This window comes from Scatophagus argus, chromosome 4 (genome assembly GCF_020382885.2).
Source record: "Scatophagus argus isolate fScaArg1 chromosome 4, fScaArg1.pri, whole genome shotgun sequence".
Lineage (NCBI taxonomy): Eukaryota > Metazoa > Chordata > Actinopteri > Scatophagidae > Scatophagus > Scatophagus argus.
Genome location: NC_058496.1, coordinates 12,081,770 through 12,225,948, shown reverse-complemented (window position 1 = coordinate 12,225,948; position 144,179 = coordinate 12,081,770). Strand labels below are relative to the sequence as shown.

The 144,179-nt window shown below is 41.3% G+C and overlaps 1 protein-coding gene and 1 long non-coding RNA gene across 3 annotated transcripts; one reads left to right on the top strand and one right to left on the bottom strand.

Annotated features, from left to right (window-relative positions):
• Positions 1-44,929: 44,929 nt before the first annotated feature.
• On the top strand, positions 44,930-138,660 carry efna5b (ephrin-A5b). 2 transcript variants are annotated; one of them, XM_046387745.1, is made up of 5 exons: positions 44,940-46,209; positions 118,704-118,996; positions 132,206-132,271; positions 132,658-132,738; positions 134,141-138,660. In XM_046387745.1, the coding sequence occupies exons 1-5, from the start codon at positions 46,085-46,087 to the stop codon at positions 134,266-134,268; spliced, it is 693 nt and encodes a 230-aa protein (XP_046243701.1). In that variant the 5' UTR covers positions 44,940-46,084; the 3' UTR covers positions 134,269-138,660. The 2 variants fall into 2 exon arrangements, with proteins under 2 accessions (XP_046243702.1, XP_046243701.1); XM_046387746.1 differs by lacking the exon at positions 132,658-132,738 and having other exon boundaries at positions 44,930-46,209.
• LOC124058464 lies at positions 128,089-129,524 on the bottom strand. Its single transcript, XR_006843258.1, has 3 exons — positions 129,399-129,524; positions 129,120-129,156; positions 128,089-128,382 (listed from the first exon to the last, which is right to left on the bottom strand). It is a non-coding gene; the product is annotated as an uncharacterized LOC124058464 (long non-coding RNA).
• Positions 138,661-144,179: the final 5,519 nt, after the last annotated feature.

Genomic DNA, 144,179 nt, shown 5'->3' with positions numbered 1-144,179 from the left:
ACAATGAATGAGAGATATCGATCTAGGACTATACTTTATAGGACTATACACTTTCAGAAGTTGCTGCTAATCCAGGAAAGAGCTGAAGTCTTTATGTTATATTTATTTATTCACTTATTTAATATGTTTATTGGCAGCTGCCGTTGTCCAAAGGGAATAGGATGCACTGAAGTTCTACAGGAACAGGAGGAGTCAGCAACTTGAAGCTAAAATCATGTTCAGTGCCACAGTACAGGTGTCTTAAGACTGAAGCAAAACCTTGTTATATTTATTGTATACTAACTGCTCATGCTGCTCATCTCTTAAAACAAGCAAACACATTCTCCATGTTCCTTCTTTGTTTTCAATCCCAGAGCTTTTTACATCAACTATAGACACACTGTATACAAGAGCACACACACAGAGTACACTGTGGATATCTTGCATTGCACATGCAGTACTCAAATATGCATACTTGCACAAAAACACAACTTACAGACTGCAAACAGCAGTCAAATATTAGGAGTGAAGATAAGTAGCACTCATGACATGCTCAAGCGATCCTTCACGCTAGAATCAGAAAAATAAATTGTCAAAAGGCCAAACTAGTGCGATGTTATGTAGGCAGATAAATCAAGTCTCTGTTTTTCATTGTCATGCATAAAGACGACACATTACAGCTCGAATCCAGCGAGACAGCATGATGAGGCAATTAGCTATGCCTGATAAAGACTGGTCTAATTATTAAAAGTTCGGTTTGCAATGGAGCTCCTGAGAGATGTAGGTGTAGTGGTTTGAGTGTTTCCAACTTGACACACTGCTTGTTGTTTAGGTCTGCTGTTGTATGGCATCCATCCAGACAGATGTGGAAGTGCGTAGAGTGAGTACTGTCTCACTGAAACTCGACACTGAACAGTTACCTCCTGCTGTACAGCTGGTGATTGTAGGTTGGATTATAGATTACTGTTCATATTTATATAATACTTTGCTGCACTAACCCAGAAACAACATATCCTGTTATGTTAGTTTTTTCCCACCTCAGTCATTTACAGTATATGAGGTACTAACTCCTTTAGTAATTTAACACTTGTGTGCCAATTATCATCCGGTTCCAACAGCTGGTGCCCTTTAATCCCTAAAAGCTTGTGGGTGATCATTTCAGCTGAACAGAAATGCCAATACTGTCAAATTAGGTTATAGTGGTACAAACAATCCACATGTTATTGCTTGCCAAAAACAGAAATATGTTCCCAATGTACCAACCGCATAGTCGCCATACATACCTCTTCTCAAATGCCAGGATATTGTAGCATATAAGCGAGTTTGGTCAGATCTGAATATGGAAAGGTAATAGAAAAAAATCATTTACAGCTGCTATGGCTTTACAAGTGGTCACAGTGAAACTAAACAAGAACGATGTGGTGGAAATGCCCTCACCCTTTCTTTTCTCTCTTCATCTGCAGTATTTTGCTCTCCATGGGGAGGGACAGTTGTGTGATCAGAGTGGAGGAATGTGGTTATGTGCTGTGGGTATGCTGGTACGGGCTCTACTGTATGTAGCTCACACTGAGATAAAACTTTATTTTTCTCTTCTTTCTTTTTTATTTCTGGGACTAACACCAGAAACGCTTAAGGCATTTTGCAAATGACAGTAGTTCTTTTTTTTATCATTAAACTGCTGCAATTCTTTTTAAAAATTGTGTTTTACTTGATTTTATACATTCTATGTATAATTTTTTTTTTTTTACTTTATTTTAATTATTATTATTCATTTATCTTATTTTCAGTGCACCCCGACGGGCACTGAGTTGCGTGGGACCATTCAACGCTGCTTGTAGCTTTAATTCTAATTATTATTATACAACCCCACAATAACATGTTGAATTATCCTTAAACTCTAGAAAAATAATAAATAATCTAAGTAATCTACCACAGTAGCAGTAGTAATTGCTAACACTGAACTTTTATCTCTTGAACTTAATCAGCACGTGTTGTGCGTCACTGTACTGTGAGAGTGCAGATGTATGCCTGTGGAAGATAAATAAAGGTATAATGTGAATCAACATCTTTACTTTGACTCCTCAAAACCTTTTCCTGAACACGTGAAAATCATGCATAAAGAACAAGTCACATCCCTGTACGCAGTATGTGCCTGATTGTCACTCTAATAAGCTTATCTTAGTCATGTATTATGCAAACCAGGCAACATTACTTGAAAGCGGAACATTTGAATGCTTGCAAAGGAAAATTAAGCATATGAGCCTCATGTATGTCTATTGCAGGCATATAAATTATCTTATTATATTTTTCCAGTACGTGTAGCGTTCCTAAATTGTTTACTGAATATGTGATTCTCAATTGAAATTCTTGTGTGCTGCATTCAGTGTTTTCTGTCCTGGAAGAGTGATCCCTCCCTTTTTTCCCCTTCTTCCTTGTCAGGTTTTTCACATTTGTTTTCAGATAATGATTTGTTTTGTGTAGTTTATATTTAAATGTTTATAGAAAGGATGGAAATTGTTGAATCTTTATCAGTTGCAGAGATGTCTGGGTTTGATTTTTGGATTTTTGTCCATGTTTTTCATGCCTATTGCACTCACAGATAAGTGGTGACATCTTGCTTTTTTTGTTTTTTGGCTATGGAAAGGAGTCACAAGCTTGCACAAGCAGCCATGAGCTTGATTATCTTGCAGTTCCATGGCCACGCTCCATACGGAAACATCACTGTGTCTCGTCTTTGTGTGGTGCTGCGAGGCAGGCAGGATCCTGGCACAGCTTGTAGGCTCCACTGTGAGCTTTTTATGGTCAGCTTGAATGGTGCACTGATGAAAAATGGAGATCACTTCAGGCTCCACAGTTCTTGTCAGATTTTGCTCTTGGGTACCACATTTATTTAAAAAGGTTTTTTTTATCTTGTGACCCAGGCTGATCTTTGTGCCAATTTCTATACTCATCTGGGAAAATATATCCTTTCTACAAAAACATTTAAAACTGCTTGTTCCCTTTTAACTTAAATTTCAATGATGCCATGACACAAATGATTCCTGTGTCCTAGTCTATCGCAGGCCTCACACTTTCCTCAAGTCCTAACTTGAACTGTACGTTGTGACTTCATAGAGGTGATGAGCTCAGAAATGATACATGGGAGTTTTCTGTATTTTTTATCAGATTTTTGAAATGAAACATTTGCATTCCTCCCATGCCAACCTACAACTCTCAGTCCCATATTGTATTAACCCGTGTAACATTCTAGGGGTCTGTCCCTGTCCCCAGGACTTTCATCTGTGCTTGCAGAGGCTTTCTGTCTCTCCTCTGGGAGAACACGTACGCATCGATGTACATACATGCAGGCGCACACTAAAATATGGGAAAATGAAGTGTGGCCTTGCTCGGGTCAGATCATTAATGCAGCCTCACAGAACCAGGACAAATCCAATGTTCAGGACAGCACACACCTAAAATTGACTGTACATATCTGTCAGACTTTCATCACTGTACCAAGTTTGTTCTTCCACTGTTATCCTTCCCAGAAATCCTAGTCAATATGTTTGTTTTGGGAGAATGTGTGGGAGGCTGGCAGGGTAAAAAGGTGAGAAAGACTATTTGATTTAAAGGCTGTATTGACAAATTTGAGTCAACAGGAACAAATCTCTGTTGCGTGGCTCAATATAATGGTCACCAAACTCAAGTTGTAAGCATGTGTTTGTGCGTACATAAGTACATCATGTGTGTTTATGTGGGTGTGTAGTTTGATATATGTTTGTAAGTGGTGGAGTATTTCTGTCATACTGTGTGTATGCCTGCCGTGAAAGCCGATAGTGTCCTGTGGTTAAATCATTTTACTCAGTGGAGAGTATTGGAAGAAACACCAAAGCTACAGTTAAGACTTTAACTCACTGCCAAGGCCTCACAAGTGACCTCAGACTGGTCAAAAACTCAGAGGGAATACAAGTGGAAAAAGATTTCAGGAGATTTCAGGTCGTGTAAACCAAAAGCTCATGTTGTTAGCAGCCTACACAAACGTGAGGACAAAACTTTTGTCATAGTGCACACAGTACAGTACACTGTGTAGGTGTAAGCGCCTTCTAATAGGCCCTTTTGTGGATCTTTTCCAGAAAGCCAGCAATCTTCTAGGAACTCATGAACATAGTTTTTCCATCAGAGAAATTAGTTTTTAAATTTGTCTCAGGGCCACAGAAAATCTCTGCTTCAGGTGTGGTTCTTATTAAAGGAATAATTTGACTTTTTGGGAAATACACTTACCTCATATCTTACATAATTTACGTCCAATTGTTCAGTTGGGACTCATCTTCTCATGCTTATATCTGTGTTTAAAATGTACATGACACTGTCTGCATGCTTGATTAGAATGTAATATCAATGGCTGTCTCACTTGTCACTAGCTAACTTGTCTAACTAGCTTGCTATAATAGACAACAAAAACACGGGCATTCCATTTTTGCTTTGAGTCGCGGCATAACATGGACATAGCAGGTCGATCAAGTTCAAAATTTAACATCTGGACAGTTGAAATATACTATATAGACAGGAGCAGCCCATGTTCATACACAAAATATAGTCTACGTTAGTTTGGCTATAAATCAAAAAATATTCTGAGGCAGAGCTGGACTGCTTGCAGTAGTCTGATCAGGCAAGTGCAAAATAAATTTGTCCTAATTTATCACTAAAAGTGGAGCTTTTCCAGTTGAACTGTATTCAGATAAGATAAGATGAACTTTATTGATCCCACAGCGAGGAAATTCACTTGTCATGGCAGCTTACAAGAACAGAATAGAGTGTAAAAAGTAAAAAGTGTGCAACACAGTTTGATAATTAAAAAAGTTATAAATTAACAGTTTTAAAATAAACACTGCACAATATGCTGCTATACAGGCTATATACAGTACGTATCAGCATACCCTGTCTCAAAATCTGACATACTGAAGACTACTTAACTCTGAGGTTGAGAGTGTGAATGAATGTATACAACATGATGATAATATTGTTAAATACATATACTGTTAAATACTATATAGACAAAAGAATGAGGTACCTGACCATTACATTAACAGGGACTTTAATGACATCACATTCTAAATACACAGACAGCTTTGCAGCCACAACAGCTTCCACTCTTCTGGGAAGGCTTTCCACAAGATTTCTGTGGGAATTTATGCCCATTCATGCAGTAGAGCATTTGTGACGTCAGTGATGTTGGACAAAAAAGGCCTGGCTCGCAGTCTTTATTCCAGTTCATCCCTAAGGTGTTGGATGGGGTTGAGGTCAGGGTTCTGTGTGGGCCAGTCAAGTTCTTCCACACCAAACTCATCCAGCCATGTCTTTATGGATTTTGCTTTGTGCACTGCGACACAGTGATGCTGGAATAGAAAAGGACCTTCCTCAAACTGTTGCCATGAAGCTGGATGCATAGCATTGTTCAAAATGTCTTGGTATGCTGAAGCATTAAGATTTCACTTTATTGGAAGTGAGGGGCCGAGCTCAACCCCTCAAAAACAGTCCCATGAAGAGGTTTTGTTGATATAGTGTAAATTCATTAATACTTGGTCTGGAAAAGCACACATGTTTTAAGTAGCCTTTAAATCATATTATTTTGGTGTTCGTGTTGTTCCCCACCTTCAACACCATTACCATGCAGACCTGAAAACTGTGTCAGTTATTTAGAATTTAAGACAAGGTCTATGTCTTTTTATCTTAGGATTCATAACTTAGGAGCTTAGTTTGGACAGCTCTGTAATCACTTAATTCAAATGGTAAGATAGGAGGATTTCCTAAACAGGGTTAGGAAAAATGGTTCTTCAATAAGAAAAATTCTAAATGTCATCCTAAATTGAGGTAAAATCGTTTTTCAAACTTTCTGTAATGAGGCCCCTTGGTTTTTCATCTCCGTATGTGTCCTTTGTACATCAATTTAAATATCGCAGAAGCACAACCGTAAACTGCGAAGAACAGCATGAAATATCTCTTCTGTGAGTGAAAATTGCATCTCAAACAAAGTTGCTGTTTTTATTTGTTATTTGTGTAATTGGCTGCCTTAACAGTTCTTCAGATGTAGCAGAATCACATACAGGAATGTGCAAAAGGCACTTTTTCTTCTAAAATTCATGAAATTGATCTGTCCTCAGTTGTGCTGTGATTCTGGCTGCCCATGGATGAGTAACAATAGTCTTAGTTTTGTGTGGGGAGATATTTTACCACTTTAGGGATGTGATGTGTCCTTGTGTGTGTGTGTGTGTGTGTGTGTGTGTAAGGGAACAAAAGAAAGATGTGATTCAATCTTGACAAGTAACGGCAGTTATGCAGTGAGGGCACACATGAAGAGGGAGAAGGTGCCTGCCCAGGTAGGGCTATGTGAAAGTGTAGACGGAGGGAGCTGAAAATGTCACAGTGAAGAAGAAAGAATGTTTAGGCAGTGAGGGATGAGAAGAGAAATGCAATCTGGGCCCAGACAGAGGTGTAACAGTCCAATTTGTTTGTGGTGTAATGGAGAGAAGATGGGTTGGTCTGGGTGATAAGTTGGCCGAGTCTGGGCCAGGCTGGACTGGGAGGATAAGAAGAGTTGTGAGTCCGTGTGGAAAACATTCAGACAGATGAATATGTGGTGCAGCTGACAAAGAAAGGTGAAGTTAACAGGAACCAAAAGGTGATGTTGTGATATTTTAACAATACACAGTAGAGCTGGGTTAAAGTCCTTAGGGGGACATTAATATTGAATCTCAAAAAATACAAGTCTTAATCGAGTCTTACATTTTTCTAGGCAAGTCTAAAGTCAAGCTGTTAAAGGTAAGCCTAAATTTAGTAAGGCTTGGTTACATAATAACTCTGTCTGGCTAGCTGAAATGCTCCCCTAGTTTCTTTTTATTTTCTCTGTACTCCCCATTTAATGAATGGAAAAAAGCTAATTTCCTGTTAACTGAATAGGCACAGTCTTTGGGTTTGGTATTTGATTGTTAATAGAACAATACCATGTCTTCCTGAAGCAGTTTATACTCCAACAGAGAAGGTTTTAAAAGCAGATGATGCAATACAGCTAATAACAATATTTTCCCCATTTTGGACTCGCTGGCTCAACATTTTCTCAAAGATCCAAAACTTCAACATGAGTAGTATCAGTATTTGTATTAATAAATGGCAGGATTTGCCGCATTTTCCCTGTACATGGCCATCATGTAGGAAATTTTGTGCAGAGAAAATCTACATATGAGTTTTGCTGTTTTAAAACTGCACAGGTAATACGCTTCATTATTTGGTCTGAAAAGGTAGCACGATCAGAAATTATTATAATTAATTATACATTAAAATTATTAAAATTATCTTTTTACCCTGTTAATGGACTACCTAATCCTCATTGTGATTAATATGCCCCGAGGCCTACCTGCTGCTCTTATATTCAGCTTTTATCGCTTAATTATATTACTGGGTAAAAATAGCTGTTTTCGCATAAATCCAGAAACATTCAGTAGAATCTTTGCCTGAGTAGGTACTGACCTTTCAGTTTGGCATATGTCTACATTTAATGAAGCAACCCCAGTTCATACACAAAATATAGTCTTCATTAGTTTGGCTATAAATCAAAAAATGTTCTGAGGAAGGGCTCGACATTAATGCTTGCCTGCTTGCCCACTTGCAAGTGGAGCAAGTAAAGTCTGTGCTTGGGCAAGTGAAATGCCTCATGTAGTAGTCTGATCAGGCAAGTGAAAAATAAATTTGCCTTTTTCTGAATTTATCTGAAAATAAAATGGTTATTTTATCACTAAAGTGGAGCTTTTCCAGTTGAACTGTATTCGTGACTCTGTCTCAAAATCTGACATACTGAAAACTGCTAAACTCTGAAGTTGAGAATGCCGTCTACAACATGATGATAATATTGTTAAATACATATACTGTTAAATACTATATAGACAAAAGAATGAGGTACCTGACCATTACATTAACAGGGACTTCAATGACATCACATTCTTAATACACAGACAGCTTTGCAGCCACAACAGCTTCCACTCTTCTGGGAAGGCTTTCCACAAGATTTTGTTGTGTGATTTTGTTTGTTGTTGCCCATTCACACAGTAGAGCATTTGTGAGGTCAGTGATGTTGGACAGAAAGGCCTGGCTCGCAGTCCCCATTCCAGTTCATCCCTAAGGTGTTGGATGGGGTTGAGGTCAGGGTTCTGTGTGGGCCAGTCAAGTTCTTCCACACCAAACTCATCCAACCATGTCTTTATGGACTTTTGTTTTGTGCACTCGGACACAGTCATGCTGGAATAGAAAAGGGCCTTCACCAAACTGTTGCCACGAAGTTGGATGCATAGCATTGTCCAAAATGTCTTGGTATGCTGAAGCATTAAGAATTCCATTTACTGGAAGTAAGAGACTGAGCCCAACCCTTGAAAAACATCCCCATGAAGAGATGTGTCTGGATACGTTTGTCTGTATAGTGTATCTCTGGAATGCTACGTGCAATAGATTTACCTCTCCACAGAAGATAAGGGCAAGGGCTCTGGTGCGGTTGTATCCCTTTCAGAAGCTTTGTCATGCTCTCCTCAACGTTCATTATTCAACACAATGTAAGAACCGACTAAGCATGCTCAAATCAATAGCATCCACCTCAGCATTCAGGAAAGGTAGCTTCTAGCAGCTGTGGCAAAAGGACCAGACTATACTTTCAAAAGACTATTCTGACTAGTTTCACTGAAGTATGTGTAATCTTGACACAAATTCTGAATAATGAAAATGTAAAATATAATATATACAATTAAGAAAGTTTGGAATTAGGAATATGATAAAGTCATTGAAGATACAACTATCATGTAATTCAACATTTCTTGTCAGCTGTGGTGAGGAACTGCCTTCCCACACAGCACACTTGTGACTTGCTTTCATGTCGAGTCTTTAGACACTCTCAAGTCTAAAGTATGTCAAATATCCTCGCATACAAGTCAAATTTCAAGTCTTCATTTTTCTTCATTTTCAGTTTCAATCTGACTCCAAAAATTATTCAGCTGAAAATGTAGCAGTGCGGTTGTAGACTCTTGCTTGAAAGAGGTTTGAAAGCACAAATAAAAAAACCTGTATTTTTGCATGACAGATGTGTTATATTTAAATAAATAAAAATGTCTGGAATTCCAAGTGTGTAGTGTGGCACAGTTTTTGTTATATTTGGATTACAGCTATGGGCTTTTCCAGCAATACTGCTATGGGCAAACAAGACTGACAGCTGGTGTTACTGGAAAGAGCGGAGCAGGAGCAAAGAGTCAGGGCGAGAGGTCAGGAGTTGACCCACCAGGAGATGGCGAAGGGAAAAGGAAGGGAGGAGAAGAGGAAAGTGATATGGGAGGAAGGGACCTGGATCACTGACACATGGAGATGGAGGAGAGAAAGGCAAGGGAGGGAGGAGTGGACGAGGGCAGAAAGGTGACACGCTTAGACAGAGCGAGAGGGAGAGAAGGATGGAGGAAAGATGGAGAAAAGGATGAGCAGAGCAGGAGATGCTGCTGATCCACCAGTTTGACCTTGCTGACGATCTGCGGTCTCAGCTCGTGTATATGTGAAGTGCACAAGTGGAGAGAGGGATCCTGAACAGACTTTTCTGTACTTGCCCTCCAGGGAAAAGGCAACACAAAACCACAAACAAGTCCATCCGTTACACCACAGAGAAATCTCCCATCTCACCAATCTCAGCTACAGCCAACAAATCAATGACCAAAACATTCAGCTTGGATGATTGGTCAAAGTGTCTGTGAAAGGGTTCAACTACATTTCCAGTATAAACCTGCCACTTTCTTTGATAGGTTGACTTCATAACACTCAGTGTTGTTTCAACATAAAATCACAACTGTGGTCAATACTGCAATCAAGACAAATGTAAGTGATAAAAAGGAAGCTTACAGTTTACATGACTAAAAGTAAGGACCATAAACAAAATATGAATGAATATTAGTGCTATAGTTGAATTTATGTTTTTCTTAACTTAATGGTCGTGGTAATGGCAAAGGATTTTAGTTTAAGCAGTTAACTCTTCAGCTGCAAATGTTAATAAGTTGTTAATAAATGGATTTTGCACAGGATGCTCTTTTGTGCAGGTAAGTGGCCACATATCTTCATGAAAAATGAGTCAGATACCCAGGAGGACAGAGCAAGTTGTACTTGACAAAGACCATCCAAATGAACTTTTAAATTTTTTTTGGATCTATGAAGCATTAAAAAATTATTAAAGACAATAACTTCACCACATAAGCCTGTTATAAATTATGCTATTATTGTAATTCGATACCCATATGCGTTATTACTGTAAACTCCTGATCTACAAAATGTCACAGAAAAACAATCCACCAGTAAGGTTCCTTGCTGTGTCCCTTGCTGGCCTACTTGCAGAATTAAAGATTAAAAAAAAAAAGAAAAGTGTAATCCTCTGTTTTCTGCTTCATGTACAAATAGACAGTCAGGGAATTTCCCTTTAATCAAAATTTATGGCTCTATGCCTGCAGTTGACATGTCATTCAAAACTATCCTTAAAATAATAGCATAGTCTACTTTACTGTGAGACAGTCCTTCCCCCATATATCCCTAAATTCAAACTGTATGTGAAAAGTGTCAGTGATTATTGCTAACTCTCGTATCTGCGGTGTTAAGTCTCAAAATATTGCCTATGCGTCAAGGCCACTGCCACGGTGCAACATATTGACCATTGTTTGATTAATGACAATGGCTATCTCTCCTGCAATCATCTCTCATCCTCTGGTAATCACAGTCTCACTCGCCCATCTGTCTGCTCTACTTCCAAATCACACCATCTACCTGCCAACCTGTCTGCAACCAGAGCCCCAGTAATGATCCGAACTGCCCTTGTTTCTTGGTGTAAAAATAGTCAGATACATAATTAACATCATCGCTCATAACAGCTCCAATAACTGACTGTCTTGAGGGGGGGCGGGTAGGTGAAGGATGAGGGTTCAGCTCATCTGAAGGCAGAATGTTGTTAGTCCAAAAACTACTCAATCATACCGTCTTTACACTTCCTGCATGGCAATTGGACGTTCGCCAAACACTGCTGCAGTTCTTTATTTACACTCAATTTAGATGGTTTGGCTCCCAGGCTGTTGTGTGTGTGTGTGTTGTGTGTCTACTCTCTTCTGTCTCCCTTATCGCCTTCTTATTTCTGTCCAACTCTCCTTATTTCCTGTGCTTTTCTTCTGCTATTTGTCTGTCTTCTGCAATCGTTTTTTTTTCTGGTTCTCCTCCATCTGTGGTTTCATTACAGATTTCTCTTTATCCCTTCTTCTTTTGTCTTCTAAAACTCGTCTTCCAACTCCTTTTGCCTCTTCGTCACTCTCCCTCCCACTTTGTCTAGTGTCATCTCCTTCTTCTGTCTCTTGACTCATGGCTTTACTTGACAGTCTTAGCTGACCATTAGTTTGTCTAGGTTGAGGGGTTACAGAGTTCACTGTGCTTTAACAGAGCCAGCTTAGGTCCTTGGTGTAGACCCTGTCTCGTCTGGGCAAGCTGACAGCAGCTAGCTCAGGACATTCTCATTAGTACAGGAATTCATGTCTCTTTTTTAAACATGAAAAAGACATTTTGAGGTGCGTGGTCAGTTGGCTTGCTAAAGTGAATGAACAGTTAGCTATCAGTCTTTACTGTCTTCTTTTCTGGACATACTTTTGTTATCTTGCAAGTTCCATATTCCAAATTCTCAAATATAACTTACAGGTAAAGCTTTTGACTTATACCACCTTGAAACCGAGTAGTATGTCGCTGTGACATTCACTACCCTGAGTGCGCAGCCTTTGTGTACCTTTATATCCCTCGATGAGCCCCATCTCAATCCATTGTTTAAGTTCTTTGTGGACAGGGAATGAGATAAGTGGGACAGAGCTGGCAGGGGACATAGACCATATCTATGGAGCTTTTGTCCTCTACAAAATATGTTTATATACCACTGATTTGTTTTGCCAAATACATTTTGTAGGAAATGCACTTGATGACTGGATTACCTCCACTGCTAGAATTTCTTTTCCATTCAAGGAAGCGTGACATCCTTAACACAGACATCACAGGGAGAAGGTCGGGGTAAATGGTTGGGTACGATGACATTAGAGACTGGGATTTGTTTGCTGCCTCCCACTTTTTATTAGGTTTCATCTGGTTGAGATTAGGAGAAGATTATGATTGGCATTATGGTTAAATATCAAAGAAGCCAATGCATCCTGTTACATTATTCAAGTTGGTAGTACATGTTTCATTTTTCCACAAAATCCTTATACCTATAATGCTGTCACTCATGTTTTGAAAATGAGAAGTGGATAGTGGAGAGAAAACCCTATGAAATATATGACAGTGAGTGTTCCACTTAAACTTTGAGCAGGAACATTTTACTGATTCTGTTTGTGTATACCATGTTAGCAACAGAGCTGACTTCTCTGGCTGGGTGTGCGATTCCAGTAAATCAGTGATGTTGTCATTTGCTTGCTATAAGCATCTGTTGTGAGCCGTGAGACTGGCAAGAGCTGCATGGCTGAATAGTCTCCCTCTCTCTCTGTCTGCTTCTCTCCCATTATGTTCCCCTTCCATACCACCAGGGTCGACTCTGCCATCTGATAGTGGTCCATTGAGTCCAGCAGAGCCGCAGCTAGGAGAGGAACATCCCAGAACAAAGAAAGGAACAGTGACCTGGCATTCCACTGCTGAGGAGCAAGTGCCAAGCTCACTGATTGAAACTTCCCCTCAGCCAGGTCTGTCTTCCTCTATACATCTTTCCCCTGCCCTACTCTTTCACTCCTTACCACCACCCCGCCCACTCCACCTGACTGCCATAGGGACACATAGAGAGAGAGGTATGCATGCAGTGTGTGAGAAAAATAAAGTAGGTGAGCTCTCGATCAGAATGCGGGCAGTGCTTTACTCTCCCAAGCACACAAATAAACCTGTCTGCTGGAGAGTTTGGCACACACTGACCTGACCTTATGGTCCAGGGTTCATGTGCTCTTTGACAAACTGCAGCTCCAAAGTTTCTCTTCACCTCTTAAGTGCATGGCACAGAATATCAATAAGGATCAAGAGTACCATGCCATCAGAATCCCACTGAGTTTTTCTATTAAGACCTATAACGACAGAAGGGTCATAATGGAAAAAATTATGCATGCATTTCATAATGTCAGTCTGCTGTTGTCACCTCTGTAATAATGATATTGTTATTGAACTCCACTTGAAGGCCATTTTATAACATAGACAGAACTCACCCCCTTTTATATCTGGAACATATCAGCGCAGCATATGTATTCACAATAGCAGGAAGACCTTGGTCTCATTGAAGCCAGTTTGGTTTGACTATAGTTTAGACACTGCTGCTGAATCACTCTCTTTTGTTTCTTGAAACTTTGACTTTTAAGAGAACAGATTTATTCTGTCCTCTCTTAATACAGTATGTCTGCATATATGTATGCATGGAAATCATTTTCGTTGTTGTCTGTCATCTGACAAAATTTTGATATAGAGAATTATATTCAGTAATATTGATTTCTGAACATTCATCGCCCAGTGTTCCTATCAGCAGTAAAGGCTGTATTTCTTCTATATCCAAGCATAGCAGATGTATGGTTAAAAAAACCCCAAAAAACAGAAGTAGGACACAACACAAACTTTAGCCTGTGGTATAAAATCAGATGCTGCATGTCCACTGCCCTCCTAACCTCCACATCCTTACTTTCTGACTCATTAAATAAAGGACACACTCCACTGAATATTGGCATTGGATGTAAATTGCTTGCAGGAGAACAGTCCAATATGTACATTTGGATTGGACATCAAGGAGAAAGCAGACCCCAACTTCTAACTGGCAACCAGTGCAGCCACAGCCTCTCTTTTTTATCCTCCACTTTACCAATATGAGATCTCTTGAGACGTAACTCAAGTGTATAACTGTACAGCACAAATGAGACAAACTAAACCCGGCATCATATTTTATAGTTAAAATGGATGTAATTTCTTTTGTTGATGCTTGATGTGCCCATCTCTCTGTCTTGCACAGGTTACACAGACAACTGTGTCAGTTACACAGACACAGAGATCAAGTTCTTCTCCTAACAATGCGTTTTAATAACCTGGCAGTAGACCAGAACTCTCCAAACCAGACCTGAAACCTGATACATTGCTGGGACTCATCAGACATGGACTGAGTAGACGAACTCTGAGATTTATGATAACTAAGAGACTGGCAGAGCTTCTTGAAAATGTTAGGTCAATCCCGCTCATAAACCGCAGCAAAAATTCTATTGAAAGATGCTTGTCACTTATTCAGAGTCTGTCTTGAAGGTGGTCCTCCTCTCAACGTTTCCTACCTGTGATGACTGTCTCAGATTTAGCTTTTCAGCATTTCACTCAGTCCTCAGTAGTACTGGTCACAATAAGCATCAAACTTCGTTTATGGCCATCATTGGAAAAAGAAGTAGATTTGCATATTACTTTGATTTACACAAAAGACAAAACGTTGCAGGCAAAATCCCAGACTCGGTCTGTAGTTGTTCCTAGAATTGGGCTGGATTTAGCGGATAGTTTCCAACAGGTTTTTTGTTGCAGTTAGATGGAAACAGGCTCTCCCTTTAATTAGACAAACAGTCTCTTCCAGAGAGGTGATGCTGTTCTCTTTCACTGAAGAGGAAGTATGACATATGGATACTAAGTTACAGTACCTGGTGCAAATGTGTGTGGGTGTTCAGATATGTTACAGTTTGTCTGTGGGTGTTTGTCAGTCTAACAAACAAAACCGTTTAAGACCATCTGCTTTGTTAATGGGGGAGTGTGGTGCCAGTAGATGCTTTGATAGCAACCTTTGAAACCATGGACATCTGTGTGTGTGTGTGTGCGTGTGTGTGTGTTGTATTGTGTTGTGTTGTGTGTGTGCGTGTGTGTGTGTGTGTGTGGTTGGGAAAGATGGCTCCATCTGTTTGTATTGTTTCCCTCCCTGATTGCTCCGCTTCCAGCAAACTTGTGTTCTGGGACTGTTTTATTTTGGTACACACACCCACGCATGCATACCTGCAAGGGAGCACACACACAGACACACACAAGAGAACTGAGTGACATATCCTAGTGAGCGCATAAGTGCACAGATGTGAACACAAATAGAAAACTTCTGAAAGGCTAGTGACTGTTAATGTTCAGATGAGTGTCTGATGCTTCTCTGCTTAAAAGTTACGGATTGTGGAAGATTTCTTAAACCGCATAATTGCATGGGGTTGTCCAGAGGCATTAGTATTTAACACTGTACTGTAATTATTTTTTCTTCATGATAACTAAATTACTACTGAATCTCCAAGCAAGACTTAATGTTTTCTATTTACTCCTCTACTGTGTGGCTTTCTCTCGCATTTGCTATGTTTTTGCGTGCGTGCGAGTGTGTTTTTGTGTGTCTTGGGTGTTACGTCCTGTGTGAAGTGGCCCAGTGTCAGGCTCCTGGGGCCTGAGAGACGTAAGGCAGAGACAGGGTCAAAAGGTTAATAAACACACACATATGCACACTCGCGCATTCATGCTTGCACAGAAATGTGAAAACACTCACCAGACACCAGACATATGTATTCATACATCATTATTACATTTTTGTGTTTCGTTCAAACACATTAATGGAAGCACTAAATAGATGTAAGGACAACACTTAATGTGAGTCATTAACTACTGAGGATATGTCTGAGCTCAGCTGAGCAGAGGTCCATGTTAAGTGCTTCTCACTGTTGTTTTAACACGCGGAACGTATACTCACGCTGACGGAGAGCTCACGGACATGCACACAGCCTGTCTCTGTTCATATTATTCAAAAGAATAAAGCTTTTATCCAGTAAATTGAAATTCGAAACAAAATGCTGATTACGAGCTAAGAGACCTCCCTGGAGGAGAGAGCGTTTGCATTTAACATGCAGACCCAGTGTTTAGCCCCAGTTCTTACGAAAAGCAACACAGCCAAACCAATCTCCCTGAGAACGGCACAACAAATTTCTTGCGGATGAGTTTCGGCTGGAGCCCAGATATACAAAGTGAAATGAAGGCTTCATGGTTTATCAAAGCAGCCATAGAGTTTATTCTACTAGGAGCAAACACACAGGTTGCCTAATAACACAGGCGGAGGATATTTCCTCCAACGCATATACAAAAGGACCTGAAAGCTACTGTATGGCCCTCAGAGGAAATTTATAAGAACAGACTTATGTTCACAAAGAGGTGAGTGCATCTTGCACAAGATATGAGACCTTGTATGGAAACAATGATTCAAATTGCATGAAAGCAGTTTATATAATGATTCAAATTGCATGAAAGCAGTTTATATGCCCCCCCCCCCAAAATGGCAATTTTAGTGTTAACCTGCTGGTATGAAAGACGATGTCAGACTCAAGACATTTGGTAAACAGTGGGGTGTGACTGTGTCATGCAATGCAGCTATGTTAATCTTCTCAGAGGTTAGTGGTTAGCATTTTTAAAAGGCTTATTTGTGCAGGACAATGAGACAGTCATTACATTGGGATTGCCAGGAGCTGAGACACATTCGGTGATCCTGGGATCAAGTGAAAACGTGGAAAACGCATTGTAAATTGAAGGAACTCGTGAGAGCCAGCGGAAATCTTTTTCTATGGTCTGTGTAAAATTTGAGCTGGTGTTTTCTTTAAGGATTCTCTCTATGTGCATTTGTGGATAAAATACAACCATATCTCCTCCAAAACATGTACTACTAATTTGATTTGCCAAATGTAATTGCTGCTTGGATCACATTTGGAAACATTTACGGTCCAAGAAGTGTGACATCCTCACCCTAGTATGAGGAAGAGGTCGAGGTTTAAACTAACAAAGCATAGGACTTTGTTATGGGTTTAGGCACATTTAGATGGTGGACTTTGGTTAAATAATGTCCAAGTCAATGTATTCCTTCTTGTGCTTGAAATTAATGTTGATTTTCCTCCACATTTAAAACCTGAACTCTTCCCATGATGTTAGCCAAATTCTTTGAGTTGCTTAAGCATGCATTAAAATTTTTTATTTGCTTTGTCAGAAAGAAATATTTTAAGAAAAACAAACGAAACACACTGACAGGAACCTTTTGCATTTGTACTAAATAAATCTAGTATGAACTTTTTGATAGTAATTTACAGATCTGCTTGACAGTAATAAATGTTTTCTTAATATGTTAACAAAAACAAAAAAAAAAAAACAATGGTTTCTTTACGTTTTAGCAAAACTATTATGCAAATGTATATGGGTGTATCTTTTAGGGAAAAGGGTTGCATCATGCTGTGTTTTCATCTCAGGCAAAATTAGCACAACAGAGCACTAGGCTTATACAGTATTGTGATAAATACCAACTGTGAACGCACTTGCACATAGAAACATGCTCAGTAACCACCGCCTATCTAAATTCCTTTGTGCCATTGCTCCGAGAAGACTGAATTTATTCTGTGCCTATTTATTTGATGTTGATGAAAGAGTGGATCAGGTCCAGTCACATCAATCACATAAAAGACCTGCTGTGTAACGTGAGGAATGGCACACATACACACATAGGTGCACTGGTGCACAGTCTGCTAAACCTTTATGGTTTGATCAGCGTCCTGATCTTGAGAGAAACTTATGTTGCCCTTTTCATAGGAATGTGAAATATCTAATAGAGACAGTGCTCTTATCAGCAGTATTGCTAGGCTGTACTAGTGCTTCCTATGACTACACTAAAAACAGTATTCACTGAGACAGAAGCACTTTAAAGTGTTTAGCTGCCATCGTCTGTGTCTATCTGAGGGTCAAAGTCACGCTGTTGCATCTCCCTGCAGCAACGCACAGCCTTGTCTCCCTGCTTTATCTTGCTATCCTCCATCTCTCGTGCTTTCCCATGTACAACAGACAGTAATCATACTTGGAAAGAAGCCATTCAAGCCCGTCAAGCACCGTCAAACACATAGACATCGGTGTTAGAGGCAGGTCTGACTAACCAGAGAGTGCTCTTTATTTCCCACAGGTCAGCTGATGCTTTCTCTCCACTATCACGGGCACTGTCCACACCCGGCCCTCCACCTCTGAGTGGACAGATGTGTCAGTGTCTGTGTGTGTGTCTGACGCGACAGGCATGACAAACATGATACATCTCATCACATGCTTCTCCTTAGCGGATTAACAGGCAGACTTCCAACAGCATTTATGCCAATGCTCCTGTGGGGACTGGCTTTGTGCAAGCAACAGGAAAATTCAATCACTGCCTAAAGGATGGGAACGGGTAGAATGAAACGCTACTTTGGTTCCATTTCCGTGTTAACCACTGTTTTTCAAGACTGCAAATGAGGAAAGAGAGAGAGAGAGAGAGAGAGAGAGAGAGAGATGGAGTGCAGCTTCTTATTCTGACTTGCTAGTATTTCGCACTCTTTGTTGGTGGATAAAGTTGTGGCATGAGGACACAACCTGGTGTCTAACATTGAGAAAAGATCTCATGATAAACTAGTTTTTGAATCCTGCATAGATTTAAATCCACTCCTACAATGTTGCCTATAAATTTTGATACTGATATGGTAGATGTCCAAATAGCATTTCCAAATATAAAAACCATTGCAAAACAGATATCTGCACCTCCAGCCTTCTTAGATGCAGGTGTGTTGGAAAGTATAGCTTGAGTTTTGAAAAAGGAAAATCCCACACACCGCTCTTGCTCTTGTAGTTATAAAACCTCCCACGACATTTTTAAAAGTCAGCTTCATGTCAAAATAAATCCTAATGGTGAGAACATGGATAGCCAATATGCAACATTAATCAGTTCCCATTTTATGGCAACTGAAACATGACCTTGAATCGAAATATTTTTGCAAAATGAGTTATACTGACTGCCCTCAGTAATTTGCCTTTTTTGGTCACATCATAGCAAAGCAACAATAACTTATTTTCCTATGAAGCTCGAATGGATAAAATGTGAAGCAAGAAAGCTGGAGGCTCTTAAGGACCTTTTAGCATTACAGTGTCGTGCTTTTCACAAAATGGACTTTTATATAACCTGTGTTTTTGAAGCATTCCCTCCATTTTCTATTTGCCCCACTTTGAGCAAAACATCGATTACAAATGTTTTTCAGACATCATGTGGTGAAAAGAGGCCAAAGATGTGATATTATGAATGAAGCGCAAAGGTATGTTGAAAAAGTAGCATTGGAGCTATCATAAGAGCATTGAGATACTTAAGAAAGAGCTGGCTAAACACAATGAAAGTACCTTGACCTCTGCTGGTGTCACATATACTCAAGGTCTTAAGACAGGCAGAGAAAGAAATGAAAGGAATTGTATGTATGTGTCAAGCTGGACAGGATCCAGTGTTCTCCAACTCTGTATTCCCTTAATATAAGACAAGAGACACACTCAGACATTAGTCAGAAAAAAAGTGGTACTGGTGCATCCCTGCTTTTAAAAGTCTCCTAATGTGTCATATAAAGAGGACACTGAGGTGGGCCGGGCAGCATTGGATGGTAAGAATATACAGTTGCGGGAATGTGCAGGCACAGAATCCTGGGAGCGTAGATACACACCGGTGTGTGATTTCTAATTTCCAACATTATGCTTGAGCACACTATACCTTCTTGGAGTGTCTACACTATGCAAGACATCTGTTCATGCATTTATGCCTCAGAGGATATTACCACATTGATAGGTATCTCTGAGAACCATCTGCCTAGCAAAATAGCCCCAGTCCCAGGCTAAATAACACAATTGTCAAATACACTTGAGTATGGTTCACCAAGCTCGCCAAGATCCAAAGGGAAGATCCTGATGTCTTAATTTGATCACAATATTCCATACGCCAGTGCAAGCCCCATGAAAGTAACTGTGAGGAAACTTCAGTGTGTGCAGTCTTTTGAAGCCTTATCATCACAGTGTGTTCTTTACATTTGTCTTAACTCCCTGGTGGTATTTCTAAAAAACAAGCTATACACTTGTAGGAGCTGGCGATTCACTCTTGAGTGCATTTGACAGTTTTGTTATTGAGCCTGAGGTAACAGCATCTCTGAAGACAGGCATTTACTCGTGTAGATGTCAGATATAAAGGCAGTGACTGTCAAAATTTCAATTATCCTCTTCATTAAATGGACTCCAGTGAAATCTAGTGTGGCACGGGTGTCATTTACAAGTCAGGTTTTTTAAAAGTATGGTGAAGAATGTATTACGACTTCTTTGGTACTTGAAATGCAAACTTGAGCCGACACTTGAAACTGACTCATGCCTTTGCCACACCTCTGGCAGATACTCGGTGTGTGAGATACTGTCAGTCATATATCCCTGAGTGCAACTGAATGAGTAATGCATGTGCGTGTACTTGAATGTGAATATGCGCATGAATGCTCTGGTGCTTGTATACCTCTGTGTGCTGTGAGCGTTTGTGTGTCTGGCTGCTGTGGGACTCAGAGAGGAACACACGGTGAAAGAGAGAGAGAGAGAAAGAGAAAGAAAAAAGAAGAGCAGTAGGGGAGGGAGAGAGGTAAACTAAAGCTGCATGACGAGTACATCGGGGCACAGAGCCCCGGCTGGGAGCGACAGTCCGAGCACAGATACACCGTGTCCAAGCAGACAGCGAGGAGTAGAGATTTCCCTATGGAGGCAGGCCTGGGATGCTGGACACCTGAACACACATGGATACGCACACAGAGACAGCCTGCACTTACAAAGCACAATAATATGATCACACAAACACATACATTCTGTACAAAAATACATAAAGAGATGCACACTTGGGATGCATACAGACGGGGTATCAGAAGTAATGACTGTATATCTGAATCTCTGAGGGCTGAATTTTTCCCTTACATAGTGCATATGAGGTGGCTGAAGGTGAGTGTCCTGCCCCACCTTGAGACACTATGACTGTCAAATTCCTCTCACACACATCCTCTTTATTCACTAAGGCGACAGAAGAAAAAAAGAGGAGCAAATATCAGTACTGTGGCAGGAATATTGGTGCTTACAGCAGTTCCCTAAAATGGGCATGGTGAATAGAAAGTGAGATGTGTTGTGTGTTGTCTGTATGTGCATGTTTGCAGATTTTTTATTTTTTTAATTTTTGCTGTCTGAGTCATGATCTGATTGACATATTTAATACATGCCCTGTGGTGATTCAGTACACATGATGGGAAGACACAGAGACAAATAAACATCGTGGTTTCAGTGCTCACAAACAGACAGAGAGCGAATGAGTGATGAATAAAGTGCTGTGAATGAAAATTACCAAGAGAAAATCAGGGGAAATCTATTTATACGTTCTTTTCCTTTGAAGGAAAGAATACATTGTGCTGTGCTTTATACTAAATAAAAGATGTATATTGGGAATAGACAATAGTTATGATTGACAGGGAGATGAAACAGTTCATTCTAGGGCGTCAAAATGATAATATTTCATTGTGACACTCTGTCGTATACAAGACCATCATTGAAGAAGAGAGCTAACAGCTATCACTTGAAAAGACTATTGTAAAGTCAAATCTTACACTTATAATGTTCCATTGTCCACCCACAGGGGGGGGAGAGGAAGAGGAGGGGAAAAAGGTAAAGAAACATTTTTGAAGGACTGTGACCGATCTAGACTTTCTGATTGGCAAGTGTTATCCCTCAGGATTAGTTTGGGATTGTGTGGGTTGAACAAGTGCCAAGATACCTAAGTGGGTTTCCAACAGTTGATTCTCAGACAGTTCTATTACTGACATGTCATACTTTTTGAACCTGCCTGCTTCCGTAAGAGGATAACAGCGACAGAGATGAGTTTAGGTCCCAGATGGTTATCCCAACTTTTTCTTTTATGGGCCCATCCACATAAACATCTCATTGATTTTTGTCTCCTCTTGCTTTAATAAAATGTTTCACCCCCCCAATTAAAACTTAATTGCTGATTACTCGCTCTCAATGTCAGTCTAAATTCCCAATCAGTTCACCCAAAAACCAAACAAAGAGAAAATTAGCCCCTGTAGTTCAGTTTAATTGCATTGTTCTAGAAGCTCAGTTCTGCAACGTTAAGTTGGAACTCTGCATACCCCAAAATATGTACTTACTGCACACTGTCAAGACATTAACTACCGGCTTTCAATTTTACTGCCCTGCATGAGCTGCTAGGACAAATTTATGAATTTTATTTTAGAAGACATAGCTTTCCTAACTTCCAAAGTTATTAAGTACTGTGAGATGAAACTATTGGAGCTAGGATGTGACTTTTGGATGAACCTCAGATACTCAAATAATGGTCAATCTTCTATTCTTGACTGTTTCTCAACAAATTTTTCTTCCTCAGTGCACATAATCAAAATGGTCTAAATTTGTTGGCAGTACAGACTTAACCAAATGACCTGCATTTAAAATATAGACTATATGGACAAGGAATGTGAACTTTCAAACCTCTTATGGCCCCCTAGCCAAACTCTGATGACCCCTGGACTAAAAGGTTATGGCCGATAGAGTATGTCATTGTCATGAATGCTAATAAGAGGTCAATAGGTTATAATCGTTATTTTTTTTTTTGCGTCAGCTCACAGACATTCTTCCTTTCATTGTATTGTGCTCACAGGGGGGGTCGTTCAGATTTTGATACAAATAAACACAGCAAAGAGAGCAGCTGGCGTTGTAAACAGCACAAGCAGACAACCCTGAGTCCCGGCACAGGTGTGCGTGGTGGTCTAAAGAAAATCCATCTCTCTTTGTCTCATGACGTGCATCTGCGACTGACAGGACAGGACAGGAAGTAATGCCACTTATGCCAATCAATGATATTTTTATTGACCAGAGAAAATAGCCTTGTCAATGCACTCTCTCTGATTAGCTAACCTCATCACTGATGGTATGGGCTATTGACTGAGAGCATCAGAGTGCTCGTCATAAGGGCCATAAATGACAAGTGTCTCTGGTACATTGATTCCTGTCTCCTGGGCACTGGTGTGCCGTTAACAATAGGAGGGCAAAATCATTCACAAATACTACTGAACCTGAGGAAAGGAATGTTAGCTTTAAAATCTTAGTATCACAAGAAAAAAGCCTGCAGCCTGACACTCCATTCTCTGTAGTGTACAATTACTTTAATCACAAAGCTGTGTCTTATCATTATGTAGGCTGGAGGTTTTCCTGGTCAAGGATACAAATGTCACTTTACCACTGCTCAACCTCTCAGCTTTTGTTTTGCAGTCAAAGAATTTGCTACTCAAAGCTTTTAAAGCTGTTGATCTTTTCTCTCACATAATTGACCTCAGCACAGAGAGCACAAGCTTGTTGCGTCGCTGCTTTTGCTACTTGAAAGCCGAATTCCTCTGCTGTGTATCCTACTAAGGGTTTGTACAAAGGACAGCATTTGATTTTGTGCAATAACACTCCAGTCTGGTTTTGCTCGATTGCCAAAAAAGTAGAAGTCTGGGTGGACCTAACATCAGAACACACAGTAGTAGATAGTACATCTGTAAACAACTCAGAAAAACATCAAAGTGTGAGGTCTCGAACCATCCGGTCCTGAGAAATGAGTTTATTTCAACATTCTGTTCTGGCATTAATCCAAACTATTTCACGAAGGAGGATGAGAAAATGTGACTTATCAATAAAGGTTGCTTCATTTAGTGCGACTGTGGAATTTGGATTAGATTAGTTCTGCTAAAATACCTTGTGTTTTCTCCAGTCAGTGCGGTCAGATGACTTTGATTTAGAAGCATGGACAAACACAGGAATGCACAAGTTGCAATCATCATGGACAGAAAACACTCCAGAAGTACAAGCTGTGTTGTTCAGCTACAAGAGCTGATAAAGCTGTTATATGAGGACAACAAGCATTTAATTACCAGAAAGGCAACAGTGTTTGAATATTTATCTATAAAGTCATGAATACTGTCTTGGAGTCTCTGTCCAATGAGTTCGAGATCCAAGTAACATGTACAATCACAAAGTTAAACGCAGTCCTTTCATGGATGCTTTAAAGCTGGGAAAGGAAATGATGAAGTGAAGCTGAGCTTTGGCTTAAACTGATCAAGTTTGGCTGAGATACTTTGTTACCATATGCTGCTAATTTAATTGGCATCTATCTGAGCTTGATGGGATTGTTGCTCTCCTCTTGATCTACTGTACCTCTGAGTTCACAAGGAAGACCCACAGAAGCTGATGTTGCATTGCAAGTTTGACTTTGATCACAGGTAACTGTGATTTTTTTTTTACTGCTCTGTATATTCTCCTTCTGTGTAACAGCATGCTTTTAAACCAATAGAATATCAGGATACAGCTGGGATTGAATCATAGCACTCGGCAACCAGATTGCTACATCAACTTAGTTGGATTTTAACAATATTTATTGTTGTTTAGTGCACATCTGAATATGTGCTTATGATATCAACTGTAAGGCTGTGATATTTCTTCGCCTTGGCATAAAATCAATATCTTCTAAATAAATCTGGGTGGCGTCTCAGCGCAGGCGGCTATTTTTTACAATGTCGTTCAGTAGGGCCCGTGAGTGTTTAAAAGGCCTGACGAGAAGTCATTCATCCAGACATTTTAGACAGCCACCAACCACCTTACTGATATGAAATAGCATCTCAATAGCTGGTTATCGACTGGTTTGGTGTTTTAGAATTTATTTTGATAAGTGAAATCAAATTTTGGATGTCAGCCAGGCTGCTATTAAGCGCTGTGCTATGGGAAAGTAGGCCAGTGTGAGTGTATGTGCACTCTCAGGTTTGTGTGGGTGTGTCTGTGTATATGAGTGTAAAATAGAGAGGAAAAATTTGGCATTAATGTCCATTTGTTATATTGGGTGCTTGGGTGGATAAACAGACTGAGAACCTATGAGATCAGTGGTATGTAGACTTGGACAGGACACTGAGGATGAGGCAAGGCCTGACTGGATCCCTTAAAGATCTTATTAATGGCCGTGGGCACACACACACACACACACACACACACACCCTGTTTGCAATGCATAACTCAGTAGTAAGCCTCTTTCTATGTTCTGTCACAAGAGATGGGGAGCAGAAAGCAGAACAGGGTGACTTTATAATCCCTGCTGTATTTATACTCCACCCTACTGACTTCTGCACTTCCCACCCTTCTTCTTCTTTTTTTTCTACGCATTTCTTCATCATTTCATTCCACCCGTCTCCTATATTCACATATCTGATCTTATCTACCTTCAAAAAAGCTAACCCTGTCCCTTGTATTGTATTTCACAAACTTTCACAATTATTCCATCAGGATCCTTTTGACTTTCCTCATCTCTTCTTTTTCCAGTATGCTCTTCCAAGGGCTCTCTTTTTTGTTTTTCATTCCATGTCTTCTTTGTTCCTCTTTTTTGCCCTTTCTAGCTCTCAGAGTTACAGTATAGGGGAAGGAAAGAGCAGAGAGCTAAAATGCCTGACCTCTTTCCTTTCCTGAGTCTGGAAGGTTTCTCACTAACACAAGACTTCTTTTCCACTTGACCCTGCACTGCCTCCCACTGTCTCTTATTTTATTTCTTCACTTCTTTTTCTCACCTCATACTTCTTGTATGTGGCTGTTTACCAATAGCCGAAAAGACATCCATATACATGCATGTATGCATGTAGCAGTGATTAACACAGACACGAAGATGGGGAGAAAGTGTGAAAAAGAGCTCCTATTGAGCATGCAAGCAACCCCAGCAGGAGTGTATGGATGCTGACTGAAAAGGTGAAAACAGGTCTCTTCTCAGTGAAGTCTGAGCCAATTTCTACACTGCAGTCAATCCCCTAATGTTCAGGGATGAGAAAGAAGAAACACAGGGCCAACTGCCATAGAAAATATCAATATAAAGTAAAAGACACCATAATAGGCCAAAAACCAAACTGCCCAAAAACTGGTTAATGTCTCTCCTTTCAAAAAGAAAAGGTTTCTTAATTTTGCAGGCATGCAGGAGCAACCATCGTTATGTCATGGTACTCTGCCCTCTTTTGTGTTTTTCACATCACACTATGCTTGATGTTGCTCCACTCAGGACCAGTCCCAGCAGACAAGCCCAGAGTGTAAATCAATGCTTCTGAACTGATGTGCTGAGGCAGAGCAGTGTTCCTGTGTTCCCCTGACTTAGCTCACGTGTACCTTAAAATCAATGGCCAAAAAAACATGTTGACTGATACACACACACACACACACACACACACACATATAGATAGATAGATAGATAGATAGATAGATAGATAGATAGATAGATAGATAGATAGATAGAAATGCTGTTGCCTATAGGACTTTATTTTCCCCTCTTGTCAGACTGTGTCGGTCCTCAAAAGCCTTCTGTGGATCCTCAGAGTTTTTAAACATTACAACAAAGAATAGCTGCATTACATTACAGTTTGTCTGAAACAATGCTGCAAATTTGTTCAGCTCCAGCTGCGAAGAATTACCCTACACACACACACACACACACACACACACACAAATCAACAAAAACAGAAAAGGTTTGTGACAGCAAACTTATGAGACAGTAGTGCGTTAGAAAAAAAGTATCATTTGCATTGTTTTCTTTTAATTTCATTTCTTAATTTATTTGAATTTTTTCAAAAGTTTTAGCATTACATATATACACCACTGGTCAAAGGGAGAACACCCCAATATTTCACTCTCAAAAGAGTGAAAGCAAAGCAACCTGCAGGTGCCACACATTTATGGCAACTTCTGCGACAGAGTTGGGAAGAACTTTCTGAAGAATATTTGATTTCCATTGTAGAAAGAAAACCACAAGTGTGTTCAGCTGTTTGATGAGTCAAAAATTTAGAATACACTTTGGTTTATAAGATAGATAGATAGATATACTTTATTGATCCCAGGCTGGGAAATTACAGTATAATCAATATATAAATTGATTCCATGATTTTTAAATTGATTTCTTTTTTAACATCAATTGTTTATTTGTTCTATGCTTTCATTTAAGAGTACAATGAGACATTAAACTGCATAATTTTCAATAAAAAACATTTCAATAAAAATTGGGGTGTTCTAAAACTTTTGACTGATACTGTATATATATGATAACACAAGGATAACACAATATTAGACTAACGTGCTGGCTTAGCTACCATAGCCAGAAACCTCAGAACTGCTTTGTGGCACAGTATTGCTTCCCATGCTTTAGTGGCCTCAACTATAATACTAAGTACAAGTGCACATTTGTGTTTTCTATAAAGCCACTCTTAGCTGTGGTCCATTGGCACAGTTTGTCAGTCAGTCAGTTGGACAGCCTCAATTGTCTTCCATCAAACATCTCCTCAAAACCCACTGACTGTCATTATTCATCAACAAGTTAATACGCTGATATTAGTTTGAAAGAGCAATATGCATCGACGGCAAGAGACACATTACTCTTTGTCCCTTATCATTTTTTATAGTCTTATTTTCTGCCCTATTGATTTGTCTTGCTCCCTCTCTCACTGTCTCTCACACTATCTTCCTCCTCCTCCTAATACCACACAGAAGCACAGACAACGCAGACAACTTGTAAACCCAGATAAGGAGCCTGAAAGCACATCTCATTTTGACATATACAGGGCCATTTTTACGACCAGTGTATACAATCTTTGCCCTTTTACTCCTTTTCTTTATTTGATTTCCTCACAGGCTCGAAGATTAGATGGCAACTTTTACATATCGAGTTTGACAGCAAGAGGTCACAGGGCTCAATCACAGCAATTTGTCCTGCGCGTGTGAATGTGAAGTCTGAGGTGTTTAAAGCTTGACATGCTGCTGTCATAAACATAACAGAAGACATGCATGCCCTGTGGATCCCAGAACACACCAGAACAGATATTTTATTGGAGACAGTTCTGTCCTGTTTGCACCACTGAGTGTGTCCAAGGGAGAGACAGAGAGTGAGAAAGAGAGGGAGGGAGATTTACACATCTGCAGAGTAACGGGGTAACAAGCACTTAAGCTTGGGCATGGACAGTGGAAGGGGCGCGGCCCTCTCTCGTTAACTTTAATAAAACACTCCCCCAGTCAATGCCCCAGGCTGTAAAACTCCTGCTTCTCACACTCTCCAGCTCCACTCCTACTGTATATCTCCAAACACACACACTCTTCACACACAGACACACACACCCCAATAATTTATAATGTTTTCCAAACCTTCATATAGTAACCGCCAAAATATGGTCAATCTGTTTGCAGATTCAGGTAATTTAAATGTTATACATGTTGTAACTTGATGGCTGTAACTTCATTTGAAATAATGTATATGTGAAAACAAGACCTTTGCTTTGATCAACACGAAGACTTTTGAACACAGGTTGCCTTTGTGTGGTAGGCTGATGAGGGAGGGATTGGCAAAAAAGGAAAAGGCATAAGGAATGGAAAGAGGAAGTAGATAGTAAAATGTGGAGGTAGGGAATGGATTATAAAATGGATTACAAGAACTAAATAAGAAAGAAATTAAGAGCTAAACAAGGGACTGAAAAGGAGTAGTAGATGATGGTAGAGATGGATACAAGAAGTTGGGGAAGGAAAGAAATGATAATGTAGAGAAGCAGGGGAGGCCTGCCTCCTCAAAATGATTCATGTATGACCCTAACATGAAATTTCTCAGCCTGAGGTCTGAAATTTAAGTCCTATCAGCCAATATCTTCTATCATATAGATGCCAAGTGATTAATTAGAACATATAACAGTTCCAACCCTCTCCCACATGTTGAAGTATATCATCAACATATTTACACACACCCATCAACAATTCAGCGTAATTGAAACTGAAAAAATATATTTTCTTCCATCTTAATCTAAAGAGATTTACGAGATTAATCTTGTGGGAGCTGTGTTAATACATCTAAATCAGGCTGCCACCACAAACACTGCTGGTGTGGATGTTTGAAACGTGCAGCTAATCAAGGATGAAGACATTAGTGGATCTTTAGGACCGCCCTCATCACATCCTAACTACTAGTGAGTTAAGGAGATGTAAAATCAAAACTGGCGAGATGTCAAGGCTGATGTTTGGAGTAGGATCTGACTGATGTGTGCCTTTATATAATCTGTAATTACTTAATTTTGATAGAATAATGCTAAATAAATAATTACTGTAGAAAAATGGGAAGAGACAAGGCAAACACAGTGTACTATTCTCAACATGCTGTATTAATGAATGTGAACCACCTAAGGCTACTTAAGGCTTAAACAGATGTTAATCACTTAATCAGATAAGAGACTGTGCTTTATGAAGTTTAATATATAGAGACACACACGTCCACATGCAGACGTGCTGAGTGATGTAGCTGGGAAGGCTGATTAATAAGTTGGGAAGCGATGCAATCTCCATCTTTATTAAGATGTTGAAAGACACAAGACACTGAACCGCACACACACACACACACACACACACACAATCTGAGTCACATACAGTAGGGCCTGACACGGGGAATTTACTTAATGAATGACCACACACAAACGCTAGAATGTGGATATAAAATGTATAAATGTGGATAAATATGCAAACTTGTATTTAAATAAGCACTGAGAGTGAGTGCAAAAGGTGGTGTGTAAAGAGTTGTGGAGCACGAGGGAGAAGATGGAGGGAAGGATTGTTTTTGGCCTAAGAATAATGAACAAAATGAGTGCAGATGGAAGAGGCAGATGGTTTCATTTGTGATGGGCAGCCCAGGGCTGCCATGGTGCTTGATGGGTAATAGATATTGCTCCATGGAGCCCAAGGCCCTTCCTGAGGATTGTGGCACAATGTCAGTCACATGCTGATAGAGGACCAGTTTAGCATGTAATCCTTTAATTGTCCAGGTTAGGATTCAGTGAGAGTAATTTGATCCTTCTTCTTTGTAAACCTGCCCACCTGCACTGGGCAAACTGTTACTGACTTTTGTGTGGAAGAACAAGATATTCATCTTTTCATGTATTTAATTATCTAACTTGATGTCTCCATGTACAGACAACTTATATATCTGTCTAGCTTTATGTCTGGCAATGTGTGAATTTGAGCTGGCAATGTATTTCTTATTATTAACAAAACGTGGAAAAGATGTGGGTCACAATGGGTAAACCTCTGATTTTCCAGCCCTGTGTAAAAGCATTTGAATGTTATGCTGGTTAAATCTGTGTAAGAGAGATGGGAAAGCTGCAACAATAACAGGAAACATAAGGAAATAACTGTACATAACAGAACTGGCCAAGACAAACAAGCTAGATCAGCACTTCGAGATACTTGGATAAATGGACAAAATGAGCAGACAGATGTGGACAAGATAAGGTCATGCACTTTTGATTTGCACTGCATCTTGAAACTCCAGTAATGCTTGTGTGAGTGCCATATTTTAAAAAGTATAAGTGACATCAGACTACCTGAATCCCTTATTTGAAAATAAACTCTTAGATCCATTTTTCCCTTCATAAAATAAATAAATAAATAAATAACCAAGCCTATAATTAACTTTTATAAATGACACAACGGGACATTAAAACAGAGTGACAGAAACTCTCAAAAGGAGGGTGATTGTATATTCAAGGCTAGGTTAGAATTATCTTCATCCCCAAATCGCAGGATTATCAGGCCACATCTGCAGGCCATTCACTGGCTGCATATGTTCTAATCATGATATGAAGAGTAATTACCATTATGGGGCTTTGTGAATGTGTGAAGGAAAGACAGTGGGAGCACTATTTTTTTTTATAAAATGCGTCACATTCCAGAGGGGCAGTTGAAAGAGTTAGGAGTGACAGATCTTTGGAAATGTCACCCACAAAATATCTCATGATGCCCAGATAATAGGAAACAGAGGGAACGTGTGTTTCTGCCTTTGTGTGTGTGTGTGTGTGCGTGTGTGTGTGTGTGTGAGAGAGAGAGAGAGAGAGAGAGAGAGAGAGAGCTAGTGACTGTGTGGAGGGTTCTTTACAGCGTACACATTATTTTTGTTTTGCGTGTGTGTGTGTGTATGTGTGTGCGTGTGTGTGTTTGTGTGTGTGTGTGTGTGGGGGGGGTGTTTTGTGTCTCTGTGGGTGCAGGTGTGTGCACTGTGCATGAGGCTGTGCAGATGTTAGGGTAAAGGGTTAAGCATGATTAAGTCAGTGTGTTAAGGCTTGTTTTTCTCTTAAGCGTGTATGTATATGTGTGTGTGTGTGTGTGTGTGTGTGTGTGTGCGCGTGCGTTTGTTCCTCAGCTGCTGTTATTTATTGTATTCATATGGATGTGCGTTTGGCTTGAAGCCCACTTTAAGTTAGCACATCCAAAATCAAAGCTCTAAATGCTCCATTGATGCATTGCTCTGAAAGGAGTGTTCACGTTGCAGGACTCTCCTGCAGAACTTCTCTTCTCTTCTCTTCTCTTCTCTTCTCTTCTCTTCTCTTCTCTTCTCTTCTCTTCTCTTCTCTTCACGTAGACAACCCAGCAATTTGCTTTAATCCATATTGACTGCTCTTCCATGACCTCACTCCATAGGGTCCAGCACTGAGGATTTACTCTGAGACAGCCAATCTAAACAACCTGATTGAACTTTTTTCCTCTGTATGACTGTGTGTTTGTGCGCAAGAGAGAGCGACAGAGGGAGGTAGGTGTAGGTAGGCAGATGTAGGAAATGTGGCAAAGCAAGCTTTTCACTATCAGGATTTGACATGATGAATGGGACAAAGATGTAAAGTCAGAGATAAACCAAAGTCCCAGTGGGTCCCAGGGAGCCCCACAGCCAGGCCATAAAAGTCTCCTCTCTTTTCACAACCAAACGTTGGCTCCATATATGCAGGCCCGTCTATGCAACATGCCCATGCACATATATTTTAACAACAGGTTTGATTGTGGAACAGAGGAGGGGAGGAGCTGTTATGAAGTCGGCTACATGCAGCTAAAGCATACACAGTAAAACAACAGACACAGTTAGACAATGGGAAAATCATTAAGTGAAAGTGTTTTCTTGCTCACTGACAAATTGTTTCTCGCCTGCAGACAGACTCTCATCAGTGTAGATTTGGTCTGTGTATATCTGCAGAAGTGTGTATGTGCAAGCATTTGTTGTTCGCTCCTGTCGAGATTTGCGCAATTTATCAGGTGGATGAGTGGGGGGGCATATGTAAATACATGTGTATGAGTGTAAGTGCAAACTGTATGTGGGTGTGTGTGCTCTGAGTATTTCATGTGTATAGGTTGTACCACCAGCTGGGTCAATTTCTATCTCTTTGCTTAATTAATGGTTTGCCTCTGGCACCACTGTGCACAGAGCGCCAATCTGTCTGCTCATGCAGCTTTTGCACTGGCTACACGGTGTACACACAAACAGTATATTCCTCTGACATGCACACGTACCCCGACAGGTGCACTGATGCCTGTGCGGGAAGACAAGAAGAGAACAAACAGCAACACTGTTACAGCTCTCTCATAGGAGAGCATGCTCATAACAGAAGAAATAAGTAAAAATAAGGACGGACACTCGACTTGTCACGTAAACACACTTTTGCATGTATTTTCTGAAAACTAAGGAGCCTGTATGAACCAAATTGTTTGTTTGCCTGTTTCCTGTGGTTACAGAAACCTCAATAAACCTCAGTAACTCAGTGAAGGACGGGGTAGCATTGTGAAATAGGTTTATGAAAACATCTGAATTTAATGACATTTTTAAGGACTTAGATCATATCCTTTCCCTTACTTACTTGTTTTTCCTTTAATGACCCTCCCTCATTGCTATTATTTGTTGACATGCCAAACAATGACCTCTCTACCCCTCCACTCCCTCATGGCCATCAAACTCTCCTCAATCTGTCCTCTCCTATTCATGGGTAGCCCTGCGATGCGGATGCAGCCCTCGTTGGGGTATTCAGCCATTCTGCCCTTGTAGGAGGCAGGCATCTGATTCACCATGGCTGCAGAAAGCACCGGAGATCCCATTCGGGGTGTGTGTTTTTTTTTTCCCATGCAGTGTTGTTAAGATGCATATGTTTAATTTATGATAGGAGACTTTCAAAGGGGATCTGTTGTTTCAGAATCAAGCTTTGTCCATATCTTCCATATATATTGCCTCATTCGCTGTCTTTCTCCATTTTCTTATCCCCTTTATCTTGCTAGTGCTGCCATGTCTCCATGGTAGACCCTCGAAGAGAGTATACCCACATGCATGCTAACACACTCACTCACACACACACACACACCCCTGTAAGAAAGCAGTGGTGCACTGAACAGTCGCACAAGGATTGTGAGATCCTCAAAGCACCAGGAGGAAAATCCCCAGCTGATTCCAGTTAATTCCAGAAAAACAACATTAGACGTGACGTGTCTGATGTGCCATTGTTTCACAGGCACAGAGAGCCTATCTGAAATATATCCTGTGTCAAGTCTGTAATGGAACAGGCGATAAATCTCTCTCAGTTTTGTGAGGCTGTGATTGGTCTACATGGACCAGAGAGTAGTAAGAGAAGAGCTGACATTGTGTAAAAGAACCAATATCCCAATTGTAATAGATAGTGGTAATACCAGGGTTAGTGCTAAGCAATAATGAAAATGTATGTGTTTTAATAAAATGTGTCATGGCAGCAACTCCCTGAGAAAAAAAGAGTTAAAAAAGTTATTTATATATAAAATAAGTCCTTTAAATTGAATGATAAAACAGTTTTTCTCTGTGTCTTCCAAAATGACCCGTATGGGCATTTTCTGTTTCACCATAAAAACGTCAGAATGGTTTGTTAATGCCTTTCAAAATTTGGATGTTATAAAAATAATTCATATGAGTGTTTTCTGCTCTCTTTGGTTTATGTGTTGCTTACGTTGGACCACAAATGATGTTTTTGTGATTGAGCTGGGGACACTGAGCTGTGAACAACTGCAACCATTCAAGTCATGATGATGCACCTCAAATGGTGTTTCACAGGGCAGCAGGGCGCTCTTTTTGATCTGCTGACAAAACAGCTCCAAATAACTCCCTGTTGCGTTGTGTAGTTACATATTTATTGACAATTGAATTTCTGCTATCACTGTGACAAACACATTGCAATTCCTAAGTTTGCTTCATAGTAAAAGCCTCAAAGTGGAAACTTTTTAAGGCAAAGAAACCGCAAAAATGTTTGCATTAGCAGTAACTCAATACAGCTCTAATAGTGCTGCGAAGAGATTAAAAAAATATTGATCGCTGAACACTAACGCCAACATTTCTTTCACTGTAGTCACCAGCACAGTCAAACATGCGCTGAGCCAGTCAAATCAGTGAAAACGTCAGCTTTGGTTTGAGGGAAGAAACTGTGTCAGGTTCGCCAATGCAGGAATCCTCTACTGTGAGGGTTCTGTGGAAAGGCATGCAGCCCACCGTACAGATGGAAAAAGCCATAAAATGACATGATTTAAGTGATGATCTTATTTAACACTCACTCTGGTAGGGAGCAGGATACAATTTCAGATGACCTCTTCCCTTCACCTTCTCAGTGTCAGTCATTATGTGCACAGCCACAAGTAGCCGCTTGAGAAAAAAGTCATTTTAGATGATTGACTGAAGGGTGAGGATGCTCTCTTTAACTCACAAACATCATGTCAGCAACACTATAGATAATAATAATAAAAAAAAGGTTCAAAGGGGTTTTGTAATAGTAGCAATTGATATACGTGGGTATGTGAAATAACTGAAGCAAATAGTGAACCCATACTGAATCCTATATATTATTCGGCAGGTACGTCTGCCACCAGTGTCAAAAGTTAATTATTAATTGGCTTGTTTCCTGGGGTAGACAGTTGAGCTATTTCCCACTTTCTCTCTGTCTCTGTCTCTCTTTTTCTTTCTCCCTCTCCCTCCCTTCACCACAGGGCCTCTAGGCCCGCAGTAGTGTGCAAATCCATTGGAGAGCTGTCATTGCTACCTGTGTTCCTGTCTCACCAGTGGCAGGTGGTCCCATGTCCTGCCTAGGGCTAGAAAGTGGGAGAGCCAAAGACAGAGAGAGAGAGAGAGAGAGAGAGAGAGAGTGAGAGAGAGAGAGAGAGAGAGAGGCCAGTGACATATCGCCACAGGTGTGAAAATGACCACACTTCATGGGTGGCAGACAGTGAGCAAATCAGGACATGCTTGTGCTCATTTATCTTTGAAAATGATTCATTCGTTGGCTTTCATCTCCGCTTTTCTTTGACATGTGAGGGTGATTGACATGAAGGGAGACCTGTTTTGTTTTACCACTGTTCAGACATAACACATGCCAGAGAAATGGGTGATGGGAGGCTCCTTTGTTCAACATATATTTAGTGTAAAGCATGTTATATGTCTACCTTGAGGCAAACCCGGTGGGACACAAAAATGTTCGCTATTTAGTCCTGCAAGAACTTGTAAACTACGTGAAAAACTTATGTGGGGAAATGTATCATCTGGACTGTGACAGTGTTATGTTTCATGGTCATAAAATTGATTACTGTCATTTTTCTTCTGGATCACAAGAGACGAGAGTAATACAAGTAATTTAATGAGCCCATGTCCCAGTCCAAGACATTACCTTGTCATCTGGATTCTTTGATGGAAATGTTAAATATCCTGTGGCCCCTGACCTATGAAGAAGCTTCTGATGGACACCAGATGTGTTTTTATGGAAGCATGTTAGCCTTCATATGCATGCAGTATTTTGCAGGGCAAACTGTTATACATAAAGATGTCTATCTTTCTCCTCTTTCTGTGGTTTTCTTTAGTGATTCAGTGATTACCTCATACCTTTCTCCTTAGTGTCTCTGGTTGTGTGGCTAACAATATCAACATGACCGTTGGTGCATTATCAGTCACACCACTTAGCTTCTTCTTGTGCATTGCTCTCATACTGGTCCACCCATGGAGATGTTGCTGTTTGATGAGGCAGGGGAGCAAGGTAAAGATTCAAAACACACACACACAGAGAGAGAGAGAGAGAGAGAGAGAGCATTATCATCTCTGTTCCCCCGGGGGTTGATAATTAGCAGGGACTGCTGTTGATAACTGTCACTGGAATTGCCAGCTGCAGCAACACTTGAATCATCACTTTTAACTAAAGGAGTCAGAAGGGCAAAAAAAGCAAGCATACTCGTTTTGTTTTTGGTGGTGTGGGATTTAAATGAAAAAAACAGTTCTTTCTAAACTAAAACTTTTAGAAGTAAGAAGGGTGCTATATGTTGGGGGGATGGAAGGGGGCTTCCTCAGTGGCCATTTGCAAAAATATCTTAAACCCTGTAATTATAACATGAATGTGTGATTTGAAATCATTTTTGTTTCAGAACTTTTTTATTCCAGTGTTTAACTGAACAACAAATTAATTCAAAGCGCACCATGAGAGGCTGTTTATGATGCAAATGATTTGGTTGGAAAGTTGCTGATTGGCACAATGGCCCCTTAGGCAACAGAATCCATTTGAGAGGCGGGTGAAAGACCTCTCTCTATCTGATAGATCTCTCTCTCTCTCTCTCTCTCTCTCTCTCTCTCTTTCTCTTTCTCTCTTTCTCTATGCTAAAACATCTCAGTGGAGGCCAGGCCTGCTTGGCCTCTCTGTCAGCAAATGTCATTGCTAATTATGACAGGCTCCTTGTTCCCTAACAAGTCAGCGTTGGTGTTGTTAGGTCTGTTTGACTGGGCCCTACAGAAGAATTGGGCTCCAACGACGTCGGTGCACCTAGGGGGTGCTGTATGAAGGTAATTGCTCCAATATCCTGAGCTGCATGGAAACGTAGTGCTGACAAGTCTGTATTACTAAAACATGTTGGTTCAGAGGGTGGCTTTGTGTTCTACAAGCCTGCTGGCCAGCAGGTGTGAGGGTCTGGTCAGTTGATATGTAATACTGATACTGATCACACAGGAGTGGTTGGGTTTTGCCATGTGAATGTTGTTTTATGCGTCGTAATCATCCTTTGGGAGACATGGGAGTTTCTTATAGTTATATAGTAGCACTTAAAGTCATACAGACTCATACAGATAATGCAAATAACACAAATTACATTTTAATAATTCTACAGCAATGTCTCTTTGCAAACAATGTCTTGACATTTTTTCATCAGCAAAAAGAAATGAGTTAATCTTTTCAGTGCTGCAGACACTACAAACAAAACCCAAAATTAAACTGACAAAATGGTTTTTGTAATTTTGCAGACTGAGCCCAAAATGCTTCACATTTTGAACAGACGTGTGAATGAATGTAAGAGAATGTGTGAGATGCTTACTCAGACAACAAATACTGTAAATGTGTTCCACTGGTACTAATCATTATAATAAAACTGTCGCACTTCCCTAATATAAGAACTATGCTATCATTAAATCAAAATGGCAGTGAGATTGTTTTCGTGGCGCATGTGTTTGGGAGGTGCTCTGATCTGCTCTGAACACAGCCCTGCCTTGGACTCAACTTTGCTTTTCTGTAAGTCATTGTGATTGATGTTACATTTGGGGAAACTGGAGTGACCTCACATTTTCCTGGATCATATCATTGGACAGGGCGCCAAACGATGACATCATATTTCTTAAATAACTGAGGAAAAGATTGATGACATCACAGCACAGGTGTGATGGAAAACGCTCCCAAAGGAGAAAGGCACAAGTTACAGTATGAGACAGATTTGCGTTTGCATGAGCTGAATAGAGTCATATTCGCTCATAATACTGTATCTTCATTATTCCAAACAGTGTGCCAACACCACTTTATGTAGTTTCTCACTTTCCTTTCATTGTGATTACACTAAACATTTTCTCTGAGGAAAAACACATCCTGAAGATTTCCACCCCATAATTTCCAGAGGTTGTCTTTTCATGTCCCTGTGTCTGTGATTATGCATGTGGGAACGTGAGCCCTTCTACTTCCACATGTGTTTATGTGCACGAGCATTCAGACTTGAACCCCTGCCGCGTGCCATCATGATGACTTTGTGTGCTTGTGCGCGTGCACGTGTCTTTGTCCTGCCAGTTGTCTGTGCACGCATTTGCACACAACTGGCAGGAAATCAGATGCAAGTTTACCCCGAGCTCTTACGTGTCCTTCATTCCTTCCATTAATAAAGACAAATTAAGAACATGAGAAGGAAATGGCCTATCTCAGTGACTGAGTGAAATCTGGAGAGGGAGGATTACCGTGGCGTCAGGGGGATAAGAGACATTTTCACATTCAAACAGACAGTCAGGAATGTATGACTGACACAATGGGGCCAAAATTCACTTATAAACACACATGAAATTACATTTTGTTGAAGTTTTATGTTGGTAATAACACCTCTGGAAAGAAAATGCATCGTATATGAAAATGGATGGCCCATAGCTGGAGACATTCTTGCATATGCAATGCGCATAACAAATGCCCCAGGGCAAATCTCTCTCTCTCTCTCTCTCTTTTTGTCAATAGACTGACAGTGATACTCTCCGTGGCAATTGTATTTCTCATTATCAGGTATTCCTGTTGGGAGAAAATGATCTTAATTTGATCAGCGTCATAAGCCCTCTCGCAAGCTTGGATCTCAGCTTATCCTTTTATGTGCAGAATTACAAATGGCCTGATTAGAAAACTTTCCATAAAGGCAGTGAGAATTAGCAGGCTAAGCATACACTAATGCTATTGTACCCTCATCAGTGATGTATGGCTGGTGGCCTTTTCCACAGAGCAACACCCTCCAGAGATGGAAAGAGAAGGGAAGACAGAAGCAGAGGAAAGTACAGTTTGAAAAGAGAATCAACTGGTATTAATAAGAGATTAATGTTCTTTGGCTTGAACTGACACACAGCACTATTATTTTGCTCCTTTGCTTTTGAACAAGTCTGGCTATTAGCTTTGTCCTGGGCCTATGAATCTATATTTCCTTTCGACAGAAGAGTCATAAAGGGACAGTGGAACATCAATTTCTTCCTAGGACTTCAAAGAGAGACGTGAGGCCCCATAGAGCCGAATGACTGCTGTGTTGCACACTGTAGCCAGGGATATCAAAGGCTTTTTTACATTCATTGCTATAATGAAAGAGCAGAGAGAATACAAAAGAGAACTCGATATTTGCCCACCCCCTTTCCTCCCAGCTTTTTTGGTAATGATTGTACAGTATGTAAGTATTACTCAGAGTTGAGGATAGCCTCTCCGAATTGTGGCCCTTATTGCAGAAGCCAGCTGAAGCACCATTCACATTAGGGAAGGGACAATGTGCTCATAATATCTATATCAGCGGTGTCCTGTCTTAATTCACTTTTATTACAACCATTCATAATGCTCTCATAATGATGAGATGGATCCCAGCCAAGGGATTTTCACAGTGTCACCTTTATTATCGCATACTGTGATTTGTCATTTGCACCTCTACAGGTCCCTGTAATGAGGATAAGTTAGACTTCTCTGAATTAGATCTAAGGATAAAATGCCACCATGCAATGTACTCTTTATCATTAACCCTGCATTTTCCTACTGGAAGCAATACAGTTAACTGTAATAAATGGAAAGAGTTTGGTTTAAAATAACAACAAGAAAAAAATCATTTAATACCTTTCTAGTCAATATAACACACACACACACACAGAGAGAGAAGTGCTCACAAGTGCACACATAAACAGTGTGTTTGCTGCATGCAGGTGCACACACAGAATTGTATATACATATATTGCTTCTCAGTGAAACTAGGAACACACACAGCACACAGCTGGAGTTGATGCCATTAGTGTTCAGCGTGATAAAATATTGCACGATGCAATGCGTCAAACATATACATAAAGAAACAAACTGCTTTGCTGCAGGCCAAATAATCATTTGTACTGCTGGGGCAGGGGGCTGTTTGTGGTCTTTGTCTATTTGTGTGAGCAAGACTTCTTTCATTTAACTGTGGGTGGAATGTGAGGGAAAAAAAATAGACAGCATTACTGTAAGGCTGCTGAAAACTGGGTGTAGGTCAGACATAAAACAGCTGTTTTCACACCAGCGTTGGCTGATAACGTCCCGTTGAAGAATGGAGAATGTTCTTATTAATTCTTTATCTGCTGATGGTGTGCCTCAAACCCCCAGAGAAACAAGCCTGTGTGGACATTCTCATTCATCCAAGAAAGTAAAACTGCTTTTTGGAATATTTACTTTGTGATACAAGATAAGACTCAAGACTTTCTCTCTGAAACATACAGTACATGATTGATGTGTGCTTACAAAGGCTCCCACATACATTACACACATGCACCCTTGCTCTCTATACTTGTGAGGACCTTTTAACAGTAGTACAACAAAGAAATTCTGTACAACTGGGGAGACTGAAGGAGGGAATTCATTACGGTTTGCCATTTTGGGACATATTCACGTTCTTGCTGAGAGTTAGTTGAGAAAGTTAATACCACTTTCAAGCCATTATCAGTAATTATGTCAGTAGCGGGTTGGCTTAGCTTTGTGCAAAGTCTCAAAAGCTAGCCTGGCTCTTGTAATCACCTACCTGGCTCAGCCCTTCCAGTCAAGAAATAGTGTAGCACATAATCCTCTGCAAAATCATGACATGTCATTTTTACACTTTTCTGTGCGGATAAAACCAGTGAGATGTCGATTAGTGGGCCTCAGAGGTGCTGGTAGGTGTATTTTGTTACATTTGGGCAGAGCCACACTGGCAGTTTCCCTCTGTTTCCAGTCTTTGGGCTAACTAAGGTAACCAGCTGCTGTCAATAGCATAATATCTTCAGATCTGCAATCTTCTCATCTGTTACAATAAGAGTATATCCCAAAATTTTAAACTATTCCTTTTAACATTTATAATCCTAGAAATATGACAGCATTTATTGTTTGTTGTTCAACATGTGAAATTTTGTCACCAAAGTCCACAGTTTCCTCTCCTACAGGCAGTCTTCTTTTAATCACGACCACCATCTTTCCCAAACTTGATTCAAGTATATTTAGTTGTCTAAGCATAAGCAAACCTTAGGCCAAGAGGGGCTGGATAGGAAGACATAAATGATTATCTTAACAGTCACATGAGTTTTGGATGATCTATTACATTGTTCAGATTTAAGGTCTTGCCCAAATCCTCACATAGTCTTTTGAGGATTGGCAACAATTTCTTCATCTTCTTATCTCTGTGTGAACATGCGGTTCTCAGAGATATAACCACAGAAAACTCTCTGTCAAAAAACTCTTTATGTCCTGCACCTGCACAAACATTGGCCAGACATCACCATTGAAGGTTCCTGCTTTAACTCTATGAACGAAAGGACCTTGGCCGTCCACATTGAAAACCTGATTCCTCATTGAAAAAGAAGCCCTTGTCCTTACATCACTTTGTCTATTGCACTGACGGTGTACTAATGGCAACATCAGCCCCCATCTGGTGTCCGTCATTTGGATTCAGGGGAGGGCCCGTCCCAGCAGATACATCCGATTAGTCCCTCTCATCGATTTGTGCTGGCTCGTCATGACTTAGTCAACCCAAGGTGTCTCTTCTATGACATGCTGTCTCCCTGTGATTTAGTTTGCCAACGCTCTAAGTGCATTGAGTGTGACAATAAAATCTTTAATCTAATATGCATCCTAAAGAGGGAGGTGGTGGAGAATTAAGAGTGAGTGAGTGAGACAGAGAAGGGAAGTAATGTTCTCGGTGAGCTCAGATGTAATGAGAAAGGTTTGTGTCAAGTTTATGAATACACAGGATAGAGACAGCGAGGGTTTGAATGATACACTTGCTGTGTGATCAGGACTGATGAATGTGTGATTTCAGGCGTGGCATTAAACTGTTTGTCACACAGTCTTCTTAGTTATCAAGTGATGAATATACACAGGTGCTTGTTTTTTTTTTTTTTTAACTCTTTGTGGAGAGCATCTCCTTCTGAAAACAGGAGAAATGGGATTATTATCTGCAGAAATGACCAAGAAAATTGCACATCTGGGCCCTATAGAGGTGAAATCCCATCCTCTCCTCATACATAATATAGCCTAATCTGCGTGCGCAGTTTGAATCATACGATAGTGAGAATCGGGTTAAAGGACACAATGCATGCATGGTGCTCTCAGTAATTCCAACTGACAAAGATCTCATTGCCTGTGTGTGTGAGAGAGCATCATATTTATGAATGTGTGAGGTGTACATCAATGATATTTGGCGCTTCGCTGTCTGAAAAAATCATTGTGTAGATCTCCAGTATACACTACTCGATCCCAGTGCTGCTCTCAGGACAACAAACATTAGGGAAATGCTGTACCATGCAATACTTTCAGTAGTGATGTACTGTAATACTGCAGCGATACTTTACAGAAATTTAATGATAAGGGAGGATGATTTTAAAGGTGTCTTGAGAGCAGATTTAATGTTTCCTTTTTATGGTTTATGGTATTAAAAGCAAACCATTATGCCTGTGAGGTGCCACTTTGTCTGTATCCACTCAGTGGTTTAGTTTTACATCAGTTTTGATGTGAGGGCATCTCATTGACTGATTCATGAGATTAATTTCTAATGGATCCAATAGATCTAAATCCAGAAAAGTGATTCGATTGTATGCACAGTTTTAATTAATGGCGAACAGTATAACATGTGTTTTCCATGGTCACACACCTCTAATTGACATATACTTGTTCATAAAACCCAAAATGTATTCATGTCAGTAAGTACCTGTTGTCATGCCTGGCCTGTCATGCCTGTGTATGTATTCATTTTTATATATATATATATCATCTCACCCTGTTGTGACCCTGGCTGTGGGAGCATACAGATCACTGTGTGTGAGAGGAGAGGAATCTCAGGCTTGGAGCCAGACACCATCCAATGGAAGCTCTTGATGAAACCAGTTATCCTGTATCAAAAAGGCATCATGACCAAAACTGACTTGGAGGATAAAAGCTCAAAGTTAAATAGCTCTTTTGAGGGAGTTTCACCAAGGCTCAGCAGTAAAATTAAGAGACATAAGGTATGAATGTAAACAATAACAAAGGGAACTGAAAGAGAAATAAGAGACACAGAAATGGAGAGAGGAAATAGGTGTGAGTGCATGAAAGAGTCTGCCAAATTCAAATTTTAATGTGTTTGAAAAAAAAATACACACATCAGCTGATCACAGATAGTGCATATAGTGTTGCTTCCCTCCTAACTAATCAACCAAATAGAAAAATAGACCTGGCTTTTTGAAAATAGAGTTCAAGTCATGTTTGCGCCACTCTGCTGGAGCATGTGGATGTGAATGAGGGAGAAAATAGGCCCACATGAAAAGTAATCAACGTAGCCCACTGTGATAGCAGACAGCAGGTTAGGAAGGGGATGGGGAGGGAAAGCTCTGTTTCTGTGCTGGAGAAAATGAAAGCAGCGGGGGGTATATGCTTCGTGCACTACTCAGTCATATATGCTTGTTATCAAGTGTGTTTTTGTATGCGGGTGTGTGTGTGTGTGAGAGAGAGAGACAGAGGGAGAGAGAGAGAGAGAGACGGGACGCAGCAGGACAGGAATGTAGTCATGGCAGTAAAGTGGGTGTGAAAACAGCCATGTTCTCTGACCTCAGCTGACCTCCCCACCCCTACTCCCCTGGTAGCTGATAGTGTCCGCAATGTGTGTGTGTGTGTGTGTGTGTGTGTGTTTGTGTGCGTGATCGAGTGTGAGTCCATCACAAAAAATGCTTGAGAAAATTTGTGTGTATATGATAACACTTGACACTTGAGTTTGTGTGGTCGTGGTGGGGAGTGTGTGTGTCCTCTGTGCTGATAGCTGTAAGTGAATGGTCCTGAGTTTACTTTAGTCCACAGGAAGAGGTCAAGAGGATTATCTTAAAATATTAACCGCTCTCTCAGGCCCCCCCCCCCCCCCCATCTTCCCTCCTCTTTTCCTCCCTCCTCCTATCCTTAAAGGCAAACAGCAGCACCTGTTGCACACACATGAGGCATATATTTTCTTAATACTACTGATGTAACATAACAGGTCTTTCTCATCTGATTTCAGAAAATTATTGTGTATATCTTTTATATATTTATTGGCTGACAGACACCTTTCAGAAAAAAAGTAAAGACTACAAACACTAAGAAATCTTTACTTACCTTTTTAGAATCATCAGCTTTGGGTTTTTTATGCTTCTATAATTTTGAAGCTTTTATAATTTTATATTACATTTTTGTATATTTTCAGTTAAATTTGTTATTATTGTCATTATTTTTTTTGTGTATTTCAACAGTTGCTTTGTGTTTGTATGCTCTTGCAGTTTGCTGCTGCACTTCAGCGCTATAGGCAATATTTGTCATATTTCACCGCAAGTTTTAAAACACACACACCCCTAAAAAAATAACTCTGTTAAAGGTATAAATCCACCACAGACCTTCTGCACATTGTATCCTTATGAATTCATGTTACAGTGATTTGCGCTAGAGATTTCCCACCTGAATTGAGGCCTGCTGCTCATTTTCTAAAGTTTCATAAATCCTCCTTGTGAGCACATGTCTGATTTAAGGTGACGACAGACGCGGCTCCCTTGGCGCACTCGAACTTGAATGTGTCCCCGGGTTGAGTCAGCTGTCCCGCCTGCTCGCCACTGCGGGGCGTCTGGGCGCTGGAGCGGCGCCTTGAACCCTCCTCCGTCTGTTCCCCGCAACAGGCTGCCCTGTCACATCCGCCCCGAAGCCCTGCCATGGCCGTCACTTCTCAGCATTACACCATCACACAGAGGTTATGATGTACCAGCCCCTCTGCGCCTCTCTGTCTTCATAAACCAGTGGGAAACCAGTGGGTTTAATTCTTCACAGTTATAACTTGAACAAAAGTTCCTTTTGGATTCGCAATTTTGGGAGGAAAAAAGTGGACAATTTCACTGCAGGTGGAACAGCCCCGCATTATCCATCTTTATTTATTATATATTCTCTTCTGAACTAATATTTGGATTTTACCTAATCTACAATAGCTTGACACAGACCTGTGTCCTATTACTGAAAAACACATTTTAATTGAGGTGAATTAAACAGAGGGAGTGACTGGAGTCCGTGCTCGTCTTTGCTCCGCTGCGTCCGTTTGCATGTAATTAAATAGCGTCGTCGGATCTGACAGTGTGTGTGAGAGCGGTCCCTGTCCTGTGCACCTCTTCCCCCCGTCTCTTTCTACCTCTGCCTCTCCGTAATTGAATTAGCTCGGTTTTAGGCGGGGGAGGGGCATGGCTTTGTTCGAGTGACGCCCATTCAAATAATTTCAAACCAATGGGACTGTGCCCCGCTCCGGCGTAACCAAACCCACTCTCAGTCGGCGTCTGGAGCTGCCTGCCTTTGCCCTCACCTTCCTGCGCGTCCCGGCGTTTCAAACCCAAACACAAGATAGAGGAAGACTACACGGCATACACATGGGAGAACGCAAGATCTTTTTCACATCTGCGCGTCGAACGATGGCTTTTATATGAAGAGGACACTTTGGGATGCGGACATAAACAAGCGTCTCCGCGGAGAGAAGCGCATGACCAAACACAACGCTGTCCGTCCTCTCTCCCACAACGAGAAGGACTCCTCCCCACCTCGACCGTGACACCTCCGGTAAATCGCAGAGAAAGGATAACTCTTTTTTTACGCTGGAGACGAAAGTCTGACATTACCATTCATCCGCAACTGCCTTACTGACTGTATGGCTTTAAAAAGTTGCCTGGAGAACATGGACATCTGACGTGCGCCACACGGCGTCATTGGACACATAGAGCCTCTCTCTCCCTCTCTCTCTCTCTCTTTTCTCCATCACATCTTGGACAGACTAATCCCCTGCGCTCTGGGTTTGGTGTAAGAAGAAGTGTTCAGCAGTTGTCATTTGCTCTGACACAGGCTACATCCAGTAGCTCCCTGCATAAGGAGAACATTATCACACCACAGAAGACACTGCCTGTTGTGCTGCGCATTTGTGTATGTGTGTGTTGAGCTCACTGTTTGTGCATTAGTGGGATAAATATTTTTGTCAGCCCACCACGGATTTGTCCGAGCTAACATCCTACATGAAATAAAGCGCATGATTCATCTGGACGCTCGACCTGCACCCGAGAGAAAACCGCGTTGACGCGTTGGCTTTCTAACTTCAGATTTCCGTCAGCCTGAACAAGTGACATCTCCAGTGTCCCCTCGAATGGTTACATTCACGCAAACCCCTTTGTGTTTTCTATGTTGTGCGCATTTGTATCTGTTCGGCATTCACAAACTGCGCCAGAAACACACGACCACATGTGAATGAGACTCATCACCTGTCCCGGTTGAAGCGCCCAACTCGACTGACTGACCCGACGCTGAAGAGGAATACGTGCCGAAGTTTCGCTGTAGTGATGCTGCAAATGGAAATGGTCCTCTTCGTCTGCCTTTTGCTGTTGATGTGTGTATTTAGCCAGGAGCCCAGTTCCAAAGTGGTGGCCGACCGCTACGCCGTCTTCTGGAACCGGACCAACACCAAGTAAGTGCCCCCACGACGGGAAGGTTTAACGCGGAGAGTCGGCGATGTTCCGTCTCCACGCATCTGCATGGACCGCGGGGTTTGCAGGTTTGCTGGACCACAACGGTGATTATTCTCCGCAGTGAGGGCATAATGCCAGTAGCTGTAGGTACAGACTATAGCTGAGGGTGAGAACAGGAGTGTAAAAGACTACTGTGTCTTATTTCCAGTAGTACGTGGCTCTTCATTAACAGCGCGTCCTCAGAGGAAACCATAGATTAAAAACCGTGCGTAATAAGGCCTGGATTTAGCATTCATCGTCTGTGTTGCATTGGTTTACCAGTATTATACAGACGCAGAAATTCACTGTGTCAGTGTGAATTATTCAGCTGCAGGTACAGAGTCAGAGCTGGAAAAGGCTGTAAAACCTGGGGTCATTATCTTGTGTTGTTTCTCTGTCGGGCGGACTCAGGCTGGTTGTTTGCACGACCCCAGTGGACCCATTAACACCAGTGTCTGACTAGTCTCAACTAGGCTAAACACCAAAAAAATAAGCACCAATTCCATTAAATGTGCCCATTCATGTTCTCCACACTGCGTAGCTTCTTTGCCTTCTTTCGGAAAAGTTGGAGGAACACATACAGGCCAGAAAAAGCTGCGCAGTGAGAAGCACTGCTGCCGTATGTGCTTCTGACTTCAGGATATTTATCGAGTGGCTTCACATTGCGTTACTGTAGGCAGCGGGGAAGTCAGTTTTATCTGTCAATATATAACCACTCCTTCACAAAATTCAGCACTGTTGCCATAATTCAATTTATGGGCATACGACGGCCTTTGCATATCGAAAAGTACAGTTGAAGAGTGCTTGTGATAAAATATTATTATTAAAATGACAAACTCTTTTCAGAGTAGTAAAGAGGCACGGTAGGCTAAAGCACCAGTATTATGTTTGCTTTAGTTTAGGGTCTGTTAGTGTTTATCACTACTAATCTTTCTGTAAAACAATTATCCAATTACTTTTTACGCGACTAAACGTTTCCTTGAAAAGTTGGGCAAAATTTTGTTGTTTGTGCGGCATTATAATGTTGGCAAATTGGCTCTTAAATGAAGCGCACTATTGTACCGTTAAAAATAATTAAGTGAAAATTGATCATGACATTTTGTAGGATTTTAGTGAAAAACCCCCAAATAAAATTACTTGTTAAAATTAAACCAAAACAGTGCAGATAAATTCTTTAACATCAAACCCACAGTTGTATAATTCTTCTTAAACTGTGGGGTTTTTTTTATTCCACCAAATGTAGTGATGGCTATACTGAACTGAAACCACAAACTTTCCTATTCAAAACTTTTGAAAACTTTCACTCTGCCTAACAAAGTGCAGCTTTCTCATTCTAAAATGGACAAAATTTTCCTAATTGAAACTTTACATATTGTGTTCTCTCTTTATTTGCATATTGGTGAACACAAACCTCTGCTCATTCATACGTTCGGAGGCACAGATCATGTCCTGACCTCAAGTCTCTGAATAAAAATATTCAGGCACTTAATTTAGATATTATCAAGTGTGTGCTTTTCATTTTTCATTTATGTTAATGAAAGTGTGCGTTCAGCTTAAGGCGCAGCGCTGTTAGTGGAGGAGTGAGGGCTTCATGTGCTGTTGACACAGTTGGGGCAGAACGGAGAAAGACAGCAAAGTTAAAAGAAAGTTTCTCAGTCTTCGAGTCAAATCCCTCTCTGCTCGGACAGCCTCAAGTCAACCTCGGTGTTCAGTGTACATGTTTGTCGAGACAGCGTTTCCTACTGAAAGTCCCTCATGGAGTTAGACTGTGCAGCCTTGTCCAGGGCTTATTAAGTCTAAACACTGCTGGTGGAGTTTACAGAGATCTTTCACTCAACTGCCAACAGCACTTAGTATTTGTTGAATAAAATCCTCAGCTTACCCTCCAAGTGCACACAAAGCCATTAATAGCACATGCTGAATTTGTTGCACAACTATTTATATTCAGCTTGAAGTTTTGGAAAACATGATTTATTGCTTGAAGCAATTAGTGGTCAGGGGTACAAACGGAGGGCTGACTGTAAGCCCTCTCCTGAAGTCGGGGCCAGTCTAGTCGGGGTGTGTAGATTCTCGGCCTGATACACCGTAAACCATGACTGTTGTGGTCTCGGTCTCTAACCCGGCTGTTTATTTATGGACTGCTTTCTTCAACAGAGGCGAACACAGTTTTTAGTTGAATCTTGATTTCTGCCGTTGATAGAACTACTCTCATTAGACGGTACGTTTTCTTTTTCAACAAAAAAGTTTTGACTTGTCTGGCCGTTCAGATAACTTGATATCTTCCAGATGGGCTGACAAGTTTTCTCTGTTTCTGAGAAAAAGAAGAAGAAGAAGAAAAACGTAGTTAGAAAAAAATAAGAAATTAATCTCTGATCTGACAATCTAACCCTGAAAGAGAGAAGGGAGAAAACAAGAACTTTGTGATCCACTTGGCTTCATGCATGTTGCTTCTTTTGCTGTCTTTGGGTCCAAGGTAAAATCTAAAAAGTAAAGAAAGATAGCTTCCTTAGCCTAATCCTTTTCTGAAGCTCTGACTTGCCCGAGGAAAGGAAACAGGTTTTTGCAGAAACTGTAATGCCGCTAACACCAGTCACTCTGTTCTACTTACTCCAAATAGAGTTTGTTTGACTCTTACCCCTCCAGGGCTGAGGCAGGAAGCCAGAAAGGTAACGTAACTGCAGAGAGGAGACAGAGAGAGTGAGAGATAGCAAACTTGTCTTATTGATGACTCAGTTAATAAATATTGAGTCCCTTTCTTCATGCATTACTGTAGAAAGCTGGTGCTGCACTGTAACTCATCTTGCCTGCGCCTGCTTTTGTGCTGAGGCTTTACGGTCACACCAAAAGTACGGCTGCTCTGAGAATTTACTGTGTGATCGCCCCATGCACCCAAAAAGGCACATTTGAGCCAAAAGTTACAGTTACTTTAACGATGCAAATAAATTAAAACAAATGATGTAATTTGTCATGAATAATGTTAGCAGGTAACCTAAAGCATAATTTCTGTGTTTTTTCCTTTTAGCTTGACTGTGAATTTGTTGTCCGATCATAGTCGTCGAGTTCTTGTTTTACTACCTTCAGAAAAAGCCATTTTGTTGCCATTCATTATTGCACCATATGAAACTGCACCTTTGACAGACTTGAAAATTGCCTCAGCAAAATAATCCATCATACTAAAGCTGTAGTTTCAGTTTGGTTTTGTCACAAAATCTGTTTTGTTTTTAATTCACTGTGTCCTTGTTGGATCAGCATGTGCAGTACGTTATGCTCTGCTTACTTTATCACCTGAAATGCACAGAAAGAAATGAAAACCTCTACATGGAAACACGAACTGCTACTTACAATCTTCACCTTCTTCTTTTGTGGGGCTGTCTAACTACAATTAATTTGAAGTTTAACATCAAAAATTCGTATTTTAAAAGTAGCCAAGAGAAAGTCAATATTAAGTTGGACCGTGACATGTTACATTCATTGCAAAATGATTGGAGAAAGTGTGAACTAGACACAGACAAAAATAAGCAAAAGGGCTAGAAACTCAAGGAGTCACTTCCACAGTTGCTTGAGTCACTGATAGACAAAACACACTGGTGTAGACACTTTCACGGCTTGGATGTGCCAGTGGTATTGAAGGAGCAATCTGAGATAAGGACTTTTTCTGCTTGGAAGGGAACCTTTTGTTGGCAGAAATGTTTTTGTAGGTTAGAATTTCTTCTTTTACCTTCTGTTTTGTTTTGCAGTGATCAAACTTGTAAGCAACTGGTAGATTAGTGGGGAATTTTGTATTGGTCAAGTGTATCGTAATTTGCGTTGGCGGTGCCACAGTCTTTTCTGCTGGGTGTTTGTGTTGTTGGTATCTGGGGTATCTGGGCTGAGGGGATTTCCAAGCTGTTTTTTTGACTTCAGTGCGCCGTTGTGTATGACAACTCCAGCATGAGGCCAGAAACTTGCTAACTGTTTTATTCTTTCAGAATATCTTCCTTTTTCTTTGCCTTTCTGTCTCCCTCTTCACACATACACACTTTCTCTTTTACTTCTCTTGGTTTAGATTTTTATACAGCTTTACTCATGGTACCCTAATTTACATATTTATCATTTTCCCCATCAGACAGTTATTTTGAGGAAAGGTTTGGAGAAGTGTATGGTATCTTGAAGTTTTATCTGTCCTCAGAGAGTTCCTTCAGCATCAAATAGCTTAAAATACAGGGACATTTCTCTCTGTATTTCAGGTTTTTTTTCCAAGCTGAAGAAGCTCAGCTCTGTCTTTGCTTGTGAGTATTTATTCTAATGAGGTGACAGACAGTGGCTCTAATGATGTCTCTGCTGTAATGCTGAAGAGACGGCCCTTCCCTACCTATCTCCCACCCGTGGCCCTTTCTTCTTCCCCATGTCCCTCCTCGCCTTTCTCCCATGTTGCCTCTCTACGCTCTCCCTTTCTCTCTCTCTCTCTCTCTCTCTCTGTCTCTTCTCGCCAGGCACAGAAAATGAATGAATACAATTAGATATTTCGGGAGTCCCTCCACGGTTGATGGTGGGGAAAGACGCACAGAGGTCAGCCACGCTCTGAGAGGAGCTCAGGGAGAGGTCACACACAGACGGCGAAGAATAACGAAGCAGAAAGTTGGCCTTTGAATGACAAACTAGTAACTAGAACTCTCCTTGAAGTGGAGGGTGTTATTAACATAAACAGTTTGATGCGGTTGTGGTCATGCAAATTGCTCAAGGTGATTTGTATTTTGCTGCATAATTCGTAGCTGAACAATCAGCCTGGAAAGCATTTTTCCAACGTGTTTCTTCGTGTTTTTTATTCTCACAGTGTACTGTAACCGGAGGTTTACATACAGTAGATGACTCACTGATGTCAAAGACAACTATCTTTAGTTGTAGTCCCGCTCGTCTTTGAGTGTTTTTGCATTGTAGAGCGCATGTGTGTGAGAGTATATCATGCATTGTACCAAGTGAGCCATAGATTCACATAAGGCTTGTTTTTTCTGCTTCAGACTCATAGATTCCAGAATAATTGCATCTTTCTCCCTTGGACTTCTCATTACCTGTCACACAGACTGGTGGGACATGAATAAACATCTTGTCAATCTGTGCTTTATATGCATGTGATTGAGTGCAAATGCTGACTGTACACTAACAAAGGCACATATGCGTAGAGGTGCAAAGTTACATACACCCATCTGCCTCTAGCAGATGTGAGGACGATTTTTATATTACAGCACAGACTTATATTTATAATTCAAATCCTGAAAACCTGTAATTTTTAAAATCAAGCTTAAACTGCCTTTGATTTTTAAAGTAGGTATATCTGACCCCATGCCACTCTCTCCTGTCCCCCCTTATCATTTTTCCACTGAGTCGCTCGGAGCTGTGTTTTACTCCCTCCACTGCTCTGGCTCTCCTTCTCTCCCTCCGTCTCTCTCTGTCTGAGGGCTGATTAGTTCTCGTTAATGACCCTTTGCTCTGTCATTCTTTTATGCCTGTAGCATTGGCAAGCACCAACTGAACTGCAGGGACACAAAGAGAGCGAGGCAGAAGATATAGAAAAATAACCACAAGAACTGACGGAAAATCATCAAAACTGTAATGATGGTGTTGTGCAATGTAATACTTCTATTAGGTTTAAATGGCACTCTGTGTTTTCTCACCAGACCTGTAAATGCACTTTCCATTTAAATTAGATTTTTTTTTTCTATTAACTAGAAAATGAGCCCAGCAGGCAGTAGTCAATGCTTAGTCAATGTGCTTGGCAGAGCAGCTGTTCTTCAGCATGCAGTGAAAGAGGGGGAGGACTCTTGGCCGTGACCCTTGTGGACTTGCTATGCGACGGACAGAAGCAACCCTGTCGCTGGGGGTGCCCGGTGGTCAGGCCGTGGTCTTGGATATGCTAATATACTGAAATAAAGACAGTAAAAGACATCACCAACTTTTATTATTTATTTCATAATTTTTTTCATATGTATACACACACACACACACATATATCTATCTCTCTCTATTCTACACAATTTTTTTTATTATTGATTTTTATTTATTTTACTTATTTAACAATTTAAAATCCGTACACTTTCTTCTTCAAAAAGTGGTACGTTGAGTTTTGTATGCTTCAAAATTTTATGTTTTAAAAATATGACTTGCGCCTCCTTTTGAACAATTGTGTTTCGACTTTCATTTGGGAGATTTATTTTCCTGAACATAACATAAGAAATATTTATTCACAATAAGATAAATCTTATTCAGCCTGTTAACTTATCCACCAAAGAGTGGATGGGATCTCTTAATGACAGAAATGAACAATATTGAATGGCAGCGTTAGTTCAGTTGCACGTTTCCCTCCCGTGCCCAGGGAACCGGGTTTTAATGTCCAGGTTTTTGTTTTCAGAGTAATCACTCCAAGGTCAGATGGAGTGCTGAAACACTGCTATCAGCTGAGCGATCTGTCTTTTAGCCCTCATTCAACCCAAAGCTTTCGGGGGAATGCTCCCTATAGCTCTACTTGGAAACAATAAAGTATTAACCAGCTAGTGCAACACCCACATGTGAAAAGCTAGACGTGGGACTTATATTCTGCCATCAGGATGATAAAAATGTTGCCTTTTTTACAAGTTGGTTGCCTTTCTACCAGATGCATGTGTTCCGGAGCTAATTTCTTCTCTATTCCTGCTCTTGTTGTCTCAGGTTCACTCAAAATTTCAAAGTTTCAAAGTGCACCCCCCCGCCCCCCCAACCTTTATTTTTCCTTAAGTTACATTGTGCTACCTCAGGGGAACTGTGGGAACAGACCTGGCAGTCCAAAGTTGTGTTTTTACTGTGAACACCTGTGCAGATTTGTTGTTAATATGAATGTAGCAGAGAGAGAAAGAGAAGAAAAACTATTCTGTCGGGTTAATTTGGCTCCCATCTCAGAAAAGCTTATGTTTCATTTTAAGACCCCAAAAAGGAGTGATTAACAGGAATACAGGACCGCTGCAGCGCCATTAAGGGTCCAAATGCTAGTCCTGGCATCTCGCTATTGTGTACTATTAGTCCTCGTTTGTGGCTGAAAATGGCGCTACCATATCCTTCTTCTGCTCCTCTGTAAGATGGAGGCTTAGAGGCAGCTGTTACTGTAGTAACGCTTGGTTGATCTATCACCCCTGTCCAGAAAGGGGCGCTACTGAGAGAGGTCTGATAGCCTTATGTGCCCTCTTCTCTAAGCATAAAGCATTTCAAGTGTACAGTTGGAGTGAAAGCTACACAGAATTGCTTGATTTAAACCAGCTCTTTCTGCTTTGGTTGATTTGACCTCGTTAAACCCATTTACTGTCAAACTCATTGTATTTACAGGAACTACACCAGTATGTAAAGGCCAAAACAACTGATGGGCTTCATTTTTTTTTTCTTTTTTCTGTCACCATGTGTTCAACTGGAAAATGTGACGGGAACGATTGAGACTGTTCGGTTTTTTGCCAGAGACATTTTCCACAGATAATTCCTTTCATGGTAGACTGGCTTCGGACCTTACGCTGCCGTTTTCCTTATTTAACTTGGGGGGCTGCGGGGGAGTGAATGAATGTTTTTCTAGCTGGGTAGCAGTGTGGAGAATAGATCCCAGAAGAGAACACATCTCCAGCTTGTGAATAAAGACCTAATTGATGGGTTGTAGCCAGTTGTAAATGACTCATGATGTAATGCGTCTTCACAGTCAGAGTGAGAAACACACATAGGGACTGTACATTCGTGTGGTCTGCTTTTCCTTTTTTTTTTTTTTTTTTTTTTTTTCAGACAATGCACTTAATTTATTGCCAAAATTTTGTATCTCCAAATTTTACGAAGCGCAACTTTTAGCTAAAAATTATGACTAAGTATCTTCGGATTGCTTACGCGGCTTCTCATGTTTTCATGTCATTGGTGTTGTTTGCACTGGTGCAGTCATGAAAAAGTGAAGTGAATTTGGCTGAAAGGACTAATTGATCCTCTGGCCTTTTTTTTAAAAAAAAAATATGAACAACTCTTTGTAAATTCCCTACTGCTGTGACAATTTTCCACTGACATAAATATAAACAAACAAACAATTAAACAAAGTCGCTTTCACTTTGCTTAGTCTACCGTTGTGGCGAGACGTGCCAATAATAAGCTAGCTGCATTAGCCTGTTTAAATTGACAGTAGAGAAAAATACTAGCAGCCAGTCGTCCCCCTCCAATGCTGGGTTGTGAGACTGAAAGGCAGCCATTGTTCTGCTCTCTCTGTCCACTCCACATAGCCAGGGCTGAAAGTAATGCTTGCGCTTTAAATGGAGGGAGGAAAAAAGGGAGGGCAAAGGAGAGGAGTGAGGGAGAATGGTGTGAATGGCGAGGGGAAAGGGAGAGTGCACAGCTGAAGACGTAGTACGCTTTTGGACAGAAAAAAGGGAGGAGAGGAGGAGTATCATGCAAGCGCCAGACACAAGGAGAGAGGCATGTAGCAGCCAGGGGTGACACAGTGTGTAGAAAAGAAGAGGTGGCAGTTTCCCTCATTTGCAACTAGCCTTATCCATCCTCTCACTCTCTCATCTGCCTCCCTCCACACCATCCAGCTCATCAACCCCCCCTTGTCTGCCCTTGCCAGGGTTTAAAGATGCATGTGGCTTGCTGGCTCTCTGTCTGTCTCCCTGTTTGTGACCGTGGCTGGTTGGTTGCTTGGTGGTGGTTCTCTTAGGGACGGACTCTGGGTCTTCACCCTGAGGAGGTGTCGTCTTTGCGGTCCGGGTTTATTGACACTGGGGCTATTTTCTACAGAGAAAGGATTAAGCCTGCTCAGGTTTAGACCCCTGCTTTGTTTCCTCTGTCACTGAAGACTCCACCACACAGGGTTGTGTTTTTGGGATGGGGTGGGTGGGTGGAGCTGTGTTACTAAGTTGCATCTTACCCTTAACTGCTGCGACACACTGCACACTATGCCCTTGAAAGTGCATTTTCTGTTAAAATGTATGTATCACAGTCAAAATACCAGGGTGTGTGTAATGTAGTGGCTTAATGGAGGGTTTCATTCCAAAATGTTTCATATCTGCTGTGGAGGCAAATTGGTACAAGGTACAAGATGTTTTTGTCCTCAGAAGTAGATCTGCTTTGCAAGTCAAGGTCATGAAATGATGCATTCCTTCCATTGTGGCAAATAATGTGTATAATTATGCATTATTGTAATCCAAATGGTGGATATCTAATTTTGTAACAGAGCTCTTTGTATTTGTCTTTGACTCAACTTGTCTCTGTGGCTGCATCAAGTGTGAAGGCTTGGGGTCTAATAAGACTAAATGGGATTTTGACAAAAAAAAAGAAAGAAAAAGAAATTAAATCAGATCTATCATACTGTATATTAAAAAGTCTAAGTCAAAATTTAAATTCAGCTAAATTAAACGTCAGCGACTGCAACTTTGGCATGAACAGATCATTTTCACATCTACTCTTACATCTCCAGGCCTTTTATTAGGCAACAGATGCTTGTCTGATCTCTAAGAAGAGCCTGGAATCAAACAGATAATAAACCATGTTTAAAAATGTATGACACAGAACTGAATGTTGAATCGAGGGATGGTTGTTGTGTTTGTTGGTGTCCGTTTTTTGCTGGAAACTCATGCACAAACACAAGAGCATGTTTTTTTTTGCACGCAAGTGTGTGTGCGTGCATGCTTGGTTATCCTGAGCCGACCTCTGCTTCGAGACCCACTTTAATGAAGCAGCAGAAACACACACCCTTTACTATAGCAGAGCACAGCACTATTCTTGACCCAATTCTCTGAGCCTGCTCCTCTGAGAGCTGCTTGATAGTTTTCCTATTTTGTGAAGCTGTATTGTATGTTGGTGTGCGTGTGCATCTCAGTCTTTGTTTATGTGTGGTGTCTGGTATTCCTGTGTGAAACTCTACTCAGTATGTTGTTTTTTTTTCCTCCTGAAGGGGAAAAGCGATTGATCCCCGGAATGTGTGATAAATCCCATCTTCACCCTCTCCTCTCATCTGAGCCCAGCTTTGACTGGTCTGGCTTACTCCGAACATTATCCCACATAACCAGATATGACACCCCAAAGAACATTGACCGACAAACACGAGACACGCATACACAAACACACACACAGCACACACCACTCTGGTTTGGAAAGGCAGTTCATTATTTCTTTAGTGAGGTTCAAGTTGCAGGAGATGTGGTATTTATTCTGCTTGTTTATTTTCTTCCTCTAAATCAGCGAGCAGCGAGCCTTAGAGTGCAGCAGCTTTTGAACCGCGGCCTATCCCATGACTGCAGCCCTGGGTATTAACCCAGAGCCACTGAGAAGCTTAAAAAGCCATCAGCTCATTGTCCGGAGACACAAAAACCCCCTTCCTCTAAAATCCCCCCCATCCTTCTCTTCTCTTTTCCTCCTTCCCTTCTTTCTTAAGAAAGCCTCGAGCTGGCCTCTGCTGGCATTCATATTAATCAGTTTTAAGGGTCTAATGAGATAAGTGAGACTTAAGGGGAGTCCCCAAAGTGGCCTAAGCCCTCTGGATAAACAGAGGTGATGAGCACTGCCTATGGTAACATCCAAAAGAGTGTGTGTGTTTTTTCTTTCCTCAGCATAGTCATGCATACAAAAGTTTTTAATGTACTTAATCTCACTGTTGATGTTTGAAAGCCAAAACATCACCTTGAGACACTCGAGGTGATGATGATGGTTTCATGGTTTTGATGTGGTTCTTGGCTTGCTAAGGGTAGAACTTATCGCATCTGTGGAATTGACCATCATCACATCTTTTCCTCAATAACTCCCTCCTTTGTCCTAATCCCCCCACTCAGTTCATGCCCTCTGTTCCTTATCCCGCTAAGTATCCCAGGAATATAGACCAATCTGTTTCCTCTCGCTTGTTTTTTTTTTTTATTTGCTCCTGATGACATATTGTCCTTGCTTTCCTTTTTTTTTTTGCTGTCCTCCCTCACTTCTTCTATCCTGTCTTGAGGATCACCAAATCTTTAACTGTACTGGTCTTGCAGGACTCATGCTGAGGTGACCCAGCATGCCCACTGTCAGCATTAGGCTCAGTGTTGTGGCTGCAGGACTTGACTGACAGTTGCCTACGGTCTTTACCCCTGTTTTTCTGTCTGTTTTTCTTTTCTTTTAATCTTTTTTAAAAACATGGACTACCCCGGCCCCCTCCCCACTTCTACTTAAGCTCTTCCGAACCCCAACACAGAGAGACATGTGTGATTGTGTGTGTCTCTTTGTGTGTGTGTGTGTGTGTGTGTGAGTGATGAAAAATGGCGGCCCAACCAAAAAAAATGTAGCACCAGCCAGACATAAGACACAAAGATGGCTCCAATGTTCGAATTTGAAGTTCTTTATTTGAAATTCTGAAAATTGGATTAATTAGGAAACAGTGATTAAAGCTACTCAGCAAGGAAAATCGGCTAAGCAAATTAAATAATCCATAATCTGCAATACTCTGTCCATAATTCACCAGTCAGGGATCATTTAGGACAGGAACAACGAAGACAGACGCAGTTTGTTTGCAAATTACACTGGAGTTTTTTTTTTGTAATCTTAGTACAGTTTTTTTTTTCCATACCATGACTAACACATTCCTGCCTCAGAGGAAAAAACCCATAAAATAATAGCTTGCCCCTACATTTGGGCTCTTGTGTAACAGAGGGTCTGGTTGAGCTCTACATTAGAACTACTGGAGTAGCTGTGAGGCGGGACGAGTCCTCAGAGAGTTCAGTTTCACCTGCTGTTCTGTTCCTCGGGACTCGGCGACCGGAGACATTCCAGCCAGGATTAGAGCGTGCATGGCAAACGGAAGCACAAATAAAAGGGAGGGAAGGGGCTTTCTTTTCAGAAACATAGTGTTTGGCCTGGCCCCTGCTGTGTGTACATGTGCATGTGTGTGTGTGTGTGTATAGCATTTTGTTCAAAAATTCACTTTCAGAATTTGTTGTTAACATTTTGCCACTGAGGACACAATTTAAAAAAATTCTTCTGGACACATTTAAGATTAAAAATAAACTTCATATTAATTAGCAATCACAATATTATTAAAAAATGTTTAACTGTAACTTTTAACAACTAGAAAACATTAAAATAATTGTGTGCAGAGAATTTTGAAAAATTGTGTCGCTGTTCAGTTAATTGAATAAATAGTTTTGATTTTACTTTATATTTTTATATATTTTTTAGATGCAAAAGCCCTCTAATGAATTTTATACAATCCCATATTTCACCATAATTTTGTCTATTTCTTTTAACATTTAATAATTACTCTCTAATTTCAGTTCGGTTTATATTTCTTCAAATAAACATTCATTAATATCTATTTTTCCCAGATTTAGATTCAGATTTAATGGATTTGAAACTTTTCCCTGTCTAAAATCTGTCTTAGCTGTTGAAAATATAAACTTACCTCAGTGCTTGACAATTTGCACATATTCTAGTAGTATTATTTGTTTTGAGGTACAGAGATGAGGTGGACTATTAGCCTGTGGGAAAAGAGATGCATCATATTTCTCGTATTGGATGAGAGTGCGTGCTGGGCTTTGGGTGGAGTGATGAAATATTCATTACTGTTTGTGATCTTTAAGAAAAGTAGTACTTGTGAACCTTTGCAATTCATGAAAAATGAAATCAAGGTAGTCATGTTGTGAACATGAAGGTGATGGAAGGTTGTCTGCTTGTTTGGTTCATATGACCTTAACCAAAAACATTCCTGATGATGGCGGGTACTTTCTGCTTTGTGAGTTTGCTTTCTTTTTTCTTTTTCTTTTTTTTTAAAATAACTTATTTGTACCTTTATCAAGTTGTTAGATACATAAATAACATAAATATTGTAGTGAATTTGTTTGAATATTGGCCCTGGATTCCCAGTGTTTTTCTTGACTGACTGACAGGTGTCAGCCGTCAGGTCTGTGCCAGTGTCAGACTTGTCAATCTTTGAGCAACATCAGGTTCACAGCTACTTTAATAATGCAGCACAGCCGCACTTTTTATGTCCTCTCAGTGCTGCATCCTCGCCTATCTCAGGGACAGGAGGAGAGCTGTCCTTACATTAAGGCCAGGTTAGATTGTGTCTGCCGTTGTACATTAGCAGCGAAGCCATCCTGCCTGTATCACTGGTAAGAGGAACATGGCACGAAGATGGCTGAATTATTCACACTCATAATCGGCCTTTATGTCCTGCTGCCAAGCCTGGCCCCAATGTTATTCTAGTGCATAATTGATAGTGCTCAGAAGTGGAAAAGTTAGAATAGCAGAAGTAATGCGAAGCGAAAGTGTAGTCAGGCAGCACAAGGGAACAGTGGGATTGGTGGGGCAGTGAGGGGGATAGAGGGATGGAGGTGGGCCCCTATAGGAGTTTTTACACTGAGCTTGTGTTAGCCTTTACGGGGCTTAGGCCCAGCTAGCGTGAGGATCGCGTGTGTAGGCCAGCCAGACTAGTTTGAAAGGGGGAGTGGGGGGATAAGAGGGGGGATAAAAGGAGGTGGGAGGGAGAGGAGATGGGGATCCAGAGTAACAAGGCCTGACACTGAGCCGGCCCAGAATGTGGCCTGTTTCTCCCCCCAAAGTTACTCTGGGGCTTCTCTGTGGGCAAATACATTTCTGAAATCAAATCGAATTTGATTTAGGGATGAAAGAGTTTACTTTTGTCTTTTTAATAATTGGGGAGGAGTAATCACAACAGATCTGTTCTCTACACAGTTGATGGGTTTGGTCTTTCATTTGGACCTAATCCAGGAATTTTTTTTTTTTCACTAGTTGCTTGCTTAAGCAGGTAAGAGAGGCATTGACATCACATTACAACCATGCGATACAATAATCAATAAACAGCAACCTCCAGAGAGGAGCAGTGATTGGCTCTGTTCCAATAGTAAAGAGAGGCCATCTACTGAGATATTGAATAAGATGACCTTTTGAAAATAAAAATACTCCACTCTAAGAAACAGGAAAAATACTGTCTGTCTCGCATTTTATTTTCATTAACCCGTCACTGCATATCTTCATCTTTATTTAATTCCCCAAAGAATTTATTCCTACATTATTTTCTATTTCTGCTAGATATTTATAAGGTTTGATATTTCTGTCAGAAATGATTTTTGTCTGTCCCCGATCACCACCACCACCCCCACCTTTCCCATTCAGTCATCTCTGTTGAGCTACCTCAGTTGAATGGAACAACCTTCCATGGAAGTTTGAATGTCTCAGGTGAAGGTGTTAACACAGCCCCAGGTGTAGTCTATTTAACACCTCTCTGACCCTTAACAAAGCCTTACTAACTGCTGCCTAGCTCTGCCTTTTGTGTTCCATAACAAAGCCCTTTAGCTTCTAATAACACCACAGCACTGCTAGTGTCAAGAGAAACCTGAGATAAGGTCCACATCAGAGAGTTGGTGGGAACTGTTTAATCCGCCTCTCGAAACCAAAGCAACACACAACAGGCAGGGATCATGTTTGGCAAAGTGGCCGCTTTGATGGAGGGATCGGATGGTGTGAGCAGGAGGAATGGGGATGACGGAAAATAGAAAGGCGGCTGAATACTGGTAGTCTTTTACGGAGCTGTGAAAGAGAACATCTGGAGAATAATACAGGGACTTGTGCAGAGTGTGCACTAATGCTCACTCACACACACACACACACACACACACACACAGTCACACTAACATTACATGCTGCTTTTAAAATGGTCATTTCCAGATTCTGCTGATTAATTCACCATTTTCTCTCTAATCGCAACAGAAGTAGATTATTTGCTCAATTACTTCAGTTATTTACATTTATGCAAATATATTGATCACGCCTGGTCACAAATAAATGAATAAACAGCGGTCCGTTCATTTTGACTTAAACTGAATGAGGTATTTCTTCTCGGTATTATATGATCCTCTTTTTATTTCCTAAAACAAAGACTCATACACTAGAGTTGCAGTGCCAAACAAGTCGTTATCATCGAAACGAAAGCTCTACGTACAAGCTATATAAATTTTGTCAACATCACTTTTGCAATATATTAGAAAGTATCTTTCACCGGAGTCGCTACAATGTGGCCATAAAGCCGTCGAGTGGAAACATTAGCAGCAATATGTCTCAGAAACTCATAAAACCAATTTACGAGTGCACTTAAGGCCCATACACCTACTGGAGCCATTCTATAAAGATGCAGACAGAGATTGTACCAAACTCCTCCCTTATTACCCACATTTAAAAGTAATAAATGTGGATCAATAAGTGATAGAGGGCCTGTTAATCCTGATTTACCCAGTTATTTCCGATTAAGATGCTCCTTTCCAAAGTGAAACTGCAGCATTTACAAGATTACCATTGATTTGTTTTATTGTTCTCTTCCTAAAGGCTGCACTGAGCTGTTTTTTGCAGTAGTCTTCTGGAATGGATGTTCTTTTCTTTTCTAGTGTTTAAAATCTTAAGAGACTCACCTTTATCTTATTGGGAGAGAAATTACAAGTACCAGAATGCTTTTTCTTGAAATTATTCTTTTTTATATGCAAATAATTAATTTTGAGATACTCCAAGTTAAAAAGAGAGAGAGAGAGAGAAAACTTAAACAATCAACAATTAAATATTGAGTAAACAGCGTGTCCTGGTGCGCCTGGTGAAATACACTCCTGGTCATCCTGCATTAGGACATTGGCCAGCGTGCCTAGTTGAGCTCATATGCTTATTTATTTACTGCTTGGCTCAGTGTGCCAGCACTGGAATGCTATTGGCACTAGCAGGTATGGATTAGACCCCTTTCTGTCTCACTGTGAAGTTAATTGAGGGAATCCTCCTCCCACAGTGGACTGAGACTGTCTCAGATCTGCGTGCAGACTCAGCTTACAAAGCACTACAGCTTCACTTTTAATTTGAGTTGACGATTTCTGCCTCCAATGTGATGAGACTGCATCCGATAAGTCATTTCTCTGTGACCTTTTACACGCAGTCTGAAACAAGTCCTCCTCGTCGCACTCCCAGCCCCTCCATCACCATTAATGTAACACCATTAATATGATATAAGGGATTATTACAGCATCACTAATTAGATAGTACAGCAGTTATATGTGTTGCCTTACTATTCCACCATTAATTGCTTCACTAATGGTTTGCCTTTGCGTATTTACATGTAACTGTGCAATTATTCTGTATGGCTTCATCTGTTCACAGACAGCAGCAATGGCATAGAAATGTATTCCTCCCTTTGTAATGCTGTGATGATCCCTCACAATTTTCTGGACCTAATTAGTTTACTATCAAGAACTGCTAATGCCCATGACTGGTATGTATCTTAAATACCCACATGGCTGATAGAGGATGAGCTATTTTCTTTTTGATACGCATTTATTTCATGTGCAGTTTTTACGTAAACAGCCAATTAATTAAATGTCACGTTAAAGCTCAGATTAGCCGTATGCCTATTTGCCAACAGGGCATATTGTGATGTATGAGAATTTGAGAAAAGGCGACTGATTTATGATTGATGTAATATTATTTGCTTGCCATGGCTTATCGTATGGATTTATGTATAAACATTTCTATTGTTAGAATGAGCTGCTGAAATCTCAGTGGTAATTTCATTTCTGCTGTTCATGCCCTTCAAGCCCATAGAGAAAACCATTACTTTTGTTCATGCTGATCTCCCAGTGGAACTGCATGTTATTGCGTCTGTTGTGCAAATGTTTTACTTCCACATATCTGGACATGGAATAATTCCTCTCCTTCTGGCTTTGTTTTTTCTGTGTCTTCTGGTCTTTTAATTGTGAATTTTCCAGTGTTTTACAGCCTAGTAATGATTTTATAGCGGGCTGTTTTATACCAGTGTCCAAACCTGCAGCCTGGGGAAGATTTAGTGTGTTGCCGTTGTTGGATAGTGAGCTCTAATTGGAAGGTCAAGGGGACGTGTTTCAGAGTAGCAGGAGATCACATGTGAACTGCAGATTTAAAGGTTATCCAAAGCCACCCACAGACATAAAGATGTAATTTTCCTGTTATTATATTAGCCATCTGGCTAGAGAATATTGCATGTCGAACTGATTTAAAAATTGAATTTTAAAATTGGGTTGAAACTTGCTTTAAAGCATCATTTAAATTACACCATATAAAATATTTATCCTTTCAAAAAGCTCCAGAGATTAAATTGCAGATATGCTCATTTTATTCCAAGCTACTATTCAGACAAGATCACACTGTATTACCATGCACAAAAGGGATTTTAATTTAATTAGTTTGTGTGCTATTATGAACATACATATAGACATAAATAAAATAGTTCTCTCGGCTTTGACACCAGGAAGATTTTTTTTTCTCCATCCAATCATGGCGTCTCTCTTAAGAACAGCTGCCTCTGGTGCTGCATGGCATGCCAGAAGTTAACCACACTGTAGGCTTGACTGGAAGGCTGAGACGCCTGTGTGCTCGACTCTATGTGTGTCTGAGGGGCTCTGTTTCTGCATTTCGTGCCACATTTCATGTCTATCACCAGCCCTTCTCTCACGCTTGCCTAGTCCTGTGTCGTTGATGGGGTTTCGGCGGAGGGTGGAGGAGGGCGTGGGTAGTAGGAGGAGGGTGGCAGCCGGTAGATAAGTGGTCGATGTCTGGCTTACTCTGTCAGTGTAGGCTGGAGTAGGCTGGGTCACGTGCTGGGCCCACAGGAAAAAAAAAAAAAGAAATCTCTCTGGGTGATTCTTGTCACGCAAGGTTTTGAACTACACACAGCTTGTAGATATACTATACCTTCACATACACACATGTAGAAAAACATTACGCGTGGGCTGTGTTGTGCACATCGTGCACCTGTCTGTATCCACGCCTACTGCTGTGCTGTTTGTGTGTTTGTTTTAATATGTGTGTGTGTGTGTGTGCGTGCATCCAAGTCAGTGTCTTTCCACCCACCCTTGGTAGCAATACAGTTATTGACAACAGAGAGAAGGGTGAAGGTTCTGCAGACAAAGAGGCAGAATGTGCTGACCGGAGCATCCAGCGACAAAAGGAGCGTGGAGTGTGGTCTGAGGCAGGGGTGCGGAGAAAGTACATGCACTAAACTGCCTGGCTCAAATGAACCAGCTTGGCTTGCTGACCAACACTTCTTTATTTTATTTCTCCCCCCCCCCCCCCCCCCCCTTCTCTCCCTCTCCTTCCACTGTTTCTTTTTCCTCTCCACTTTTACAGAGGGCTGCCTGGCATTAAAGCAGAGAAAATTGATTTTCTCATCTTTTCTTCCCCCTTTCTTTTATTTAATACCCCTCTTCCATCGCCTGCCCCTTGCAGCCCAAATCAATACAGTATCTGCATGTACACTGGGATAAAATACAAGCACACACTATAACAGTGTCACAGCAGGGGTCTTCTGTGCTTAAGTCAGCGTCCTCTTGCTCTTCTTGTTTTATTTTTTTCTTTTCATTTACTCTGCTTGTCCCTGTGTCTTTGCTCAACCCCCTTTGTCCAGTCTGTCCACTCTCCACTCCCACCTTCTTTATCCTGTCTTGATTATTTTATTCACTTAATGTACCTCCTCTCCTTCCTTACTAGCTCTCCTCTCAGAGAAGCTAAGATATAATGCAGAAAGGTGAGAAAGTTAAGAGGCAGAGAATGCATTTACAGTGTGCCTCTTCTCATCTTTGCCTCTTCCTCCTCCTCCTCCTCTTCTTCCTCCTCCTCGTCGGGATGGCTTCTAATGAGAGTCTGAATGCATGTATGTGGGTGTGTTTTGTGTGTGTGCGCATGTGTGGGCGTCTAAGTAATGAAAGTCATATCAGTGCTTATGGGGTCAGTGAAAGCGAACATGCATTTTTAACCATTATAACCCTTTATCCCGTGTGGACAGGGTATGTGCGCATACCTGCATTTCAGTCTGCGTTTTTGCGTGTGTGTAGATTACACTATATATGCAGAGCTGACTCTGCCTGTAGTTGTCTCAGCTTTAACCTTCTCTTTGTCCCCAGTCAAGCTTTGTCTTGAGAGGAAACAGGCGAGCACATGTAAGCCCAAACACACACACACACACACACACACACACCCAGGGAGAAGGACTGACACACAGTCGGAAACACACTGACACTACTTCTCCATCCATGCCTCCCTACTTGACTGCTTGACTATGTTCAGCGATTCTGTAGAGCAGCAGTGAGAGCTGTCAGGCCCAGTGTGGAGCTCCCATGCTGCGCTCACTGTTTCCTTGAGCTCCCCTCTTTGATGACAAATGACCTGTGTCTCTAGATCAGACACTGGGAGCTGCCGTGGGGGCGGGGTGAGGGAGGGTTTAATAGTGTAAAGTGCTCGGTTATATGGACTGAATTTAAAAAAGGCACCGGTGGAAGGCAGTAAAGAAAAAAAACGAGATAGAATGACCCATATCTGTGAGAAATGGACCCTTTGAAGCGACAAGAAACTCATTCACCTTTCTGTTCATTGAGTCACCTTTACTTTGTATTACAACATGCAATGTGTGTATCTTTTTACCATGAATCATGTTGTTAAAACATCAGCTGTAAGTGACAAGCGAAAAGCTCCTGATGGATACATCTATATCTATGGTCAATACACAAAATTAAATACACACACGCCTATTGAACGCACTAAGACTCATCACAGTGCAGTGCTACATTCCCTGTAGTTTTACTGCACTATTGCAATTTCTACAGAAACCTCTGGATATTCATGACAAAGAATACAATAGGCTCCCGTTAGGCACTTGGCTCAGGGAAAAATAACTTCAAAATTGACGGGGTGATATTGCTGAGTAATTGAGGTCTATTAGAATAGCTTCTGATTGGGGATGCTATTATTTCTGTGTATTACTGAGTAAATGGCCTCTGATTCACTGCTTGTCGCAGGACGGGACAACCCAAAGGGAGCCGGTGTGACTAACAGTTCCTCTTTGTTCACGCCAAGGCTTTCATCAGGCCTTCAAGACCTCCATTTTTTAAACAGAAATGCCTAATTCATCCCACATGCCTGCCTATTCCTTCTCTCATTTTCTCCCTCCATTTTTTTTCATTCATTTTCACATTCCATGCACACATCACAGATTATAGCTGCACACTCCCACAGCCTGTGCAGTTGCATAGATGTACAAACACAGACACACATTTACATGTTTACACGAGCGCACACCTTCACCTTCGGTTCCAGCTTGGCCGTACTTTCCCCAGTCAGCCAGTCAGTGTTGGATCTTGCTGATTCAGATAGCTGTCACAGCAGCATCAGCACTGGGGGCTACACGCCAGACAGACACCAAGCCACGTAGACATTATGCTGTGTGTGTTTGGGGTGGGGTGGGGTGTACATGGCTAAGGTTAAGCCAGTTTCTGCTGTATTAAACCAAACTGTGTGCTGTAACTGCATTCTCTCAGTTATTTCATGAGGGCACACAGGGTGGCCTTGCAGTTAGAGAGATGGTGCTAAAACAGAGGAGTCGCAGATTCGACAGCCGGTGTTTAGCGCCGAGTGTTCCTCTTACCTGCTCATTCAGTGTAATTTGCCCTGAAAAAAAAAAGAAAAAACGTGACAGATTGGATACGACAGCCATTTAATCATGAAATATTTTTTAGTGATTTGATACTAAGGGAAATTCACCCCTGGAATTAACTTAGTGGGAAAGTGAATTAACCTCAAACTTAAAAGGCTCAGTTCACCCACATTTAAGAAAAGCATTTTTTTTTTCTCATTTACCTCCAGGTGTATCTAGTCATGCAGAAAGTTTTCATTTTAGATGTTGTGAGATATCCTTTTTTGAAAATTACCTTGAAAGAATTTCAACAACGCTGCTAAAGATAATCCAGATAAATCCATCAACAGTTCATAGGCACAATTTCCCCCCCAAAAATAGTTCCAATGCAAAAATGTTGACATTGAATTCTGTTAATGATCAATTATTCATTTATTATTATTCAGTTCACACTCACTGTATTTGGTTAGAGCTAGAAATATCATTGACTTATATCTAAAAACATATGCAAATAAAACCCAACCTTTGCATAGCTACATAACACAGGAAGCAAAGAAAACATGACTTTTGTATTTTTTTGGCTGATGACCCATTGTCTTGCCTATACAGTCATACTGTACATTGATGAGTGAGTGTTTAAATACATAAATCAGTGTTTTTGCATGTCTGAATGCACGGGTCATGAGTGTTTCTGTGTTTTATAGAGCAAGTCCACTGGTGGTTGATGACTCTGTGAGCACCACTTGGGGTCCTTAGCTCCCGCTGTGCCCTGTGAGGAGGGGAGGGGGGGGGTTAGACACCATCTGTTGGCTGGCACTTGACAAACACATAGCCCTCTTGTGCGCACACACACACATACAAAGCCAACATTACACACATCTTACTCATCTGTTGCAGTCTTCACCTACCCGCATTATTTACTCCTTTTCTTTCTGCAAACCTCTTGCCACCTTCACCTTTTCACTTGTTTAATCTTCAGTTTTTTTATTTTATTTTACATAATCTTGTTTATTCTCTCCTTTCATTCACCCTCCGTCTTTTTCTTTCCTCGGTTTATCCTTCTCCCTCACTCTTTCGTGCGTTTCCTCTCTCCACGTGTCCTTTATCCTCAGCTCTTGCTTTCTTTCCTCCTTAAATATCTCCCTTGTTCCCTCCCTCATGTCTAGCGGGACTTTTTTGGGTGTGAAAGACTGTCATTAAAGAGATGCCCCCCTCTCCTGCTGGGAGTAATCATCTATGAAAGAGGACACATTAATGTTACCACAGCTAACACTGTTTGTTCTGTGCACGTGAGTGTGGGTGTGTGTGTGTCACTGCCTGAGTGGCCTATGATGCCAGCATGGCCCACTTTGTTTCTCTCAGCATTCCCACCGCACACACTCACCAAATCCTCCCTCAAGGTCACTCATGCCAGACTCTCTCTCTCTCTGTGTGTGTGTGTGTGTGTGTGTGTGTGTGTGTGTGTGTGTGTGTAGATTTCAGTCTTTTGCTGATCCCATGACTCTTCCTTTCTTGTACTTTTATGAAAAGGACTCATTCTCTGCTGATTTACAGACATATTTAATTGGCATATAATTCAAGGACCAATTTGGCAGTAAGTGGTGCTGAACTTAAATGTGTGCGTACTTGTGTGTAATGGAGTGTGCTTGGGTCAGTGGTGTGTATGTATCTTTGTAAGTGTGTCACTACACAAGCTCTGTTTTTGTGACTGCATTGTTTGTGTTTGTAGAGATGTGTGTGTGGTATCTCTGTGTTTCATCCTTCCTCCTGGGGTTCGATGCTCTCTGGCTATTCTGAAGGTCAGAGATGACACCGTGGGAGAGGGGTCAGTCATCACTGCCACCCCTCCATCTCTTCTTCTCCATCTTTCCATCTCTCCATCTTTCCTTTCATGTATCCTCACCTCTCTCTTATGTGGCTCTTGGTATGTGGACTTTATTAAATTTTCCTCCGGGTGGGTGACGGAGAAGACAGGAGGGGATCAGGGGAGTCATCCCCTCTTTGCTGCTTTCATCTGTCCCTCCTCTTTCATTCCCACAAGGGGACTCTGGTCGTAGGGTCCACACGGTGAAAAGGTAGCCCAGGTATCGCTGCCCTCTTTGGGCACTGTGCTTCACAACAGCTCCCTGATTCCATCTGGAGGTCAGAGAGTAGAAAAGAGATTATAAAAGGGTGTCTCTCTCTGTCTCTCTTTGTCTCTCTACCCTATTTCACATATTCCACTGAGACCATGCTGCACTCTCTTTAAGGCCTCAAGCCTGACAGAAAGATAAAAACTTTGTTCTGCAGTTTTGCTCTTCTCGTCAATCTTCCTCAATCAATAGAAATTAAGAAATGTGCTTTGCAACAGCAAAATAAGATCCAGCCTGGAATTGCTTTGCAAATTCAGTTAGTTGGATGGTGAGCTCTTCTTTTAATGAGACGGTTGACAGATCTTGTTCTGCAAGCGTGCACACATTCTTACGCACAGCGAGGCAGGTTAGAGATGAGCACATGAGAACGTGTGTGCATAGATAGGTATCGTTACAGGGTAATTACAGCATTCCAGGTGCTTACAAACTATTAACTGCTTTTATTCACTTTATTTGCTTATCTACTGTGCATTCTTTCCCTTGTGGTCAAAACATTTCTGTTTTTGTGAGTGTAGTGTGTGTGTCTTTGTGTGTGTGATTGGTGGGGGTGCACACTTGAGAAAGTGAGAGAAAGAGATATGGGGATTTAAAAAAGGAAAAAAGTATAATAGAGAATGTATTTACATATTATGTATAGAAAACAGAATTGAAAGCCAGCGATGCTTGATGAATTTGAATATTCAGTATGGTGAGACTGGTTTCTGTGCAGTCTTGTTTATGTTTAGTTTGTTTGCATTGGTGTATGACTGTAATGAATCCAAGATAAAGGCATGCCTATAATCTCCTTTTTCATTGCGTTTTTGTTTTCTTTCATTCAGTTCTTCTGCTGTAGCTGCTCAGCACTAGTGACGTTATGCTTTTTTTTTTTTGTTAATGTACTGTTATGGACCATATTGTGGTCTGCCCTGGGGCTTCCTGGCTCACATTGTCTATCACAGCACGGGAATCAAATATGGTGATTGCTTGACATGCTTCTTTTTCCTTTTTGTTCACTGTTTACGCTGCAGCTAAAGGTAGTTAATTGTTTTGCTGCTAATCCCCATGAGGAATATGGAGATAATTAATGATAATAATTGAAAATATCACAGGTCTTTTGCCATTAAATAGGACAAAAACCATATACAATATGTCAAGAAGGTCTATTATTTTATATGTCACTCTGTTCTGCTACTAGAAAAAACTGTTTCTGTTAAAATCCTGCAGTTTTGATTGAGCAAATTCTGGAGGCATTCATTTTGAATTTGTTTAGTGTTTCCTTAAAAGAGTTAACCCTGTGATGTGCTGCTCCCTTTCTGCTTATCCCGAATGATGGCCTGCACAGCAATTCATTTGACAGGAAAATACAGTGGTTAGTCAAACAAGCAGAGGACAATTTGTCATGTGAGATGATATGAGTTCTGTCCAGTGATTTGTATAATGTGTTCTTTATGCAACTGACCATGCATTTGCTTAATGTGATCATATAGAGGTCACAGTCACAAGTACAAATATCACTCCGAGCGATATGCCGAAACTGTGCCGGAAGAGACGTTGTGATTGTGACCAAGTTGTTCTGAGATTCCCAAAAGGGATTGTGACGGAAAAATTATTGGTTTCCCTCTTGTTTTACACTAAACTGTGCAGCCAGCAGAGCGGGATTAATAATTTGTGTTAACAAGAGGGATGCCAGCCTCCTTTCATCCATCCTCAAATTGTGCCCCTCTACGCTTTCACCCCTGTCACCCTGCTGATTATAACTGACAGTTCCTCCTTCTCATCGTCAGAGATGACAAAGTGTTTCTCCCGTGCTCCCAGAGTCTCATCCCTCACCCACGGACGGCCCAGATCACAGTAGGAGCAGATATGAGACCAGGGAGGAGATCCGTCACGACTCCCCTTTCTACCTGGAACTCATTTTTCAGCTCCCCGAAAGGCGTGTGAGAGGCATCTCTTAGTGGTAAATGTGATTTATCCACTAAGCTGTTGCTTGGTGGTGGCCAACATGGCAGCCGGAGCAGCCAGACTCGCAATTAATGCTGATTTATCTGGTAGCTCAACTGTTAGACTCTGAATCAGCAGCGATGATAATGAAGAGGCTTGTGGTCGAACTCGGGTAGAGTTTTTAGGGTTAAAGTCGATTGAGGAGTACATTTGTGTGTGTGGAAAGAAAAGAAAAAAATATCATCTGCGTGTGCCATCTAAAAATGAAACACTAATGAATAGGTTTTATTGTCTCCACTTGAAAAATGTAAGCCTATGAAAGACAGAAAAACAGAAGAAAATTCAACTACCAACTTGCTCCTGTTAGTCACAAGGACACCTTATGACCATGATGGCACGATAGTATTACATGTAATCATGCTCTATTTGTTTCCACGCCACTGCATTCCTTTTCTCTGGCACCACAATGTGAGGAAAAGCTCAGCCACGTAATTTAACACAACACTAGGCTAATATAAGACACTGTCGACCGCACACACAGACATTTAGCAGTACAGTATTAAACGGGATTAGGATGATTCAGAGTAGAAAGGAGGCACGGGAGATGACAGCTTTAGCCACACGTTTCACAAGGTGTCATTTAATACAGCTTCACTGCTGAGCCAAAATTAATTCACTCATGATGACTTCTGCTCTTTTTGTTCTCTTTATTTATATATTTACCCCAGTAGCATTTGTTCCCCTGTCGCTATTTTCTTTGCATTCCTCACAGTTTTAATGGATTTATTTAATTCCACTCACTTTTTCCAATGTGGCAGCAATCCGAATACCACAAATTTGCGAGAAAATTAGTCTATTTCATCTCTGTAATTATTGACATGAGGGGAGGGTGGGGGGTGTGTTTCAAACACTCACACATGCCTATTACTGGTTTCTTTGAAGCCTGCAGAAGCTTGCTCTGTCAACAGGTTCGCCAACAAACCATGACATGATTTACTATCACCTAGACCGTTTACATCATGTCAAACAGTTTACATGTGCGGTGAAACAGCGGCCACATTGCAGAACCAGTCGGATTGTGAGGCGTGCTGAACAATTCAGCAAACACGCAGAATCAATTTAAAGCACTTCGACGTCATATCTCCAAAAATGTTGCAGCATGCCAGAATTCATTACGATCCAGATTCTCAGTTTTCAGTAGAAGTTTGGTGAGGAAAAAGATGCTGTTTTAGAGGAACCGGCAACTGAGAGGGGCAAAGGGGTTTTTGTTTTAGCCTGATCTACCTCCATTCGGGCCATGACGGGAGACGAGGTCAAGTCCCTCATGTAAACCCACAACATTCTTTGAGTCTTAATGGCGTATTACATTCGTGCCTCCTGCAGTCTTTCTGTGTGTGCGTGCGTGTGTGTGTACATTTTCACACTTCGCTCCCATGTGAAGTTATAGTTCCACTGTGTGGTGGAACATAGGGAGCAAAGGTCTCCCAGGGCTCTGGGTTTGTGCTAAGACCATTATAAAGGATCGTGATTGCAGACGATTGTGTGAGAATGTGTTTATGTGCATCAGCATGGGGCGCCGGTAGGGCTCTCTCTCTCTCTCTCTCTCTCTCTTTATCTATCTATCTCAGAGTGGGTTTTAATTCCAAATGGACGTGTGAGGACGGGCAGTGTAAAAAGTGTTTGTGTGTGGGGGTGGAGGGGCACCATACATGCAGGGTGTAAAATGGTTATTGTAGCGTAATCAGCGTGGTGACCTGAACCAGAGTTAATATTGAGGAGATTGACCTTTTCTGCTGGCGGGAGATGGGGAGTGCCCTCCAACCCCTGCGCCTTTATGCTGGCATTCTTTCAACACCACGGTGCTACACGCACACACACACACGTGCATTAAAGTATATAGGCATAGCGAGTGTTCTCGCATGTGCCAGATGTATGGAAGAGTCAGAAACGGTAATCGACCCACATACACATAAAACAGACAACTCAGAGGTGTCAGTCCTGAGCGTCCTCTGCTGTTGCTGAAACTAGAAACAGGTTGGACGGCTCTTTAAACTTCAAAAGGGAAAGAAATAAAGGAAGAAAATGCAGAAACAAACTTACTCGGTGTTCCAGGCAAGCCGTTGTTCTCTCATAGAAAGACACCTCATTCGGTCGCTCTCTGTATCTGCAGTTTGATTTGCATTTGGGAAACCTGCCCAGTCATACCTATCCATCCCCAGGGGAAATAGCTGTGTGCTTTGATCACAGAAAGTACTAGCAACTACTTCACTTATCCTTTCCTCATTCTTGCTATTGCTCCACATTTCTGACTCAGTTATTCTCTGACTTCATCTGCTTTCATAACCTCCCGTGCTCTCGCCTCTTAAATCCTCCCAGTAGTATTAAATTTGTGTTTATCCCTCCAGTCTTTCTCCCCCATGTCTCCGGGTCCCCAAGGAAGCATCCAAAGCACAGAGCCCCAGGAAGGGAGCCCTAGGCTGGGCTTGTAGCTGCCGTGGGAGGCCTCACAGGGATTTGCCAGCTCTAGAGACCCTGTAGTAACTGTGCAAGGTCTTGTGATGCACCTGAGAGAGATCAAGAAGGAAAGCGGGTAGAAATAGAGTGCAAGACAGACAGAAGAAAAAAGACTTTGGAAAGAAAATCTGGAAATAAGTGGTTTTATTTTGCACATTTAAGATAATAAACATTTGCATTTTTTGTAAGGGCACACTGCTGGAATGAAAATGTTAAGGCCCTCGGCATGTGTGCCTTAAACCCCTTCTACATATGAACCCCTGCTTCCCATTTGTCTGACAGAGAGGGTACAATTGCTCTCAGTGGTTTCATAGGCCCTGTCTCAGTGTCCGCTTTGTGTGGGGATAAGATGATGTCCCATGCTAAGAACAAAGCCGGATAATTGGCCCCCTTCAGTGGTGCTAGCTAGGCTCATGTGGCCCGTCGGACACAGGGTGCTTCCTGTGCGCACATATGTGTACACATGAATACACTGACAAGCATAATAATGGTCACACTCAGGCATTCAAACAGGCAGAAATGCAAACAAAATGTCTTGCACTGTTCGATGCTCGCTTTGCTTTGATTGAACTAGAACAGCACATGAGTAAACGTAAGCTACGTGTCATTTCTGCCTCTTTGCCTGCATGGTGACTTTTCACTGATGTGCGGAGTGCTTTTCAGTAGCCAAACATATACACCCTGTAATCTTTTCTGCTTTGTTATACAGCCTGGGTGTAAACTTACAGCTTTGATGGACAACTTAACAATAGGCAGGCTTCTCCCCTTCCTTTGTGAGTACGCTTAATGATGGACCACACTTACCTATGAGAGAACAATAAGAAATATTAAACATGCTTAGTCAGAGTTGAAATATACCTTATTGCAACTAATCTCTTCATCTTTGTCTCTTAAATCCTGTTTCTTTTTTCTCTCTGAACGTACAATATAAGTACATAATGATGTGAACACCGTGCTGGAAATCTGAAGCTTTTCCCCTCCAGTCACCAATTCAAGCCTAAACAGAAGGGAAGAAAAAAAAAATTACTTCACTGTCAAAAAAATCTCATTTAGTATTCAATACGGCGTTAAAATTACTCATGAGAGCTTTCAACCTTTCATCTCACAAATTGAATTGATTTGTTTGTGAGAGAATAACAGAACAAAAAAAAGTTTCCAACATAATGTGCTTGAATCTGTGGCCCACACTCTCTTTCTCCCACTCTGTGTGTGTGTGCGTCTCTCACTGTATTATTGAGCTTGTGCTTAGTGCGGGTCAGTCACATCAGTCATTCTCAGATGGCCAGAATAGCAATATACTGTATGCTAATTGTTTGCTGCTTAATATGCTACATCAATCAGGACTAATTATGACATTGTTTCAGCACTCAGCGTTGTTTCAGCAAATGTCTGTGTGTGTGTGTGTGTGTGAAAGAGAGATGGGAAACAAAGACAGAGAGACACACCATGAATAGAGCAGAACACAAGTACAAATGCATGTGCTGTCTATTAAAAACAGTGTACATCTACTGGCTGTGTACTTCTTTAAGCCTTGGGGGAATTCCCGCGTTATGATCAGTCTGCTGTTATTTGAACTAAACTTTCTGTTTTAATGTGAATTTACTTCCCAGCACGTTCTCTCTAGGATGAAATTGGCATTAAATGTGGTTCTTTCAACTGAACAGGAGCTGCAATTACATGCAGACCAACAAAATGCACAGTGGAAATATTAAAATGTAGCTTAACAAGCGCTTTCTGTGATTTTTTTTTCTTCAAATATGGTAGATCATTTCAGTGGCTACCACATTAATCGATTGATTACCTCAGGAGTTCCTTTTAATGTGCTCCCATCACACAGTGGAAGCACCTCTTGTTACACTGAATTATTGTCAGATGTTGTGATGTGCCAGGCTATTAAAATATGATTTCTCTGAATAGAGAAACTTGAAAGTTCATGCACATGTATGCCCTGCTGCGTACTCTCTCTCTCTCACACACACACACACATACACACACACCTACTAAAACTTTTTGACTGCAGTGTGTGACCTCTCGGTTGTTGCCAAGTGCCTGGGATGGGAGCCCTCTGGCTTGTGGGGCTTTTTAATGGACTCCTAGACAGTCCATTTCTATTGTATGTGGAGAACAACCCTGGTGAATGCAGCAAATTAATCACATTTGGACCCGAACTGGCTGCCACTTCTCACTGTGAGCCCCCTTGCTAAGGTGCAACTAGAAGGACTAGAGGGGTCAGACAAGCACAAAATGGAGGGCTGAGGGAAGAACAGGGGGGAACTCTTTAGTAAGGCCCCCAGCTGAATGAGGAACAAGGCTGTCATTTTGTGTTCTAGCACAGCCTCTTTCGTGCTCCTGCTAGCATTCCTGCTGCATTTGTAGTAGTAGGTTCACATGTCTTTGTGTGTTTGTGTGAGTGTGTGTTTGCGTGCGCGTAGGCAGAGACAGAGAGTGTTCTAACTGTTTTGCTGTGGCAAAGGTCAGCTTGTAGTGCCAGCTGGAGAGAGGCCTGTGGGGTGCGCTGGATAGGCAGACTTGGGGAAAAAAACGAACGAGAGAATGAATGAATGAATGAAAGGCAGGGGGAGGTGGTGACGGTGGATTGTAGGAAATGATGCACAGTCAGGTAGCTTTACTAAGTGATCTTGTAATGTTTATTTCATTAGAACACACAAAAAGCAGGTGGTGCTTTCAGAGAAGAAAAACAACATTGGTTAGTTTGTTTCAGAATGTAACAAGCGCGGGCAGAACGAGGGATATCGTGGGAAGAAGGAAGAGGAGGAGGAGGCGAGTTTAAATGGGCAAGGGGACGTGAAAGCATGGACAAGAGGAGAAAATAGGCTAAGCGGCGAGAGGAACCCCTTGGCTCACTGTGGCCCCTGTTCAGTATGCATCCCCACTGTTGGGATGATAGTGGGGGCAGAAGAAGGCCATTGTTCCTCTTGAATCTTCCTCTCCATTGAAAAGAGAGATGGATGGAAGAAAGGAAGAGAAGAAGGCAAGAGACAGAAAGAGGGTTAGGGTGTGGGGATGACCCGTGACCCACCCCGACCCGGAGACACCCGCCACAACCAGGGCTTTTGTCTGAGGATTGACCTCCCCCATGTAAAATCGAAACCCTTAGAATCCCCCCCCCTCACTTTGCGCTCAGACCCACTCGAATGTGACAAGGTCAGGGTTCAAACACTGTCAGGGGCGCGGTGCAGTCAAATAGAACTGGGAAACGACATAGTGCATGTGTTTTTGTGTGTGAACTTGCGTGTGTGTGTGTCTGCATGCATGTCTGGATGTGTGGATATGTGTTTATATACTTGTGTGTGCAGTTGTTAAAAACCTGTGGTCATGTAATGTAATAAGGGGGCGAAGAAGGGCTCTCCCAGGGTTTTAGAGTGGTTATACTAATGTCGGCTTTATGTTCTTTCAACACTCTTTCAGTCCTTTTCTACCTGTGTGTGTGTGTGTGTGGTTATTAGAATTCCAGATTGCTGCCGGGACACGTTATCATTTGTCCTTTGGATTCAGCTCATGGACACAGACAAACTATCTAAAATGTGTTTACCATTCATGAGGAAGAAAAACTTTGAATTGGAGAGACAATAGAAACAGACAATGTGTTGTATTTTCATAACCCCAGTGATTGGTGAAAGCAAGTGTTCCTGTATCCAAGATAATCAGACACACACATTCACACAATATTTCTCCTTCTTGCTTTATTTATCCCTCTACACCCCACTTTATTCTCTGTTTAGTCTTTCATCATTGGTATATCATAGTTTATATTCATTGGAGAGCCCATATACTACTCCGAAATCACAGGAGCCTGACTGTTTCCATGTGTTGGGTTTTATTGCCGGTTTCCTGCCTCACTAATGTGGATTTTATCAACTCAGCATGTGGATTTTGATGTTTGAGAGAAAAGTAACATTTCCCTTTTTGAAACTTTCCAACCAAACCCTCCATGGCACAGTTGGTGCTCGAGCTTTAGGAGTATGCTCTTGGACACACGTAGACTGAAGACCTGTGTAATATAAACACATAAACATCTCTTTCTCTCTCTCCCTTGCTCTTTCAGGCACACACACACACACACACACACACCAACCAGATTCACACTTCAGAATAATATGCTTTTGGGATAAAATAAATCACCACAAGATCACACACACAAACCCACCGTCAACTCCTTGGCACAGCATTCACCAATATAAATGAATTTCATAGACCTGGCCAGTGACTAGAAAACATATATTAACATTTTCCTCTATATTTCAAGCTTGTCAAATGAAGGAGGTACAGGCGGCACATACAGCTGGTAAAACCTTTTGACTGATGCTGGTTGACTGGAGTGGAGCATTTAAAGCCATAGCGAGCGGGAGGGTGAGTGGGAAAAAGAGAGAGCTAAATGTGGAAAACATGAGGATGCTGGCAGAAAAGCAGGCAGTCAAGCAGTGGGGGATCAACAAAGAGATGGTTTGACATGGCTCTGTCAAACCAGTGTAATTACTAAACACCCCAAATTACATACCCTCATTTAGTTGTAACCTATCATTTGCCACTATCCACATAGCGCTCCTTTTACTCCTCCCCTCTGTCCGGCTCATTTGTGCTCCCTTTTCGTCCCTTTTTCCCCCCACTTCTCTGCTTTCTTTCTCATTTCTGCTCATTTACGTCTCTCCGTTTCTCCACCTGTGGTTCTTCTGAGGTTTTCAGGGTTATGTTGCATCCTTGCGGGGATTCTGGGTGTTATAGAAGTCAAAATTCCAAGTAGGCCACATTCTTGTGAAAATAACAAACAAATCACACGAAGAAACATGTTTGCCTGCCTTCGTGTTCATTTAACAGTGACAAATAGACGTATGGCCGTGATCTTTGGCACTAATAGCAGCACGAACTCACTGTTTCTGAGGAATTTGGTAAACAACGATTGGAGCGAAGGCCTTGACAAGCGATGCTTCCTCTATGTTAAATTCAAACCCACTGTGGGTGTGAGGCCTTGTTGTGAGAGCATTTATTTACATTAGTCCTCTGACAGTGAGTGAAACATCATTTCCATAAGCTCAGCCTCTCTCATTTCCACAGCCATTATGGAGACAACCATATGTTTAGAAATCAGCAGCTAGACTCAAGGTCAGAGTGCCCACAGAGTACAGCTGTGGGCTCCTTTTGTGTGTACGCCCAAGTGTGTGTATACACATGCTTGCATATGTTTTTAAGTATCTTAATGCGCATATGTGGTGAAGGATGTACACTCGTATTAATTCCCTGTGATTGTCCTGTTCTGATTGCAGCCTTGCAACCTGCTTTGCTTGGATTGGCACCAAAAGTGGCACCAGCAGACACCAGATGAATAGCAAAGCCCCTACCACAGATTAAATACCAAGCTAAAAAGCCTATAACCAGCGTGCCTCTGTCGCACCCACAACACACTCATAGGGTTTCCTGTTTGGATTTCAGTGTGTACTTTTTTGATTTTTAGTTCAAACCACTTTCTATGCTGCCTCGCTATCTGAAGTGTCTCCCTTGGAGAAAGAATGAAGCACTCAGGAACAAGTCCTGTTCCAACATTTTGTGACTGTTTGCACGACTTGAGACCTTGTGGACAGATCAGACTGTCGGGGCTCTCGGTGCCATATCTCTGCTGTGGCAGCACACTGATGATGTCATAAACCTGCTCCAGCCCCTCTACATCATGGCTGACATTTTCATGGTTGACGGGACTTCGAATGGGCCAAGAGTCTCACATCAAGGAAGGGATTCCATTACTGCTCTCGTAACTCATAACTCTCCCTCTCTCTCTCTCTCTCACACACACACAGACACACATTACTACCACCTATTTACAAAAAGGTAGACTAGAGCTACACCCATTGGACACCCATTGTGCATATCTGAGGAGGACATTTGGGGTTTTCAGGGTCGAGAAGTGTGTGCTCAGTTGGTCTCTGTGGTGATAATCGCTAGGCGCGGCCTCTGATTTATCGTCCCATCAACCACCACGGAAACCATCAGTGGAGCGATGCAGATGAGCAGAGAGGTAACGAGATGAAAAACGACAAGAGCAACGGAGAAGTGAAAGAGAAGGGGCTGTGATCAATAGAAGAGAGTGGTGTCCATTTGGGTAATGGACAGAGGATCATAAGTGAACAGGGTCAGAAGCAGTTTCATTATCCACTCCATCCTGATCTCCGTCTTGTGGCTGCGTGTGTCCATCAGTGCGTACGCAGGTGTATACATGAGTGTGTGTGTCTTTGAATGAATGTGCATGCTCGTGTGTGTGTGTGCGCCTCATGTACACACTGGTAAATAGACAAGTTGAAAGTCAGCTCCATTATCTTGGCCATCAGCTCTTTTTTTCCCCTCATCTTGGCCACGTTAAGTGAATTAGAACCGAAAGAGAAGAGGCCGATTAGACAGGCAGCAGGAGAAGCTGACACAACTTTAAAGAGAGCATTAAGACGGTGTTTATCAAACGTCCACAAATAATAACAGTATCACTCTTGAACCGTGTGTCCGATTCGATTACATTGCATGAACCCTCACAACTTTATCATACACACACAGCATGTGCACACTTGATCTCCTTCTCCTTCCAGAATCCAATTCCTTTTCTCTTGTCTTCTGCTGGATGTGTGCTTGTTCAGGTGCGCAGGAGCATTTGCATGTATTTTGAAGATGCAGGTTAAGTTTCCAAGCTACCTCCTGGGACCTTATCTCTCTGCAGCATTCACTAACTGATCCCACCTTTTGCAGCGATGCTTTGAAGTGTATTTGCATTGTGACTGGCTGCCAGGTGCTCTCTTTTTCTCTTCTCTGTCTCTCTCGCTTCCTCTCTTCTTCTTTCTCTCTCACCTTTGTTCCCTTATTTCCCTTTTTTGAATCTTCCTCCTTGTGTTTCTCTGACTCTCCTCGCCTTTTCTCTGTCTCAATATTTGTCTCCATACTTTTTTCTTAATTTCTTTCCCAATTCCTCTATTCACTCCTTTCTTTCTTTTTTTTTGCCTCTGAGCTGAAAATTGACCTAAATGGATGAGGTCATGGAGATCTGTCAACACTGTGATCATATAGCTGCTACTGGCTCACAGCTGAAGATGCTTTTTTGTAATCTCAGGAGAAAATTAGAGAGATTAATTTGCTGGAAATAAGAACAGGCTGACAGAAGGACAGGGGGTGAGACATACTGATATCAGCCATTTTGTATCAGGACTATGAATATTACAATATAAATAAAACATTTAAAAGAATAAACACTGAACTGATCTTAGGTTAAGCACCCCCCTTTATCCTGCTCTCAGATGACTGGTGTGTCTTGTTATGTGTGTGGCCACAGTTTGTCTGACTGGGGTGGCGTACCTTTTCAGCACATGCCAAGACATCAGAGACATCAGCCCGTGAGAAGGTGTTGAATTTGATCCCACACCCACAAACCTGATACACACACACACACTCAGACATATGCAGTCTTTATCTGCTGTAGGAGTTCCCTTTCAGCCCAGGAGGAATGTAGTTAATGATTTTTAGACACAGATAGAATCTCACTTGTGTCACATTCACCATGCAGGTAAGGTGTTAACACAGAGCTTGGTTTTTGTGTGTTTGTCTTTGTATGCATGGGTTAGGGTTATATTTGTTCATTTCATTGCTTATTCTGAAGTTAACAAACGGTGACATGTTCAACTGTTGCATATTTCTCGTGCTTTAAAAAAGGCATCCATCACAGGCATTCACAAACATTTATAAAGCCAAATCAGTGCATATTGGGTGGTCCAAACTCCAATGGCGTTTTGTTTCATTCACAAACATCTTTTTCCTGAAATTAACCTCAACAGCAGGTTTACGGCTGTTTCACATTGTGTAAATTTAGAGTTATGCACACTTATCAGCTGATGGTCAAAAAAAAAAACACCACTTAAAGTCAGGTGGTCCATTTGAGTCTCTCAGGTCCTCATTCATCCCAGTGGTTCTCACTTTACATACTTTGCTGTTGTTTTTGATATGCCGATGACTGCCTCCACTTCTTGAGCTTCCTTGAGTCCGTTTCCCGATGAAGCACTATACTTGGCATTACACGGCTTGTCTGTAGAAGTTATATAATCCATATGTCAATAACAAGTGTTTGGTGTGTTGTCTTCTTTTATCCCTGGGCGATGAGTTAAATCTTTAGCGTGCTCCTTGATTAATGCGTTTCCTACCCTAGACAGCAGAGCCTGTATCGTCAAATGCAACCAATATAAACTGTGGATTTGCATGGACAGTGAAAGTGGGAGCTGGTTCACACCTCTTGCTTAATCGCACAGGTCAACATTTATTCTAACAACCCGTAGTGAAAATCTGACAGCTTGGTGCCAAGTTGTGGGTTTGTTTGCACCTCTGTGTGAGTTGTCTGTGGAGAAAAAAAGCAAGATAGAGCCAGATTGTGAATGACAGGGAAAAATAGCCTGCAGGTATTTAGACAAAACTAGCCTTTTCTAATGGCACAACATGTGGCTAGAACGACTCCTAGTAAGACGCTAAAACTATTTGTGTCACCTCCAGGTTCATGAATAGCCGCCTCGGGCTACTGTTGTTTAAACAGTCTGATGGCAAACAGCATGTGTGTGTTGCAGATGAGATGCATCTGCTTTTTAATGTCCCCTCGTCTTCTAAACACTCCACACACACACACACACACACACACCCAGTCTTTCTGTCTAGATGGTTATAAATGGCCGGGTGTGTGGTGCCTGCAAGCTGTCATTAGAAAGCCATTAGGAGCATGCAGGGGAAGGACAGAACGAGACTGAACAGAACAGGAGGAAACGTGCAACTGAGATCATCTTGGATCAGCCACACTACATCCTCCTCCTCTTCCTCTTTTCCTCCTTCATCCTCTCACCCTGTGGCACTCTGGAGGTGCTTGGCTAATGGCTGCCACACCTCCTTTCAATTGCCCCAGGACCCCGGTGCTGCTGTCAGACAAAAAAATATATACATGTGGGAGGGGCTGTAGGCAACTGGAAGGGAGGGGAGAAAGATGCAGGTAGAAATCTGGCAGTGCGAAGGAGTTCTGATACTTTAAAGTTGGGAGAAAGAGAAAAAAGAATATCAGAAGAACATGGGAGTTTGGTGAAGAGAAAAAGAAGTAAGAGTGAAAAGTAAGAAAAAAAAATTGTCAGAGGCAGAAATTCTTCAATTCCACAATTGTCCCCTTGTGTGTGTGTGTGTTACAAAAAGCAAGAGATGGGAGGAGAAGAGAGAAAAATCAATAGTCTGACTTTTTTTCCCCTCTTCAAATTTTTCTTCATCTTTCTGCAACATACAAGAAAGATCTTTCCTGTTTACTGGATCTTTTTCATCTCTCGTCTTCTTTTTGGCCCACTGTTTGTCAGATAGTGACAGGTTAAGTAAAAGGACAGTTAACTTATGGTGAATCAGAGTAAAACAGAGAGAGGGAGAAAAAAGGATGAGGGAGTGAGAGGGGAGATTTTGCGCCTCAACATATATAGAATATACATATATATATATATATATGTATGTATATATATATGTATGTATATATATGTATAGATGTAGTCATGTTGTGGTGTCGAATAATGGCCAGAAAAGTTTGTCACAGTGAAGATGACCTTTGACTTTTTTATATATATAGATAGATATAGATATATTTTATTCTATTATTTACATATACATTTGTGTGAAATTTAATTTTAAAACATATTTTGTGAGTTCACAGTGACCTAAATCTAAAACTAATCAGTTTAATCAATTCATCCTCGAGTCCAAGTGGACGTTCAAATGTAATGAAATTCCCTCCAGGCGTTTCTGAGATATTGTATTCACAAGAATGGGACGGATGGATGGAAGGATGGACGAACAACCTGAAAACATAATGTCTCTGGCCATGGCTGTTGCTGGTGCGGAGGTATAATAAAAGCTTGTGAATAGCTGCTTGAAGTGTGGACACATCGTCTCCTAGCAACTGGGACCAGCTTTAAAAGACTGAAAGGATAAAATACACTTTGATTAAGAGAAGGGCTTGTTCTCTGTGGACCAGCAATAGGACAACAAGGATTTGGTACTTCTTAGAAGGCTGGGCTGTAGGGAAAATAAAGGTGGAAGATTGATGAAAAGAGTTGGTCCAAGACAAGGACATGAGGACACACCCTGTTATGAGAAAGGAGTTGGACCTGTCTGCTGATGCTGTGAGGAATGAGGGAGAGCAAAGGAATGTGGGCCAGACAGTAAACCAAAACAGACGCTTTAGAAGGAAGGAGCGATGAGAAAAAGGTGGAGGTGAGGATGGAGGAAGGAGAGCAAGAAATGTCAGCTGATGATTTTAGCACAATCTGGTAGGGCTCAACACTACATCAAGAAAATCGCAGCAGAAAAGCGAAACAAGGGGGGAAAAGAGCTGGAGGGGTCAGAGTGGAAAGAAGTTACAAAAGAGGAAGGAAAAAGGAAGAAGGGACCATGGTGGTGAGAGTGCGTGAATGATGAGATGAAGGGGGAATGAGGCAAGAAGAGGGAAGAAAGAAAAATGGGAATAAATTCAGAGACAATGAAACAATGGCAGCCTGCTCTGAAGGCTCTATCCAGTTTCACAAGTTTCTCCTACCTGTGCTTTTTCCCATACGCATCACACACAGACAGTGACAGTGAAGACCGGCCATTATGCTGCTGTGGCATCAATCCAATACAACCACAATCAGACACCGTTTCTATCGATTTGCCATGTTGACAAAACCAAAGTGTGTCCAGCAAGGAAAAATGAGGATAAATGGCTGTGCGTGCATGTGCATAAGTCTGCAGTTTTGTTTTAGTTGCACAATATGCAATGTGTACGTGCAATCATGTAAGTTTTGGCTTTTGTTACAATAGCAGTTTCTGTAATACAAACTGCGAGTGAGAGAAGTCAGCTGGGACATCACGAACTCCCAGACTGGAGGAAAACCATCTGTATATATGAGTAAGCTTATGTGTAATCACTTTGTGTGTTTAAGTATTCATCTCATCTAGCATGAGGGAACAGTGCAGATGAGTGGAGGACTGTTTCCTGGAAGAACAATAGATAATAGGATCAGAAATATACAGTAAACAGAAGTTAATAAACACAGAGGATGGTTTTTGAAAGAATTACAGAGTCAAAAATTACATGGCAAATACAGCTCACTATAAATAACACTTTATATCAATGACGCCTGAAGTCATTGTTTAAAAACAGTATGTCATGTGAAGATGAAGATGGCGAGTTGCAGTTGGGGTGGGACACAAGTAGACAGGAAGAGAAGGAGGGAGATCAAAGAAGGAGAGATTAGATCATATCTCCAAATTGACTTGGTGGTGCCACCCTTGACTTAAGATAATTAACACCCCTACCTACAGACAGATGGAGAGAAAAAAGTCGCTTGGCAGACAGATTTTGTGGGAGCCGAATGAAAGGCAGTCACTGCGTGCATGCGTGTGCGTGCATGTGAACGCACACCTGAATGTCAAATGTGTCTGTGAATTTGTTTGAATGAGAGCCACTTGTCAAAGAAGAGGAGATGATGATTGCAATTGACGCCGGTGCAACCTGTTTGTCAGTCGTAGAAAAAGGCAAGAGGTATCAGGAAGATATTTATTAGTACCAGTCATACACCGTGTTCCCGGCGTAATTTATGGAAATATAGATCACCTGCTGAAACACATATGCAGAGAAAGTCGCAGGGGTTCTATACATTCTCAAGATTTTTGGTTTGGTTGCGCTTTCTAATTTGGACCCAAGTCATTTGACATAAAACACACAAACTGTTTCCAAATCATTGTATTTAAATTTTTGTTGCCATAGGCCGATAGATAAGGACAGATAACCTTACTTAACTAACTCTTCTCTTCCACTAATTAAACACATAAAACTGTATAAACACTCAACACACACACTGTTGCGGTCAGCCTCGCCATGTGTAGACGCCAAGTACATAATTCACACATACGTCAAAGTGACAACATGCTGCTGTGTTGGTGTTTTGGGGGTGGATAGCAAAAAAGATAGAAAAAAGGAGGATGAGAGCAGGGTGCATTCCTGTGTAATAGCCAGCTCGCCTGCCAGCTCTTGTTCTTGTTTACCATAAACACCCTCATGCCAATCACTCTGTCTCCCTTTTTCCTCTTGGTGCTGTGAAATCAAGCCAGCATGTTGCCCTGGGCAAGTTTCACACTTTGCGGTGAAGCTTGCACTCACATGCAGGAACATTTGTCGATGCATGCAGGCAGGTTTCAATTGTGTACTCACACACGTGCACACCCGCAAAGACAATTATTTTCTTTTTACCCCCATGTAAATCATGCTCTTTCTTGTACTTACATTATGGTGAGATGTTTTTGAAGTCTGGGCAACAACAAGGATGAAGTTATGATGGGAAGATACAGAACATGATCTGATACATACATGCCGCAAACCTTGCCAACAGTAAGTCAACTAATCAGTGGCCTGGAGACATAATCATCTGTCTGCCTGTCCCGCCATGTTCCAAAGTATCAACTTGTCTTCCAGCTGGTCTGCTTGTTCCATTGTGTGGATTTGGATGTTTTCAAGGTACCAGTGGGCTGTCTTGGAAGTGTGAGACACTTTCCTGACAGGCAGACCAAGCATGCTGGAGGGCATGGCAAAGATGGGATGCATTTTTTTGACCAGGTGTGTATAGGAGTTTGTTTGTGTGTGTGTTTGAAGGAGAAAAGGAAGGAAGGAGACAGGAAGAGAGAGAGAAGATGGTGAGAGGAGTAGAAAGATGAGTGTGACAGATTTCTCCATGAGGCATGCAGCTCTTCAGGCATCGGGATGGTGGTTGATCCAGCATGATGATGAACCATGATGGATCAACACAGGGCCCAGTAGCCGCTTGGGGCTGCTCTCACCAGAGCTGAGTGAAGGGAGGGGAAACAGCCCCCGGCTGTGAGTCGACACAGAGCCAAGATGGAGAGAGGACACTTGGGGCATTTGTTTATTTATTTCCTCCCATATGCTGTATCCTCTGCAATGCTACAGTGAGTCAGCTCAATGAGGCATAAGGTGAATGCTCCATCAACTCTCTGAGAATGGACGGGCGTTTCTGCCTCAAGAGCGGCTTTCTCAAACCTCCAGCATAGAAAGTGGTCCTTTGGAAGGTTTTGGATGGGAACAAAGCTTTTTTGGCATTTCCCTTCACCAGTGAACTTGTGTTGCTCTTTTTCAACTGCTGTCCGGTGCAGAGGACCAGACTGCTCTCCACAATGCAGAGATTGAATAAACACGAAAACAGAAGCCACAAGGTGCCACGTTGCTTGAATTTGACACAATTTCAACATAACAGGTAATGAATCTGGCAACAGACATGAACCAAAGCTTGTGAAGCAAGGCTACATTGTGGTATACAGCACAGTATACACAAACGTCGGTGTCCTCAGGCTGCCTGTGTGACAGTTTTTTTTCTCATACACACATTCACACATATATGTAATGTATAATCTATTATGTTAGCCTGTGTGTGGCCCTGAAAGAGAAAGAGAGAGAGAGAGTGAGTCCTCAAACGCCCACAACTTGAGAAACTGTAACAATGCAGTCTCATTAACAAATGTCCTTCTTTGTGTTGTTTACACCATATGGAGAGTTTGGAGCCAGAAGGCAAATGAAGGCTTTGACTCATTTTACATCCCAAATAGTTTTGACCTTCTCATTTCAATTTAATTTCAAATTTTATCTCTTACTTGTTCTAGTAAATTCACTGGTTCACACCAGTATGTACAGCAAAGGCCAGGGGAGGGGTTGCACAGGGAGAAAGGATTAAAAACACATATACTCACACCTGGAAGCTACCCATGATGAATATTTTCCTAAGCATCAAGCTCAAAGAAAAGGGACAGGCCCCTCCTGGCAGATTTTTATAAAACAAAACATTTATCTACTCAAATGTCATTAATTGCTCATGGCCTGTATCACATCAAATGCTTGCACCAGTTCTTTTGCATAATGCATAGTTCTCAATACTGCCAGAAAATTTAAAAGCCAACTAAGTTTTTAGACAGATTTCTTTTACTAATAGACTACATAATATTCGGACAGTACAGTTGCAAGTCAGGATGGCTTTGAAAACCGTGTAGATTTACTAAGCTGGAAAGTGACATCCAAGATTATAGTGCTAAACAGCAATCTTTTCTATGCAAGAAATGACTAAATTCTCATTATCTTTTTCTCATCATGCAGAATTAATTTTCCTACAGCACGGCTCGTGAATGTAGTGCCTTTTGGCAGCTGACTCTTGAATCTTGGAAGTTTGCTTCAAGCAAGAGAACGCACCTAATCCATCCAATAACCAACGTGCTGTGCTTATTGGATGGCTCTTTAAGAGCTGTAATTTGACAATGAAGAAACTTGGATGCTTCTCCAAGATTTTTTTTTTTTAATTTCATCTTCCCCTCTACAGGTTCTGACTATCCTTGTCACTGCTAAACACAGGCCTAGACTTTGGTATAATCCCTTAAGACGACACACATCATTTCAAATCCAGCAAGGATTAACAATTTAACTATCAACTGTGACAGTTATGTTTCATATGTTGCCTAGTGCACTATATTATACACACTGCCCTCATTCCATCTACCGTTCCCTACTGAAATTAAGACAATAATAATGCCCATCTTCTTTTCTTCAAGAAGATGTGTCATTCCCTTGAGAGATTTAGGCTATCCCTGCTCATAATGATAAAAACCCCACACGTAGTCGGTGTCTTGGAGGCAAGAGACTCTCAGTTCATGACCCAGGAAACTACAAACTGCACACAGCCTCTTTAGAAACACTTCTAACAAGAGTTGTGGCAAGACAAAATGAATTCCCAGCGACTAAATCAAATTACTCTGCGTCCAATCACAATCTGATATGGAAATACACGCCAATTTGAAGAGAAAGCCATAAGGAACTAAGAAATAGACAATCTTGTCAGTGTTATACAGTGGAGTCAGGAGCAGAACTGCTTTGCGATGGGAAATAATTACAAGGTAAAATAGCACTTTGCTAATTTTGTCTTTGCATATACTGTATGTGTGTGTGTGTGTGCATCTGAGAAGGAGGCAGTGCTTATGAGCATGAGCATTTACATATGTGTATCTAATGAACAGTAATTTCATTTAGAAAGCAGTTAGATGGGCGGTGCAACTGGGCATCCCATTTCAGAGCCCTATCCCCCCAGGTCTCTCTCTCTCTGCCACACACAAACAGGCACCCAGACACCCACGCACCCACGCACACACACACACACACACACACACACACAGTAACTCCGTAACTCTAAACGCATACAGAATAAATGTCTCCTGGCTGTTATCTAGCTATCTAATTATTCCTTTTTTTCATTAAATGGGTAAATCAGATTCTAATTAGCTGGGCTGTCATTCAGTGGAAAGGGAGCTAGAGATGGTGAGCGCGTATTGGACAGTATTACTCTGGGCGTGTGTGTGTGTGTGTGTGTGTGTGTGTGTGGGACAGCATATGCTCTCCTCTCTGTCCCTAGGGCGAGGTAGAGGTCTCTGGTAATTACTTTTGTTGCACCAGGAAAGAATGTCGGTAGAGAGGAGGAAGGAAGCCAGAGAGAACCAATCATGTGTTAGACCTCTGATTAAAGCTTCTCCAGACGTATCAATATGCACAGTTTGGAAGACAGACATAAGTATTCCTTGAATGCATGTTGATACAAGCATATTTTTATTCAGAAAAATAACATACATTTGCATAATAACCACAGAACAACATCTGAATCCAGATCAGGTTTTAAGAATTGCTGCACACTTCACCGTGTGTGAAATTCTAAAATTTCTGAATGACTGTCTTCCCCAATTTGCTCTGCTTTGTTGTACATGTTTTAGGAGTGGGTAAAGGAGCCATCAAAGGAAATAAAGCAAGGAGGAGGGTTGTGTAACATTAACCATGGCTCCTCTGACTAATTGGCCCTCAAGAGACTCACAAGGAGGACATTTTTTCCTCATTCCTGTCCTGCTGCAGGACCACTGCTCTCGCTCTGCAACTTACTCGGAGCAGGAACACAGTTTGAGAGACTTTGGCCATTAAGGGCATGTGCTTACGTGCATGTGTAAGTGCATTTGGAAGGCTGCTTTGGGGGATTTATGTGTGACAGCATTCCCTGTGTGATTGGATGCAGCATTGCTGCTTGTCCAAACCCCATTTGAATTAGTTGAATTGATATAAAACACTTCAGATATTACTATCTCACCAAGATAAGATAAACATCAACTCATCAGGAATTCCAGCCTGGCACAACGGAACAAGCCTGCCAAAGTTTCCCATCATCAAACCTTGTGTAGAATGTCAATGTCCCTGACTACTGATTCTGATTCTAATCCTAACGCAGGCTCCTTCGGTCAGGGGACCTACTAAAGATTTGGGAGGCTTTTGAAATTTGCAGGGTCTTTGCATTCGTGCCCCTTGTTTTGTGTGTTCTGGTGTTCTGAGTTTTAATTGCAATGGGGAAAGACAGAGAGAGACCTGTGCTGTGTTAATATGTGCATATGCGTGTGTCCTATGTGTTCAAATGTCCGTGTGTGACAGCGTGTGTAAGTACTGGTGGGAATTTGGATTGGGTCTAATTGAGAACAAAAACATTCCTGCATAATGTTCACTTCTGAGCATCACCACTCAACGCTCTCTTTGACACGCACACACACACACACACTTCAAGAGGCAAATGAAGCAAGAGGTGGGGGAAAGTTTGCAAGGGTTCATGGCCTGTCTTTATAAGTTTGTTTCTTGAGTTTTGCCATTTCTAATCCAAAGACATATTGCAATATGCACTAAATTAATACAACTGGATGGTAATAATTTTAAATCCTGAAAACCTCTTGTTCACATTGTCCAGGCAAAAAACTTCTTGTGGTGGTGCAATGTATGCTGTTGAGGCGAAGATGTCAGTGACTTGATGTTGTTTGAGCTCTGCAACAAAGTGAAGTCTGAGGTAAACGGACTGCATTTTCTCAGTCTGGGGAGGCTTGAGTCGGCTAATAGGGCCACTAGGTAATTGCAGCTGGTAGCTACAGCCTTGAATAGCTACAGCAAAATATAGTATAATATAGTGAGCAGCAGTTAGTGATAACTCTGCAGATATTCTGCCTCCTCTTTGTTGAAGTGACCTTTGATAGGAGGCCAATTCGTACATATTACACCTCTAACGGACAAAACGCTTTACGGGTTGTCCTGCATTTCACCCATGCGCATGCTGATGAACGGAGCTGCCATGCCAAATGGTAGAAACACAGGATTCAAGTGTCTTTCCCAAGGACACTTTGACACATGGACAGGACAAACTGGGGATGCCAGTGACAGCCCTGGGAATAACGGATGACCTGCTCTGCCTCCTGAGCCACAGCAGCTTCTTGGGCCTGTGGATGGTTGGGTGCACAGTGTCGCATTATGACACCTAGTTTGTTAAGACAGTTAATGTCTGTTTCTTTTAGTTATGACCAAAAGCATTAGCTCAACTTAATCAAGCAGTTTTAACACTTCCACTGGAGCATATCAGAAGACAGTCGCATGAATCATTTTTGTAATTAGTTATTTTAGAATGTGAATATATGAGATCTTGTTGGTTTCTCAACATGAAACATCAACAACAGGAGCAACAATGACAATGTGCAAAAAGAGCAAATTAAACTTGAGCGTTGTTGCTCTAAGGCGTGTTTCTCTTTTAGAGAGATCCTTATGCTGGCACTGCTATTTTCTTTCACACTTTAAGAAATGACAACTGCTGGCACTGTGCTCGCCTCTCACATACCTTCTTCAGGCACTGATATTTTTTGTGTGTGTGTGTTCCTGAAATTTAAAAATTGTACTGTACAGACACAGAATCCTTCTGTGACCCAGACAGATTGTGTTCAGATAGCAACACCTACACCCAGCACACCACTGTATATACTGTGGCTGTGTGTGTTTGAATAGAGGACACTGTATCTGTGTAGCTCCGTGGTTGACCACAATCCAGCAGAAAGTCTGCTTATGATTCAAAGCCTCCAGGGAAAAGAGAAATTAGCAAGAAATACAAAGTGCTGCAGAAAACCGCAATGGTGATTTTGAAAAGTGCTCATTGAATGAGTCATTATGTAAATAGTTACATTTAAAGATATTTGTTCAATTGTTCAAACTGCTTTTTTTTTTTTTTTTGCTACAAAGCAGAATCCTTTTAGCATATTTAATGATGATCTTTTCTTTTATAAACACTCATTGTTTACAGTGATTCATCTGGATAGCTCTCAAATTAAAAAGAAACTTTTGTCTGCAGTTCTTGTTGCTCACTTGACACACAGATGACGTCAGTGTTTAAGGGGTCCTATGTTACGCATGTAAAGGTTGTGTATGTGTGTGGCATGTATGAAATTGTACCTCACAAATCGTTTTATAAAGGATAAGACTTTGAGGATATGACAAAAGAGGGAAGAGATGAGGTTGATGTACTTTCATCTTTGGTTTACCATCTTTCTTTATCCATTTTTGGTGATTATTCTCTGAGAACTACTGATGGAAGAGAGGAAAATTCACTTTCTCTCTTTCCTCCCCTGTTTATTTCTCTGTCTGTCTCTCCACTTCTCTCCCTCAGTTCTGTGTGGGTGTTCTGATAGTCAAGCCAGCTCACCACATCTGGGCGATGTTTGAAAGTATACTGTTATTTCGGCAATTAGGCTTAAAAACAAATAGAATACCTTCGGTTTACGCTTCCAAGTCTCCATATATAAATGCCAATGCACACACGCACAAACCCTCTGCCTCGTCACACAGGTCTCTCTCCCTCTCTCTCTCACTCACTCACACACACACACACACACGCACACAAAGAACAGTCACTGTTTATGTTTGCCATCCATTTTTCATGGCCAATTAGGTGAAATGGAGAGCATGTCTTGCTGAAACCTCAGCTATGGCAGGAAATCTCAAGCTTTGCAGGATGCAGACAGAGGCTTAGAGATGAGCTTGGAGTGCAGTAGATTGGAGTGCAGCAAGATTATCATGTGTGCATGATTTTGTGCATCCCTCTGGAACAATCATTGACCGTTTACATTGTGTGTGTATGTGTGTGTGTGTCAAATTCCACATAGACCTTTGCAGTGTACAGTAAAGTTTCATCAGTTTTGGACTTGCACATCAATCACAACAGATTAGCTGACACCTCTACTACCCACACTGCTCTGCTCCCTGCCTGCAGACCCTGACTGATAGGTGAGCGCTAGAAAAACAAGATACTCTCTCTTCCGATAGCAAATAGAAATACAAGGTCTCTCTCTCTCTCTCTCACACACACACACACACACACACACACAAACACCCAGATGCACACGCTTGTCCTAGTCCCCTGCTTATTTTCTTTTTCTCTGTCTTTGTTTTTCTCCCACTAACTCAATATTTTATCTGCCCACTCACTGGATCAGTCTATTTTCATGTATACGATTTCTTGTGGCTTGCGTGTGTGTGTGTGTGTAAAATTTCACTGATTGTCGTGTTTCTTCGTAGTGGCTCGTTGCCCACTGGGCTCAGTATCGGGCTGATCAAATGCTCAGCACTCTGTCTGCCTGATCACACAGGCAGACGAGCGGATCCCCGATGATAGGAGCTCCAGATTACAGTCTGCTCTGGACCACCGCCCAATTCAGCCCTGAGGCTCTGCCCAGCTGGGACTAATGGATAGATCGACAGGTTAAGAATGTGGGCGGTATCACTGGCTTGAAAAATAGTCCAACAGAAATTTCAACCATGATAAGGATATTAAACCTCAGTGTTCACTTAACCTGCTAAACAAGGTTGTCCCATTTTGCATGGGTAAAGGATTAGTCATTGGCCTGTGCTATAGAATCAACCACTGCACTGGTTTTGTTGGGGTTTTTTTAGATGTTGTAGCATGCATGTTGTAGCGTGCATGAAATGGTGTCAGAAAGGCGTGACATAATGCCACCTAGAAATAATTCTTATGTCTGTATCCATGTGTCTTGGCGTTTGCTTCACGCCTATAGAAAGTGTTTAAGAGTGTCATGGATCATTTGAAAAGCACCATCACAAAGCCAAAATCATGACTGTTTTTCTTCGTTGCTGAAAAGTTCACATTTTTGAGAAACACGGTTTTCTCCAGACAGCAGCTGGCGCATGCACATGCTTGAGCAATTGCAGTATTTGAACTGAAATAGGCACAGTGAGGAGTGATATGGATGACAGGTTCTAAGAGGGAACTGTCACTGTGAACATGACGGGTCCTCTTCGCAGCAACTGTATGGACAAGAGTGCCAGTGCTTATGTTTATCGGATGTTTACAGCGCATGATCAAAAATCACATTTCCTCATTAAAGGCTGAAGCACAAGCGGACTAATCATCTCTGCATGAAAGAAGATGAAAAGAGAATCACAGAAGAGAAATGCTGAGAGAGAGAGATCGAATATTACAATAATGAGAACCACCTGCTAAGCTCTGCAAGGCCCTGTGGTGAAAACAAGGCCAATCATACTGTAATATCACTGCATGGTATCTCGTCCTCTACAACTTGAATTGTATTCTTTAAAATAATAATAACAATACATATCTATATGGACTTACACACACCTATGTACACACCTGTAGATTGTGCATGCTATTGTTGTCTATTGTGTGTGACTTGGTTCACTAGACCAGTAATATCAGCCCATGCGGCCAGCTAAACCTGGCAGACCACACAGGGTGAGGATATGTTTCAGCACTGTATTTCTGTGTGTGTGTGTGTGTTTGTGCATTTTTGTGAGACTACACCCGGCCTTTTCTTGATTAATGGAGTGTGAAGGGATTATGCTGATTCAGTTCATAACTGGGGCACGTTGACACAGTCATTACACAGGTGAGTGTGTGTTCTCCTGTGTGTGCGTCCTTGCATGTCTGTTTTCTACACACAGGCAGGTGAATGAAAATGGCGGAGAAGTGAAAACGTCCCAGTCCTTTTGTCCTCTGTGCCAAAGGCAAACATGGCAGAGAGCTCACTAATCCCCTCCTCTAGTCTTATCTAAACTACACCTGTGAATCACGGAGAGGGGAGAAGAAAGGGAGGTGAGGAGAAGGCAGAAAGAGGTGTGAACAGAGTGAGAAAGACAAGAGTTATGTGGGAAAGTAAAATAGGATAGATGAAGAATGAGTACAGGAAAGACGAAAGGAAGAGTGGAATGACATGCTGATAGGAAATGACAAGAGGTGTGAAGACGAGAAAGAGACAAAGAAGAGAGCGAGTGAAAGAAACGGGCTGAAATAACAGAAGAATATACGGTGTAAGGAGAATAATTGAAAGCTTAGTAATTGTTATACTGGGTCTTATCAGGTATGAGAATCTGTGAGTAATATAATATCTACCAAGAGATTTTCTTACTGTCATGACGAGTCCCAAGAGGAACTGTATTACACATTATCGCTTTGGCAGTCTTGTAAGTAAAACCAGGCCAAAAACAAAATTCTGACTGGTGTCTGTATCTGCAAACCAAAACACTGAAAATGAACATCATTTCCATACTCTGGCTAACTTCAGTCATTTTACAAAGATATGTTATATCCACCAACATGTGCAAAACGCTACAGCTACCAATGATATCACAATGTTGTCCGCATATTTATTGAAATTATACAAATGAGACCTTTTTTTTTTTAACCAAAGATGATTGTCCACCCCAACCCTCATCAAAGTGAATCAAAAGCAATACAGTATCTCATTGACTATAACGTTCTAGCAGTCAAGTAGTAAGTCAAAGGGCATGGCAGCTAGCTTTGCTGTCCCAAGTTCAAATGAGCTTGTGTTGATATAAAAACTCACTAGTCCAACTGAAAGCAAACAGCTCAGCAACTGTCACTGGATGCTGATTGGTTTTTACACAGAGCATCATATTTCCCTAACCAACCCCACCCACCTCAAACCAGCGAGAAGTCAGTCAGACACACAAATACAGAAATCTGTGCCGTGAAATGACTATTCTGTTTTTTCCAAAACCTGAATGAGCTGAAGAAGCTGAAAAGAGACTCGTATAGCATTAATGTGCTAAAATAAACCAATCATTTAAATAAATGATCATTCTGAATACACTAATACACTGCTGCAAAGCATAAGAATGATAACACAGGATACAACAGATTTTACTCTTATGAATCAACACAAGAGTACAAAAATGCGAGTCAGCATTTAGATCAAGAGCAACAAAGCAAGCTGGGTAAATATCGCTAGATTTCTTGCCAATTTCTCGAACCACTTAAGTGTAACATCTCCTTTTGTTTGAGAGATGCTATGATATGGGATTTGCTCAGCTGCTGTGGTAAGGCTTTCAGTCAAATGCTAAAGCAGTCATGTTAGCTTCAACAGAGGGTTCAGTGTGGACGGCATTACTGATGTTCTCAGCCTGATCTAAATCACTACGCAAGGCTGTGTTGGAGTTTTGTCTTGGATTATTTTTTCCCATTTAAAGTGGTAACCTGCTCCCTCCTGTCTCTCTCTCTCACACACACACACACACACAGTGAGCTAATAGATTATCACAGTGTGTTCCTGGAGGCTGCTTATCCCAAAGACGAGCAAAGGAGGGACAGAATGGCAGAAAAAAGGCAAGATTAGATGGATGATGTAGTTGTAATTTGTCTCCCTTTCTCTCCTTTCCCCACTTCTAATGTTCTCACGTTCTTCCACTCACCCCTGTGTGTGTGTGTGTGTGTGTGTGTGTGTGTGTGTGTGTGTGTGTGTGTGTGCGCTTGCTCACTGAGAGCTGAATGCCAGTTGCAAGTGTGGAAAACAGGAGCTGCGTCATGAGCATTTTACACAGATCAGCACCTGCACACACCCCACAAAGCAGGCATGTGGAAGACAGACAGACACCCGCTCTCACAAACACTTAGAGTGTTTATGTGGAATCCAATAAAGATGGTCCCAGCTGTCTGTCTGTCTGTCTGTCCTCTCTCTGAGTCCCCACACCAACAATTCTTTTTGCTTCCACCGAAAGAGTTTTAAATCTATGGTAAAAATGCAGGCATGAGTTATGTGTGTGTCTGTATGTAACAGTATGCATACATTTTTTTCCTCTCTCGGGCCTTAGACCCATGTGACAATATAAAAAAACAGGATATGCTTTTGTTTTCTCTTTAATTGGCATTCAAATCCATAGTTTCAGCTTGGTAGCAAAATGAGGAAAAGCCTGATTTATGTGTTGCGTGAGGAAAGACATTGAGAAATATCATGTCCTAACCAAAAAAAATACAAGCTTTGTTAACAAGAATGTGAACCCACAAACTGCATGTTTTCATGTGCCAGCCTGTGTCTTTAACTAATCTTCTGGTGCACCTACCGTTCTGCTGTCACAGTTTAAATTATGTTCGACAAACAGGACCTGGCTTCACACAAAACATGTCAGAGGAGGCGTTCAGCCCAAAGGCATTTTGATATTTTGTCATCTGTATGTTGTGCTTGTGCATGCACTTTGTGTCTATTTTTTTTTTGTTTTTCTTTGTGTCTGTCACTGTGTGTGTGTCTGTGCATGTCGGTGTGTGTCTACATGATGAAGTGCCAGGCAATGAGTTGATTGGCCATATGTCTGCACAAATGAGCTCTTTATTTAATAAGGCCGGTGAACTAAATTGTCATTACTGTCAACATTTAACTGTGGCCCTCCCTGCCAGATGGTATTTGGTAATATATCACAAAGATGAGCTCTTTCAGATTACTCTTTTCCCATTACATGATGAATCCATCCCAGATTAGAAAGTGGTCCAATTTTCACATGGATTATCTTTTTCACGAGTTTACACTTAGTTTTCCCCTTAAAGCGACTCTTGAATTCTTATTCAGATATTAGTAGTGATTTTACAGTTTCTCAGAATGCAATCAATAGCAAACAAATTGTGTTTACCAAGCCAATGTAGTGATATCCTTCATATACGAAAGTGGTGAACTACACCTGATCCTTGCTTGTGAACTACTGAACTAAACCTGTTGCTGACATCAAGTTGAGAAAAGCATATATTTACCAAAATCGATGAGGTTCATGAGGTTACTTCACAATTTTGAACCTTACTAAGCATTTCTAGATCATGTCATTTTAAACTGATTTGTTTTTGTGTCTACTCAGTCACAAGTCACATACTCTATCTGGTCAGGACTTGTGCTGGTACTTGCAGAGTGGCTTGTAATGTAATGTTGTGTAAACTGTAATAGCGCAGTATGGCCTTTTGAATTAAGTATTAGCAAATAAGCAGTCATCGTTCTTGGAAGCAGAGTTTGATTAAATGTGGTTACATGTACTTAAACGTCTTTATCAAGGCATTCACTGTTTTGTTTCAACTCACATCACATCACCTGGGACAAGTGACGACGCAAATCATTCTACTGCTGAAAATAAAAGACTGCTGATGAAAATGTCAGGCAAGTTTGTTAATGATTGCGATGTCCCAGACAAGGTCAGGAGGATGAGAAGGCAGTTAAAAATGGGTGTGTCTGTCCTGTCGCAGCACTGTGTACCAGTTAAATAAGCACTTAAACAAGAGGATAGAAATTTAGGTGACGGAAATAATCTGTCTCGATGTTTTTGAGCTAAAGGGGCATTGCTACAGCTAGAATGGCTAAGTGTGTGTGTGTGAGAGTGTTGCCTTAGCATTATGAGAGGCAGGAGGATGGGTAAGTATGGTATAATGACAGGGAGAATATGATAGAGTGGCAAGGCGGAGTGTGAAGTGGAGATAGACATTCAGACAGACAAAGGTAATAGACGGACAAGTATGTAGAGAGTTTCAAGGCTGGATAGAAAGTCTGTCTGTAAGGAACTGAGTGGGATGAACAGACAGATGGGCGCAGAATAATGTGTGTTTGTATGGCTCAGGTCTATCTCAATATCTTGCTCTCAGCACTGTTCATGTCACTTCTGCAGGGTGTGTGAGTGTGTATGCATGCTTGTCATCTGCAGTGCATGAACTACAGTGTCAGTCTTTGTTGTCTCAAATCTCCTGACATCAGACATTTAACTCAACAGTCTGTTTATCACTTCTTATCAGCGTACTCTCCTTCACCATGCATTTTGGCACTACTTTTAGCCAATGGTCATGTCATTAAAGCTTCACTCACTGGAAATGTGCAAGGAAACAAAAGAGAGAGATTCAAAACTCAGCTTCCTTTCTTGCTGTCAAGGCGACGCTTCAGCTGACTATCGTTCTGCCAGAGGAATTTATACTCCGATGTTTGCCTTGGATCAGTGTAAGGATTTATGAAGGTATCACTTGATAAAAGTAAAAGAAAAATTTTCTCAGTGAAAGAGGAAATGAAAAGAAGACATCGAATGAACCACACCAGAGTCATAACAGATTTAACCACAGTGAAGAAATCAGTGGTGTCTGAAGTGGAGACGTGCTGTGGCCTTGGCAGTTTGGTATCATGTGCTTTTAATGCAGCATGTTGAGAAACACACTCAAGGGACAAGCCAAAAGTGCTCGCTTGCTGTGGATACAGTCTGTGTAATTTTGTCATTCAGTTCTATCTTCTTTTCATTTGACGGTCCATGTCTGCTCTTTCTTTCTTTGATGGCAAAGCTGTGGTAAGTCTGTACAAAGTTTTCATTCATTCTATGCCATCTAAGAAAATAGGGAACCTTTTTTACTTTTTCTCAATTTTTGACTGTCTCTGTCTCTATCGCTCTGAGCCTGGTTCAAACCTAATGTTAACATCTGTCCTGAGTGATCCAATCACCACTGAACTACTGTAGTAACAGCAATATCCCCGGACTCCTTTAAAATACTGTGCAATTTTGAGAGATGCTGAACCAGGAGAAACTCACTACCCTTTGCAAAAGGCTATAGCAAATTCTAAAGCATGCATGTCTTCTTGTAAATTCAGAATTAAATGGAACAAATTCAATTGTTTCTTTCCTTCTAAAAAGTGTTCAAATTGGTCTACTTTGTGGATCTTAGCTGCTATCATTTAGCAGCTGTTTGTTCATACTGTTTCAAATGAGTTCACCATTCATGCTAAATCAAAAACCTCACTGTGAGTGTACAACTTTATTTGCATATCAGGCAGATCTGATCCCAAGTGATCACTTGAGATGCATATGGAGACATATTATAATGCTAGGTGTGAACTGATGGACTCAGAGCTGCCCACTTGTGATTGGATCACCCAGCATGGATGTTAATACCAGGTCTGAACAGGCTCTCTTTCTGTCTCTCCCTGATGGGGGTTAAGTGTTCAGGTTAATTGCAGCCCTAAGTGAAGCCTCCACTACAGCTAAAGAGGGAATTTTCACACCATCCTTAATATCCTTTATTCTTTCTCTCACACCATCGGCTGTCTGCTATTGTTTCAAAGCGACCCTGTGGGAGAAACAGTGGACCACTTCACATCTCTGTCTGTTCCAGTCTCACTAACCCCTTTTACACAGCCTGTTTAAGGTGGGACTGTTGTGCCTTTATTGTGCTTTGCTGTTCTATATAAAAGTTACAAAGGAGGAATTGAGGTTCATTGCCTCTGAGCCAGCAGTGGAGTTAGCAACAGCACTGAATTGAAGTCTCTATATAAAAAGTGAGCCGGTGAGGTGGCAGGACAGGGCAGGGGTTTGACTTTTTGTCAACGTGTTATGCACACAAAAATTTTCAGAAAAGCTAGCAGTTAGCAGCTGCCTTGAAGAAGTTGAAAAGCAACTGAAAATATCTGCAAATCACACACTGGGGCTGCACTGTTATTTTGTTTAGTGTAAGAAAACAGAGATGATGTAGAGGATGGTGTTTGTCTTTGTTGCAGTGGTATTGCGTGATCTCTGTGTAAAAGGGGCTGCTGTCACTCTCGCATGAGGTTATTGGCACATGTGCTGTGATGCGCATTGGTTGTCCAAAGCTTTTGACTGTTTGCGAAATATTCAAACTTGCACTCAGAGCTGTTTCATTATTCTTATTTACAGTACTTTAAATGTGAGCATGGGAGTAAAATCTATTGAGCTTCTTGTCAGATGTTCAAGGTGCAACACCAAACAACAGCGCATTCTTCTCTCCTCGATGTGTTTCGTCTCTTGTTTCCTCCCTCTCATCTGTCATCCGTCGTGTGCTGCCAAAAGACAGCCAGGAGGCAGGGAACAGGAGCAGGGCTAATAACAGGGAGAAAAAGAAGGAAGGAAGGATAGAAAGAAAAATAGAGAGGGGAAGGGAGAAGCAGTGTGTAATAATTGTGTGATAGAGGGGAGCAGAGAAAAGTGTAGAGCGAAGGTTTTCACCTACTGTTCTCTGGCCATTCAGAGAGCTCAGGTGTAGTTCTAGATGTTCTTGAACTTTGAATTACGCTGGAAAATGAACATTATATATAATTAATATCTGTGTTTTGTTTTAGGTTGATGGAGGTTTTGTTCTGAACCAGTTTTACAGAAGCACAACTGCTATCCCTATGTGTAGGAGCATGTACAGCAGGTACAGGTCATTTTGCTCTCTGACCCTTTAGTACCTGGTCATGTAATTGTTGCTAAGAAGGTGGATTCAGAACTCTACGTATTGTTTTGGAGGTTATTGTTGTTTGCCACATCCATGTAGATGGGAGGTAAATTTCCTCATCTGAAGGTGCTACCTGTTGACTGAAAGAATTTGTTTCTCTATTAGTGTTTTACCTGTTTGTGTAGTAGAAGGACCCTCGCCACATTTTATTTGACCTGGTTGAACCTTGTTTTTGGCGTTACATATTTGTTGCATTTGATCCAACAGCCATTTAAGGCTTCACGCACTTGTGTGATTCTTTATCCCTTTCTCAACACTACATGGTGATGATACGCCTGTGATGATTGATAAAAGATTTCTAAAAAAAACTGTTAATATAAAGTGTTTATTATTGTGATTGCTATTATTTTTTTTTACCCATATGCATATGAGCAGACACAAATGGCTTTATGTGGTAGTTCCAACAAAATACCTGGCTATGCCACTGGTGTTATTTTTTTTGCTTAAGTCTTTTTGTTTTGTTCATGTGTCTGCAGAGTGCTGCTGTGCTTCTGAAAAGATTTACTGTAGATTTATTGGTAGGCTGCACAGCATCCCTTCTCTCTATCTCTGTTTCTCTCTCTCTCTCTCTGTGTTTTTCTGTCGCTTGGTGCTTACTGTCATTGTGCTTCACTTTCTCTTGGTCTTTATTTGCCTTTGTTTTTTACTCCATCTCCACACTGACTTCCTCTGCCTCTTTCTCCTCTCTAATTCTATTCATGAGAGGTGCACACTCCATCATTCTGTCTCCCTATATCTCTGTCTGCCCTTCATTTTCTGTACACCTTTCTGCACCAGAGCGAGATGGAAGGAGGGGGGGGAGAGAGAAAGAAACAGAGAGGGAGAGATGGACAGATTAGGTGACAGTGATAAGTGATCGATCTCAAGGCCAAACAGCCGAGGGAGACCCCCCCCCCCCCCCCAACCTCCTTCCCTGCCTCTCCCTTCATCTCGACTCTATTCTTCTTTTTTCCATTCTTCACTCCTCCACTCTTCTTCCTTCTCTTCTTTCTCTCTAACCTTTGTTCCTTTCAAACTGACAAGTGTTCATTAAGGATCCACTTTGTGTGTATGAGTGCGTGAGTGTGTGTGTGTGTGTGTCTACGCACTCTTTTTGCCTGTCTGCCTTGTTGATAAGTCATGAAGGATAGCTCCCTAAGGTGCCCCTAAAGAGCTTTTAGTGGCTTTCGATCACACACACAAACACACACACCTCATTGGTGAGTGATTTTTGGACAGCCTTTCATACATGTTGGTTCATGTCTATATATATTTATTTTGCTCACTGTTGCTTTTCTGCTCAAACCCATGAACGTATGGAGGAACACTTCAGAGACTGTCCACCCCCCCGCCCCATCACACCCACCTCGCATCATCCCTCTGTGCCCGCCACAGCATATTGCCCTAACGAGGTTGTCTATTGATCAAGTGGTGCTCTTTGTTCAGGACGCCTAAATGGACCTTCAGCCACTCTCACCAGGCCTTTATGGGAGCTGTTATGGCTTTGGCCTGATTACAATAGAAGCACTTAAAATGCTCAACGGCTGATGTTTTATGCAAGAGTACGCTCAGCTTCCTCAGCTTCAGAAGTGTACGTCTGCTATATTACAGCATTCCCTAGTGTATGCATTTCAGCGTGCTTTTCCTCATGATGCTTCTTGGTGGTTGGTCATCAGTTTGTTTTTAATGTGAGTATTTGTTTAGTGTAGATGGTGATGATGAAAATCTGAGCAGCTCAATTGGAAGAGGTATATAAACACTCAGTCCCACTTGTCTGTGTGTGTTTAAATTGTCGTTTGTCCAGCATATGCATGTTATTTGTGTGTGTGTACATGCAAACATGTTCAAATGTGTTGGTATGCCCTCCTGTGTACCGGTTTAATTTAAGGCTAGCCAACTGTGACCAGGAAGCATGTGGAAATATTACCCACAATCCCCCTCGCTAAATCCCAAGTTCTCCCTCTCCTCACCTTGCTACCTGTGCAGCATCCTCAGGATAAATAAATATTTCCAGCCAATCATTCCCTCTTCTGTTTATTCATGATTCATCCACTTCAAATATTTCACCATTCATTGGGAAATATATTGAGTCTGGGCTGATGAATTATGAAAGTGTCTGCAACGTTAAGTGTGTGTATGTGTGTGTCTGCGTGCGTGCTTGCATGTGTGCATCAAAGCCTATCTGTAACACCAGGCAGTAAGTTTAACTGCAGACTTGATTTTTGTAGCAGTTTGTGAAACACTGATTGTTTCTGGTATTACTTTGATCCATTGTCATCTGTCAAATTTGTTTAAATGAGATGTGAAAGTGCTCTCTGTAGTTCAATAGATGCCTCCTCTCTCTGCCTCACTCCCTCTCCCTCTCTGTTAGCCCATTTCAGTCAAACAGCATGAAACCAGAGTCTGATATTAAACCAACTCCGTGTGTGTGCCTCATGCTGATGTACTGAACTGCAGAGATGGTCAATTAGATAACACCATATGATTTTCATTCTAATACCTTCGTAATCTCACTCCCTTTTCTTCTTTTGTCTGTTACCTTGTGTCATTCTTCATTCTCACTCTTTCATAATCATATTTCTTCTGCGCACGCCCAAGATATTCTTTGAAATATTGTGTTTTTTCATGTGTCTTGGATCATGTCGTCTTTTCCTTATCTTGATCCATCTTTTTTTTCTCACTCCCCAAATATCTGCCTGATGTTTCTGTTTCCAGTAACAGAAACAAAAGGTCAGCAGTATTTATGGGAATTCATGTTTTTATCTCCTTGCTTGAAAGAGGCCAACTTTTCGGTAGAAAAACAAGGGGGAGATACGGCTGGATGTGTGAACAGCTGTGTTATGTCTGAAACTGTAAAACATGCAGGTGAGGGCGTGAGTAGGGATTAGTGTACGAAATGATTTGTGTTTGAATTGATCTCTAACACTTGTGGCAGGTTTCACCCAACCGTACTAATTCTGATCTGCTGTCTTGATATGGACCATCTCCTTGGACATATACACATACACACACTTGACTAATGCCTCAACTGGGACATCTCACCCAGGCAACTGTGTGTGTCTGCATGTGTGTCCGCATTGAGGGGGCCCCCGCTGTGCCCTGATGGGGACATCAATACCAGGCGGTTTAGGCTTTCGACACACTAGCATCAGAGTGTGGAGAGAGAGCAGCAGGTGGAGTGTGACAGACACAAAATGGAAGACAGGCAGAAGGGATAATAATGGACGGACCCCTTTTTATTGATGTAAATGTAAATACGAATGACGCTGCCACGATAATTTTGTGAGAAGGCTGAAAAATGCATTTCAACAGACAGTTTACATTAATTCAGTGTTGTAACCAAAGAATAAGAAATCAATTCAGCCCCAAACCATTAAAGATTATTGTAATAATACACCATATGCACCATATGCTGCCCAATATGGTCCTAGTTACAGTCGTTAAGTAATAATTGGACTCTCTTTTGTAATTCTGAATGATAATAATTTTATTTTATGAGGTCTTGCGCTACGCAGCCATGGTATGCGGTGAACGGGCAGTATGCTGTGTTGAGGCCCTGACAGCCAGCTCAGATCAGGGGATGAGAAGAAGGAGACAGCTGGCGAGGAGTGTATGTTCAGGGATGGATGGACACAAGGATGGAAGGCATTCTCCAACTGGGCTAACTTTAGACCACACATGTCGGTAAACCTCCCAAAACCTGTCCACAGCGTGTCACCACTTGCGTTCATAAAACCCCCTTTGTGAGTGTGCATGTGTGCATTTGTGGGTGTGCATATTCGGGAGCATTCTCTGTTTGCTCTAACCGACTAGAGTGCGTAAATAAACAGCACAAAGGGGGCCAAATCATTTGCTAATATAACAAATCTCGTTGCTGTGTTGAAATTTCATTTTCTCTCCACAAGCTTATTGTTTCAATTTCCTGTTCTGTGAGGCGAGTTCAAAAGTTCAGGAACTCACAGTGGGAAGTGTGAACAGAATGTAGCTTGCGCCCACCAAGACACGACCTGCAGACCTTGTTTCAGTTCTGAAACCTTCTCGCGTCTCCACAGGGGAAACTCAACTAGGCCAATTAGTTTGAATGCAGAACTAGTTTTGGTTCAGCAAAAATCAATCAGAATCCCTATTATCAGAGGAATGATATGGGAAGTTGTGTGTGTGTATGTATTCGTATATATACACCCACACACACTGTATAGACAAAAGTATCCAGACAGACCTCTTTATGTGGCTGTTTTTCAGGCTAGACTCTTGTGGAGGGATATCTTAATGCTTCAGCATACCAAGATATTTTGGACAATGCTATGCTTCCAACTTTGTGGCAACAGTTTGGGGAAGGTCCTTTTCTATTCCAACATGACTGTGCAAAGCTGTCTGTGTCATTAAAGCCCCGGTCGGTGTAATGGACAGATGTCCTAATACTTTTGTCTATATAGTGTATTTGGTGGAATGGCACATGGATGTTGCCTTGCTTCATGTATCTTTTCTTTTTCCCAGTGAGGGTTCTGAATAAGGATTGTTTTTCCTGTAGTAAAGCTCATACAAATACAAAAATCAAAGAAACAGTCATTAACAGACACCCACAGATATCAACGCAAATGTGCAAGACACGCGTATGTACATACAGTAAGGCCACCACCACCCCTGTGTGTTAAAGCTAATCGCCCACGGGCCTGCTCTCCAGGACAGCAGAACAAAGGCACACTGAGCATCTTTTAGCTTGTTTGACGTGACACAAAGCGCAGTTAAACTGACAGAGTTCCTGCTCCGTCAAACTAGGCCTTTTAAACAAAAGCAAAGAGAGGACTGACTGCTCCCACTTTGCACGGTTTGATCCTGTTTGCTGCTCTTTGTAAAGAGAAACACACTTGGTCTCTTCGGGGCGAAAAAGAAAAGGGAAGGAAAGTTTCACTATTCATGCAAAGTGCTCATAAGCTGGTGCCATCACAACAAAGAAGAAAACGATATTTTTCATTTTGTGACATTTTCATTTGGGGGTAATTCACGCAGGTGACACTTTCAGATTGCTATGACGCAAAGATTACGTTGGTTTTAAAATTCTGGTCATGAATCTGCTATTCTAATGTACATAGAAGAGGAATTCAAATGTACAGTGAGGCTGCAACAAATCTGATCATCAGAGCAACGCACTTTTTAACCAGATGGGATTCTTCATAAAACACTCGTTAATGCTTGTGGTGTATTAAATAAAATTGTAAGTAGACTTGTTTCCCAGATACACCAAATATTCAATCTATATGTGCTTGAACATTGAACAAGGTCTGTCTGCAATAAATACATAAAACCATAGCCGGACCAAGGCCTCAGTGATGTAAGTCATCTATAATGAGAGCAATGCAAGGATAACTGCAAACTGGCCCTGAACTATACAGTTCAACTTTTAGGGATTTATGCGTGCACATATGTGTCATGTACATGTATGCATTCAGATTCATGTGTGTGAGTGTGATCGTGTGCCTGCCCATGACTATATTATATACTGACCTTTGTTGTCCTATATAATGCAGGCATTGCCCACAATAAGACACAAAGCCCAAGTACCCGACAGACCACTTAACCCCCTGCCTGGGACCTTGACAGCTTCTCCATGGGAGGCTGACCCTGAAGGTCCTGGAAAACACTTTGTTCATACCAAACACACACACGCGCACACACACTGCATTACAGACTTACATCCTGCACATGCGTATACAGTATAGGAGCTAAAGAGCCACACAGCTTTTAAACAGGCATGAGGAATTAGCAGAGAGGCCCATGTGTCACCGCCACCACACTGACAAAAACACTGTTGATCCCCCCCCTCCCGGAGTTACAGCTACTGCTTTGTCCTCATGACCGCCCCGCTACATCTCTCTGCCTCTACATATCTCCCTTTGACACACACCTGTGCAGTAATAGACACTGAAATATATGTAAAGATAAAGATATAGAACTGTTTTCCTTTTCAAGCAAGAATTCTGTGAATCCAGCATCTCAAGTAATAAATTTTACTGCATTTTATCTTTGTTAATTAAATATTTTAGAGGTTTTGGGTGGTTTTTTTGTTTGTTTGTTTGCTAAACAAGCATACTGACCAAATGATTTAGAAACAGCAACCCCTTGTTGGAAAACATTGCTGCTGTTGCCCTGCACGAGGCTGGTTATGAGAGACTTCCATCATCTCTATAACCATCTGCTCTTAAAATACTCTGCCTTTTACAATCAGCAGATGCTCTGGAAATTACCACCTCTTCCCCCTTCCGCTGCCACATCTCCTGTCCGCCACATCTCCGGCTCAATAACAGAGTCATAACACTGAGGACGGTAGTGTATTTCCATTGTTCTTCAAAGTTGTGATTGAAGTTGAAAGTTGTTATCGGACTGGAGAGAAGACAGAACCGTGCTGTGCACTCCTGTCATCTGACTGTTATCATTGTCTTAGATTTTCACAAAGTGTTTATTAGCCTCTTTATGAACCCTGCTTTCAAAACTTAAAACTTCATTTGGATAGATGCCAGGGTGATAGCAAGGAAATATTGTTGTTTTTCTGTTATCTGATGTATGTGTCAACACTGTCTGTATTATAGGCTGTATTATATAGACAATAATATGACTAAGACAGGTGTACCATGTCTAGACTGATGCAGATAATAGAGAGGGCAAAACATGATATGACGCGACAAAACATGTCATCACATAGCGTAAGCTTTTGGCACAAGTCTGTATTCAAAGTATTCTTCAGCACGGTGAAATGATATACTTTTATTATGAGTGTCCCTGGGAAAAGAGGAAAAAAAAACGCTGGCAAAGTCTTCTGCTGAGTAAATTATACCATCCTGAAATTAGCTGGCTAGAGTTAAGATCATGAGCTGGTTTCCTCTAATGTAAGATGCCCATGTTGTGCTGCATTTCACTTCACAGCCCACTTGTATTGCCTTAAGACAGTAATTAGTGTAAAAATGAATGGTTGTCATACCATCTCATTAAGTGAACAAGTTGAATCCATTAAATGAAACTTTTATGAGGAACACAAGCATGGGAAAACCAGAGGAGGGAAGATATAGAATATGATTTGTGATAGAACTCCCAACAAGCTTTGTCATGTAATTTTAATTCAGCGCAATGAGTGCTCGATGCCTAAGAAAACATTTCCAAACATGGTTTTATCTAAAACGGTCTGCTCAGGTTCTTGTAATATAAAGCTATCGAGGAGCTATCGAGGAGTAATCAAGACTGGACTCTAGGAAAGGCCCTGGAAATAGGAGAGACAGAGTATTGACCAGTGGAGAGACCTCTCTTTTAACAAGACTGTTTACATCCACGAGACTCCCAGCTGCACTTGCTCATCTCTTTAAAAGCAGCTATACACTTTCATATGGAGGAGATCAATACATTTCATAAAGTGGCATAAAATGGCAGCATAGAATAAGAATATCCAGAATGAGTCTGCATGTATAATTTCAAATTAATTAAATATAAATAATCTGCATTGTAATCTTTGTACTAGTGTATGTATAATGAAATCACAGTATGTTTGAACATTAATGAAACTGTCAGACAAAAAAATAAAATGGCCTCATCTCATATAATCTGCTTCATAAAAGGACAGCAAGCACACATTTAGTCACACCTTAGTCTGGGTAAAATCTGAGCCTACATCAGATCGATGTTATCTGAAGGGATTTGAAAGGGTCGTTATAAGGTGAAGACTTTTATCACTTGATAAGAGGAATCCCTCAAGGAAGCAGGGAACCTATGAGGTTTTTCACATGACAACAGTGATGTATAGATGGGCACAACTATAGCCACAATCCGTCAGTAAAGCGATTACAGCCCACATTTATAAACAGTTCTCATTTGGATTCCCATGGCTCCCTTTTAAATGTCCTAAGTCAGCCTGAAACCCCTGCAGTCCCACAAAGCCTGACACACATGCTATGCTATACATGCACATATGCAAACAGTAACATACAGTATGGAATGGACAGTGGTTTGTGAACTGTGAAAGGTACAAGGGTTTTATAAAAGTGATGACATTATAACATCGTTACAGCTCCATGGCAGCCTATAGTGAAGGTCAGTGTGTGTTTGCCTGCGTGCATTAAGTGTTTAGACGTTGTGCATAACAGGATCAGTATGTGCGCGCGCATGTGTGTGTGCATGGCTGCGATCCAAATGTTAATGAGCAATACAGTAGGTGAACACACATGCTCCCTGGAAGGAAACAAACAGGACACATACATGTTATTGTGTCTCCCTTTTCATCATTGTTTCTAATCTTTTCGTCCTTGCTTCTGTGTTTTCTTCCACCCACGTGTTTATTCTTTCCTTTTATCTTTCCCTCCATCTTTTGTAGCTTTTAAACCTTCATGCGAGCCTTTCTTCTTTTTCCCTCCTCCCACTCTGGATCTCTCCTCCCTCCCCCACATGGTGTGCTTCCTTTATTTTTTCGTCCATCTCTGCCCTCTTTTGCCAGCTTTCTTACTCATTTCACTCCTCCATCCATCTGCTGATCATTTGTCCTATGAGACAGCAAGAGATAGGGGCTTACATAGAAACAATAGAAAAAAAGAAGTGGGCTGACATTCTTTTGTAACACGCCTCATACAGGTGTGTCACCAGAGCCAGATCAAGTAAAAAGGAGGTAAGAGAGAGATGCGAATGTGTCTCATAACCCCCTCATACAGGAGAAATGACGCAGGTTTACAGAATATGTGCACAGTCGGTTTCTCTCTTCTCTCCCTCAGAGAAACAGAAATAGAAATGCCTGTTCACAAAAGCAGAGTTTCCAGTCTGGGAAGTGAGGTCAGATGACATGTCAACCCATTCAGATCAACTGCTGCTGTGTCAGTGTGAAAGGCATGTGTTAGTGTGAGTGTGCAGCAGCAGATCAGCCATCAGAAGGTCATCTTGTCTGAGCGTAGGTCATCAAAATGTAAAGGAGTTTTTATCATGCTTCATGGAGTATATTATTTGAAACTACTTGTTGTTCATGTTTGCAAGATTTAATCACATCTAGACCTTCATGTGGGTACTGTATTATTCTCCATAGTGGAGCCTTCTTGTACCAAAGCTTTGTTTTTTGAGTGCAATGAACTTTTCAAACGCAAGAGAGAAAGCGGAGGTAAAATATAGAGCACATTTTAATTTAAAAAAGCCATTTTTTTTAGAGCACCTTCACCCCCCTTTGAAATACATTAAAATTAATAATTTTATTTTCAGTTGTATGGGAACAAATGAAAAACCGGAGCACATTTTAATCTCAACAACTCTTACTCAACTTACAAACCCGTGTCTGCGTCCTTCTGCTTTGAAAAGACCATTTTATTTTCTATTTAAGGTTCGCATCAGGGACATTACACAGCGTGGCCTAATCTTTACAATGCAAGCACATGTGCTTGCACCTGTGTGTATGGATGCATGTTACCCCAACTATTAAAGTGTTTAGTTCTGTCACTTATACTTATATAAGCAATAATTACTTGTACTTATGGAACATTTTTTTTAGCAGTCGTGCAGGGTGTTTGTGTTTATCTAAACTCCTGGATCCAATCCAAAGGAGCAACCAACAGACTAAGATTTCAGCTCTGTCCCCATCTGTATAAGAATGTCCTCTCTCTTGCGCACACACACACATCAGGTGGACATATTACACAGCTCAGAGCCGTTTCATTGCTGCTGTTCTGTCTCAGCTGCCAAATACCTTGTCACTATAAAACAATGACTTATGATTAATGGCAAACACGTCTCCCACTCAATGATGTATAGCTATTAATTGACACTAACTGCTCATGTGTGACTATGCATAAGATCATGTGCATCTACGGGCGTGTACACAGCCGCTCTGGTCCCGGTAAACATGTCAGAGCACACTGTATTTACAAAGGGATTGAAGTGGGTTTGGGGCAGCAGTGATTCAGGAGAATGGCCCCAGGGTCTGACAGGATGTTGGGGGATGTGTCATTTTTCCCCGACTCCCTTGGTGACGAGCAGAGACATAAAGAAACCCTTTTACACACACACAGATATACACAGACCCACATACACACACTCAGCCATTCACTCACATATATAGTCTACACACATCAGTGTTATACACCCATAAAAATGGTTGTTTGGCAGAGTAGTAAGTAGATGAGCTCAGAGGAAGTATCTGTCTGTCTTTTTTTTTTTTTACCCTTCTCTGTTTTGGACTTGAGCTGCAGCATGTTAATGCCGACTACATCAAACACTCACTCGAGCCCTACATCTCACTGTTTCACTCAGCACCAAGAGCAGAACAAGAACTTGTCTGTCACTGCTCTTAATTCATTGTCTCCCTGGGGCAAAATGAGTGCTGATGGACATAAATGGCAGAAATGAATATTGTAAGATCACAGTCAAGGATGGCGGTGGCGGTGGTGGGTGGGGGAGGGCGGTGGGGAAAGGAAGAATGAGAAAGCAGAGGGATGGAGAGATATACAAGAGGGAGAGGGACAGAAACAGACAGAAGGAATGTAGGAGAAAGGGTTGAGATGGGAGGATGAATGAAACTAGATGTGAGAAAGAGAGATGGAAGGAATGCATGGGGACGTCTCTGTGCCCCTCAGTGCTGACAGTCAGTATATTATACTGGGCTGACCACCTGCTCTGAGCCTGCAGTACACCCTCCATAAAGCTACAGCAGATGGACACAATAAAATGCACCATGACCAGCAGCTATGCACTTGTGCGTGCGTGCGTGTGTGTTTGTGTCCATTATAACAGAGTAATACCAGTATAAATATACTGAAATATGCCCACATTCACACACATCCTCGCCACTCCACCATGTCCCAAGGGCAGTATCAGTAATATGTGATACTCTATAGGTCCGATGTCTCCATGTCTTCTCCCCATCTCCCCTCCCTGTGCTGCAAGGCTATCAGCCAGTTAGCCAATGAGGAATGTGGCTGTCAACTCATATAACAAGCAACACCCTCACATGCTCTTCCTCTGACTTCACTGCTCTCTCTGCCTCCTTAGCCACCTCTCCACTTCAGTATTTTGGGGATTGCATTTCTTTCCCTCACAGTATCATGTTCTTTGATTTAAGATGCTACAACCCAATCAGAGTTGAACAAGAACTCAAAACAAGATTTCTGGGGAAAAAAACTCATCTCTTCATTCCATCATTCCTATTGGTACTACATGTACAATGTAGTAGTCAGTAAGTGTTTACAGCCTGCCCAAACACCTCCTTGACCCCATCAGACTTTGTTATGCCAGCAGCCCAAATTCCACCATATTATAAGAAACCAAAAGGATCCTTTGAAGCTGCATCTTTTCTCTTTTGACATGTAATCTTTTTTGAGCAGCATTTGAGCCCAGTTACAGCCAAGGTTTTTTCTGCCTGGCTCGTCTGATTGTTACAGTGGTAGAGAAACAGCTGTAATATGAGTATCCCAGAAGGTGGTATTGTCATTTCTTTCCAGTCCCACAGACAAAAAGAAAAATGTTTTCCATCTCCAGGTCCCAAAGAATAGAGAATTGCTGAAATGGCAGTCTAGTCTGGAATTTAATTTAGAGGATTGTGGAGTGGAAATATCGGATGCAGTTATCTGTTCCTCACCTGGTTCCACACTCTCCATTAAACTCCTTTGCCATCAGTAATAACAAGGTGAATACCTCTTTGGATAGAAGCCCCTCTCTGACTGCTGTTAGGAACAAGCATGATGAATTGCAACAGCCTCTCTAATCTTTCCCTCTGTCTCTCACCAATCTTTCAGTTCCTTTCCTTTCTTTCTCTTCTGCTCTGCTCTGCTCTCCCCTTTATCCTCTGACCCCAAACCAATCATGTGTAATTAGACAACTGCACAAACTATATCTAGAAGTGTTTGCAGTGTGCGTTACGTGGCATATGTGTTGAAAGGTCCTGAATAGACCTTTGCATGTGTACTCTAGTCTGGGTTCAGTCACAGGTCATCTCCTCTTGGCGAAACATATTTTCCCTCTGGACCAAAATCAACAAATGATCTTTCACTTTAGGAAAATGAAAACATACACAGATGCACACACACACACACACACACATCTGCGTAAGCATACAAGCGCACTCAACAGGATATCAGGGATTTGCCTTTTAAGGTCCTAGTGCATTTTTTTGTTTTTAGGTTGCTGTGATTTGATTTATCAGGCAACGGAACATCGCCTGAGGATACTGAATTGAAAATATATCAGATGTATGAATTTCAACAGGGAGAGGCGAAATAATGTAAATAGATCTGATTTAAGGTCACAGGCGAGACTGGGCAGAGCAAGAAACTCAGGCAGGCGGAAAACTAAAGAAAGAGGAAATGGAGAGAGAGAGAACACGGGGGGAAAAGAGGTAGAGACAAACAATGGTGATCTCTTATACTGAGGTAGAGGGAGCTTTGACTTTGTAATGCACACATCTGCCAGCAGTGGGTGAGCGCCACAGACTTGACAGTTCTTGTCAAAGTCTTAAGGAACATGAAGCAGGATCGTTTCAGCCACCTTTTTTTTTTTTTTTTTTTTTTACATAAAACGTCCATCCTCTTTACTTTGTTTTGTAACTGTGCATTCGTCAGTTGCCAAAATGTTGTCATAACAGTTTTGCAGTGACACCAATGACGGTCTCCTTCACAATGTGTGCTGCTTTATTCACAGATGCCCCAAAGTTTAGCCTGTAGAAGTGCAAATTGTCTTTCATGGTATCGTTCACACTGTGTTGCTCTTTATGGAGGAAAGAACAACAACAAATATGAGACAGAAGACAAGCACTGAAGAGTAAGAATTTTCAAGAGATGTTTGTATTTTCCCCTGTACTAAACAAGCAAAACATTTCATACAGGATCTTTATAATCCTCTGGGCTCCTGTTAGTAATCACTCTCTGACTCTCCTTCTGGTTCTCACCTTTGAGCTGTGGTATTTAGAGCAAAGCGTTGCTGCGGCGGTACACTAAAAAGTTCCTCTTTCTATTGAATCTCACTTATTCAACTGGTTAGATGGCTCGGATTGCTTTCTGCCTCTACCTGCCACTGAGCTCCTGCTCTCCCCGTTTTCTCTCTTTCTCTTTCACTCAGGTTAGCTATCTCTCCCTGTCCTTCTTGCTTTCTGTCTGCAGCCACCAGTGCACAGCTCAGAGAAGTGGCTGATGGGAGTTCATTGGGTACAGTGTGTGCGTGCACGCAGGGTATGTGCGTGTAAGTGTAGTTGGGTGTGTTTGTCTCCCTGTGAGTGTGCGTGAGTGTGTGTGTGTGTGCCCGAGTGTATGCACAGCAATGTCACTGGGCTGTGTAATTGAAATGGAAATGAGCCAATCAGCAACTGCAGTGGTGTGCCACCTTACCCTGCATTCACTCCACTGTTCCAGCTCTTCCAAATTCACTCTCTCTATTTGTGTGCAAGTGTCTCTCTCTATCTGTGTGTGTGTGTGTGTGTTTGTGCTGACAATACTAGGTCCTTCAGTTTCAGCCCCGAGGGCCTGAGGAGTTGGTGTGAAAATGTAATCAGTTGGTAATAAAGATTATCTTCCTCTCTCTCGCTCAGTCACTCACTAACTAACACACACACACTTCCCCACACTCTGCGTCCAGCTGATTTCCCTGGCTTTGTGTTGTGACCCACAGCACACTGGGACAGCTGTGGCATAACAAAGACGTCTAATTATCACCATTTGACAATTAGCCTAACATCCAACTTTGCTCCTTAATTACCTATTATAGTGCTAGAAGGCCTCCGCTGCCACCCTTTGCTGCTGTCATTCTTTTCTCACAAGAATGGAAAAGCATGTTGCTCATGATGTTGCCATTAGTGTGTTGTTTTTCTTAAAAAAAAGGGAGTGCTTGTGGTGGCTGGGTGGAGTGTGCGTTTAGGAACAAGGGCAGCTCAGCGCCAACTCCATCTGGATAATTTCTATGGGATTTGTATCAGCCTTTACAAGATGTAAGGGGATGTAAGGGATCATGTTAACTATTGTAGATTGTGCCATCAAAATGGTTTGTCTTTTTATGTGGTTACCTTAAGCTATAATAATTAAAACACCTATTAAATTGATACTCTTCAAAATCACTATACATCAATAATTTAATTAGGATTTATTCAATTTACTTTCACAAGGAATTTGACTCCTTCAACATCGAAGGTTATGGTTTGTATTAACTTTAATTTAGAAACAGTTCTTTTTTATTTAAAGCCTTAAGCACAAAAATGAAATGACATCCAACTCACAGAGCAGCAGCGACACACAGTATCCTTTGATTTGCTAGTTGTTACATGTTGCACGAAGCTGCAACCTACTCAGGTGGAGGAGCTCAACAGTTGGTCATTGTATTATTATCTACTTATAAGTTGACATTTGAAGACATTTTAATGCATATTTAAAATACGGGTTTAATTTATGCACTAAAACATGCATGCATTTTAAAATTCATCACTTTATACTTATTAAACCACTGAAAAACTTGTTCAGGTTGCAAACTCTAGACACAATACTGCTGACACAAACATGCATAAAACAGCCAATTTTGATGTAGTTTTAATTTACATTTTCCTTTTCGGTTTTTCGATCAGTTGATCCTGCATTATTTTTGCTATTACTCTCTTCTATGGACCCCAGTGTTGCTGTACCATCTCTTGTGCCCATATTTCACTTTTGGGGATTCTGCCAGGGCACAGCCTTGATTTACACCCTGTTGGTGCTTCTGTGTCTTACACTGAGGCAGAACATCATATGTCCATTCTGTGGTGAGGAACGTTCTCCCTCTCTCTGCAAAAGAAATGTTTATAGAACAGCAGCAACAGATTAAAGCTGCCATCGCTATAAACGAGACACCAGTCGCATCTAAAACTCCCACATTAGTCCCTTGATAACAGGGATTTTATAAGGACAATAAACACAGCTTTCTACAAAATACAAGAAGTTTTCCGGGAGACATTGTGTTGATAATCCTGCACTGAATAGACCCTAAGAAACATGTACAGCTTTGGCTGAACTTGCAGGCATGTCATGCAACTGCATATACAGTTTTAGCAGAACCTCTTTTAATGATAATGCATGGTTGAATGACTCCTGCAAAGTCTTGGATTCACTGGAAGCCTGGCAATACTATCTGCATCAGTCAGTGTTGCTGCCTCTTTTTTTTGTATTACCTCACCCTTTTTTGGAACCAGGTCCTTTCTCTCTCCCTCTCCCTGTCGTTTTCTCACCGTCGCTCCCTTTCTCACTCTGTGCCATTAGCAGCTTCTGGCTGTCTCACTGCTGTTTCTTTGCCAATATGCCACGGAGCTCACTGAACTGATAACACAAACCTAATGTACGTGCGCGGCTATGCGAATGCGTGGAGGTGTGCACTGGGCGTGCGTTCGCTGCATATGCGTGTGTGTGTGTGAGTGGCTGCGTTACGTGTTACAAATGCCTGTCCTGTCCCTTTTTATGTGCTCACTCACCCAAACATCCTCTGCTTCATTTGCAGTCAGGGCCATGAGCCACTATTCTGACTGCTGAGGCAGGGAGAGAAGGGCAGCTGAAACATCACACACAGACACACACACACATAGGCACATGGACAAACATACACACACTCACCGCCCCCCCCCCCACGCACATCCACACACAAGCTGGGGCGAGCGGATGTGGAGGATGTGACCATTAAGTCAGTGACATTTTAAAGCAGTGAGGGAGATGCATGGCTCTTCCTGGACCTCCACAGACATGTTTTAAATGAGATGTTACAGATGAGCTACTCCATGCTTTGGTTGTAAACACCCTCACATGAGTATTTACCCTACGCGCGTAAACACAGAACAGCAACATTTCATGCTAGCTCATGCTCACATACCCACAGACGCACATAAATAAACATACAGAGCAGAGAACCAGCAAACACACATGATCACATAAATGAGAAATGGCTGTGGTTCAGTTTGTCGCTTGATTGTTGCATTTATCATTCCATTATACCGACATGAATTCAGTGACAAGTGAAGGCGCCAAAACCAGGTTTTTCCTCAAATTGCTATTTGATCTTCAAGACAAGTGGTCTGGAATGCATTGTGATGGTAATTCGGTGTAGTTTGTCTTGAGACTGAAGTAAACGCAGCATTTTTAATGCATATACAGCAATTTGATGTGAGAAAATCCATTCTTCAGAATCAGAGCATCACACTGACATGACGAGTTGAGCTGTAGTTTTGAACAAAGAAAGGAAATAAGCTGGAAAATGAGTGACAAGGGAAGAGGAAGACGAGAAATGGATAGAGGAAAGTGCTGACATATTTATACCACTGTGTTGCATGGTATTTTCATCAATGTCTAAAGTGCTTGAGACATTAAGTGCTAGTCAATGAAAACAACAACTGGTATTTCTTGACAAACTGTTTTAGAAAATAGTACTTGGTATTCGAAGGTCTCTTGCTGAATTGTTACTGTTGTACAAAATCATAATGCAATAATGCAGTTGTAGGGTCAGTGTTGTTTATGTAGCCCAATGTCACGTTGAATTTTGTTCCACAGCCGCCCTCTGTCCTTGCATACAATAGATGTTATACGTAAGACTTGTATATAGCTGTATATTGTACTGTGTTTACTGTACTTTGTAAATTCTTAATTTATCTTACCTCTATATTTTTTTGTAACTGTTTCTGCACACTTTTTGCACTCTTTTTCTGTTCTTGTGAGCTGCCACAAGTAAATTTCCTCACTGCGGGATCAATAAAGTTCATCTTATCTTATCTTAAACAGACTGAAATAGTCAAACTACAGGACATATGGAGAATACGGGAATCTGGGAAGTAATTGATCTGAGGCTGCACAGACCAGAGCCACCATGGAAAGATGACAGGCTGAACAAAAACACAAGTCTTCATAGTGAGAGAAAGAGGTCACCATGCTGTGTGTGTACAGCTTCAGTATGTTAATCCTGAAGCTCCAGAGTCCTCAGGATAAAAATGTTTTAGCCTGTTATACGCTCTGCCCCGTGTGTGTTCTGGGGCTTTAGGGGCCCCTCTTATGGACGGCAGTGGCAGTTTTCAATTAAAAGTTTTGTCAGAAACTCTTGCCAGGTTGTGCTCTTACAACATTTAAGACTGGGTCTCAATTATAAACTCACACCACCTGGCTTATGGGTGAAATGAGTCAGTGGCACCAGCTGTGGGTGTTTTCTTCAAATGTTTGTGCTAAATTGAGGGCATCCCTAGCAAGTTCACAGGTGGTCAGTGTTTTCTCTGTGAGGCCCTCTGTGATCCCATGGTCAGGGTCATACCATCCCAGATCCTGCCAGAAATTCACCTCACAGGAATTGCTCTCTAATTTTGGTAGCTGTGAAGATTCCACAGGTGAGAAACCTAGTTTGATAGACTGATTTTTTTTGGGCAACAGAAGAAGATTGTGTGTGTGTGTGTGTGTGTGGGTTTGTGTGTAGATGTCAGCTTGTGACACTGCATGGCCTTTTGATGAATCTGCCTGTATGTATTGAAGCCCTCTGACCCTGTGTGGCCTGTTCTAGATCATTGCAGTTGTAAAGATGCCTCACTGCACAGCCCTCAGAGACAGCCAGGCTCTGTATTTTTCCTATCATGACATTTACTGTCTGGACCATCCCGTATCTCTGTGATCATTTCTACTCAGCCTGAGGTCATCTGTCTGTTTTTTTTCTTCCTCTTCTTCTTTCTGTTAAAGAAAATGTGTTTTTTTTTCTTCCTTAAGAGACCTAAAACTGACACTTCAGTTTGCTATCATTCAGAAGGCAAATGTGTGTATGTGTGAGTAAATATCTGCTGCAATGACAGATTTATAGATAAACCAACCCAACCAAATTTATTGAAGCCAGAAGATGAGAGCGCTGGTGCTTGTAAATTTTCATGCAATACTGAAAGAGTGCATTGAGATCAAACAAGCATTCTCCACATAAAATCAGAATTCAAACTTTTATCCTTAATATTTGAAGTAATGTTGACGCCTTCACATTCAGTTCCTATGAAGAATATACTAAATCTTTTCCTGTCTCTCTCCTCTGTTTTGTTTTACAACCAGGTTCCATCGTGGGGACTACCACATCGATGTGTGCATAAACGACTACCTGGATGTCTACTGTCCTCATTATGAAGACTCAGTGCCTGAGGAACGAACAGAGCGTTACGTCCTTTATATGGTTAACTACGATGGCTACAGCACATGTGACCACACCGCCAAGGGCTTCAAACGCTGGGAGTGCAACAGGCCGCACTCACCAAATGGACCGCTCAAGTTTTCTGAGAAGTTTCAGCTCTTCACTCCCTTCTCCTTGGGCTTTGAGTTCAGACCAGGCAGAGAATACTACTACATCTGTGAGTCACGATTGCTTTTACACAGCATACAATTAGACAGATGACAAATTGAAAGAAAAAAGAAAAAGACTTGCCTCCAAAATGTCATGGAGTGAAAGCATGTGAGTTTCTGCTCTCGTTCATTTTGGATTTTCTTTTAAATCATCACACACAGGGGCAGTTATGATTCACAATCTAAACTGTGGCCTTCTTAAGTTTGAAATGCCCTGTACACTATAGCCAGACTTAAAATAGTGTATTGATTACTCCATTTGCACCATTTAAACACAATACTGAATTAAAGTTCCTCATCCGCTGTGCTGTTAGCTATAATTCACAATGCATTATTTACAAGTCATCCAAGAAAGAGCCATGTGAAGTAATTTGTGCAATCAGCATAGCCATTTAGCTGGCAACACCACTTTATTGGTATGTTAATGTAGCATTGGTCTGCTAGTCGCTGAGGTTATGTGAAGTTTGGAAACAAGAAAGAGGACATTAAACGACTCATTCCCTGTGCATCGCCCGAAAAGTAGATTGTGGACGCCTTCAAGGTTGATCATGTTCTAAAACTGTCAACCCCTACCCGTAAGCATTCTGTACAAATCTGTAGATACAGTGCAGTAACAGGTGAGTGGAGTGATGATGATGATGAGACACTTGCAGCAAATCATAATGCAAATGAAATGTGATACATTTCCAAAAGCTTTACAAAACCCCAAATGGATCCACAGGAAAAAAAATTAAGCCAAATAACCTAACTTGACATGAATTACATAACCTAGGTAGACCTTTCCTAACCAAATGTTTTTTTGTTTTAATACAGCTGAGCACACACCCACACACACACACATGCTATCCCTCACCCATGTTTTCATAACTTCAGCTCAGAGCTTTGAGAGTGGCATGACAGAGATCCGAATAGACGTTTTCATGCTCAGCTTTCGGCCAGGCTTTTCACACTGCTCTCATCACTTGTGGCAAACTATTCCCTAAAATGGCAATGGAATTCACGGGGGAGTTAAATTGAGACAGTTTGGATTTTATAGCTCACAACTCCCGCTGCACACTACTGTATCCTTCAAAGAGAAGTGCCCTCCTCTGCATTATGTTATGCTCCCATTCAGCTTGTGTTAGTTGTTAAGTTGTCTGCTTCTTGGCATAGGAACGGAGTTCATCTGAAGTTAAAGCCCATGGGAAATTAGGTTTTATCAAAGCAAGGTGATAGAGTGGAATTGAGTTGAGTTTGTCCTCCCACTACAGGCTATTTCGCACATCGGAGCCAAAGGAGTCACTGTCAGTAGGCCCGGTCACCGCCACTCACTCCAGACACATTTGTCACAGGAGTATGCTGATTTTACAAAATAGGAAGCATGTTTATGTTCTCATATGGGTGGCATCGGAGCAATATCACGCAATGTAATGTATTACTGCCCCAGTTGTTGAGGGAAAATTTGAAAGATTAGTGCACTTCGTGGTCTATGGAATGAGAAAAATCTGTCTAAATTTCTTCACAGCAGGGGGATGTCAGTTTTGACACTTAACACCCTCCTGCTAAACACTGCTGGTTATACAATACTTGTTTGTGTTTATCTGTACAATTTGGCCTGCGGTGTTAATGCAGCTCTAGGTAGCTGTCAAACCCCTGCGTCTCTGTGTTTTCTCCGTCCCTCTTAGACGACGTTTAAAGAGACAAGAGCGTAGCTGAGGCAAGATCCACACGCTGCGATCTGTTTTCTAAATTGGCACCATTTTAGGAAGCAGTTAACCCGACAGCCTGCCAAGATTTTTGTCCTTTATTCATTTCACGCGTTTTGCTCTCTTTAGGGTTAAGAACTGTTTAAAAAAACCAAAAAAAAGAAATTCCTTTTTAATGTTTGCCAGTGTTTCCACGAATAGGTGTTTTCTCTTTCAAGGTTGTCCACAAAGCAAAAAGCCTGGAATCCTTTTCAGAATCCTTTAAACAACCAGGTGTTTAGTCATTTGTCTGTTTAAAAAGTAACCAGATTTTCCTTTGCTTTTATAGCCAATTTGCATCAACAGTCATACTAAATGAGACAAGGGAAAAATGGAAGTCTCTGAAGCTGGGAGCGTAGATAGAGGTTAGCAAAGGGTTATACAATTCATCCACTCCCTCAAGTCTCTATATCTAACATTTTTTTTCCCCATTTCTGTTGAGAGATGCTTGTCCTAAGGGCTGGATTAAATTACAGTGCGATCGACAGGGCTTCCATGGAACACATCCATTCTGCTATAGAACGCCATATTGGTTTAGTGGCCCGCGGCTTCATTGGCTATTGAATGATTCTCGCGTAGAGCCTCTCTGTCTACTGTGGGTGATATTAAAGTCATCTACCATGAAGTCGTCTGACATGTGATTTCACACTGCCATTGTGTCCGGTCTGAATGTCCACGAGTAGCAGGGGAGATGGCTGCTGATTGATTGGACAGAAACCGTCCAGTGGACAGATTCTGTAGAGTGAGAGGGGAAGATTGAGAGAGCTAGTTACCGGTATGTTACATTCATTCCATTTCATCTTTAGCGTCTGTTTCTATCACTTCCGTCATCATCATCATCATCACTTTGAGGAACTCTTCCTCAAACTCTAGCAGTAGAAGCATACACAACCTTTCAGGTTACATCAGGTTACATCAGTTTTAATCTCCTTAAATCTTAAGAATTGTTATAAATTCAACTTTCTAACTGAGGAATACATAAACAGACTGCAAAACTGAATCACACTGGAGAATTTTTAGTCCAACCTAAGTCTAACCTAATTGCTGTAGTTTTCTCAGGGATTATATTTTGTCTTAAGATACCATTATTATAAATATTCAGGAGCATTTTTAGCACTATTATAAGAGCAAAACTAAATACCACATCCTGAAGCAGGCCTGTTTTGTCAAGTTCTGTTTCCCTTAATGAAAAAGAAAAAAATAATGTTGTCAAGCATTTGTCCTAGCAACGTGTTCTTCAGCAAGATGATAAGTCTTTCAGGATTATGAGGATAAATCTGTTTGCCATTTACAGATGAGTCGACTAATATTAAAAAAAAAGTTCTGTGAGGAGACAAATAACCTCTCAGTGTTACAGATACTGGGCTATCTCAGAGTTTACGATTTACAGCCAGACTCAGACAGAAGACAGTGTCTGTGTCCAGGAACAATAAGCCTGACAGGTTTGCATGTGTATTATTTCTGTAGCAAAGGCAGGTGTGGGCAGATGTGTTGTTGTTTAACATCCTTTAGTGTGGTCCTTCTCTTCTTTTCCATAAAGCATCAAATTCTTCCTCATTTTCAGTGGTATTGTGCCTGTTGCATTTGTATCACTTAGTTTTATTTGACAGCTACGCCTTGCAACACATTATGTTGTTGTATTGGTGAAATGTTTGGCTGTATATGGATTTATGAGCAACGATTATGGATTCTTACATGTAACATGTTGAAGAACATTAACAGAGAAGAGCAAAAAATATTCCATCAAAGAAAAGAAGTGAAAGTCGAACTCTGTTTTTTCACTAGACATCGCCAAGAGGTGCTTCGGCCAGCACGTCAATTATTAGCCTGTCTCTGCAGCCCCTCATTAGCTTTAAGTTTAGGCATAGCAGCCACAGCACACATTTAAATTACATAATGAGATAATTTGCACTGAAATGTAATGTGTGCTTACTGAGCTATGAAACAGATATTAAGCTTAGGCTGTTATTATGAGAACGCTTGCCAGCGACCTTGTGATGATATCCAGTCTCATTGTTGGTGCCAAAAAGAATAAAGACTGTTGTTAGATTTGAAATTATCAATGTGAACTGCTGTCCAGCAAAGTAAACACTGAAGCTCTTGGCTCATGCTCCACAGAGATCCTATTCAACATCAGTTGTTGCAACATTTTGTGGTTAATTTTTGACTCTAGGTATTAACAGCTGACTTCTACATGCTGCACTACATAGGTCAAACTGGAGTAGTTGTCACTTTTCACAACTGTGAACACAGATGGCCATGATGTAACCTGACAATCAATGTTAATGTTAATGTTAAAGTTTCCTATTTTAAATTGTCATGTTATCACATCAGCTAAGACTTGAACTTGTGCAATGGGGCTAATAGAAATTAATATATCACATTTCAATCAATTGAAATGACAATGTCTTAGTTTAAAACTATATCCCAAAAGTCCTATATGGCCTTGTCTGCTCTGGTGCACAACCTGATTTTACCCAGCTTTTCTGCAGGGATCATTAAACGTTCATCTCATCTCTTACTGTGGATAAAAATGTTTAAGTACCCAAGCCAAAATATCTAAATAATGGATCTTAAACATTTAATTTTTTTTTTTCGGAATTTGCAACTTTTTAGAGATGTGAGGTCAAATTTTAAATTAAGTTGCGTGTCAGTGTGGACATTTCACCACACACACACACACACACACAGCGCCTACATCTAGTGTCAACATAGTAAAGACATTTCTACTGTATAAGATATGATGATGTCTGCAGTTCAGCACAAAGTCACTGGTCAAACTTTAGCCCTACAGCCCATTTGCCTACACTATGTGAATGCATAGTTTAGTGTAACCAACAGAGAAAATGTTAGGCATCATTACCCACTGCAGTTGGCCATACTACACACCTGCACTAAACAGAAATGTCAATGTGCCCTGAGGCAGAGATCACCGTCCATGAGTAGAGGTCAGCAATAGTTAACTGCGAATGGGCTTGCGTACTTGGGACATAACAGTATATCATCCATGGAATTCCTAATATGTATTATTTCTTTGGTTTTATAGCACTGCTGTGGAAGTACAGTGTCCTAATGAAGATATAATATTTATTCACAATCAATATTTTACTGATTTCCCTCCGGTGTTCATTTAGAAGAACCAATATTTAACTACCTATAGAACAGCAGAGATCTTATATAGAAACATTTCTTATTTGCACGGTATAAGAATATTCATCATTTCCTCATCTCTAATAACTTTCTGTACCCAAATGACCTGAGGGAATGGGGGATGAGAAATCTGCCCTCAGTGATGTGATTGATTAGCTTTCTTGTTTGTAGATGAAAATTAAGCTGTAAAATCATATTCCTGCCGAGAAAATGCCCGTTAATGGTGTTTTCACCCTATGAGTTCGATGCGGATCGAGGGCTGATTTGTTGCATCTCTGATAAAATTAGAGAGAGGAGACAGGGTTCTGCTGTCATCTGCTTCCACAACAGAAACAGCTTAATCAACGCTAGCAGGACGGAGGGAATTTACTCAAACAGAGGTCATAATTCTTCATTTTTGTTAGTGTCAGCCTCTCCTCTCTGTCTGAGGTAGGTAATTGAAGACAAGATGAAAGCTGAAGTGAGTCAGGAGCCTGATCCTTTGGTAGACAAAATGCAGCTGTGTTGTCTCCACAGGTCAACATAAGACAGAAATAACTGCATTAAATATAAAAATTTAACAGGCTCAGGGAGATACCACATATGCAAGCAAAGCAAAATGCTGTATTAGCAGTGAGTGAGTTACAGCTCGGAAGTGTCAGCGACAGACAGGCAGACGGACAGACAGAAGAGATAAGCGGACAGTTGGAGCACTTCTTGGGTCAAAGTTCACAGTGCATTCATGGTTTAAGTGAAACCCATCTCGCAGAATGCTGATGCAAGCATGTTTCTCTAATATGGACACAATCCACAAGCTTGTATTTGAGTGATTTTAATCTGAAAAAGGGCAGAAATCCAATATCGGTGGCAGCTCGCTGCAAGAGATGAGTGAGCCGAGTTATGGTGTTTTTAGGCGTGTAAGATGTGTGGCAAATAGGAAAGCACTTGGTGTGATCATGCAGCGGCAGAGTGTTGGCAGAAAAGATGTCATTTTCTTGCCGTCTTACTTGTTCACCTATGCGGACTGGTACCGCTTCTCACGGAAAACACAATCAATAACTCCTTTTGCGTCTCACATGAGGGATGGAGTTATTTTATGAATGTTTTGGGTTTGACACTGCGAGAACAAGAAGGATATTACACTAAAACAGAGACCTTGGAGCATGTAGCTTTTATCAAATGAACACATGCTAAATGGCCGACAAACCCAGAGGGTGGGTGATGATTCTACCCGTGTTAAATTACAAAATGAAAAACATTTGGTGAGGCTTCAGTCACACTGCAGACACCCATAGGCAAATATGCAAAATGCAACACAGGACTCGGGATCATCATTACTACAGAACTAACATGCAAAAGGAAACCTTTGATATTCATAAGGCTTTTTTTTCAAGGTCTCATAGATTTTGTTGGACTTCACAAATCTCCAAAAGACATAGACTACAACTGTCTTCTGACATAATTCCTCTGACACTCCCTCAAGCTGTTCTTGACAGGAGAAGGGAGAAGAGATTTTACAACAAACAACAGGGGCAGCGGCAGGAAAATGGCATTAATGGACCAATAAAATGCAAACAGGGGACAGTGTATGTAGTCTGTATTCTGTTAGAGTCATTGGAGGTCTGCTAATAATGATAAAGAGCCGGTGCTGTTCCATTTGCGGTACAAGGATGGAAACTACATATGGACACCATCATAAGTGAGCCCCTTTCGTTCATTCACATGAAAAATCAAGCCTGTCATCAGCATTCAGAATTGATCCGACAACATGGACTAATGTGACAGAAAACTACACGCGTGCATACGAACACACACCCGCATGGACGCACACACACTTACACACTTATGTACAATATGCATACACATGCATGAGCAGAGATACAGAAAAGCCACGCAGATGTCTGGAATGCATTATTATAATCATGATAGATGGACAGACATTCCACCACTGCTGTCTCCCCTGGTCACTACATCATTTTTGTCTCAACTTTAATTTCATCTCCCTCTATGGGCTTTCCTACCTACATCCCTCTTTTGCTCCAGATATCTGTCAGCTATGCATCTTTGCCCACCAGATAGTATGATACAAACACACATTTTTAAAATGTACGTACAAGTGCAGCAGTTATCCCATGAAACCACTGTCCCTGAGTCCTCCACAATCACGTTTGAGCAACTAAATGTGTAGGCTACCCCAGAGATTTGGTATCCATGAATGGTATCATGTGGTAATATGAAGTATTTGATTTCCTAAAATTTTCTATGTTTTACTGGATGTTAAAATTTATGGCATTTATTCTACCAAGACCAAATCGATTTGTGTGTCCGATCCATGATTTGGATCTGCTCAAAAAATGTAATGGGTTCTGTCTTGGCCTATGCAACACCCCTCCCCTGAGTTTCATGATAATGGAGCCAATAGTTTTTCCGTAATCTTGTTGGAAAAACAAACTGAACTGAAGACATCACCTGCTTAGTGGAGGTAATAAATGCACGTGCTTAAACGCAGTGCAACAGGGTGAATGATTTGTTGAGAATGAAAATAATGTGATCAGACGCAATGGCCTGAAAGTGTATTTTTGGTATTTTTAAACCTGGGCCTTGTGTCTACACATTTGTGTGTAAATGATTATTACTACTACTTTACTTCATAGATCACCTCAACTAGCAGCCACATCACGGTGGCAAAGGCTGCGCTGAGAAGTCTCACCAGAGGTGAAATGTTACAGCTGTCGCTTGTAAATTCTAAGTAGACTCCAAAATCTTCAACTCAAACTGACTAAAGTGTCCACCATTGTCTTCCTGAAGCCTGAACACTGAGTGAAAAACAACACTAGAATTCCCCTTTCCCGTCAAACCATTAGATCCTACAAGAGCGCTTCATTTTGAAATGTCTTACATTTGTTTCCCAGCTGTATATGCACATCAAACACAAACAGTGACAAATTAATCAGTTCAGTGCACTGCCTGATAAGATCCAGTAACATAAGAATAAAGCACTAAAGGTCTGGATAGTGACAAGCTCATTGGAGTTTCAGGAGTCCTCTTTCAAAAACTGAAAACAGTCCACCAGCAAGCCAACCCATTGGCCAGATTTGGCTAATAATAGACCATGAGCTAAGTCATGGCACACTTGCTGACAGCTCAGAGAAAGGCAAGGCGAGAGAAAAAAGTCTCTAATCAAGTTATTTGAGTTTGACCGGCAGTAAAGTAGTCATCACTTTGTCTGGCGAAAAAACAGAAAGGCTGTGAAAAGCCAAGAGATCGGAGGGAAAGTAGGGCAAGCGAGGGCTGTGATTCAGAGGGCACGAGGTACCTCTCAGCCTAATATGATTCATGCATCTAAAAGTCATCTTTAAGAGCTGATTATGATTCACTGTCACAAAGACAATAACACATATATTATTAACCCCATCCATGAGCCATGAGTCATATTTCATTGGTTATTGTTCATTTATTTGTTCTTTTTCATTCCTCTCTTCTTCCTCTATTGAAATACACACACACACACACACACACACACACATACACATACACATACAGTTTATCTTCTTCATTCAAGTAAGTGGATACTAAGTTCAATGATGAACGCTTGTTATGTACAATGATAGCGGCTAGCGGCTTTAAAAATCGGAACTCCCTCTTAGATTAACAAATCATCACATTTATTGTCATTTGAGAATGAAGAAATGAATGAATTGATAAAATTCAAGGGTTCTGAGACTTTCAGTCACTTGATTTTCCTTTTACGGGGTAATTTGTTAAATGATCATTATGTCATCTTTCACAAAATTAGGATGCTTGTCGTACATTGACATAACAGCAAATGGCAATAATTGTATCACACTATTGCATAATCATGTGAGGAAAAAAAAATGTGCTATGCCTCAAACTTGTCCTCTCTTTTCATCCCTTCTTTCTCTCACTCATTGCTCCTGATTGCTTGTGATCTCATCACCTCAGAGCAAGTGGTGTGAGGAATGACTTTGGATCACTTTTGGCGTAGGCTGAAAGATGCAAGGAAAGAGCAAAAGGGCAGCTATCACCAGGGTGGAAAAGGGTGGGGGGGATTAATGTTCCCTCGGCTGCCTGAATCAAGCCCTCCTCTTTCACCATTCTCCCAGCTCCCTCATTCCCTCCTATTGTGTGCTCGCTGTAGTAGCATCTGGTTAATGGGCCTTTCCAGTGGATAGTCTCTTCCATCTTCTTACACTCCCACATTTTGTGTAGGCATGCAAACACACATATACAGCACAGATAGTTTCTGTGTGCTGGTTTGCATTTTGAATCGTTATCTTATATTTCTTTCCTGTTACTTTTATGGGTTTGTACTCTATATGTGTTGCTCCAAGCACTGATGAGATGATTTTTGACATTGTAGCAGTAAATATTACCAATTGGAAGAGTCATATAGGTATACTCGCTCTCTCTCTCTCTTTTTCTGAAACTCACTCTAGTGAGTCTGCCATCTTGAATTCAAGGTTTTCTTCCATCTGTTTAGTTCAACATAGTCCTCTTTTGACTGACTCCACACCCTGAACCTGAAGGACAAACCTTAATGAATCCCAGCAGTGATTTCTGTATGCAAAACAGAGGAAATACATTCTGGCTGCAAACTGTCTAATTAGCTAGATGGAGATTGAGGTAAATGATGGCACAAAGGTTCAATAAAGTTATACTGTGTGTGTTTCTGTCTACATGTGTCCTGTCTCTTGGTTCATCTAAACTCAGACTCTTGGACTCCTGAATATAAACTATGACAAAGACAAGGCCAGCAGCGTTTTTAGAAAACTGGAAGAATTAGCTAGTTAGGAATGCTCAGTGCTTGACACGATAGGACAGGACATTCTGTTTAACCCATCCCATCCTAACAAATAAGCAGGCATCAAAGGATTATTAAAGCCATCTGGAGACCTGACACAGACAAGAGGCATGCTAACATGATGCTACGAATGTGAGATAGTCACACAATGTCATACATCACTGACAGTTTCTTGTCATAAAATGTTTAGATTTGTGGATTTTTGGAACATGTAGAATCAATGAATTGTTTATGGATTACTACAAACAAGGTGTCTAAAGAGAGAATCTGAGACTTAAACTCTATGACTTTCATTAAGCCATTTTGGCCATATTGCTTGCTTCTCTGCAATATTGTTGTGTTGATACTGCCAAATGTCCACATCTTGGTGGTTCACCAGCGATGAGAACACCCTGGCTGAACCCTGATTTTAGGATTAAGAAATACAACAAACAAAAGACAATTTGATTGACTCACCGTACAATATTCTTTTACAGCTGGGCCATTATGCCTCCTAAATGATGGATAAGAAATCAATATCCTATATTATCTACTGTATTTAGCAAGCATAAACTTTGCTTTTAACTTCCTATCACCGCAGACACATGGTTTAATGTCCTCATGTCTGGAATGCACTGTTGATTCTTTCATTGAAAGGCAAAGGAAATGTGTTTTCCAGATAACATTACAGTTGCAATAAAGCTTGGCTTGGACTGTGATTGAAACAATACTGCGCCTAAGCCGCACTGAGCCCACCTGTTTGTTCTTCCGTAATTGGATTCTGCTTCATTCCATTTGCCTTAATGCTGATGCATAATGCAGTGTACTGAAGGGACCAGCCATTACCAGCCAGGGGACAAGGCTTGGAGGAGTAACCTGACCCCACCCCCTCCCCCTCGCCATCCTCCCGCCTTCATCTCTGGGCCATCTTTTCAGGGCCTCTGTCCTTCAAAGCAGCCACTTGCTCCGACTGGATGGATTGATGGTTGAGGCTGTGGGCTTGATGGAAACCAGAATAGCAGGTGTTGATGTTACGGCCTACAAGAACAATAAGTCGGCTCTCAGCAGCATGTTAATCCAAAATAAACGGGCCCTGGCACGGACAGTTTGAGCCTGGGTAGAGGGATCCTCATCAGGAAAGAACTGCTGTGGAGAAAGGATAAGCTTAAGGCTTAATGTTTCCTTTGAGGTCAACATTTACAGTGACAGTCACAGTCACATTCAAACTCATTTGCACTCATTTAGTTGGCTTTTGTCACATTCGTGGAGTAAAGTTAAAGCTAGTCATTATTTATAAAAAGAGACATATGTTTTTTTTTTTATACTTGCTGCAACCTGTCAAGCAAACACAGATACAATGAATTCCACTGTAACTATCTAATATATAATTGGCGAAAGCTACTTTGATCACCACAGTCATGATATCTGTTCACTCTTGCACCTTATGTCCATAATTCTCATTGTGTAGGAGGTGGATAACGTGGCCAAATCTATAAACATAGCAACAGCTTCACACACTGTCATCATGACAGAGTCTCCCACATGCCTTTTGCCATTTTCCATCAGGGCCCTACTTCTCTCATGATCAGCTGCCTTTGCTAAGTGGCTGGTGTCGATGGCCGTGACTCAGCTCTGCCCACAACAATGATGAAGATAAGACATCTGGAGACAGTGTGTGCATGTGTGTGCATGCTTGGCTGTGTATGTGCACACATTCGAAATGGAAGCGAAAAGTTGTGGTGGGAAAGAGAAGTGGAGCAATAAGAAGAGTGGCATAAATTGTGTGGGAACCGGTGTGTATATATGACTGAGTGGGTGAGCGCCACTGGTCAAGGTTCATTAGAGTGTCATCGACTGCCTCCACACCGAAATAATAAGGCCCTGTCTCTTTCTCTCTTCCTTCCACTTTCTTCTCCCTCTGCATCTGCTGAATATGAACTGAGCTGTGAAAAAGGGCATCTGATCTCATGGCACCTCTCGCACACACCGACACATGACTTAGAAACAGATAACAGCTGATGAAGTGACCACATTAAAATGGCAACAGTAGCGTGGAGAGGTGAGAGGCAGAGAGAGAGAGAGAGAGAGAAAAGAGAGCTTGATGGGCTGTAGAGAAGGCTTCGGAAAATAAATGATCGAAAGAGCATCTCGGATGCATTTGTTAAAACACTGTCATCTGGACCTGTGGATTAATCAACAGCAGAGAGCGTGCAAAATACAAGCAGCGAATAAATTTTCATTCTTGACCCTTTTCTATAGTTGTTAGTGAATAATACTCCCGATGAACTCCTCAGACTACCGAGACAGCTCACTTCTCTTTCCACAGCCTTAACATACAAAAGATGCTGCAAAGCTGATTGCAGTGGTGTGTATATAAACATCTTTGAGGGCAAGAAAAGACCAGAAACATTATCAAACAGATCTGTGTCTTCTGTGCAAGTGCACACATCCGTTGGTGTGTGTACCTCAAATATGATGAACACAAGTCAGGTGAACTTTGATGAATGGATATGTCCACACTGACAGACGAGGACAGGGGGTGACACAGCTGAGAGAGAGGAAAGGGAAGGGAGGGCTTAGGTAGAGGTTCACTAGAGAGGAGTCGACAGATCCCTAACGGCAGCCTTTGGAAATGCTTGGCTTCAATGAGTCAGCTGTGGAATGAGGACATAAAGTAATGCCTGAAAGACATCTTAGTGGACAGAATGGTCTCTCTGGCGCTAAGGGGGACGGGAGAAATGAAAACTACTTTATAGTAAATAGCATCAATATATCACAATAGTGGGGAAAAGCCTGCAATATTTGCTACTTGATATGAGGTCCTGACACAAGACAACAGCATATATTTTTAAACTACTGTACAATTCTCAGCCATGATGGATACATGCAGTATGCATCCACCGTGCTCCAACTGACATGTGTTTGACCCCTATCCAGGAGACAGCACCTGGTGCCTCACCACAACACCATTAGTGGTCAACCACACACACACACACACACACACACACACACACACACACATACACACACCAATGCTTTTCACTTGAGATATTTTTAGGGTATGTGATACAACCACTATGGCAGCAAACGCTCAGAGATTCACACCCCGTGGGCTTGACAGGAAGGGATCCATTTCCTGACAGCAACCGCAAACCATCCGCACATGCAGCACACACATCCTCAGTGTGTGAACTTTGTGTCTCTTAAAGAGCATTGAGGTTTTTCAGACACTAAAATATATAGAAGTATTCATAAGTGTTAGCACAGCATGATTTCTTCCAGTTTGGAGTGTTTTTGGAAGAGCCAAAATGACGCAAATTCCTTGGTCCTCACTAAGTTGCAGCTGCCAGTTGAAGAATCTAAAACTTAACAATTAAACTGTGAGTAAAGCTCTTTCCTTTGAACATCTGTAAATACTTTATGGGTATGATTTCACAAGAAACAAGGCTTAACCCTTTAATTGTTGTAAACATGTGAAAACTAGGTATAGTAATATATTAATATAATAGTATATTAATATATTAACACCCAATTTAACTATCTCTATTTTTTGTTTCTTTCAGCCTCCACTATTGCTGAGAACGGGAGGAAAACATGCCTGAAGCTCAAAGTTTTCGTCCGGCAAGCAAGTAAGTGTTTGCATGCAGCAAAAGGCTTTGTAATAGAGCTTGTTGAAGTACACGTTTGGATTGAAAATCAAAACAGTTTATGTTTACTTCTCTGGGTACCTCACTTCCTTTTCAATTACCTTTTGCTCACTGTCCCACATACCCTTTTCATTTTTCACAAAACCACTTTACTTATCAAGGGATTTTTTTTGCTTTTCAACATGAAAAGGGTGATGATTAATCACATCAAGTGAAATCCAGGTCACTTCATACCTCATCTGAATGTTGCCATGAGCTTTGTTGCTTGGGATGTTTAATTTCAGGGCTGAGAGGGGGGCTTCAAATGTCACTAACCTATTTGGCATATACCTCTAATGATCTCTCATTCTCCCTATTTTCTGTTATAGACGGCTGTGTGAAAACTATAGGTGTACATGACCGTGTTTTTGATGTAAACGACAAAGTAGACAATACATTAGAACCACGAGGTTAGTATGCTTCCTGCTTTTTTGATTGTCTTTAGTATGACCTCCTCCATACATCTGTACATGTGTCTCTTGTTCTGCCTCTTTTCCTTATATGCCGTTTGTTGGGAAGTTGGTCTGTCCCTTCACCCTGATGCTTTCCTTGTCATGTTGCTTTTGCTTGCATATTACATTTTTGGCCTACTGCATATTGCATGTTGATAAATATCTGTATATACACTGTATATAAGTGTATATAATTAATTCCATATATATCATGTTCATGAATGTGACGGTTTGCAGTTCATCTGTTCTCATAAACGTGCATGTTTCTCACTAACTCGGCACAAAATGACACTTCCAGCTGCATGTTGTGCTACATTTCATTCGCCTCGATTTTGTACTAAAATTATCCTGCTCTAATACATCAAAATCAATAAATATAAATCAGTACATATATTCAGTTAAGTGATAAGCATACATTTACCCAGTATAGTACATTCGGCATAAATTAATACTGTGTTTCCCTCCTCACTGAGCTGCTGTTTTCAGCAAAGATTGTTCTCTGCGTTCAGAGTGCACAGCATTTAAACATCTTCATACATGAGTCTAACACCTGAAACACGCCAAATCAACCACATACTGCTGTTTCATTCCCATCATCAGCTCACGCCAAGGTCTGAAACAACAGTCAGCTGTCAAATACAGAACGGCGGCCATTAAAAAAAAAACAAAAAACATGGATATGAACTTGAAAATGAGATATATTACACTCTATTTAAAAAGTCAAACTGCAATAACATATGCAATACCCTCACACAAAAGGCCAAGCCCTCAGACATTTGCCACACTCATTTGTCTCTCCTCCTCCTTGATTTTCTATCTGTCCATTTACCTGCCTCGATATCCTCCCTGCATGTTTGATGGCTGCCTCTCACCTTGCATGCTTCATGTTCACGTGTGCAGTTATGTAACTTTTATGTCTGGTCCTCTGCTCTGTCTGTCCGTCCCTGTGCTGTGCATGGTTCAGCTACTTTGGTGCAGCGGACACATGGCTGCTCACAGACACTGATGCCACTGTCAGACAGACCCAAGAGGCACCTCACCTTGGAGATGACTTAAAAATGTTTCCGATGACATTTAAAGCATGATATAGCAACTGAAGTTCATATGGCAACTCAGACCTCATTAGTACAACTTTTCACTGTTTTGATCACAACCCAACTCAGCAGTCTTCACTGTTGTTATTAACACTGAAGTACAGTAAGCTGATGCCTGGGTTCGTACACCACAATAGCAATGTCAGTATGATACAAAATACATTACTGCATGATGTTGTCTTTTATCTTTGGTGCACCATTGAAAAAGAGCACTTTGTATCATAAAAAGCAATTCATCTTGTTTCCTTTTTTATCTTGTCCTTCAGACGATACCAGCCACGAACCGGCTGAGCCTTCCCGAAGTGACGAAACTAATGCTGCGCCGCACCTGCAGAAGACAAGTCTGCTCCTGGCTTTGTTGCTGGCCTGCCTACCAGCACTCTTCACTTTATAGCGCCTCCCTCTGTTTCGGAGGGCATTTACACCTAGCGTGGCCTGAATCTGCCCGAGGCTGCAGGGAAGGGGCGGGATTTGGGTGGAGCGTGTTTGCTTGATTGGGCATCAGAGCAGGCTTCTCAAGGAACCCTCTATTTTTTTCAGAAATATATTTAAGTGGTCTTTCTCCGTCTGTGAGTACAAAAGTTGATGTTGGAAGTGGGAGAGACAGTTCCCCTCTCAAACCTTCAACTAAGATGCCAAATCCCGTTTTTTGACACTTAGTGATTCTTATTTTCCCGTGACTTTTTTGTGACATCCCTTTACATCATGTTTATGTCATTGCAGCACTGACATTTATCCACACACACACACACACACACACATCCATGCTTAGAGAGTCAAATAAGAAAATTCATCCACACTAACAGTCAGTAGCAGTAGGGTATTTAGTCGTATACAGAGGTATCACACAGTAGGAAAGTGAAGATTCTAGGACTGTACATATGCACGTAAAAGATGTCCCGAGACCTCTCAAGAAGCCTTTCAGGAACTATTTAGATCAAGTTCGTGTGGGTTGTAATTAGCAGAATTTTGCGCTCCATTCTGGAAGTGCAGCACAAAGCTGAAAGATGAAGTATGGAAAGAAGGGTAGTGGTTTTAAAGCAGAGCTCAAACTAGAAACCTCAGCACTGAGACAATATGTAGTCGGCACGCACCTTAGCCCGCAGATCTCCAGACTGTCCTGGAGATAAAGACAGTGTCCTATTCTCTCCTGAATACAAAATGTGTATTAAAGTGAATAAGCTACTCGGAGCTTGAGTGTGTGAGTGTAAAACTTTTTCTTGTCCTCCTTTGTGTAGAGCACACTGGTCAGCTCGATAAAGCGCCTCTAAGATCATTCGGTTCACTCTGACTCACAAAACAGCTAAATAGAAACTTTCTCTCAGGACACGTTGAAGACTGCTATTAAGATTGAGGATCGATACCTTTTGAAAACTGATCACACAATTTCACGGCAACAGTCACGGTGATTTTATGCAGTGTTTACTGAGCTGGGCAGCAATTGTTCTCACTGTTCTATTTGAGTATTAGTCGATATTAACACTCCCATGAACATTTGCATCCATAGCTTTTCCCTCTCTGATTCTGATTGTTTAAACATGATTCACAGCTAAATTGGACACTTTATTTTTTTCTAAACCATTAAGTTATTTTGTGTTGCCAGTAGTGTGGCCAAACGTTGTCTTTCAAATTGCAGACACTATAAGCTGTGTTTTTTGTCTTGTCTGAAATCCACTTAAATGAGAACAACAACAGAGGTCAGGGGAAAGACACTTCGATTCGCAGTGCCACACTTTTTCTCATGTCTTTGTCACTCGAGCATAACCACAGCTTTGACTCATGCTCATCAAACATTACCTTGGTCTCACATCCAAGTCACTGTGGCAGTTAGTGCAGCATTTATAGCACTGATGCGTCGCTCCAATTAGCTGAAAACACACTGCTGCTCTACAGAGAAACTATACATTAAATTCAAGGCGATGCACATCTCTATTTAGTCTATCCAGGTTTATGTTAGCACTTATGTTCAAATGAATTCACTGTGTTATAATGACATTCAGCTTCCTTCAGCTCCCACGGATGCACATGGTGAGTTACCATAATGAACGGCATTATGCTCTTTTTTTTTTTTTTTCAAGCGGAAGGGACTTGTTTCTTTGTTTTCAAAGAAGTATGGACAGACAGAGAAATTGACACTGCTGAGACTGACTTCCTTTAAAAGCCAGGTTTTTGTCTGAGAAATAGGGCACCAATTGGTTTGGAAAGACAGACAGAAAGAGAGGAAAAAAGAGCACAGGAGCCATTGCATGTCCACCTACAGCTCCTTGTGTTGCTGGTTTAAGTGACTCTTTAATGAGGTTCAAAATGACAGGCATGTGGACCCCATGTTGTGGCAAAGGGAGTTATTTCTGGTATTAAAAATAGATGGTTGAAGGCTTTGGGGGGTCTCGGGAGTAGGGGTGTAGATTTCCACCATGGGGGGGTTTTAAAGCACCAATGACCTTGCAGTTTGAGAGAATTGGTGGGTGAAGGAGACGAAGAGAATTAAAGGCAGCGACACACACAGGAACAGAGACAAAAGACATGAGAGGTAACCGAAGGTAGTGTGACTAGAGTGCCTAACTAAACAAGACAAAACAACTAAAAATCCATGCATCACTACTGGAATAACAAACTTATTGTGCAGTATCATTCTGTCTTAAAAGGCATGCACTGTCCTGTTATTATTGCTGATTTCATTTTTATGGCTGCCCTTTTTTTATTTACCCTCAAGATAGACTGCCTTTGCCCTTTGCCATTTGTTTTTTGCGCTACAGCAGCAATGCTATTACAGTGGAATAGCATTAGCTATGGGGGGGTAATAGGAGACGAGGCCATTTAATGAGGTACTAATTTTCAGGAGAATACCACAGGGAATGAGCACCGCTTAAGATCCAAAATGGACGCTTGTCAGCAGATTAACACTAGACTTTTATCAGAAACCAGCTTCAATTGTACTCTCTTATAACTACCAATACTACTATTTGTCATTATTGCTATTATTACCATGGTTTATTCTGTACACACCTTAACCTGGGAAATGAGGATCAACTTATAAACTGGATACTGTGTATCCTGTGGTAGTCAACCATAAAACATGTAGTGTCAGGTTAGTATCTGTTTTGTACCTTTCTGGAGGACAAAAGAAAAAAAAATGAGATACATCATTGTTAAAACTGTATAATTATTATTATTGTTATGATGATGATGATTATGACTATTATTATTAGGAAAACCTCTTGATGTAAATAGTGTTTGATATTAAAGTATTAATTTGGTTCTTATGTCTTTTCTAAAAAATGAATACGGTATTATCTCAAGGTTTTGCGGAGTGTGTACTGTCCTCAAACAATGCATTGTGTGCTTTGATCCTCAATGCCTAATGAAACTTTGAGCTAATATGAAGGGGAAGCCTGCGGGAGCTGTACACCAGTGTACAGAAGGCTGGACGTTAGGCAAACGAGTGGCTCACCTGTTACATGTTTCAAACCAGTCACCAACCTTCACCATCCCTTCACATACAGTATGGATCCTGCCTTGGAAAGACACACTTGGGACTTAATGGACGGCTTACTTGTACTGTTTTTGCCTTCAGTGTTTGAAAGCATGTTGGCCAGCTCCAAAATCTGCCATGGGGGGACTGTTTGCTTTTTAATGGAAGGATCTCACCAGTTTCATTATGTGGCATGCGCATGAACTTGATGACATGTAAAAGGAGAAAAAAAAAAAAAAAAAGTCAAAAAAGTTTGAAAAAGATTTTTTTCTTTTGCTCTTGTTTTTCGCTTTGTTTAAGACGTGTTAGATTTTTGGGTCACTTTCATGTTGTGTGTTTTTTGCATCCTCATTTGAGTGTCATTAAGCTGTGTAGTGACAGATGACAAATGTACATAACACAAACCATTGTTGGGAAGTTGCAGTGAGGGAGAGGGGATCAGTCATTTTATAGTTCAAAGGCAACTTTTCCCCCCCCGTGAGAAAGACTCTTTCTGTACTCATCTACTGAATCTATCCAGTGTAGTTGCAGTCTGTCTCTTCTGACTATTCATCCTCTTTTTTGCTTTCCTGAGAGGAGGTGTTTAAGAGTGTATCCATCAGTGTGTGGATGTTTTTCAGTGTGAAAAAATGTGTGAGACCCTGGAGTTTGTGTGTGTGTGCATATCTCATTTGCTGTTGCTGCAGTGAATGGGAAGCGGCAACCCTCTTTGGCAACGAAGAGTGTTTCCCATGCCTTAGCCCTTCAGCCTCTGCCCTGGCAGCCCGGTCTGTGTACAAGACGCTCTCTGCCATTGTGCTTTTACCCAGAACGGCTGCTGGAGATGAAGAGACTACAACAGGAGCCCTTCGCTTCACTTCTCTCCTTTTTTTAACAACCCTGAATCACTTTTCCCAATGGTAGACCTTGGTCCTGGGCACAGTTCAAGGATTAACGCACCCCTACCTACTAAAACCTGAACTGGATTGGTAGCGGGGTGAAGCCTATCATCGATCCAGGCTCTGTGCGTCCAGGGCCAAAGCCTCTCCCTTCGTCAGCTCCCCCTCTTGCTGATGAGTCACTTGTTCATTTTGTGCACCTGTCCTCTCCCATTTTTCTTGTGCTTGTGTAACCTCCACCACACCACCTGCTGTCCTTCTTCCCTCACATTTGAACCCCGCTCCCACTTTGCCATCAGTGGGGAATGTTTCCAACCTGATCTTTTACAGTATATAAACAACAACAAAACATTTGACAAAAAATTATCTGTATTTGTATATACACGTGTCTGAGCAACTATGAGTAATACAATAAAACAGAAATACATTGCTTTGATCATCGTGCTACTCGTTTTCCTCTTCTTTGACCAATTTACAGAGGGATGAAAGTACAACTGGGATACACAGTGATCATGGTGTCGTGCAGTCAGAAGCACTGTCCAATCAGCGCATTAGGAATGTTTGCTGCATTAAACATTCACACTGTTACTAATTCAGCAAATGAACATATTCTTATCACTCAAGTAGGATAATGTCTCATGTGCCAAAACTGATGCCATCACCGTGCACGCGCACACACACACACACACACTCCCCTCTTTATATGTCTGCCTATTTGTGCTTCTGCCTAGCTGTCTTCACTGGGGAACAACACCCTTTTAAAGACAGAGAGGAACACCATCCATCAGGATCAGAATAAGACCTTAAACCTCCTTTCACTTCAGTCGGGCACTAATGAGGACACCTAATAACCTTCTGCTGGACCCCATCAGCGCCATTTAGCTTCACCCTCCATTATCTCTGGTAATTAGACTGAGAGCCATGCAAGCCCTGAGGACCAAAGAGTGAGAGAGAGAGGGAGGTGGGGGGTGGGGGGCTCTGATAAGCCATTTGGAGTGATGTTATGAAAAGCGGTCAAATTTGACCTAAGACAATATGAAGACTACTCTTTATGTGGCAGGTACATGTAAACAGTTGGATTTGAAAGAGGATCTGATAAATAAGGATTACTGAAGGATAACTGTGCTGCCAATATGCCTTTGGTATTAAAGGCTTTTTCAGCACCATGGTGGGTCACAGTGAAGATTAAGTAGACATTGCTTTGTAGGCTAATATAAAACATGTTCATGCCAAAGACATGAAATCTCATCCAGGATGTGATCCTCTCCAATTTCATCCTTTTCCAAAGCTGCTACTTTTTTCAGAAAAAGAAACGCTTAATGCATGAACACACTTGACATGATGAGCCAATTAGTGTCAAGTTGTTCTTCCTGGTGTTATTACCAAAGAAAACCTCCAGAGATGCAGGTGTGTGTGTCTATGAAGGCCAATAAAGACAAATCACCACACCTGATCATTAAATCTGAGGTAATGATAGCTTTATGCGAAGATGTGTCCCAGATGTACTATTATGCTATGAACATAGTCAAGATCTGTGACCAGCAGTGAGTGAGAGGAAGGCACCGCGATGAAATGGCGTTCGGCTGAAACGTGTCACCTTTGAGATTGCAACATGAAAGGATGCATCTCTGATCCAATTTCTCTTTCTGCCAGTGCAGCATTCAGGTAAAATAAGTTTTATCTTAACACAATAACAGCGCAAGCGACAGTCCTGAAGAGGCCACTTTAGGGAAAGACTCTTGAAGGCATCATTCTCAAGTCAACTGGCTCCCTTATTGGCTGCGTGATGTTCTGTTTCCATGTGAACAATCAGTTTGATTGACAGCTCTGAATGATGTCTTCAGTTAATCGCTCCAGTGGTTTGAAAAGGTCATAAATCTCCCAATTATGTTGCCCCGCTTTATGAATAGATATTTTTTTGGGGGGGAATATTTAAAACGCCTCCGAGGCATATCAACTTAGTCAACTCCATATTTATTGAGAGGGAGTTTGGGGGTGGCTGCTTGTGCCAGAAATAACTGATAAGCTGAATGCATTTTAGAGTCTCAGTCACACTGTGGAATGTCACAGTGTTGATGGGTTAGAAAGTTGGAATTGAATTCAAGGTCAGGATTTATGGTTTATGACAGCTTTGACACGTTTCTAGAACATGTTGAGAAAAAAAAAAGAATAGAAATAATTACAGACAGAGGAAGTGAAAATATAATGGGAAATGCTAGAAAGAGAAGAAAAACAGATGTTTGAACACTGTTCTAAAGCAAATTTATCGAAAAGCACATTTGTCTCTGTCAGAGCAGGTGCAATATATCTTTACACAAAACTGTGTTTGATCAATACTCATCAAAATACAACATCTCAGTTACTTGGTGCTTGCAGAGCCGGAACCTCACAGACAACAAAGACTTGATCCTGCAGAATGAGTGAATAAGTTGAATGTAGGTTCCACTTAATGAAGCAGGCAAATAAACTGCCTGAATCCCTGAAAGGTCTTGGGCTCTGGTACAATACAGGCTCTAATACAAGAACGCAGCATCCTTTCAGCAATAAGGTAAAATTATCTTTAAGGAGATGGTCTGCTGTGGATTCTAAGGATATTTAATTTGTATGAGCTTTTTTCAATTTATTATCAGCCTCAGATGACCAAGGCTTCTCTCTCTGCCTGTCTTTCTATCAAACCAAGATGGGTCGCACTCAGCTCTGGTGGAGGTTACTGCACGCGTTTCGTGTAGGTCGTTTTCTTTTACTGATGCCTCTCACATGTTGACCTTCGGGGCTGAGAGATGAGGGGCTGCAGCCAATCCAGAGGAGGATTATGGGAAGATGTGACGCCACTACAAAATATCAACTTCAGGAGAAATGAGACAGAGATTGAGAGAGGTGATGGCGGAAGGTGAGGACTGAGACTGACGATCATGTGTTTGTGTGTCTGTATGTTTTATGGATCAAGTTTGTATGTCCAATATTGTTTCATTCTCAAATCTTCATCTTCAATCTAAAAAAACAAAAGGCCTTCCCTGAAATGTGAACTACAGTGGGATGGATTGTTTTCACTGTGCAGCCAGTCACATGCTATAAGGAACCATGAAAACAGCAGGTTTTCACACAGAGTTTTGCACCACATCTGATGTGTTACATTAAGTATTCACACATGCAGAAATGAAGATTTCCTCATCTGAAGTGACAGCTTATTTCACAGGGAGACAAAAGTTTCACTGTGAATCCGACAGAGCACTAGTCAAAGTGGGCGGCTTGTTTGCTTACACCCAAACCAGTAAACAAAATTTACAATATAACAAATAACCTTATGTCAAATGGTTGCAATAAAATTTACGTCACATATTTCACTGTCACTATGTGTTGATTTTCATTCATCTATTTAAAGTGTTGATCAGAGGCTTGCTTTTCCACTTCCTTACTTCTGCTGTTCAAAATCACCATTAAATAAACTTTTTGTGTAGACTCACAAAAACTCAAGTCTTGTTTATTTTTACGGTAGCAGAACTGAATCGTTGCTGACAATCTTGCGATGCTGAAATCTGATATTGAATTCAGAATTATAGCCTGCTTCCTCCCTCACAGAATGGATTTTTTTTTGTGGAGTACTGCTGTGGAATTTGAGCACACCAATTTACTAGCTTTGCCAGAAGGGAAACGGTCTTGGTCATCTTCTGAGCAGCTCGTTGCACTCAGAGTGAGCTCGAGTGCCATTGAAATGAGAGTATTTCCTGCCAGTGCTCATTCAATGAATGAGGCAAACGTGATGACAGGGATATTACACTGACATACCAAGAGTCTTTGCCCTGGGGGTCATAAATTAGAATCTAATGATTTTGTCATCTCGTTGAAACAATAACTTTCAAACCCAATCTCCTTTTTTTCCCCCCTTGATAACCCTTGATTTATGCTTTTAATTTTTTTGGAAGGCAAGAAACAGTCTGACACTTGGACGATTATGATGCTGATGGGATGAAAGATTGTCACAATTCATTTTCTTTTTCAAGTTAAATTAGTTTACTTTAAAATGCCATCCATCATTACTGTGTGTGGATGAAATGTACTGAGAGCAGGAAGTCTTGGCGAGAGGACTATGTTTTACAGTTTACTTCCTGGGAAATAAACACTGACTGCATTATTCATGAAGCTCGCCTCAACTTTAATCTGATTCTTGATTCAAGACTTTATTTCTCCCTCAATATTTCAAATCACTGTTTCACAATTTCTTTGAAACCATCCTCTCTGCAAATGTGTCTTCAGGAGGATTATCACTCCTGCTCTTGATAGCATCATATTGTATTTCAAATGAGAATGCATGTCTGAGATCAGATTAGCAGACAGCTCGATTCAGTGTTCCAGCTTTTCATTTCCAGGTATAAATATTGAAGGTTCAGTCCACTCTGAAACAAGACATTGAGACAATAATGATAATAAGAAAAATATATATGAAGACTTATTTTATTTTGGACTTTTAAGAGATATCTGATGACATTTAGTCATCTCAGAATTAAGCCTTTTCATTCTTTAATTTCATAAGAGTTGGAATAATTGGTAACAGTTTAAAGTATTGAACAGTGACAAGCCTTTTTTTGCAGTTTAATATTTCATGGATGGATCCTGAACTGGCCACGCTGTTGCAGAGCTGTATCAACAGTCTGAGTGATTTGAACATTTTTCAGTTCTGCTGTCGTATGCACTAATTTTATTCAACTGAATTAATTCAAACTCTGTCACTGCTTTTTGCATCCCATTTGTCATCCCAAATGTAACATACAAATTACTGACCTTAATGAATATTTTAACTGTTGTTAGTTGCATCTCTAGAGTGAAAGCAGGAAACATTTTAATGTGTTGTGCACAATATCTGGATATGGACATGATGTTAAAATGACAGATAGTATTCATATGAAATAACGCATCTAACTAATCAAGTACGAGTATGAATTTCATTTTACAGACCCGGCAACCACAAAATGGTAGGTAATGTCACAGGGAATGACATTCTGTAGCCCATGAAAGGCATGCATTAAGCTGCTCATATGGAAAAACAAGCAAACTGGCAAAATAAAAATTCATCCCTGCCTGTTTGTGTTGATCTGAGGACCTGTGTGTTGGCTCTAAATTTGTAATAAGTAGGAAATTAACGATTGGATGAACTGTTGATTTACAGACAGCATAAATTTCTGAGGACTGCAAACTGTAATGCAAATATGTACATGTTTCATATTAAAATGTTACTTTTACAATCGTCTCATACACCACTCGTAAAACTGACAGATAAGTCCCCAAAGAAGGAAATGGAGGATAATAAACATTAAAAATGAACTTGTTACGCTTATACTGCCCAAATTATACATTAGGAATCTTTACTAATGGATCTTATTAAATCTCATAAAAATCTCATAAAAAGCATTTCCTAAAAAACATTAATTAAGGGAAAAGGTGAAGCTAATTGTGAGAGTTCTACCTTATATAATTGTTTAATACACCATGGAAGTGCATTTATTTATCTGCAACTGGCAGAGTGAACACAATATGGGAAATAACTCAGTTTTCTCTAAGCTCACTAAAAGCCTGCGGCTATGGCAATATTTCCAAAGAACATGCAAATGACCTTCCTAACTTCCACCTCTCCCGGTTTCTCCCTGCTGTCCCCACGTCCACCTACACACATGAGCATGTGTTTATTCTCTTTAGCGGACACACGCACAGACGCATAAGGGTCCTGGTGATAAATTCTCTTATTTTGGCCTCTCATTTTTATTTAATGATACGGTAGAACGTGATCCAGTTCACATGGAACGTATGCACGCAACAAAATGTTAAGGCAGGTTAAAAGGTTATCGTTCCACACAATATCGGTTGGATATTCTGAGTCACAATAAAGACAAATCTAATAAAATGCCTTCCCAAGCTGTGTAAGCACTCACAACTGCAAGTCTTCATTGAAGTCAGATCCTT

Coding starts and splice junctions, on each gene's coding strand:
- efna5b (XM_046387745.1), top strand. CDS start 46,085: ATGCTGCAAATGGAAATGGTCCTCTTCGTCTGCCTTTTGCTGTTGATG. Junction 118,997..132,205: donor CAGAGAATACTACTACATCT/GTGAGTCACGAT, acceptor TGTTTCTTTCAG/CCTCCACTATTGCTGAGAAC. Junction 132,739..134,140: donor CAATACATTAGAACCACGAG/GTTAGTATGCTT, acceptor CTTGTCCTTCAG/ACGATACCAGCCACGAACCG.